Raw genomic sequence first — 144,179 nt, 5'->3', positions numbered from 1 at the left:
AGGGGTCTTCGAATATGGGCTGCTGCGGGTGGAACTGTTCTGCTGTAAGCCGTGTGAACATGATGCCGATGCCTTCAATCAAGGCGAGGAGGATGCCGCCTACTAATGCACTGCCCGCCATAGCTGGCACTCCTGAAAGGGTAAAATTTGGTGTCATTTATTGGTTAATTGGATAATTGGCATAAGATTGGATTCAAAATGAGTCTGCAAGGGATTTTCTAGTGTTGATTTTTCCAGGCACTAATAGAAAAAGAATAGAACCACTCCATCTCTTACTTTATGGATGTCGTAGAAGGCGACTAAGGGATAGGCTTATAAACTTTTCTTTATTTTTTTGTTTTTTTTTTTACTTTAGAGCATTTCACTGTTATTTAAACAATATATTTCCCAGAGTTTACTCATACAAAACATCTGATGACTAACTTAACCAATAAATGTTTCTTGTATAATTACACTATCACCCAGGCAAATTAAAAAATATTATTACCATTCCTAGCTGCTAATATCCCTCCAGTAAGTGCTCCACTCATTATCGAGTTCCAAGGATCTTCCTTTTGCCTCAGGTACACTAATGAGCAATCAATCGTTGAAAACATACCGCCCCACACGGCGAAATTACCCGCAACTATAGGTGAACGCTCTTTTATCGCTGCTAAACTTCCAAGCTGGAAAAATAATATAATGTGAATAAAATGGGTAAATCCATTAAGATTCATATATTTTTGACACATTTTTTTATTTTTTAAGTGGAACCTTATGTGAATACATACCATTTTCCTATTGAATCCTATTGGCGCATTCCTAAAACCTTTTATTGAGTGGAAAATTCCTCCTCCGATTGCTCCCATAATGAAAGCACCACCAGAATCGTCAAGAATACGCCAAGGACATGGTTCTCTTGTATATTCATCCATGGTTTATTGATTTCGTATCCTGCAAGAGCAATAAATTGTTAGGTAAGAGATAACCTCAAAAATTGTTTTTAAAACGAATAAAAATTCCGTATGTTCACCTTAACAGACTTGAAGGCCGTATAATATTATTAAACTTTTTGTATTAAATTATGTTTTGTGGAATTATTTATAGAATTTACCGAAAACAGTCCACCACACCATGGTTCATTTCACTAACATTTTTGATTGGAACGAAGAAAAAGAAAGAAAAGAATGAACGAACGATTACAATATCGCTATCGCAAAATGCATCGAAATTTCTTCGCATCGTATTTGTATCGATAATTCTTGTCTATGGACATAAACTTTTTGCATTTGATTGAACGACAAAACACTACAGCATTCTATGAGATGAGGTGTCAATGCCAATTTCATCAGATTATTTAGTTGTCAAACCACCAACGCAAGTAGGCAAATCAAATTCAATGAAATATATTCAAACAAATTGGATTGCAAAATAGAGCTTGATAAATTGTATTTGCGCAGAAATAATCTTATTTTTTGCACTAAATATATAAAATAGGCATATATTTTTTACAGAAATTATAAAACACACGTTCGAGCTATTTTATCATTAGCCTGGATTGGGTTACGTTACGCCCTGAAGAGTCATCGGTGTAGGGGTAGACCACTTTAGTGTTTGTAAATACTAAAATGACTATCCACAATATATACATATTTGATCGTTATGGCACGCTCCTTTACTATGGAGAATGGAATAGAACCAAACAATCTGGAATGTCTATGGAGGAGGTACTTAAATCGTTATCACCTGTTGTATTTAATGCTAAACATACATATTAATAATCGCATCATTATTTTTATTTTACGGGGTAGACAGAGCCAAAATTCTTTAAAAGATTGAAAGGCCATGTTAAGCTGTATAATGGACTTTAAATTCAAAAATCTCATATTTAATAAACCTTGGTTAAGTTTTACAATCTGCACATATGTTAATTTTAGCATATGTGAGCATGGAAGCTTTATTGAGTTAAATGCTAAACTTATATGTATCCTATTTCAGTAAGTTGAATTTCTTGAAATCATCTCTTGATAGAAATTGGTAACTACCTTATTACCACTTGTTATTGTTACACTTTATGACAATTCTGTTTATTGTTGCATTAAAAAGAAGACCAAATATGACAAGATGCTATATATTTTCAGGAAGGGAAGCTGATGTATGGCATGCTCTTTTCAATTAAATCCTTTGTTGGAAAAATATCACCGCTGGATCCTAAAGAAGGGTTCTTGAATTACAAAACTTCAAAATACACTTTGCATTGCCTCGAAACTCCGTCTGGATTAAAATTTGTAATGAACACAGATAACCAAGCCCAGGGTGTTAGAGAATTGTTGAAGAAAATTTATGCCGAAATCTATGTGAAATATGCAGTGAGAAATCCTTTATGTGGCATCGGAGAACCCATAACTAGTAAATTGTTTAAAAATAAGTTAGATGCATTTATAAAGCAAACTCCGGTACATGCCGTTAGAGCTTCTTGATAAGTGAAATAACTTGTTCATTGAAGTCAAAAGAAAAGGACTAATGTTTTCTATTCTGACCAACAATCAAGGGATTATAAAAAAATTTTCCCTGTACCGCAGCATGGCATGCAAGATGCCATTTTTATCACACATAAAACTATCACTGGTTTGCTTTTTATCATGATGTGAAACTATATGATTATTAAGCCATAAAAACAGAGTCATGCATGCCATGTTAAGGAGGTTTCATTAAAAGTTTGATAATCTTCAAACTATTTAATTTCTACTTTATAAGAAGTAATACACAACAACAAATAAATATGTAATGTGTGAATCACAGAGATCGAGCTAGCCCAAAGTTCAATATAACCTAAGGATTATAACAATATACTTTATTGTTAAGAAAAATAAAGTTTACCCAATGTATATGTCTAAAGTAAGAAATTAAATCAAAATCAATATATTATTTAGATAATAGGCCTTCGCAGGCACTTTCATATACATTCATAACTCTCTTCAGGCAAGCTCATCCGTTTTTGGTACTCTATACCTGATCTTTATGTTTCAATTAATTAAATTTAAGTTAAATCTAATATATATGAAGTATTTATCAAAATGCATGAGACTAGCATCCGCTTCAAGGAACAGAACGGAACGCTCTTCAAGTAGTAATAATTATGTATAGTATGTGGAAAGTTAAGACGACTACATTAGCTAATTGAGACCTTTTAATAGTCTTTTTCTTAATGAATAAATTATACTTGGGTGACTGTTTGACATAATATACATACATACATACATACATACATAAAATCACGCCTCTTTCCCGGAGGGGTAGGCAGAGACTACCTCTTTCCACTTGCCACGATCTCTGCATACTTCTTTCGCTTCGTAATAATCTTTCGCTACATAATATTCAAGTAAAAATATCAATAAAGCCACCCTAAATGTTTATTTGTAAAACCTTGTTTACTAAAAGTGCATAGAATTCCTTTTGATTTGCCTAATTTTAAGTCTTAAATAAATACTGAATGCCTACATCAAATGTATGAATTTTTATTATGCTGCTTAACTTTATACCTATTTAAATAAAATATCTCTCTCCCTCATTCCAAGGAAAAGAAGTATATCTCTCTCCCTCATTCCAAGGAAAAGAAGTAGATACCTAAGTTTATTTCATGTGTTTAAAGTTGTATCTTAGTTTTGGGATACGTTTTATATTTTTTGTTGAATTGTCTGTTCCCTTAGGCTCTTTGCGCACCGACCGGCCGACGCGGGGCGCGCGGGCGCCGGTCGAGCATTTCGGCCGGTCGGGCGTGCAGAAAAACGCTACCGGCAAGGGCGGCAAGACGCGGCACAATGAAAGCCACTAAGAAGCTTCATACAAATTGCCCTTCTTCATACAAATAGTCTTTCCTTAGATTCACTACGTGCTCCAGATCTAAAAGGTAAGCTAAAGCTAGTATTTTTCTGCGCTATCAGGTTAGCAGGATATATAAAATCAGAATTAAATTATTTTTTGCCATTATATATCCTTGGGTGAATAGGAAGTAATCTTCGATGAAAAAAACGGAATTTGACATTGACAGTTACCGTTCGTAACCGAACCGAAAAATAAATTCAACAAACAAACAACACTAAACAAAACAAACTTTTCATTGTTTTTAATATAATAAAAAATTGATTTTATTCTATTTAATAAATATTCTTCGTATTACAATATGATAATGGCATTTTACATCGATCGTTCAACAAGAAGTTACTGTGATGAGTGAAACGGACGATACAGATGTGCTGTTGCTGATACCACCTAACTTTTTCCTAGTTCAAAGCTCTGATTCCGAAGACTCGCTCTTGGATTCCTCTAGAACCGTCGTGCATAAACCGGTCTCTTGTACTGCTCAAGTAATTGGAAAATTGGTGAACCAGGTCCAATCGTTGGAATCTAGGTTAGGAAATTTGGAATTTAGTGACACTGTTTCAAGTGTAGGGTCGCTTTCAAGACGCAAACTTTGGAATACAACGTCAGAGAGCGTAAGCAATTTAAGCTTTGACCGTAAGTTTTCAACTTTTCCTCGAAGACGCCGTCGAAAAACTACAAAGAAAGAAAAAAGGCGGGAGCATTCTTTAACCAGTCTTGATTCTTGTAGCACATTCAAACAAGTGCCTCATTTGCTTTTAGAAGGTAATTATTCAAAAAAGAATAACATTAATGACACACTTAGTATGGACGGAGATATAAGCAGTATTGTGTCCACTCCAAGTAAGAAGAATGACAAATTGCTGCTTCATGAAATTGACGAGTTTTTGACAAAAGTGGAAACATATGAAAGTCCTGACACCAAATATAAGGAACAGGAAACTACGCTTAGTCCAGAAAATGTGATCAAAGCTACGAGAGATTACATATCGCACAATTTGGATCCAAAAAATCCAGAGGAAGTTAAATTACCTAGTGGCAGGGTTGTGTCGAGCGACATTTTAGATAAATACATATATTTAGTTAAAAGCAATCCAGGTTCCACTTCTTCTCACTCAGAGAAGGCGTTGACTAATACTCAAAAATATCAACATAATGAAGAATCTGACCGCACTACCGTTTCTAAGGAGCCATGTAAAGTGGAAACCAAATCACCCAGTATACGTAGATTAAATTTTTCTGAAACAAAAGAAGTACAACCTACCTCTACTCCTAAGAGGGCAACCCAGAGTACTAGTTATTTAGACACATTCAGACCATCTTCAAATAAAATATACGATCGTGCATCCAAGGTCTTGGAACAATATAAATCTCAAAACTGTAGCCGAGTTACGGACAGCTACTTACAATCTCCTAAGAGAGAGGAGTTCAAGATGCCACAAATGAGGCCTTATGTCTCTGAACATAAGGATGGTCTGAAATTAGCAGCATTACAGAATAAGTTGATAGAGACTATTGATACGGACCTGTTGAGTTTGAGTGAGCTGTGGGGGGAGAAAGGGGATAGGACAGAAAGAGGGGAGAATTTAAAATTGGAAGAGGAGAGATTGAAAAGGGAGGTAAGTACATATATGTAGAGATAGACTTTGAACCCAGTAACTTTATTCAAGGAAAGCACTCCATAGGGTAAATAAAAAATTACTACGATGTACTGCAATTATCTTGCTTCATTGTTAAAACCAAAAATACATGCTTCTTATGTAATCAGCTGCAGGCAGGCAGGTGCATACTACGGCCTGGCTGGGAAGTTAGTTAACTGCTGCACTCCTATCATAACAAGATTCATAAATTGCAATTTCCCTTCATACTTTCGGGCTTAAGACGTCAAAATACAGAAGTTGTTATCAGGAACAACTAAACTTTAAGTAATAATAAATTATTTAAAGTTCATGTCATCATGTCATTCATCATTAATGACGTCAACCAATGTTTTGGAACCAAAACATATGACAATTATTAAGCGATATGATGTATCCTATAATAATGAATAAACATGAATTTTTTTCTTTAGTTCTAAACAAGCATTATATTTCCAGCACTGCGAATCAATGATCCAACAGCTCCAGAAGAAAATCCTCGAACAACAAGAGAAGTTGGCGGTTGCCCTCAAAGTGGACCGAGCCAAAGACGCGGCTATCACGAAGCTGAGAGAAGCCTGGCTAAAGATAACTGGCAGTTTGGACAAAGCGGAGGAGAGACATAGGACAGCGTTAGATAAGATGGTGCGGGAGGTGGATAACTTTAGAATGGTAGCTGGAGAAGCACAAAAGGTATAATTCCATTCCTCATTAATTCAGGTCAATTTTGTACATTTTTATTACATATATATGGTCACGTCTATATCCCTTGTGGGGTAGACAGAGCCAACAGTCTTGAAAAGACTGAATGGCCACGCTATGGCCAGCTATTTGGCTTAATGATAGAATTGAGATTCAAATAGTGACAGGTTACCAACCAATCGCCCGAAAAAGAACCCCAAGTTTGTAAGCCTATCCCTTAGTCGCCTTTTACGACATCCATGGGCGTCGGCGCTGTATCACTTGAGGGGTAGACAGAACCAACAGTCTTGAAAAGACTGATAGGCCACATTCAGCTGTTTGGCTTTATAATAGAATTTATGCAATTTGTAACACAAATAAATAGGCCTATATCTCGGCCTTTGTCAGTTTGATCGGCCGCTTGATCTTAAGTATGTATTAATTAATGATTCTGTAACAATATTTCAGAAAACAAATCACTTCGAAGCTGAACTATACAAAGCTCTAGACTTAGCACATGACTATCAGGAGAAATGCAAGCAACTCAACTCTGAAATCAAAGATCTTCACAGCAAGATGGAGCGGGACATAGCTAAGCAGCAAGAACTGCTTGCCAGCAAGGAAAAGGAGATTAATGTTCTTAAAGATAATTATGAAACTGTCATGAGGCTCAATAAGCAGTCCACCGATTGTGTCAGGAACTTGGAGGAAGCTTTGGAGAAGGTAAGAGATGTTATTCCAAACCTAATTAATATTATAAATGCGTGTGAGTTTTATTAAAAAAAAAAATTTTAACCTCTTCCGTGTCGTGTGCTTCCAGGCATCAATAGGAAAAAGAATAGGACCACTCCATCTCATTCTTATGTATGTCGTAAAATACTACTAAGGGATAAGATTATTATAACTTGGGATTCTTCTTTTAGGTGACATGCTAGCAACCTGTTACTATTTGAATCTCGATTCTCATGATATTCTTACCCGAGCATAAAATTTAGAAATTAAAAATAGTTTTACTTCCAATAACCAATTTAATTAAATTCTTTTAACTTATTAGGAAAAAGCGGAACATGAAACCACCAAAAGCCGAGTAATGGAACTGAGCCGTAGAATGCAAACATTCAATGAAGAGTCTACTCTCACCGCACAGGAAAGGGACTTGCTGAAAGAGAAGGTGAACGAGGAGCGAGCGAGATGCAGTATACTTGAGAGGCAGTTGAATGATAAACACAGTAATAGTGAAGATTTATTGAAGAAATGCGTAAGTTTGGTTTGTTCATTCGTCTTTTTATTCTCGTCTGGTGACAATATTATTATAAAATATAGTATCGTTGAGTTAGTATCTCATAACACGAGTCTAGAACTTACTTCGAGACTAACTCAATCAGTATAATTTGTGCCGTACTTTAAAAAAAAAACGGACAAAAAATTTGAAGTAAGCTGTGACACAAGAGACATACCGAGCATGTCATGACAGATATCAACCAGCACACTTACTAAATTTTCCATAATAGTGACAGTTTGTGGTAAATGAAAAAAAAAAAAACACAAATAAAAAGCCACATTCATAACAATTTAATTGTACAATCTCTCTTTATTAATCCAGGAAACGCTAGAAAACGAAGTGAGATCCCTGAACAAGCTGCTGGAATTGCAGAAGAACGAGCTGAAACTCCACTATCAGAAGCAGCTGGAAGACGCCGTGCTTGCCAAGCTGCAGGAGTTCCAGCATCAGCTGGACCGAGCCGAGAAGGAAATGGAGAGTGACAGCAGGAGTAAACAGAATCAGATTGTGGACACGTGTAATAAGCAGATAACCAGGATTCAGGAGCAGTAAGTTAACTTTCTGAATATAATCTTGTGCCGTGTGGTTCCCGGCACTAAAGTATAGGACTACTCCATCTCTTTCACATGGATGGCGTAAAAGGCGAATGAGAGATAGGCTAATAAATTTACCTACTACATCTTTCCATTTGCCACTATCTCTGCACACTTCCTTCGCTTCATCCACATTCATAACTCTCTTCATGCAAGCTCGGCGGTTTCGGGCACTCTCGACCTGACCCTTTACCAGGACTTCCTTAATTTGATCTAGATACGTTCGTCTAGGCCTTCCCACCCCGACATTTCCCTCCACACTCTCCTGGAAAAAAGAAATCAAGTGGATAGATGTAGGTAGTCTCTGCCTACCTCTCCGGGAAAGAGGCGTGATTTTATGTATGTATGTGCATAGAATTATGATTAATAATTAATTATAATGTTTATTTTTTTAATTGGTTTTATATTTACCTAAAGATGAATGCAATTAAATACAAAATGTCTCTTTATAATAATATACCTAAGTATGGAAATTAATTGATTTTTTGGAATCTTTCCGGGTTTGTAAAACTCCAAAAGAGTATAAATAAGGTTACATATGTTCTGCTTATTATTTTCAGACACAAATTAGAAGTGAACGTTTTAGAGGAGAAGCAGAGAGAAGAAATTAAACTGTACAGACTTCAATTGGCACAGGCTAGTGAGAAGATTGGTCTGCTTGAGGTATCTTAATAAAATATTTTGTTTGTATTCTTTTGCCTCCTGGCTTAAGTTCCTGTGGCATCCTCACCTCACTGGACAAAAGCCCAGTGTCTTGACCATGGACCCTAGATTGGATGAGTCAGGTTTTTACACGAAGCGACTTCCATCTATCTGATCTCCGCAACTTTTGCAGGCATACCTAACCCGTATTGGTTTATCAAATAGCAGAGACCCATCAACGCTACACTTATCACACAATAATCCAGTAAATCCATTCACTAAATAATTTATTGCCAACTAAACAATTTAGCGTATAAAAAAAACCCGTATTGTTTATTGTTGTACCTGTATCAAATAGCAGGTACCCATCGCCGCGACTTTTTCTACACTAAAATCTAGAAAACCTAATCTTGAAAAATATTGGCAACTTAATACTTTGGTATATAAAAAAAACCCGTATTGGATCCATGGTTACACATCTAGTTGCCTGAATGTGCAGGTTTCCTCACGATGTTTTCTCTTACCGTAAGTGCATCAGTAAGTATTCAATCAAACTAATGTTAATAACTTATAAAATAGTCATAAGTACATGGCCGAGTTGGGATTCGAACCTGTGTCTTTTTGAGCATCACACATTTTTACCGATTCGACCATGGACGCTCTATAACAGAACTGTCTATTTTTTTGAAGGTCTATAATTGACTGTATCAGTCTAAAGGCTTTAAAGGAAGACTTAAAAATTATATCTACACCAAAATTTTGTAAATTACTTAACTTTTCGAAAATTACACTGTTTATTTGCGTCAATATATTTTACAAATTATTTATAAATTAGTTTTAGACTCATTATAAGTGAATTATTGTATTCTTTATGAGTCAATAAATATCTATAAACCGAAAGGCGTAGGCCCGGGGCGCGCTTGTAGGGCTCCCGGGGGAGCGCAGGGGGGCCGCAGCGGCATGACGTCACATCCTGCATTTTCTTGGCCCACATTAAATTCACATCCACATGCAAGCTTGTCTGTTTAGAGCACTCTTGACCTTTTCTCGTACTTAGATTACCATAGACATATTTTTTTTTTAATCAATCTATACTTATATTATAAAGCTGAAGAGTTTGTTTGTTTGAACGCGCTAATCTCAAGAACTACTGGTTCGAATTGAAAAATTATTTTTGTGTTGAATAGACCATTTATTAGGCTTTAGGTTATATAACATCACGCTGCAACTATAAGGAGCAAAGAAATAATGGAAAATGTGAAAAAAAAAACGTGAAGAAATTATTCATCCTTGAGGGCTTCAATGATGCCCAAGATAATCACGCGGACGAAGTCTCAGGCACAGCTTGTTAAAATATATATATATATTGATCAAATAAAACCGCCGAGCTTGCATGAAGAGAGTTATGAATGTGGATGAAACGAAGGAAGTAGGTTTTTGTACGTTTATATATATATATATATAGACTAGACTTCGTCCGCGTGATTATCTTGGGCATCATTGAAGCCCTCAAGGATGAATAATTTCTTCACTTTTTTTTTCATATATATATATATAAAGAAATATATATATATATTTCTTTTGACATTACCAGAACAAGTTGGATTCGTACCGCCGCCGCCGCGGCCAGATCGCGTCTCAGCTGCACGGCGTCATGGAGGCGCAGTGGCGGCAGGCGCTGCTCATCCTCACCGGCGGGAGCCCCAGTGCTCCTGGGGGGGACCTCAGCGCGGCTGATGGTGAGCGACATCACCGAGGGATTATAGCTTTACACATACAGTACTTATGGTCACGTCTATATCCCTTGCGGGGTAGACAGAGCCAACAGTCTTGAGAAGACTGAATGGCCACGTTCAGCTGTTCGGCTTAACGATGGGATTGAGATTCAAATAGTGACAGGTTGCTAGCCCATCGCCTAAAAAAGAATCCCAAGTTTGTAAGCCTATCCCTTAGTCGCCTTTTACGACTTCCATGTAATATAATGTTGTGTACCAGGTATAAATACATACTATATGTAATATAAATAAATATAAACGTGCTTTCAACAATCACATCTTAAATCTTACGATGTTGACAGAGCAGCCAGTCGTGATAAATATACATACATACATAAAATCACGCCTCTTTCCCGGAGGGGTAGGCAGAGACTACCTCTTTCCACTTGCCACGATATCTACACACTTCCTTCACTTCATCCACATTCATAACTCTCTTCATGCAAGCTCGGCGCGCGGCGGTTTCGGGTACTCTCGACCTGACCCTTTACCAGGACGTCCTTAATTTGATCAAGATACGTTCGTCTAGGCCTTCCCACTCCGACCTTTCCCTCCACACTCTCCTTGTATATCTGCTTAGAATAAATATAATTAAATTATGCTGCTTATAAACATACACACACACACACATAATCACGTCTATATCCCTTGCGGGGTAGACAGAGCCAACAGTCTTGTAAAGACTGATAGGCCACGTTCAGCTATTTGGCTTTAAGATAGAATTGAGATTCAAATAGTGACAGGTTGCTAGCCCATCGCCTAAAAACAGAATCCCAAGTATGTAAGCCTATCCCTTAGTCGACTTTTACGACATCCATGGGAAAGAGATGGAGTGGTTCTATTCTTTTTTGTTTTGGTGCCGGGAAGCACACGGCAATATATAAACATACAACGTGTATTAATTGTTTTTCAGCAGCATCCACCCCGCTGCCGACGGATTACGCGCCGCCGCGGCTGCCCGCCGCGAGGGACAGGTTCAATTTCGAGGGGCTCAGCGACAACGAGCTACAGCAGTATGTTAAAATGGTAAATATAATCGCCGTGTGGTTTCCGGCACTTATGTATACATATAAAGAGAATTACATGAATTTTAAATTAATTTTATAAATATATAATAATAATATAATATAATAATAAATTTAAATAAAAGAATAGGACCAGTATCTCTCTCCCATGGATGTCGTAAGAGGCGACTAAGGGATAGGCTTACAAACTTGGGATTCTTTTTAGGGCGATGGGCTAGCAACCTGTCGCTATTTGAATCTCAATTCTATCATTAAGCCGAATAGCTGAACGTGGCCATTCAGTCTTTTCGAGACTGTTGGCTCTGTCTACCCCGCAAGGGATATAGACTGACCATATGTATGTATGTAGTATATAAAGAGATTAGGACCACTCGTATCTCTTTCCCAGGGATGTCGTAAAAGGCAAGGTGTAGTGTTGGTGTATAAACTTGGCATTCTTTAGATTACTGAGATGGAATTGAGATTCAAATATTGGCAAATATATATTTATATATAATATATATATTTGCCAATATATGAAAATATATACATATATGTAAATAAATAAATAGATACACGTTTGTTGCAGCTATTAACTAAACCGCCAAATCTGGACGGCACCGCGGACGCGCTCCGTTCTTCACTGGAGGAGCCGACCAGCGACCGGCCCGATAAGAAGGACAAAGAGAAGGCGAGGAGGAGTCTCAACAACAGCAAGCCGCCGTGGAAAGCGTAGAAAGAAGAGAGTTATGAATGTGGATGAAGCGAAGGAAGTGTGCAGAGATCGTGGCAAGTGGAAAGTGGTAGTCTCTGCCTACCCATCCGGGAAAGAGGCGTGATTTTTTGTATGTATGTATGTATGAGAAGGCAAGGAGGAGTCTCAACAACAGCAAGCCGCCGTGGAAAGCGTAGAATAAAGAGAGTTATGAATGTGGATGAAGCGAAGAAAGTGTGCAGAGATCGTGGCAAGTGGAAAGAGGTAGTCTCTGCCTACCACTCCGGGAAAGAGGCGTGATTTTTTGTATGTATGTATGTATGAGAAGGCAAGGAGGAGTCTCAACAACAGCAAGCCGCCGTGGAAAGCGTAGAAAGAAGAGAGTTATGAATGTGGATGAAGCGAAGGAAGTGTGCAGAGATCGTGGCAAGTGGAAAGTGGTAGTCTCTGCCTACCCCTCCGGGAAAGAGGCGTGATTTTATGTATGTATTTATGTATGAGAAGGCGAGGAGAAGTCTCAACAACAGCAAGCCGCCGTGGAAAGCGTAGAAAGAAGAGAGTTATGAATGTGGATGAAGCGAAGGAAGTGTGCAGAGATCGTGGCAAGTGGTAGTCTCTGCCTACCCATCCGGGAAAGAGGCGTGATTTTATGTATGTATGAGAAGGCAAGGAGGAGTCTCAACAACAGCAAGCCGCCGTGGAAAGCGTAGATTGAAGAGAGTTATGAATGTGGATGAAGCGAAGGAAGTATGCAGAGATCGTGGCAAGTGGAAAGTGGTAGTCTCTGCCTACCCATCCGGGAAAGAGGCGTGATTTTATGTATGTATTTATGTATGAGAAGGCAAGGAGGAGTCTCAACAACAGCAAGCCGCCGTGGAAAGCGTAATCGTTAGCCGACTGCACAGAATATGATAGTACATGCATACATACATATGGTCACGTCTAAATCCCATGCGGGGTAGACATTGCCGACAGTCTTGAAAAGATTTAATGGGCACGTTCAGCTGTTTAGCTTAATGATAGAATAGATAATAGGTATTCTTCAAGTAATTATAATTTTCGAAAAGACTTTAATATAAGACTTGTACAGTTTGTCAAGACAGTTGTGTAAATAAGATTTATTTTTAAGTTTTTATACAGTTTTTATACATGGCAACACTAAGGATTAAAATATGTAATAAGAGATTCATCAACATTCTTGACAAACCGAATGAAATAAGATGTTTTTTTTATTATTAAATATAACGATTTATTGATGGTACGTACATAAATGCGAATTAAAAATATACATAATCTTTTATTTGATAAAAAATGATGGCATCACGATTTTATACACACTAAATAATCAATGTACACCTAACACGATATGATCACATGGTTTTAATATAAGGCAAGAACTTAATTTTTAATATTAATTTTAAAGAAAAAAAAGAGAAAAGTAATAGGGGACGGGTTAAATACTGTTATATTGAAAAGAATAGAAAAAATATCGTTTGGTCTTAGTTACTCTAATTACACTATCCTACGTATAAATCAGAAGAAATTTAGAAATTAATAGAAAAAAGATTGAATACATAATGTTGATATACCTATATATCAACTATGATAAAAGATAAATTTACATTTAATCAATTTTATTGAACCAATGAGAGGTATTATGTTTTCATACTCAATTCTCAAAAGTTAGAATCACATGCACTAGTAATGGATACAATGTACCCGGAATCGTGAGATATTGTTTTCAGACCATGGTCAAATCAAACGCTTCTCAAAAATATCAGTATTTCAAAATACTAGTATTGCAAGCCATGCTTATTTTTTGTATCCATAGTATCAGATTTATACCAAGTAAATATTGCACTTGCGAGAGCGGTGGTAGGTATTTGGAGCCATTAAAGTCTAATATAATATCAGAGATGCGTCCATCTACGTGCTATAGTCAACTGCATATAAAGTACCCTGCGTGGAACTCAATGACGCGGTAATACATTCGAATTTATAGTGAACTAGAGGCCGCCCGCGACTTCGTCCGCATGGAAACCCTATCAATCCCGCGGGAACTCTGGGATAAAAAGTAGCCTATGTGTTATTCTGGGTCTTCAGCTACCTACATACCAAATTTCATGGTAATCGGTTCAGTAGTTTTTGCGTGAAAGAGTAACAAACATCCATATACCATACAAACTTTCGCCTTTATAATAGTAGTAGGATTGGGTAGGTTGATATGCTGTTGACTGTACTAGTACTGTAACTCAAAAACCTGCTATTTAAAACAGGTATATTGATGCTGGTACTAGATATCATAACAGCAGTTTAAACAGTCTCCGAAAATACTAGCTTTTACAAATATACGGTATAACATTACTATGTACGCAAATACTCTGATATCAGTATCATACGGCGCTACCGGTACCAAAATACTGCTTTTTCGTAATCTGCTCCGGTACATTGATACCGGCACAAGATATTACAACTGTAATAGTCCCCGAAAAAACTAGGTTTTCAAATTAATTCTGTGGTAAAACGTTACTAAGCGAGGGCGGAGGCCGGCAGGGAACTATGTTTGGGCTTGGCTTTGTGCACGAAAACCTTGATGCAACCGTTGAAGTCTGCACTGACTAAGACGTGGCCAGTCTGCGAGGAAGACACCATGCCGCCTTCTGCGTTCTTCTGCAAATTAAATGTTAAAACTTAATGGACTTGAAACGGTAAATTTGTATTATATCGTACACTAGATTTATTTGGTTAAATTAAAATCCCTTTTTGATACCTACTTATAATCCAGACGCTTGTTCTCAAATAAAGTATAAAATTTTTAATCTACCTGAACTATAGTCAGATTTTTTTACATTTGAATCCAATAGACGGCATTATTATTTATTTATATTAAATTAGTTAATCTCAAATGATATCAATAAGAAAGTGAGTTTGCACTTGCGTTGAGTTTGTTGTTATCTTTAAACATACACACAAAGTTAAGACAAAAAAGTGGTGTGGTGCGTTTTTTTTTCCAGAAAAAAAAATAATGTTTTAGTTTTAATTGCACACAATTAATTTGTTAAAATTCTTTTAACAAAGCGTTTTTCTTACGGTGAGCGAAAACATCGTGAGGAAACCTGCACATTCAGGGAACTTGATGTGTATAACATGGAACCAATACGGGTTAGGTTTACCTGCCAAGGCTACGAAGGTCAAGACGGGAGTCGCTTCGTGTAAAAACCTGACTTCAATATCCCGCCACTACCCGTCTATATCCCTTGCGGGGTAGACAGAGCCAACAGTCTTGAAAAGACTGAATGGCCACGTTCAGCTATTTGGCTTAATGATAGAATTGAGATTCAAATAGTGACAGGTTGCTAGCCCATCGCCTGAAAAAGAATCCCAAGTTTGCAAGCCTATCCCTTAGTCGCCTTTTACGACATCCATGGGAAAGAGATGGAGTGGTCCTATTCTTTTTTGTATTGGTGCCGGGAACCACACGGCATCTATGTATGTATGTATGTTTATAATATCCAATTGTAATCAAACTCACCACTTCATCAACCTCCTTATCACCGTTACTGGCCAATCTCGCCTCCTCTTCCCTCTCAGCTATCATCCTTATCATGTGATCGGGGTTTGGCGCGAAAACGGCACACGTCACGACCGCATTGTGCGCTTTTATACCCTCCCAGAAATCATTCCTGTCTCTTCTGACCGATGTGAATTTAGAATAGTCATGATATGTCTTCCATATATAAATGCATTGGTTTTCTGAACCGCTGACTATATATTTTCCGTCGTGCGAGAATGACGCTTTGATCTGGCTGGAGACGTTGACGTAGCCCTTGTATTTACACGATAAGTTCAGGTCTCGTAGGTCGTATAGTCTGATTCGACTGTCGTTTGAGGTTATTAGTATTTTGTCGTCGTTCGGCATAGGCTCGATACCGCTTATTTTACGCCCTGTCAATTTGATGAATTAGTTTTTCAGTAAATAATAAGTTCGTTATAGTATTTTACCAACGGGAGATGGAAAGGAGTCTTAGTTTTCATATTAGATAGACATATCTTGCGCATAAATTAAGTAAATGGTAAAAATAGATGTGTAATATTTTACACAAAGAAAAAGTGATATCATTTATTTATTTAAACTTCATTGCACAAAATACAAATATAGCACAATTGGCGGACCTAATGCTAAATGCATTATCTACCAGTCAACCATCTTTATATGACATACATACATATAATCACGTCTTTATTAAGGGGTAAACAGAACCCAGTCTTGAGAAGATTGAAAGTTAACAGCTAACTGTATGGCTTAATGATCGAATTGATATTCAAATAGTGATAGTTTGCTAGTTCATCGCCCTAAAGTAGAATCCTAAGTATATTAGCCTTATTCCCTTAGTTGCCTTCTACGACATCCACGGGAAAGATATGAAGTGATCCTATTCTAAACTGCCGCGAACCACACGGCACAACCACTTGTCATAAGGCACATTAACTTATTTGAATGGTCTAAAGCCCTTAAAACCTTTTTTTGGATGTTTATTAACAGAGAATTCTTCACAATTACGCATCATTTAACGACTAAAGAAAAACAGGAATAAGGGAAGGAATTCGGTGGGTATATATATGTATGTAAAGAAAATCACCTACAACAAGCACTTTTCCTATTTTAAATTCTCCCGCGAATGAACATAGATACGTCAATGTCATTTGTTTTGTCTATGTGAAGAAAATACATTCATAACCTTAAAATCGACTCGATATTTTACACTACAAAAACTGACACCGCATTATAAACATTAAATGTCGTTATGTAAGTAATAATTTAAATATGATATTCAATGTGAATACGTATTATTTAGTGTACAATTTAAAATAAACAACTTCTTTAATTTCAGAGAAACTCAATTGTGTTTCATTGACGGTGTTATTAAATAAACCTTATACCTATGTATAAATGATAAACAAATTAAGTTTTACCTGTAGAATTCTTCCCTCTAGTCGACCTCACATCGATCTGCGTGTGGTACTTCAGCTGGTCTGTCGTGTAGAAGATGCAGCGGCCGTCGTAAGTGCCGACTACGGCGAACTTGCCGTTCTGGCAGAAGTTGGCCGCGGTTATCAGTTTCGTTTTGCCGTCAACTTCGTTCCATACGGCCACCTGGTATGAAGGCAAATGTCACATACATACATACATATGGTCACGTCTATATCCCTTGCGGGGTAGACAGAGCGAACAGTCTCGAATAGACTGAATGGCCATGTTCAGCTATTTAGCTTAATGATAGAATTGAGATTCAAATAGTGACAGGAATAGGCCCATCGCCTAAAAAATAATCCCAAATTTGTAAGCCTATCCTTTAGTCGCCTTTTACGACATCCATGGGAAAGAGATGGAGTGGTCCTATTCTTTTTTGTATTGGTGCCGGGCACCACACGGCAAATGTCACATGTTTTTGAGAAGTTAAATTTTTCTTGCGTCATTTTTTCGCAGTCGTTTCGACTCTGCGTACCAGGAGCTGATACTGCCTCATCAGGATCTTATTGACCTTGGGGTGGAGAAGGCGGTCAGCAACTGACTGGTCGCCCAGACAGTAACAGCGGTCAAGTCGCGCTGTGGGGCTAGAGGGTATTGTGGTGAAATGCCTGTGATCCCATGATGCCCTCAAAAGTGGCAAGAAGGGGGCACGAAGACGTTTTAGTGGGTAGGCTGTCTAACTTAATGCCAGGAGTCCCACATTTTCCCGGGTCAAGACCCAAAGGATCGTCAATAAAAAGTATTTTCTTTAATAAGAAAAAAAGGGACAGCGACTTAATTTAAAAAAAGTTGTGGCGACATCTCTACATTGGATTGGAGCTATATATACAACCTCCGACACAACATCGTCTGTCGCGCGGTTCCCCAGACATCACACCTAGTCTTGGCGGAAGATCTTCCCTTTGGTGGCGGTCGAGTTGAAATATCGTTCCCATTACAACTTTTTAATTGTTCCAAAATCTTAACCTATACTCTTCCTACTATTTACATACATACATAAAACCACGCCTTTTTCGCTGAGGGGTAGGCAAAGACTACATCTTTCCACTTGCCACGATCTCTGCACACTTCCTTCGCTTCATCCACATTCATAACTCTCTTCATGCAAACTCGTCGGTTTCAGGTACTCCCGACCTGACCCTTTACCAGGACGTCCTTAATTTGATCAAGATACGTTACGGCCGCTAGTATTTCGTATAAATAACTTATTACCGTCATTATTTCGGACAACTTTACAAATTTTCTTTGTGTGCAGTAATTGTAAAAATTTATCTCCTAAATTTACTCTCGACTTGACCCTTTACCAGGACGTCCTTAATTTGATCACGATACTTCGTCTAGGCCTTCCCACTCCGACCTTTCCCTCCACACTCTCCTTCTATTTACATACATACATACATACATATAATCACGTCTATATCCCTTGCGGGGTAGACAGAGCCAACAGTCCTGAGCGGACTGATAGGCCACGTTCAGCTATTTGGCTTTAAGATAGAATTGAGATTCGAATAGTGACAAGTTGCTAGCCTATCGCCTAAAAAAAGAATCTCAAGTTTGTAAGCCTATCCTTCTATTTACAATGCCAATAAAACCCTACCTTCTTATCAGGAATGTCCCAGAGCCTCAGCTTGCCGTCCAGGCTTCCGGACAGGAAGTACCTGTCGTCCCTCGGGTGGAACACGATCGCAGTCACGAAGTCTATGTGCTGGAAGCAGCACAGACACTCGCCACGGCAAATGTGCCACAGCCTGCAAGAGAAAAGGAGTAATCCCAACTAATGTTATAAATTAAATAAAAAAAAAAAAAAATTTTGGGAATAAGGCGTGATTTTAAGTATGTATGTATGTAATATTTATAAATGCGAAAGTAAGTTTGTTTGTTTGTTTGTTACCTCTTCACGGGTTATGTACTGAATTAAATTTCTTGTGAGAAAATAGTGTTCAAAGTTGACGTTCTGTGGGTAACTGTTGCCGGTTTTATTTTACAACTTTTACAAGGTTTTATTTTACAACTTGAAATATCACGTATATAGAGTCTGGAGAAGGACATGGGTACATTTCATCCCGGTAAAAACTATAGTTCCCGTGGGATTTGCGAAAATCTTGTATTCTTTTGTAGGTGGAGCTGAATTCGTAGCTTTTTGGTTTTTTTTTTCAAGTTGGTTTTGAATAGTTCATATTTGTTATTTCGGCCAAAAAAAAATATAATTTCATTTTGTAAAAACCTTTAAAGTCTCAATAATTAATATTTAAAATCGTTTTTTTTTAAAACGAGCGATAATGCCGGCCGCCATCTTGGTCTATTTATTATCTGTGCTCTGATTTCATAATATTTTAATACAAATATTTGACTTGACATGTTATTTTGGGACTTGTTTACATACATTTCTTTAGTTTACATTTAGAATGATGTCATACCATTAATGACGGCGTTTTTGACGTTTCAAATTAAAAATTCAAAACGAATTTTCAAAATGGGGTTCCTTGATAATTCTAGCGCTTATAATTATTAAAATTGATATTTATTTATATTCGATTACCTTCGCTTAATTAGAAATATCCGTTAACATTTGAAATTGATTATGATTCAAGTAGTCTATTATACATACATACATAAAATCGCGCCTTTTTCCCGGAGGGGTAGACAGAAATTACATCTTTCCACTTGCCACGATCTCTGCATACTTCCTTCACTTCATCCACATTCATAACTCTCATCATGCAAGCTCGGCGGTTTCGGGTACTCTTGACCTGACCTTTCCCTCCACACTCTATATTGTAGTCTATTATATTTATATAGATATACAGCTTACCTGACAGTTTTATCCATTGAGGAGGACAATATAAAGTAATTCTTGGACCAGGAGACGTCCAGCAGGTCGGAGGTGTGCCCCGCGTACACGCAGAAGGGGCGCGGGCTGAAGGGCGCGGCGGCGGGTGTGGGGGGCTCCCCCGCGCCCCCCGCGCCCCCCACGCCCCCCACGCCGCCCCCCGCCGCGCCCAGCGACGACAGCGACTCCTGCGACGGAGTGGGGGACGACTTCTGTTCGGCGTTGTATTTTGTTCTCATGTCCTGTGGGTATTATTGGGTATTATGTTCCTATTACGAATGTGTGAAAATTCTGTTATAATATCACTACATAGTATAAAACAAAGTCGCTGTTTTAGTCTGTTTGTCTGTATGCTTAAATATTTAAAATTACGCAACGGATTTTGATGCGGTTTTTGTAACAGGTAGAGTGATTCAAGAGGAAGGTTTTTATGTATAATTTTTTCCGAATTTCGCCGGGTCGCTAGTTATCTATAATATAATAAATTGAATTATAATAAGTGAAAACAGAGAGCCGTGTGGTTAACCTGGAACCAATATAAAAGAGAATAGGATCGCTCGCATCTCTTTCCCGTGGATGTCGTCAAACGCGACTAAGGGACAGGCTTTTAAACTTGGAATTTTCCTTTTAGACGATGAGCTATCAAATTGTCATTATTTGAATCTCAATTCTATTATAAAGCCATACAGCTGTGTGTGACCTTTTAGTCTTTTTGAGACTGTTTACCCCGCAACAAATACAGACGTGATAATACATTTGTACATATGTGCACCTGGAACATATGATGTGCATCCCTGGTGACCCACACTCTAAGCAGTTTATCTTGTCCAGCGGTCGCCAGCAATCGGCCGCACACACTGAACTTGCAACACCACACGGCGCCCGCGTGACCATCGCCCATTTCCTGAAACGTAACACACATATTTTAAAATTTTTAAAAGACTAACTTTTGCGCGGGCGACTTATATTTCACTCCTGTGCAAATTTTCAGAAAAAAGTAGCCTATCTTATTTCTAAAGAGCTTTCTATCTGAAATATATCTGTTTTTGAGTAAATTCATTAGAAAATAAAATTATTTTCCCTTAATTATTGGTGTGAATAATATCCAATGAAAAATTCTACTCATAAATCAACTTGATAATGTGTCTACTCCTGACTTAAGTCCGACACATCCCCATCATAATTATACTTCAATAACAAAAAATAAAGAGCCATTGAAGTTAGCAAACACCAAAAAAAATGTCGATGACGTATAATTTTGCACAACGCCACCTATCGCCAACTTTTCGCAACTAAATCATAACTAGTTCCACACAGCACCCACAGATATCGCTAGTACCCTCTTTTACCTGAACATGTCCAACACATCCATCGAAGTCATAAGGTCTCTTGTGTGAATTTGAAGCTTTCAACTTGATATTGTGTTCGCCTCTGACATCGTCCGCTATATCCGACACATCTTTGTGCCTAGCTGATTATTCTTCAACCACAAAAACAGAGAATCATCAAAGTATTTCTTCTGCAATACTCACCCTATAACGCAACTTTAAATACGTACCATAATCTATGACATCCTTACACCTATAAAATTTTACAAAACGCCATCTATCGCCGAACTGTTGCAACTAAAGCGTAATTTCTATGACACACCAATAGATGGCGTTACTAGCTTCACCAAATTACCCTCATTTACCTGAACATGTCTTACGCATCCGTCGAAGTCATAAGGTCTCTTGTGTGAATTTGACGCTTTCAACTTGATATTGTGTTCGCCTCTGACATCGTCCGCTATATCCGACACATCTTTGTGCCTAGCTGATGATTCTTCAACCACAAAAATAGAGAATCATCAAAGTATTATTTCTTCAATACTCACCTTATAACGCAACTATAAATACGTACCATAATCTATGACATCCTTACACCTATAAAATTTTACACAACGCCATCTATCGCCGAACTGTTGCAACTAAATCGTAATTTCTATGACACACCAATAGATGGCGTTACTAGCTTCACCCAATTACCCTCATTTACCTGAACATGTCTAACGCATCCGTCGAAGTCGTAAGGTCCTTTATGTGAATTTGACGCTTTCAACTTTATATTGTGTTCGCCTCTGACATCGTCCGCTATATCCGACACATCTTCTTTGTGCCTGGCTGATGATACTTCGGCCGCTAAGGATTTTGCCGCGTCTACGGTCCGTTTAACCGTGCTACCGAAGAAACGTTTCAACCTGTTCAACGAACGAATGAAAAAGAGTTTGTGTTAGCGGATTCTAATTACAAATTATTATTTTTTTTTATTCATTATTATGTGACATTTTAAACATCACTTAATAATTGTCATATCTTTTTCTTTTCACTTAATAGTTGACATCGAATAGATTTAATATATAATTACATAAAACTAAGTTTACTTCTTATTTCAGCATAAGAACCAGTAACAAACTGCACTGCAGCGTTTTCTTCAATAACGCCAACTTAGGGACGTCAGCAATGGAATACATTGTTATGATAAATTGATTTAATAGAAATTTAAATAATATAATTTTATTTTAGATAAATTGAAATGACCTCTTTTATTTGGGTCCGATTTGGGCACCGATGAGACATGCCTTATTAAAGTTCGTGAATAGCTGTTTCACATTGGCTGTTATTTAAAAAAAATGTCTCTCGATTTTTTGTCTGATAGACACGTTCAATGGTTTAAAAGCAAGTCAAAATACTTATGCAAGCAAAAAAACAAAACAATGTAAGTATTATTGTTTGCAAAAGACATTTTTATTAATTGACAATTAGTTTAATAAATTGACGCAATTTTATATGTAAATTACAAAATCAAACTTCATTATTTGCCTTTAAAAGTAATAATGTTAACAAAATAAAAAAAAAAACTAAAACAGATTTCAAAAGCATCGCTTTTTAAGTCAAATTATGCAGCGCTGGAATTAAAAAAAAAAGTTTCGTGTTTTTAACCGACATTTAAGGTAAGCCGAGTCGTTAGTATAGCTTCATGCCCTGGCGTCACCTGGCATTCGTTTCGTGTTTCATCTTCTTGTTAATGTTGTCTTGCGAGTGACTTTTCACTAAGTTGCCCATAAGCATCCTATTCACAAATAATATGTATACTTAATTTGATGTAAAACATAAATCGCCGTGTGGTTGCCGGAACTTATAAATAAAACCGTTGTATAACCGTATCGTTCCCATGGATTTCGTAAAATACGAGTGAGGGATAACTTAAAAAGTTGGGATACCTCTTGTAGGCGGTGACTAGCAACCTATCACTATTTGAATCTTAATTCCATCATAAAATCATGCAGCTTAACATGGCTTTTCAATCCTTTCAAAACTTCTGGCACCGTCTAACCCGCAAGCGATACAGACGTGACTATATCTATGTATGTAACATATAAATAAATATATATAGCAGTAAATATGTATAGCAAGAGTACCCGAAACCGCCGAACTTGCATGAAGAGAGTTATGAATGTGGATGAAGCGAAGGAAGTATGCAGAGATCGTGGCAAGTGGAAAGAGGTAGTCTATGCCTACCCCTCCGGGACAGAGGCGTGATTTTATGTATGTATGTATAGCAAAGGAGAATTTGTTGAAATTCTTACTTGTGAACTAAAGTGTGGTTCCCGGCACCAATACAAAAAAGAATAGGACCACTCCATTTCTTTCCCATGGATGTCGTAAAAGACGACTAAGGGATAGGCTTACATACATGTGATTCTTTTTTTTAGGCGACGGGCTAGCAACCTGTCACTATTAGGATCTCAATTCCATCATTAAGCCGAGCAGCTGAACGTGGCCATTCAGTCTTTTCGGGACTATTGGCTCTGTCTACCCCGTAAGGGATATAGACGTGACAACTCACTTTTCAGTTTTCCTCCGGATCGTGTTCTGTCTATCGGCTGACTCCCGCTTGGTGTCTTTCGTGTCATCTTCGGCGCCGCCCGCGCACACACTCTCACTTTCCTCGTCAGTTTCTCTGAAAAATAAACGCCATGAAACATATGTCCGCCATTGCTAGTGATTTGTTTATTTTATAACATTGTACTATTTTCTTGTTACTGTGTAAATTTGTATGCAATAAAGATATTACAAACAAACAAACAAACATAAACCATAAATCAAATATGGAATATGTTAACTTGCAATAACTTATAGAACAAGTCAACTTTACCTGACTTTCTCAAATAAACGAAGGTAGTTGAAGAAACAAGATCACAACATAGTATATATTTGAAGCGGACTAAGTTGCAGTGTGTATATGTCTGTGACCTCGATAATTTTGTATAAATTGATCTGTCCCATTTACCTTGAAACACCATATCCCACTACTATAATTAGGCTCCCTAATGACCTTTATCCACTCGGAAGTAAGTACATAAAGACTAGAAAGCCTCACTCACTATTACAATTTTTTTGACGTGACAACGTCTTATAATTCGATTGAGCCGGCTGCACGCACGAAAAAACGTGACTCATGCGGCGTTACCTCGCTCTGAGGCGTTCCATGTAAGGCTTGAAGTGCAAGCGAGAGCGCGGAACGAGCGACAAAGAGGCACAATCGGCCATCGCGTTCGGCAGCGTATACCTCCTTCTCTATATATATACAAATCTATATTAAACAAATGAAATTAAAATTTTCTTTTGAAAAATGCTACCATTCCATCAGTATTTTCTTAAGACGTTGTCACGTTCAACTATCGTCAGTAAACCGACTTTACAGACATCCCATTTTTTTATAAAAAATCTCTTGGAATTTTTTCGACATTCCTCCATATCATTGTACAATAACTCTTTATTGCAACACAATAAATTACAGCAAATTCACAATCATGTATTAAAAACAGCAGCAAAAGGCGATTGAAGCTCACCTTTAGAAGGATATATGTTGTAAAAGAAATTTTATTCTCACGAAAGAATCTACAAATTCACTTACAATGAGAAATTACAAATTAAGAACGAACGCGTACCTATACAAAATATGGAGGGAAATTGCCATCTCTTTATAATAGACTTTATTTTAAGGAGAAATAAAGTTTAATTTGTCATTCAAATACTACCGGTGTTTCCCCATTAATAAATTCCATCACCCGCTACTTATTTTGACGAGGACTCGAGTCACAGTTGACAATATGACTGTTCGGTCATCATCGGCAAGTCTCGGCTACGATCGTGCGTCGGCGAGTGAGATAGAACAGCCACCACTTCACTCGCTAATTGCTCACCAACTCAACAGTGAGCTTTATGTTGTGAGCGTTACGGTAAACTATTCACTGTACACTTACTTTTTTAATTGCAATAATCTGTACAAACAAATAACTTTTTTTTATTTTTGTACAGCCAAACAAATAACTTTTTTTTATTTTTGTACAGCCTAACATATAACTTTTATTCTTGTATGTCAAATTTAATACATAAATATAAATATTAAACATCAACTTACAACACTAAGCTACGAAACATCAAAAGCACAACACAAAGCACACACAAAACAACACTAAACAAGACTTTTGTGAAGTAAAAAAGGAAATATATATATTTATATATAAATATATTAAAAATTGTTTCAGAAACCTAGTTGTTATACTGTAGTCGGAGTCAGTTCGCCGTATGGTCGTTCTGGTTAGGTTGAATGTGGACGCGTACAAACTGACAGACAAATGTTTGCGCCATAGACTCGTATATGTGCGCGTGGTTTTCACTGCGCCACTGAAAATTAGCATTTGGACTTGCAATTTTGTTTTGTTTATTTTGAGCTTTGGTTGCGGTAGTGACATTTATAAATTATTTTAATTAAGTAATATATTTTTAAAACTATTTGATTTAATTTGAAAGTCAAAATTGGGGATAAAATTGGATTATTTATCGTCAAACATGTTCCTTGGCTGAATAAATAATCATCCTCAATATATTAGATTTTGCTAAAACTTGGCATCTAAATTTACAAATAATATAATGAGCATAAATACAGTTGAAAAACTAATATACTCGTAGTCATTACTAAGTCTATATAATTTTCTAAACACATTTCTAATCTAATAATTGCAAAATATCATGCAATCAACAATACATGACTAAACATTAATCTAATATAAACATAGTTGCAAGATTCAATGTTCAAAAACAAAAAAAAAATCACAATAAAATGCCTTAACTACTAAAACATCCTTTAAATTATAATCGACCAATCACTTGCCATCATGCTACTTTTACCTAAGGTCAAAAAAAGAAAAAAATATTTGAATGAAGAACACACGACGCAACGTCATTCACCAAACGGGCAAATAAAAATAATAATAATTGAAACTTGCAACCACACATTTCCTACGAAACAAACACTATCTATGCTTCAAATTAACAAAAAAAAAAAAACTAAATTCAAATTTCGAATATTCTTACCTCGCATTGTCGTCATCGTTCGGCCTCCCGATATATTCCGATGTTAACCTCATGATGTGAAGACTTAGCGGATTTATGCATTGCGGGAGTTTGTGTTCCGCCACGCTTAGTGGGACCCGCTCTCCTGAGAGAATATATATATATATATAGATGAGAATAATCCTAATAATATTATAAATGCAAAAGTTTGTGACTATGTCAGGATGTCAGTATGGATGTTTGTTACTCTTTCACGCAAAACTACCGAACCGATTACGATGACATTTGGTATGTAGGTAGCTGAAGACCCATAATAACATATAGGCATTTTTATCCCGGAGTTCCCGCGGGAATAATAGAGTTTCCATGCGGACGAAGTCACGGGCCCTCTAGTTATTTATAAATGACTTTCTTTTCCCCTCCCCCCTCCGATTCCGGCACACTTCTATCGCTTCATCCACAATTATAACAGTCTTCATGCGAGCTCGTCGATTTCGGGTAATCTTGGCCTGACCGAGCTTGGAAGACAATCTCACCTGTATCCAGGGTGAGCACAGTGACTTGCTCCAGGATCTCTATATCAGTGAGCTGGTGTCCTACTCCTCAGTCCGAGCACCAGTTGTTCAACATCTGCTCAAATATCTTCTTCTTCCCTCTGACATCACCCAGGTTATATCTTCACCTATCTGGAGAACCCAGGGTGCGCCCTTAAACCATGATAAGGTAAGTCCAGTTTTTACACGAAGCGATTCCCATTGGAACGATTTTATTTTAGACTTCTTGGGAGATCCAGTTGTATCCAGATTGAGAACGTTGACTTGCTCCCAGACCTCTATATCATTGAGCTGATGCCCCGACGTCGTTCTGGTCTTCAGGCCAAGTTACACTTGTTGTTCATCTAATCAAACGTCTTTGCCCAACGATTCCTTTTTATAGATTTAAGAGATCTATATTAAATTCTAAAGTAATATATCTAAAGTAAATTGTTGTCCAGTGAAAATGCTGCAGCGTAATTTGTTCCGTTGCTTCTTCTACACATGCGCTTCGGAAGCGGTAGTAGTTACAATTAGATTTAATTGAAGCGACGTCTATAAGTGATACCTTGTATTCAATCTATACTAATATTATAAAGCTGAATCTATACTAATATTATAAAGCTGAAGAGTTTGTTTGTTTGAACGCGCTAATCTCAGGAACTATTGGTTCGAATTGAAAAATTATTTTTGTGTTGAATATACCATTTATCGAGGAAGGCTTTAGGCTATATAACATCACTTTGCAACTATTAAGAGCGAAGAAATAATGGAAAATGAGGGAATCAATGATACCCAAAATATCCACGCGGATGAAGTCGCGGGCACAGCTAGTTATGAAAATAAATCTCTTCTATTCTACTCTATTTTTGAGACTCCCCGGGAGACCCACCTGTGTCCAGGTTGAGCACGGTGACCTGCTCCAGGATCTCGATGTCGGTGAGCTGGTGCCCCGACGTGGTCCTGGTCCGCAGCCCGAGCGCCAGCTGCTGCTCGTCCCCGGCAGACCTTCGGCGGGAGCCGCTCGCGTTGTGCTCGCAAGTGGCTCGTCTGCTGGAGAAATATTCATAATACATTCAGTCAGAAAAGTATCGGGAATGGATTATTTATTTATGGTTCCAAATTCAAATTTTTGTTTTTTTTGTTGTTGTTAGATTGGCACAACTGTTTTCCATTTTGGCGCGGAGTTTGAGTTGCATCTGTTGTTTACATTAAATACAGTGCTATTTTTAGTTACCTATATCATATCTAGTGTGTATTGCTAATTTCATAATGGATAAAAACATCGAACAAAGAGTTTGTCTTAAATTTTGCATTGCCAATGGAATATCGTGTTCGGAGTCACTGAAAATGTTACAGAAGGCTTACGGTGAATCGACTTTATCAAAAACTCGTGCTTATGAGTGGTACAAAGCGTTCAAAAGCGGTCGAGATGTGATGGAAGATTTGCCTCGCTCTGGTAGGCCATCAACGTCTGCAACTGAAGTTAACATCGCAAAAGTGAAGGAAATAGTGACTGAAAATCCTCATTCAACTTTGAGAGAGATAGCCACCGAACTTTCTGTATCTCACGAGTCGATCCGTACCATTTTAACTAATAATTTGGGTATGAAACATGTTGCCGCTCGGCTAGTCCCAAAAGACCTGAATTTTTTTCAAAAACTCAATCGCATGAGAGTCGCTGAGGACATGCTAGAACGAGTCAATTCCGACCCAACATTCATGAAACGCATTGTTACTGGTGACGAGACGTGGGTTTACGAGTTTGACATGCAAACTAGTCAACAAGCTTCGGAGTGGCGCCTTCCAACTGAACCGAAACCGAAAAAACCACGCCAAAGTCGTTCAAAAGTCAAAGTCATGTTGACTGTTTTCTTTGACTATCGCGGTGTTGTGCACTCGGAATTCTTGCCGGAAGGTCAAACGGTAAATAAGGAATATTATTTGAGTGTTATGCGGCGTTTAAGAGAGCAAATCCGACGAAAAAGGCCAGATTTGTGGAAAGAAAATTCTTGGATTTTGCACCATGATAATGCACCTTCGCACAAGGCCATCATTGTGAACGAATTTTTAACCAAACACTCAACAAATACCATCGAGCAACCACCATATTCACCAGATATGGCTCCAGCCGACTTTTTTCTTTTTCCTAAACTCAAATTACCACTTCGTGGCACCCGTTTTCAATCGGTAGAAGACATAAAAGAGAATTCGCGGCGAGAACTGACCTCAATTCCGGAAACAGCGTTTAAAAAATGTTTTGATGATTGGATTATTCGTTGGCGTAAGTGTATCGTTTCTAAAGAAGCATATTTTGAAGGTGATAAAATAAATTTGGATGAATAACAAACAGTTTGTGTATTATTGATCTTTTCCTGCTACTTTCTTGACAGAGTAGTATATAGTTGCTGTCCCGGCAAACGTTGTTTTGCCATATAAATAATTTTATAAGTAAAATATAAATGCCGTGTGGTTCCCGGCACCAATACAAAAAAGAATAGGACCACTCCATCTCTTTCCCATGGATATCGTAAAAGGCGACTAAGGGGTAGGCTTACAAACTTGGGATTTTTCTTTTAGGCGATGGGCTAGCAACCTGTCACTGTTTGAATCTCAATTCTATCATTAAACAAAACAGCTGAACGTGGCCATTTAGTCTTCAAAACTGTTGGCTCTGTCTACCCCGCATGGGATATAGACGTGACCATATGTATGTATGTATGTAAAATATAAATATAAACGGGACAAATTACTGGCCGGGATTCGAACCCGGGACCTCCGGTGTCACAGAAAAGCATACTACCGCTGCTCCACAGAGGCCGTCATATTTAGCTATAGTATCGTTAAGAAACTAACTGTAATGTTGTGGAGAAAAATAAAGTTATTAGTATTAGTAGTAACGTATCTTGATCAAATTAAGGACGTCCTGGCAAAGGGTCAGGTCAAAAGTGCCCGAAACCGCCGAGCTTGCATGAAGAGAGTTATGAATGTGGATGAAACGAAGGAAATATGCAGAGATCGTGGCAAGTGGAAAGAGGTAGTCTCTGCCTACCCCTCCGGGAAAGAGGCGTGATTTTATGTATGTATGTATGTATTAGTAGTTTATTTCATTACATTAACTTCACTACGTAAAGGTCAACTTATACGCCGGCCTCTTCATCTCACCTGTGAGCGTTACCCAGCGAGGAATGCGAAGCCCTGCCCTCGCTGTGGGTGCGAACTGCCCCGCGACGCTCCTCAGCTGACGGAGCGGACCCCAGCCACATTTCACTGGCTGAAACAATTAATGAGTCAGTTAATTAATCAATCATTTATTTGTGCATTTCGATGGTTTAAAGTTAAAAATACCTATTTACCCCGCAAGGGATATAGACGTGAACATGTGTATGTAACATATGGTCACGTCTATATCCCTTGCGGGGTAGACAGAGCCAACAGTCTTGAAAAGACTGAATGGCCACGTTCAGCTATTTGGCTTAATGGTAGAATTGAGATTGAAATAGCGACAGGTTGCAAGCCCATCGCCTAAAAAAGAATCCCAAGTTTGTAAGCCTATCCCTTAGTCGCCTTTTACGACATCCATGGGAAAGAGATGGAGTGGTCCTGTTCTTTTTTGTATTGATGCCGGGAACCACACGGTTTATAAGCAGTGAATTCAACTGATATACTATATACATATATCTTCTTCCTCCTGGCTTTAGTCCCAGTTGCATCCTCACCACTCTGGAGAGGAGCCCGGGGTGTGCCTTTGACCATGGACCCTGGATTGGGTGAGTCAGGTTTTTACACGAAGCGATTCCCATCTGACCTCCGCAACCTTTGCAAGGCAACCAGACCCGTATTGGATCGATCATTCTTACACATCCCGTTGCCTGAATGTGCAGGTTTTCTTACGATGTTTTCCTCCACCGTAAGAACATCGGTTAGTATTCAAACTAATACCTTAAAAATACTTTTCGTTAGTCTATCCACATCCATTCTTACAATATACAACCATAATTTTGGTGAAATTAGGTTTACATGGTAATTAATCACGAAAATAAAATAACTGAGTTTGAGAGTTGCTTCAAAACCTGACTATTCCTACTTCTATAACGTATTAAAAACTGGCTCTGTCTACTCCGCAGGGGATATAGACGTGATTATATGTTAACCACCACTATGACATTGAAAAAAAAATGTATAATCAACTTACCCCTAACAGCATCACTGACATCCTGCAAATGATGCGCCAAATGCAAAGCCGTGCTCGTGGCGTGATGCGCGGGCGCAGCGCCGCGCTGCTCGCCCGACAAGTTGCCCGACAAGTTGGCGAGCTCGCCCAGCAAATTGGCGTGCTCGCTCAACATGTTGCGCGGTAGGGAACTCTCGCGCGGAGTGGCGAATGATCGGTCGCTGCCTATGAAGTAGAACATTATTTTAGAAAAAAAATTGTAATTTAATACACTTACCTAAAAGTTGTTATAATGGTCGACGTTTTTGAAAATTGTTATTAATATAATAAACAAGCTTTAACCCGCAGTTGTGCCCGCGCGAATTTAGCGCCACCTTTTAAAGAATACGCAAATTTTTCGCAATTTTCACGGGAACTTTTATTTTTACAGGGATGAAAAATACCCTTTGTACTTCTCCAGACTCTTAAGTATACGAAAAATGTCAAGAAGGTTCAATAGATATCGCTTGTAGGGACAATAAACAAACAAATAAACTTACTTCCTCATTTATAATAAAAGTTGGGATATAAATATATATGTATGAGACAAATTACACAGAATGAGGTAACCTCGAAGAAAGTTCGAGGCTTGTGTTACGAGATAGATACTTACTCAACGATACTATATTTTACAAAAAATACTTATAAAGATAAACATCCAAGATGCAGATTAATCAGAAAAAGTTCATTTCTCATCACGCCTTGGCCGGGATTCGAACCCGAGACGAACTACCGCCGCGCCACAGAGACCGCCTTATCACTTAAACTTTGAGGTTAATTTTTTCTCAGTGAGGCTGCTTCTTCTAAAGTTGTAACATTTTCTTACCGTATTTAGAGTGTGACAGTTCCAATGAGTCCTGGAACTCTCTGGTCAGTGACTCTATGGTACTAGCCGGACTGGGAAGCGCCATTGTCTGATGCGGAGTCGACGTGTTCTAAAAACAATTCATAAATAATCATACAGCTGAACGTGGAATCAAAACTAAGGCTGATTAACTTGGGATTCTTCTTCTAAGCGTTTGGCTAGCAACTTGCCGGGCTTGCATGAAGAGAATTATGAATGTGAATGAACCGAAGGAAGTATGCAGAGAGCGTGGCAAGTGGAAAGAGGTAGTCTCTGTTATAATAAATACTTATATAAACATCCAAGTCCCAGGACGATCAGAGAAAATTCGTTTCTCATCATGCCCTGGCCGGGATTCGAACCCGGGACCTCCGGTGTCACATACAAGCACACTACCGCTGCGCCACATAGGCCGTATGTATTTCAATACTCATTTCTCAGGGTTTCTCATCTCACCTCCAGAACTAGTGAGTTCAGTTTCTCACTCTTGCGCGCCATATATTGTAACTCGTCGGTGTCTGTCGTACATATGCTGAGGTTGTCATCAGCGCCGTCCGCCACAGATAAAGATTGAGAACCGTGGAGTTTGTCTGTAAATAAAAACGAATCTTTAATATATCTATATTTAATTCACTTAAGTGTTTGATCTGAATAAAATTCAAAGTTTAAAAATAAACTCGAAATATCTGCTATAAAACAACTTGATCACAGAAAATTCTACATCCATACGTACTTACATACATATAGTCGCGTCTATATTCCTTGCGGAGTAGACAGAGCCAGCAGTCTTGAAAACACTCAAAGGCGATTCTGACTGACAGAACATAAAAATCCTAACCGATATACAAATATGCAAAAATAAAACACACAAGTCAGACAGTCAGTTAAAACAATTTAATGTCACATTTACTGCTTAAAGACATGACATTAGAACAGTATGGTTTAATGATAGAATTGCGATTCAAACAGTGACAGGTTGCTAGCCCATCGCCTAAAAAGAATCAAAGTTTGTAAGCCTATCCCTTAGTCGCCTTTTACGACATCCATGGGAAAGAGATGGAGTGGTCCAATTTTTTTTTGTATTGGTGCCGGGAACCACACGGCATCAAAATACAGCTAAGTATGTACATATATACATACATACATAAAATCAAGCTTTTTTCCCGGAGGGGTAAGCAGAGACTACATCATAACTAAGTATTTATTCGACAAAATTCTCACTTAGCTCAATCAGTACACAATTTTTCTGCAATTTAGATTTTTCTGCAATTTAGATTTTTCTCATGGACGAAAATAAACTTCACATTTTTCACATTGTAGGTAACTAATTATATCAATATTAACAAAGTTACACAGTGGTAAGTATAGGCGGTCACAAATCTATTATTAAATTGATATTAGTCACCATGCGTTTTCCTGTCTACATGCGTTAGAAGAGCCACTAGCGATGCGAATAGAATTGATATTCCTTATACATATAGTGCGCACGCGTCGGTAGGCGATAGGCTAGCAACCTGTCAGTATTTGAATCTTAATTCCATCAAAAAGCCGAACGTGACCTTTCAGTGTTTCCCAGACAATTGGCCCTGTCTTCCCCGCAAGGGATATAGACGTGAATATATATTTAATTACTAGCTGTGCCTGCGACTTTGTCCGCGTGTAATAGTTATTTTGGGCATCATTGAAGTCCTCAAGGATGAATAATTTTCCCCGTTTTTTTTTTCACATATTTCATTATTTCTTTGCTCCTTATAGTTGCAGTGTGATGTTAAATAGCCTTCCTCGATAAATGGTCTATTCAACGCAAAAAATTTTTTTCAATTCGCAGACGCAGACGCAGAATAGTAGTTCCTGAAATTAGCGCGTTCAAACAAACAAACTTTAGCTTTATAATATTAATATAGATTTTTTTTTTTTTTTTTTTTTAGATTTATACCCATAGTTTTAGTATGCGCACTCTATGATAAATAAATTATGCTTACTCTATGATCAAGGACAAAATGTCAGTGGGACAAACGCATTATATTCAAGTCACGTATCGGATATGGTAAGTTTGACGCAAATTTTAATGTGTATTTTACATTGAGTATCCTAAATCGACAAACTTGCATGAAAAGATTGATTAATACTGATAAAATAGTAAATAATAAATAAATAAAGGGTCAGGTCAAAAGTACCCGAAACCGCCGAGCTTGCATGAAGAGAGTTATGAATGTGGATGAAGCGAAGGAAGTATGCAGAGATCGTGGCAAGTGGAAAGAGGTAGTCTCTGCCTACCCCTCCGGGAAAGAGGCGTGATTTTATGTATGTATGTATGTAATAAATAAATATATACGGGACTGGTTCCCGGGACCTATAAAAAAAAACAATAGGACCATTCCTTTCTTCTTTCTCATGGATGCGGTAAAAGGCGACTAAGGAACAGCCGCTGATAAACTTCGGATTTTTCTTTGAGGCGATGGGCTAGCAACCTGTTACTATTTGAATCACAATTCTATCATATTAGCTTAACGTGGCCAGCCTAGTCTTTCAAGACTGCTGTCTGCCCCGCAAGGGATATAGACGTGATTATACGAATGAATTATATAATGATGCTACTGTAAGACACTGCTGCAGTGTAGTTCCGCCGCTTCCTCCACACATACGCTTCGGAAGCGGCAGTAGTTACAATTAGATTAAAGTGATGTGACGTCAATAAGTGATACCTTGTATCCAATTATGAAAATAAATCTCTTTTATTCTATTGATTTTGAGCATGATGAGAAAAGAACTTTCTCTGATTGGCCCGGGTCTTGTATGTTTATCTAAGTATTTATTAAAAAATATAGTATCGTTGAGTTAGTATCTCGTAACACAAGTCTCGAACTTACTTCGAGGCTAACTCAATCTGTATAATCTGTCCCGTATATATTTGTAGAATAGAATAGATTTATTTTCAAAATTGGATCATTTATTGAGGTCACATAACTTAAATCTAACTACTACCGCTTCCAAAGCGCATGTGTAGAAGAAGCGGCGGAACAAACTACACTGCAGCATTTTCATTGGACGTCAAATCATTATTGTATTTAATTTTGAAAGTGAATCTATTCGATTCTATATATATGTATATACACTAGCTGTCCTGGCAAACGTTGTTTTGCCATATAAATAATTTTAAGTAAGGTCTAGTTAAAAAACATGTTAAGGGTGCACAACCCTTAACACTTAGGGGTATGAAAAATAGATGTTAGCCGATTCTCAGACCTACTGAATATGCATGCAAAATTTGAAAAGACAAACATTGTGACACGAGAATTTTATATATATAAAGAAGATATAGGTATGACTCACTCCTCTTCTTCCTCCGGGGCGGCGCCACGGGCGGGCGCGGCCCGCTCACGGCCACCACGGCGCTGGCCCGCGCCTGCTTCAGGCTGTTGGCCTTGGTGCTCGCTATCACGTCGGGCTCCGCCATGGCTAGCACTGCGAATGGGAACGCACCTTTACAATTATAGAGACCTTATCCAAAAAAAAGTCGTCATTAACCGCTGTCTTCGCCGTATTCTCGGTGTTTACTGGCCTGAGAAAACTTCCAACGTAGGACGCTGCGGTGAGACTCCGATCGACCAGCAGATCAAACGCCGCAAATGGAACTGGATCGGCCACACGCTCCGAAGGTACCCCGAACACATACCGAGGCAAGCCCTAGACTGGAATCCCCAAGGAAAGCGTAAACGTGGCCGCCCTAAACAGACCTGGCGGCGGACAATCATTGCAGAGGTGAAGAATCTAGGGAAGACTTGGAGCGAAATAAAACGCGAAGCTCAAGACCGAGCGGGATGGCGACGCACTGTGGATGCCCTCTGCCCCAGCTAGGGGACATAGGACCTTAAGTCAAGTAAGTCATCCAAAAAAAAGTAGTTTTAGGAAAACAGCGAAAACCGAAACAGATCTCAAACCGAACGCACATTGGGTGATGGGAGGGCATGAAAGAGATCGAAATATACGCGTAGCTCCTCTCACGCGAAAATAGGCCTTTGTTTTAATAAAAGTTGGTAGGTATGGTCGTTTTAAGTCATTCTATGACTGAAAGTCAAAATTTTGGATTAGGTCTCTATAATTCTAAAGGTGCGACATATCAATCAGGTACTGTAGGAAGTATAATTATAAAAGTTATTTAATCCCTACAGAAGAAAGAAGGAGAAAAGAGGAGAGAAATAATCAGTTTTAAAATAATTATATTATGAACATAAAAATTGAGAAGCTTTTACAATAAAAAATATTTTTGACATATCTCACTAACAAAAAACCATGGCAACCGTTGCTATGACGTCTAGCAAGAAGGTTGCCTACAGGCACGGTACATAGAAAACATTAAAATCTATTCTATTCTATTAAAATCACATCTTTATCCCGAATCCACATGCTAATCTTTTCTCTTGGTGAAGTTTTATACACAGTTTCTCTTAAGTCTAGTGGTTTCCTTGGTACATACATACATATGTATAATCACATCTATATCCGTTGCGGGGTAGACAGAGCCAGCGGTCTTGAAAATAATGATAGGCCACATTCAGCTGTATGGCTTTATGATGGATTCGAGATTCAAATAGTGACAAGACCCATCGCTTAAAAGAAGAATCCCAAGATTATAAGCCTATCCCTTAGTCGCCTTTTATGACATCCACGGGAAGGGGATGGAGTGGTCCTATTCTTTGTGTTTAATGATGCCGGAAACCACACGGCACTTTTCTTCTAGTAGTAAATTTCTTCCAATACACCCACACTTTCATAATTAGCTTTTTCGGTGATTGACTTTTACAAGTTTGTTACCGTTTCTTCTGCACTGACGCTTTGGAAGCGGCAATAGTTAAAACTCGTTTTAAGTAATTTATGTGACTTCAACCAATGTTGTGAAACCAAAAGATTAATTTTTAAACAATTAAAAAGTGATATTGAAATGTCTCATAATATTGACTAAATAAATAAAAAAATTGAATTTGAAGAATCTGCTCGAGAAGAGTGTTACGAACTCCTTAGAGTGTTCCGAACTCCTTTGTAAAGGACAAACATTTTGTAATTTAAAATAAGAAAAATAAATGACAGTCTGTTTTGAGCGTGCATCATCTTTTCTTTACCAGCGCAAATATTTTATTATTTTCAGCTTATTTCCTATATTTTGGTCCTTCGAGCCGGATATATAGGAAATATGCTGAAAATAATAAAATATTTCCTATAAAGAGAAACAAACTACTTCTTTTTATAAATAAGACTAGGTAAGAGTAAGTTATATTATACCATTTTGACTTCTGTCTGTGGTTACAGGGTCGTCTGATGTGGTGGACGGCTCTCTGGAGACAGGGGGGGCGGCGGCGGCGTCTCGTAGGTTTGCTAGAATAAAAGTTAATTTACAATATTTGAAAGTAAGAATTTATAATAATTCTCAATTTAATATAGGATTAAATAAATAAATATATTCTAATATTAATACATATACATACATACATATAGTCACATGGTGCTAGCCCATCGCCTAAAAGAAGAATCGCAAGTTTCCCATCCTTTAGTCGCCTTTTACTACATCCATGGCAAAGTTATAGTTCGACGTTTCTGATTGGTCTGGGTCTCAGATGTTTATCTATATTTGTATTTATTTTAAAATTAAGTATTGTTGAGTTAGTATCTCGTAACGCAAGTCTCGAACTTACTACGAGGCTAACTCAATCTGTGTACAAAAAAAAGAGTGGACATATTCTTTTTTTTTTAATAGGTGCTGAACTTGATAAATTGTTGACGACGAAATTGGGAATCACACGGCACACACACACACATATATATATATATATATATATATATATATATATATATATATATATTAGCTGTCCCGGCAAACGTTGTTTTGCCATATAAATAATTGTTAAGTAATTTGTAGTTAAAAAACAACCCTTAACACTTAGGGGTATGAAAAATAGATGTTAGCCGATTCTCAGACCTACTGAATATGCATGCAAAATTTGATTAAAATCGGTAAAGCCGTTTCGGAGGAGTACGAAGACAAACATTGTGACACGAGAATTTTATATATAAGATTATATATATATATGTATATATATATATATATTTTTAAACTTATCAACAACACTCACGATGAGATTCGGCCGCCCCGCTCAGTATCCGGCCGATGCGGCCGAGCGACGTCATACTCTGAAGGCTCATGGTGTCATGAGCTATTATCCTGTAACAATATGTTGTTATCATTCACATCATTAAAAATCATGTAGGTATTGTATTTGGTGTGAATGACGCGCGATGTGTAGGTATAGCTATGGCATGTTATGAGCTTCGAGACCTTCAATCAACATACATACATATTAACACGTCTATATGTATACGGAAAGTTTGTCGCGCGATAAAAACGGCGTCGCGCGTGACATGATACGGAGGCTCATGACCTTATACTTCAAATTGCATTAGTGGTCATGTAACTTCTCATTCGATTTTGACAAGGTATATCTATTTATTTATTCATTTGGTCTATCTTTGTATTCAACATTGACACATGATAAACAATCTAATACATTTGACGGCCTCTGTGGCGTAGTGGTAGTACGCTTGTCTGTGACACCGACGGTCCCGGGTTCGAATCCCGGCCACGGCATGATGACAAAAGAACTTTTTCTGACTGGCCTGGGTTTTGGATGTTTATCTATATTAGTATTTATTATACAATATAGTACCGTTGAGTTAGTATCTCGTAACACAAGTCATGAACTTACATCGAGGCTTACTCAATCTGTGTAATTTGTCCCGTATATAATTTATATTTATTAATATTTAAACATAAAATCACGCCTTTTTCCCGGAGGGGTAGGCAGAGACTACATCTTTCCACTTGCCACGATCTCTGCATACTTCCTTCGCTTCATCCACATTCATAACTCTCTTCATGCAAGCTCGGCGGATTCGGGTAGGTACTCTCGACTTGACCCTTTGTCAAGACGTAGGTATTTAATTTGATCAAGAAACGTTCTTCTAGGCCTTCCCATTCCGACCTTACCCTCCGCACTTAATTTAATTGCTAAATTCGCAAACCAATCAATGGTTTGCGCATGATGAACACCACTTATTCAAATTAAAAAAATAGAGCACCTTTTTTGAGATGTGTGTAGTGTTTGAGTTTAAAACTTTCAACTCACTTGTGTGTACAGTGCCGTGTGGTTCCCGGCACCAAGAGAAATAGAATCTCCACTCCATATCTTTTCAACGGATGTGGTAAAAGGCGACTAAGGGATAGGCTTGTAAACTTGGGATTCTTCTTTTTAGCGATGGGTGTAACGGTCCAAGATATTTGCACACGTTATTTCATTCTCAAATATTTTATCACAAATTTATTTTAATATTTAAATCAATTTTATAATATTCTAATAATATATTTAATTCAAATAGCTGAACGAGGCCGTTCGGTCCTTTCAGGACTGTTGGCTCTGTCAGGCCGCAAGGGATGCGGACGTGACCATATGTATGTATATTTAATTCCGCCGTGCAAGGACAAAGGGCTTGCTTGACAAAAACGTGTGAGACGCTAATTGGTTAATAAGTTGGTGGCGTCTTAGTTAGGGTCACGCCCATATTTTAACAAAAGCAAATTGGAAGTTGGCGAAAGGATCATTCGGTTTGGATCAGTCGGAGGACAGTCTCGGTCCGGGAGCTAGGGAATCAGACGAGGACCAGTTGATTCGGGGTTTAGGATCAGTCGAGATCATTCGGAGTCGGGATGAGGCAGGGTCAGGCAGTCGATTTCAATCGGGAAGAGTCGATGGAGCCTATGAGTATCGGTTAGGGGTCGGGGATGCTGAATCCGTGGGGTTCAGTCGCGAACGGTAGAAACAGACGGAATCTGGCCAGATAACGGGGTAGACAAGCCTTAAACGCGATCGGCTTGCGCATGCGCATGCATAGTAATTACGCGCGGGAATCGGTTTCGATATTAATTTGAAATAATATAATTTTATTCGATAAGTGATGAGTGAAGTGGTTCCTGGAAGGCGGTTACAGGAAACGGGTGAAAGAATTCCATTATTTTTATTTTATTATTTATTTGAATTCGAATAATGAAATTGATATAAAAATGTGTTGAATTCCTTGCTTGGGTTGAAAGTTGATCCAAAGTCAATAATATATTATCTTCTATGAAATGTGAATATTTCTGGCTTGCTTGGTCTTGAGTGAAATGAATCATTGAAAAATTAATATTAATTAATTATTATTCAAAAGGATGATTTCCGGATTTTGAGAGCTATGATCTGATCTGATCAGTGAAACTGGTCGTCCGTAATTCTTCGAGGCAAAGCAGTGGAGTTGGACATAGATTTAGATTATACGCAATCAAGTCTAGAAAGTCTTTTATCTGAATTATTCTCATATGAGATCATCTCAGGGGAAACACCCTTACAACTTTTAGTGAATGAAATATTTTCACTTATTTTATACAACCTATGGTTTTATATGAGAAACAATCAGACACTTACCTACTTTTGTGATCATTTTGCCAAGATTAACCAAGTGAGGAAATACATTTATAACGTATGTATTATTTAAAGCCATGAATGCTTTGGATATAACTATCAACTACTTATATTTACCACATAATCTTTAAATCTTTAATTCATTAATATGCAGGGTCTATTGAAGGCCGATTCTATAAATTACCTTCGTTTATTCGAATCCAAAATAAGTAATGAAAACTTATTGCAATAAGGTTATTATCATCTAATATTCGCATGTCTAGGAATTACACCTATTCTTACTATTTATTACTATACCTAAAATGAATGACTACTCCTGTTGATGACTGACTGGACTGTATTGTGTATTCTCCTTCGGAGATAAGATATTACCTTTCCTGATGACATATCAAATATTAAATTAGTTAAAAATATTAATTCAGCTCATTGCAATGTCAAGCTAATGCTGCATTGTAGAATAAGGTAATATCGCTTGGAGACATTTGGTCTCTCCTCTCGTCCCTTGACAGGACTTTGACTTACTTCGACAGTATTGACATACAGACTTACAAGGTCTCTTTGAATTTGATTGACTTGAGAAAATATGAATGAGCTAGGGGGGAGGATTACCCCGTCTGGTGACGCGATCCACCGGTAGCGACGGGGAGGGGTCGCTGCCTATACCCGAAAGCTCAAATGCTGCAAACATGTATTTCTGTATATTCATATTGAATATAAATGGTTATCTATACTTGAAAGTTCAAATGCTGGGAACATGTCAATCTGTATTTCATATTAATTTATATAAACGTATGCCTATACCTGAAAGCTCAAATGCTGATGTGACGTCATATCAGTACCTCAATATTTACCTAATATGCCTATACCCGAAAGTTCAAATGCTCATTTAAATATCATACCATTGTGTAATTCCATACTTAATAAAATACGTATATTACCTATAACTAGAAGCTCGAGTGTTGAAGTGAAATATATACTATATGCTTTTCCAATCTGGATAAAAATAATGGAAAACTTGAATATTTAATTTACTCTCTATTTACCTACATTACCTATAAGTTCCTATTTATAATTTAAGTAATCAGACAGAGTTAGGTCATATAGGTTCACTAGGGTTGTTCTAGGATATGTAGACTTCGTAGAGTCTGAGGTTATATCGGCTATGCAACCAGGGAAATACCACTATGATCACGTGCTATTGGCCATATTAAGAAATCACATTAGGATATAAGAAATACGGAAAGTTAAATTATAAAGGGTCCTTAGGTTATGCGTTATATTATTTATTACATTGGTGTCGTAAAAGAGCGTATTGCATTATAATAGTATTTTAATTAATTATTTGTTAGGGCGTCGCAATTTGGTGTCGTTAGTAAATAGTTAGAAAATAAATAGTAATTAATAAATAGTAAAGTAAATCATTATAATAATTTTAAAAATAAATAATTGTAATAATATTAGGGGGGGGGGTCGTTACATGGGCTAGCAAACTAGTCCCTATTCGAGTCTCAATTCCATCATTTAGCTAAACAGCTGAACGTGTCCAATCAGTTTTTAAAGACTGTTGGCTCTGTCTACCCCGCAAGGGATATAGATAGACGTGATTATATGTATGTATCTGACGTCATATTTATTTGACGTCAACCAATGTTGTTAAACCATACGTTTTGACAATTATTAAGCGATATGAAGTCTCCTATATATAATGAATAAAAATTTTGAATTTGAATTTATCAACTCACTTGAAAGGGTGTTCCGAAGCAAACGTCTGGTGGTCCACGGATCCCGCGGCGTCCGGCCCCCCCTCCGCCTCGTCCTCCTCCTCCGTCTGCATGCACCGCCGCAGCTCCTGAAATCTCCGGCGGCCTTGCACTACCTGCAATTTATAGCCAGATACTAATGTCTTTTTTATGTAATTTAAAAAAAGTTATGCTTGGAGTTGTTTCATGCAAGATTGGACGATAAAGTTTATTGTATAATATGTAAGGCTTTAACATATTTATTTGTTTACTAGGAATTGACATAATCACATTTATATCACATCTTTTCCTTATGGGGTAGGCAGAGCCGACAGTCCCCAAAAGACAAAAGAATTAGTGATGGAATAGAGTTTTAGATACTGAGAGAATTACTCACATTTTTGACAGTGGTCCTATCATCTTCAACAGTCTCACTTTTCGCAGGTCCTACTGTTGTGGTCGGAACGGTGTTTCCTCCAGGCGGGTCACTGACCTTCCCTAAGGGGGATTTTGTCTTTTCGGTTGTATGTATGTCTTTATTACTATCTTTGATGCTGTAAAATTTAAGATTAGCAATTATAAATTGTAAACAAATATTCACTGTTTTTATAGCTTTAAGAAAAAAAAAATATTTTTGACAATAATCATATGATCACTTCTTACTTTTGGATAGATGCATAAGGGTTATGGGTAAGATAGATATGCTAATTGCTAGAAATAATTCTAATTAGATAAAAAAATGGCTTAATTTAAAATAATTTGAGCTTCACTGACTGATCAACATACAAATAGGTTTTAAATAATTAAGATCACGGAACCTACCTTTCAATTGATCGCCAAGGACACTAATTGATCTACTAATAATTACTTACAGACTAGAAAGGTTTTACCATACTGTGACACGAATCTAAAATAATATGCATTAGAAACGTATAAAACCTGTTTCTGTGTGATTTTTATGACGCGATTATCACCCACAACATTCTAAACAGGCTGAAATACCTAATAAATAAAAGGATTTGTAAACAATCTACTTACTCTGAACTTTCAATGGGTGTGAACTCTGCATCATAGAACTCCTCGGAATCACTACTGTCGCCCATTATAAAACAATAAAGGGGTAGCGACTAACACCAAATATTTTGTTGTGTAAATTTATTACATTATCGTCAGACGAATAATTACATATTCTCTACAAGAAGAAAGTTGAATTCCACTCATCAAATCAACATCAACCGACTTGACTTTTGACAACAGTATTAACAGCTGTGACAGTAGTGACAGTGATAGCTATATTTGACTGTTACATTTTTTTCTTTAAAAAATAAAATGGGGCTCAGACGTAGACACGCTCACACACGGTCACGGTCACGTAAAACAAGGCTACACCAATTAACCACGACTCTATCAATCAAATATTTTTTTCTCATTTCTGGGCTTCTGAGGTTAGAAAACGTTGCTCTTTATATAAACTAGTTTTATAAACTCCTAAAATCATAGTAACTGACGTCTTTATATCTTACGAGGTAAACAGAGCCAGCAGTCTTTTTAAGTTCAGCAGTATGTTGGGGCAATCTGTGACATACATACATAAAATCACGCCTCTTTCCCGGAGGGGTAGGCAGAGACTACCTCTTTCTTGCCACGATCTCTGCATACTTCTAATAATTATAAGAATACCTCTTAGTCGCCTTTTACGACTTACCCTTTTATTTCTACTAACCTGTGACTGTTTGACGTAATGATGGTCAATAACAAACCAAAACTACTACACCGATTTTGATGATATTTAGCAAGGAGACTACTTTCAAAAACTTTCAGGAATGGGATGGCAGCGAAGCCCCACATAAAGGCTATTTTTACTTTTAAAATTCTCTACTGGCTCATGATAGGCAATAATTATCCGGCACACATACCTAAAATCACGCCTTTCTCCCGAGGGGTAGGCAGAGACTACATCTTTCCACTTGCATCTTCTTTCGCTTCATCCACATGATCATAACTCTTTTCATGCAAGCTCGTCGGTTTCGGGTACTCGAAACTTGTCAGGCAAGCAGTAGATATTTCAAAAAAACTTCGCCGAAATGCAATATTCTGAGAGAAACCGAAGAAAAATGCTGTGTCATACCAACCAGTCACCAAATGATGATAATTATATCACCGTCAGAGTCATGGGTCAAAGATTTCATTCCAAAAAACTCTCATTAACTAATATTATGCAATTGCAATGTTGTTTTTACGTATATCTAAAACTAACAGTTGGCTATATGCACATTCGAGAAAAATCATAAAGCTTGTAAAAATAAACCAAACCTACTTCTTACAAGCACAATCAACTACAGAGAAACATGACCCCTTTTCATACAAACCAAAACCAATCATCAAGTTTATCTGCGGGTACGATTATATGGCAGCATATAGTACTCGTATAAAAGCAAAATGCTACTCATCGCCAAAAACAGGATTTGTATCAGGAAGCGCTGAAAGAATTCACGAAATTCCCGCGCGAATCATAAAACACTAGAACATTTTACGCTGGAAGAGTCGCGACCAAAAGTTAGCGTAGTAAGTGTTCTACAAATGGATTGCATACGCCCCGTTCACTGTACAGTTAACGGCATATCAACATACCCAACACCACATTCGCTTCTATTGCTGCGTCAGAGTGCTAAGCAGGAACTTATGCTGTTGACTGTACATTTTCTATCACAGATTGACTCGATTCTCTATAGAAGAGGCGCGTAAGAAACAAATGCCTCTTCCGTCCTTGTCTTACACGTGTGGTTAACGTTCAATTTTTTTTTTCTATTGCAACTATGTAAGTACTTAACAGTTTTTTTTTAAATCTATTGTGACAGAACAGCGTAACTCGGTTCCCTTGCCCTGTGTTTTGTTGTCGTCACGGACGCTGATTGCGGTCTTCCTTCGGGCTGAGGTCGGGTGTCACCTGAGATCCAGAAGGCATTGGCCCCGGGAAGGTCGACATGTGTCTGCTGCCCAGTCCAGTTTGAAGACTATTGTTTACAAGTTAGAAAAAACATTGACATAAATATTTTACAAATAATGAGTACACCACTAAAAGTAGGTATTTTTACACTGATTTTTTTCTATATCTTTGAATTTTCGGTTGAAGTAACGGAATAACCGTTTAAATTACAACATTCTTTATCCAAATGACTGCAGTGGTTATTTTTAGTTTACTTCCCTTTAAACAGATGAATCAATACAGATCAAACTGATAAGTAGATAGAAGATAACTTTACCGACCAACCTGGAAGTCGCGAAAATATCAGCTACTTTTTACAAAAAGTGCACGCACGAACAGGATGCATAAATATATTCATGAAACAGCTGACTATATTTTCCCATTTTCTTAGTTCGTTGGTCTCATAAAAAAGTTGTTCATTTTGATGTACTAATTCACTTGTTATAAAGGATTTTACATAACTGAAAATAACCCTGTATAGATACCTAGGTAGGGCATACAAGCAGAAGTTATGTAGACCTGCTTTCGTCCAAGGTCTGCCAATGACTATGTCAGATTTTTACACGAAGTTTCCCGCGTTGCGGAGGTTCTCTACAATGTTTACAGAGATCATGGTTGGTGGCTGAATGTGCAGATTTCCTCACGATGATTTCTCCCTTCATAAAAGTATGGTTTAGCAATAGCAATCAAACTAATGTACCTTGGAACCTAAGTATAACGCAGACATACCTAATTGGTACATGTAAGATTTCAATTTATCAGGTACTAGATAGGATAGAAGAAGGAATTGATCCAAAATAAATATGCCTGACTACTTACTTAGATGTACGAAAAATCATCCAAGTACTATTTTTATTATTTTTTACCAATAAACACAGGTATATTAGGTATATATTATAAATATATATGTATAAATATGTATACGGGACAAATTACACAGATTGAGTTAGTCTCGAAGTAATATTAGGTAGATCTTGTCATAAAGACCTTATCATTTAGGGATATATAAGTAACAGGATACCTTTATCAAAAAAGTATGTATTTTTGTTTTTGTTTATCACCGTTTTGTTTTAAAAATATATTATATTAAATATAATTCGGCGGGAAAACTCAATGGTTCTACGAGGTTTTGTCTGCATCTTGATACGTAAACTATAAAAGGTGCGAGTTCCTCCTCTTGCGGTTATTCCCTTATCTCACTCCGTGACGATACACGTGGTGTGCCACAGTCTTTATTAACTGAAAACTAGTTGAAAATTAGAAACGTAAGTTTAAAATACATAGGTATTTAAATGCCGTTTTAAAATAATGTAAATTCTTAAACGGTTCTTTTTTTAAATGTGTTAACTAGATTTCGAACTTTGGGATGACAGTTTTGCTATGATATTTTTTTTTAATTGAGCAACTGTAATGGTTACGTTTATTTCACTTCTTATATTTTTGAAAAATTAAATATAAAATAAATTTTGATATAATTTAAGAACGTAAGAAAACTTTTGTGAGTTTATCACATTATAAATTTTTATTATTAAGTTCTCGGCAATCAAATCTAACAATTTAATCTTTATCTCTCTCATCTTTGCATTTTCTATTTTAAATAAATTAGGTCAATCAAGCGATTTTCTACTCTCAATACTAAATTTGTTTTTTTTTTATTTTGTTTAACTTAAGTAAGGAAAATTTATTTATTTCATTATTGTTTTTTTTATTAGGTATCTTTCTAGATTCATCACATTGTTATTAGTCTTTTTTCACAGAACAATGCCAGACCTATACCAAATGCCCGGGTCAGCGCCCTGCCGCGCGGTCCTGCTGACAGCGAGAGCTCTCAACATCAACCTGAACCTCAAGCTGGTGGACCTTCAGCGGGGAGATCATCTTAAACCGGAATTTTTGAAGGTTTGTACATACATACATACATACATAAGGTCACGTCTATATCCCTTGCGATCAATACTTTTTAAGTTATCAATGCATAGTTAAGGGTCGTGTCGTGATGGATGACTATGGGTATGAATGATTCATACACGATACCTACCTGCAGCCGTTACGAAATTATTATTTTTAGGCGATCGGCTAGCAACCTGTCACTATTTGAATCTCAATTCTATCATTAAGCCAAACAGCTGAACCAGGCCTTTCACTCTTTACAAGACTGTTGGCTCTGTCTACCCCGCATGACGTGACCATATGTACGTATGTACATATATTTTATAAATAAAATTTCTTCTCACCAGCTCAACCCCCAACACATGGTGCCTACATTGGTGGACGACGGCTTCGTCTTGTGGGAATCCCGCGCCATCATCGCTTACCTGGTGAACAAGTACGGCAAAGGCAGTCCCCTGTACCCTGAGGAGCCGAAAGCGAGGGCCTTGGTTGATCAACGGCTGCACTTCGATATCGGCACGCTGTATCAGAGATTTGCTGATTACTTTGTGAGTATACTGAACTATGTAGCTGTGCCCGCGACTTCGTCCGCGTGGAAAAGTTTTCTTGGGCATCATTGAAGCTCTCTAGGATGAATAATTATCCCGGATTTTTTTTTACATTTTCCATTTTTTTTTGCTTCTTATTCCATTTTAGTTGCAGCGTGATCTAATATAGCCTAAAGCCTTCCTCGATAAATCGTCTATTCAACCAAGATTTTCTCATTTCAAACCAGTAGTTCCTGAGATTAGCGCGTTCAAACAAACAAACAAATAAACAAACTCTTCAGCTTTATAGGTAATATTAGTATAGATTCGTGTCAAATCAATTTGAAAAAATCCTAACTTACTTGTTACTAGATAGTATACAAATTAGTTGATTAGTTTTTACTCTGTTGCGTGTTTAACAGAACCAGCCTTTTTATTTTCGTTCTTTACTTTTTATACTTCCATATTGTCCAGTACCCCCAAGTGTTCGGTGGAGCGCCAGCCGACAAAGAAAAAGCCGCCAAAGTTGAAGAGTCCTTAAAATTGTTGGACCACTTCTTGGATGGACAGAAGTTCTCAGCCGGCCCCAACCTGACCATCGCTGATTTAAGTCTCGTCGCCACCGTGTCTAGTTTTGAGGCATCAGACATCGACTTCAAGAAATACAATAATATCAAGAGGTGATACTACTTTTGATTTTCTACGGATAACAAACAGCGTGATAAGGGAATGTTGTGATGTGAAAGAAGATGTAGTAAAATGAATAGGAAAGGGTATGTTGAGATGGTTTGGTCATGTGGAGAGGATGAATGAAAGCAGGTTGACTACGCAGATAAACAAGGAATGTGTGGAGGGAAAGGTCGGAGTGGGAAGACCTAGACGAACGTATCTTGATCAAATTAAGGACGTCCTGGTAAAGGGTCAGGTCAAAAGTACCCGAAACCGCCGAGCTTGCATGAAGAGAGTTATGAATGTGGATGAAGCGGAGAAGTGTGCAGAGATCGTGGCAAGTGGAAAGATGTAGTATCTGCCTACCCCTCAGGGAAAGAGGCTTGATTTTATGTATTTTTTATTGGAGTATGGATCTCACCATTTTAGTACACAATGATTTAACGTCATTATACGTAACTACCTGAAAGTCATGTTAATATAACTTAGTAATTTGGTACCTATGTACCTGTATGCAATGCGAAATCTCTTTTACGATTTTATATTTTAATGTGCTTCGTCGTATGATTAATCTAAGTTGCATATTTATAGATAATGCATATAGGTACCTACATATCTGAAATATTGGTAAAGATAGATATGCAAAGACAGATAATCCATTCTGTAAAGTATCAAATTAAACGTCAAGATGATTCACAGCAAGATGTCTACGTAAACATTGATATTCAATTTCCATGGAAAAATTCTATGTTTATGTTTTTTTTATTACTGCCGGGAGCCACAAGGCTCGTAAAAGGCGACTAAGGGATAAGCTTATAAACTTGGTATTCTTCTTTAAGCCGATGGGCTAGCAACATGTCACTATTTGAATCTCAATTCTATCGTTAAGCCCAACAGCTGAACGTGGCATATCAGTCTTTTCAACACTATATGCTCTGTCTACCCCTCAAAGGATATAGACGTGATTATATGTATAATTATGTATGGAACAATTCAAAACACAATTCCTGCTATTCCAGATGGTACGAAACAGTGAGAGCTACCGCACCAGGTTACCAAGAAGCCAACGAGAAGGGTGTGGACGCTTTCAAGACTCTGGTCAACAGCATGAAGAAGTAACACCACCTATGTCCAGCTTTCTCGAATCACCGCTTACTAACACCGTTTGTGTCATCATCAAAAATTGTTGATGTATTACATACATAAAATCACGCCTCTTTCCCGGAGGGGTTCGCAGAGACTACCTCTTTCCGCGATCTCTGCATACTTCCCTCGCGTTATCCACATTCATTACTCTCTTCATGCGAGCTCGGCGGTTTCGGGTACTTTTGACCTGACCCTTTACCAGGACGTCCTTAATTTGATGATGTAATGTTTTCCGAAATTTGAAGATCTGCTTCGAAGACCTTTGTAACTTAGCGTTTACAGTAAGATATCTGTTTAAGGCACAAATAAATATGTTAAATAAAATTTTGGTCTTCGTTGTTTCCTTTTTAAACACCGATGGAAAAAGATGGGTGTTTTCAGTTGGACGTGTCTGTCTGTCTGTGGCATCATAGCTCACAAATCGGTAAAGCATTTTGATTTAATTAATTTTTTCATTAAAAGTGATTTATGTGCGCGTTTTCTTAGATATGTTTGATCAGAATTGGTCGAGCCGTTAAAAAGTTGTAGGAGTCGAAAATGGTGAAGGAAGACCGAATTTCGGCGAATGTACTAGAGTGAAAGCGCATTGATAGAGCATATTGATGAATCGAGAATGTGATGTGTTTTAATTCAAATTTGTGTCCGGAGATAACTAAAATTTTAACATACATACATATGTGGTCACGTCTATATCCCTTGCGGGGTAAACAGAGCCAACAGTCTTGAAAAGACTGAATGGCCACGTTCAGCTATTTGGCTTAATGATAGAATTGAGATTCAAATAGTGACTGTTTGCTAGCCCATCGCATAAAACAAGAATCCCAAGTTTGTAAGCCTATCCCTTAGTCGCCTTTTACGACAGCCATGGGAAAGAGATGGATAAAATTTTAAATTTGATACTTTTAAACACACACATACCTACAGTTTATAAGGATTCTTATCTCCTACGGGGTAAATAAAGACACCAGTCACAAAACTCGAAGGCCACTGAAATTCAGAGTTAGTGCTGCTAGCCCAATAACAAAAAGACTTGTCTTGGTTGACTTTTCCACCCGACCAAGTTAATAGCTTGATGGATGTGGGTATTCTCTTAATTGCCTTGCGCCATTCACGGGCAAGCGATGTTAAGTCATTCTATACTACTGGGAACCATGACAAACAAAACCTTTGGATATGGACAATATTAGTCACCCAGTCTCCGGCACTCCGGCTAGAGAAGTTTAAGCGATGAAATTGGTGAGCAGGCAATATTCATGAGAACATACCTAATCATGAGTATATATGAAATAGTATAGATATATTTTCAAAATCGGATTATAGTAGATTGTAAGATTTAAAACTTATCGCTAATGCAAACTCTTCCAGTCAACCTTTGAAGATATTGTGTAAAATGTCGTAAGGTACCTACCTTACGACATTTTATACAATATTGGACTTAGTCAACCTTTCCTTTAGAGTTCTGAATCTCGAGGTAGGTAGGTAGACTACAAAAGATAAAATGGCTACGCCATGGTATGCATTTGACTCTGTATACCCCGCTTTTCCATTCGAGTGCTATGATTGCCGCAACCGGCATAGAATTACAAAGGAAATAATATAAATGCAAAGGAAGGAAACACTAAATAAGAATAAGAGTAAACGCCTTCTAAAAATGAATATTTCGAAAGAAGCTTTTGCTATTAAAATTAGAAAAGGACCTCATTTACTTAGGTCTTTATCTATATTAAAAATAAATCATAGACCTATATTTTATGTTTCCACGCGCCATCATTAATTTATAGCAAAATTACTCATAGTGCTATCCCCGGGGCATAAAGTGTAGGTATAATAAAGTTTTAGGTATATTTTTTTAAACATACTAGTGGTCTTATCATTATTATATGACGCTACATTTACAGTTTTATCAAATATTTTGTTTGGTCATGTTGAGTGTAAAAAATATGACTGAACAGGAAAATTCAAGAGCTACTACTTACTGAGGTTTTGTTGACTACATCTTGATACGATGTATGTATAAAAAGGACCGCGTCCCTCCTCCATCAGTTATTGCTTCACCTCACTCCGTGACGAAAGTCGTGCCGGATCAACGCTGTTTTAATTTACCGAAAACAAGTTCAAATTTAGAACCGTAAGTATTTTTTTTTAATAATTCGGTTTTTTTTAAAGTGTCAACCTTTTCAGCCAGTTTAAAAAATATCATACTTATGGAATTTAGGAAATGATGTGGCCGGCAACCGGCTATGATAGTTGGGTTTTTCCCACTATAAATGTTAAAAAAACATGGTCTTGATTCAAAAGTGTGTTACGCTAAATAAATCTTGATTACATTTACTTATAAAATTATGAATTCAATATTTTGTGTATGTAAGTTAAACAATCACATTTTTTTTAATTCTTCTTATATCCTGGTACCCAATATATAGTCATCTTTACACACTAAAGAGGTCCGTATCATGTAAAATGTCGTTAGTCACTTATTTCTTAAAGAAGATAAAGTTTTCAGACTTCAATCTTCTAACTTAAAAATACACAGTACCTATAAACACGGACTGTTAATTATGTTAACAGACAAACTCTAGATATAACGTCTTACAAAACAAAGCGTGGGTGTTTTTTTACTGCTAATTATTTCAAAACTTGAAGTGAAAGGTAACAAGTGAACCAGTTAAATGTAACTATGTAGTGTGTTAAACTCGCAAGCCTACGAAAATTTGGTACAGACATAGAAATTGGAATAATAGAGGACTTTATGTATGTAAACACAAATATTACTTTTTCATTTTAAAATAATTTTTTAATTTCAGTACTGTAAAGTGAACAAAACTAGGTCATGCAGAAAGATTGAATAATTGTTAATTGAAAAAAAGAGTGCGTTATTTTCCCGACAACTTAAAAGTATCTAAATATAGTTAAGTACAATTTGTTTTGTATTATGTAGGAAGGTTTTAATGTCCAAATAATTTCTTTCTATAAATAAAAATATATTCAATTATTTTCCACTACGAAAGTATTAATAAATTTATACAAGAGTAAGCCTTAGCTTGCGTGATAACATGATACACAATATTTCGAGTTAACGCTGATTTTCAGATTCTGATACAAAAACTAGTTAATAAGGTGTTCTACCATAAACCCTAAGTAAACACTACAAATATACACTTCTAGAAAAAAAACCAGCTGTGTATGAATCACATGCCAATTCACGATGATTATCAAGACTTCAAGCCAAGGTTGAAGCAGTAATTTATTAAGTATACAACAGCATAGCACAAACCAATCGAATCAAGAAATCCTATGTTTTTTTTTCTTGCATGACTTTTTTTTATTCATTAACAAGATTTTAAATTTATGAAGAATAGATTCTCATAACTTGTCTACCTAAAGAGTATATAACCGTGCCTACTTACGTAAAACTTAAATTATAAAATTTAAAAAAGGATCTTAAATTAAAATAAATTGTGTACCAGTCCTTCCCTGTTAAAATAATGTCGAAAATAATTAGATATCTAATAATTAAATAAAAAAAAAAAACGCTAAGGGCCGATTTATGTTTGACATAAATAAGGGAATTTTCAACTTATTTTCCCAGAGAGTAGGGACTAACGTCAAAGTGATTATGATGAAACGGACAATATTTTTAATTGATTTTACGATAGTTCCGGTATGAATAAGGGTCGTTAGTAATTGTACCTAAGTATAGGGAATTCTGTGGTTTTGGAATGATGACAAAATTTTCGGACATGTCTATATTTTTTTTTTGTTAAATTCATCATAATGTCGACATAAACCTGCCCGCCGTTCCATATTATTTCAAAATTACGATGCTCAACAGGGTTTATATTGTACCTATTTATTATTATAAGCAGTAACTGAAATTCAACTGATGTACTTTATAATATGCAATAAAGATTTTGAATTTGAATACTTGGCTGTAAATATTCACATCAAATTTGTTTTTGTCCTAGCTTTTTTGCGAGTCACGACCTTCCGTCGGCCTTGGACGCCTTTGAGTGCCAGCGGTTTTGGTGCCGGTATTAACTAGGAAGTGTTTTTTTTTTTCACTTTTATTTATAAAAAAAAAGTAACGTAGGCATGTAACATAAATTGACTGCTTAAATAAAATTGAAAGTAAGTAGGTATTGTATGTATGAGTACTTATTGAAAAATATCATCATCTTTCTGGCGTTAGCATATTTCTAAGGGTTATGAGGGAAGAAAATGTTAAGATCAAATAAAATATCAATTAAAATTCTAAAATTTCATTTATTATTATGGGACATTTCAACATCATTCAATTATTGTCATATCTTTTCTTTCACAGCACTGGTAAACGTCAATTAAATTACTTAAAACTAAATTTACTGCCGCTTCCAAAGCGTCAGTGCAGAAGAAGCGGTAACAAACTGCACTGTAGCATTGGACGAGAGAATACATTGTTTTAATTCAGACAATAAATACTTATAGGTATCTGCATTTATCGATCACTTATCAGTGCAATAGTTTGGCAACAAATATTTTATCATTAAAAATTTTAACATTTTCTAAAAGAAATGTTATGGATTAATAATTTTCTTGATCTCGCAAAAAATTTCCTAACAAAACCACATCTTGTAAAAATAAGGCGGGAGGTCTAACGGCGAATTTCTCTCTACGCAACAAAATTCCCGCGGGAACGAGTAAGTACTTTAAAGGGCTAACCGTTGTGTCAGACAGAAAATTTATTGGTTTGGGATTTATTTTCAATAGGAATTTAAGTATTTAGGTCAAGCTCAAATAAGTTGTAGAATGATTGCATGCTAAGCGGTTATTGAACGCTGTTAAGTACCTGAACTACTCGTATAATACCTTCATGATTATAAATAAACATCGTGAGAAACCCGCACATTTTCAGGCAACTTGCTTACAGTAAAACTATATGGCTTGCTCATACATACAATCACGTCCATATTCCTTGCGGAGTAGACAGAGCCAACAGTCTTGAAAAGACTGATAGGCCACGCTCAGTTGTTTGACTTAGTGATAGAATTGAGATTCAAATAGTGACACGTTGCTGGCCCATCGCCTAAAAGAGGAATCCCAAGTTTGTAAGCCTATCCCTTAGTCGCCTTTTACTACATTCATGGGAAAGAGATGGAGTGGGCCTATTCTTTTTTCTATTGGCGCCGGGAACCACGCGGCCTTTATGGCTTGCAATCTATGGAATTTGTCCCGTATTATATTTAGGTAAATAGCATTACCAAGCAAGGTAAGAAAGTGTTATGGTGGTCAGACGGAAGTCTTTTCGTGTGCTTGTCTGTTCATCTCGCTCCCGGAAAAGTCACAGGTGGACCCCGGGGTCCTTCTAAAGAATGACAAACACCAGGACTGATAATGACAACCTATTATAATTTTAATTTGAATACGCAAGGGCATTCGATGACCTACATTCACTAACCAGGAATTTGATTAATAACTTTTGAATTTAGAATCACAATAAGAGTTGAAATGTCAAAGCACAGAGCAAAGAACCCCGCAATGAACTTTTGCTCTGCACAAAACAATTCTATAACTACTGGTCCTGCCCTGACACGTCGTTAAACACAATAGTCGAAGCCATTATGTTTGAAGGCTAATTCTACCGTCTACCCCTCACTAATCAATCAATTCGATATGAAATGACTAATGGATTTCCTGGTGCGAGTAATTACCGTTGCTACCGTTTCTTAAATGGACGAAGTGACCATATCCAACGATCCAATAGAAATTTCTCGTTGATTTTCACGCATTTTTTCTAAATACAACCAATTTTATTCTTTAAGTACTTGTGCATGTTCACAATTATAAAAAAAAAATTAAAGATCTTCTGATTTTGGGTTACCCTCATTCGTTTATATAATCAAGTCTTTATGCGGTATCCGGTGCCCTTACGCGGTAGATAGAGTCAACAGTCTTGAAAAGAGTGATAGGCCACGTTCAGCTTTATGGCTTGATGATAGAATTGAGATTCATTTAGTAACAGGCCGTAAGCCCGTCGCCTAAAAGAAGAATCGCAATTGTATAAGCCTATCCCTAAGTCGCATTTTACGTTATCCATGGGAAGTATGTCCTATTCTTTTTTATCTATTAATGCCGGGGCCACACTGCAATACAACACACAAAAAAAAAATTTCGATTTCTGTGGAATACCCGCTCCTCACCTCATGCCTACCGTTCTCAAAACTCTCTCAACAGACTTCTTGAAGTTGCTAATTGCAGTAAACGAACAAATCAATCAGGCCAGTGAACGAATTCTTCAATTCTTCCTCCAGAACCATGCCAGATCTGTACTACGTTCCCGGTTCAGCCCCCTGCCGCGCCGTGCTGCTGGCGGCGAAGGCCCTCAACGTCAACCTGAACCTCAAGCTGGTGGACCTTCATCATGGAGAACATCTTAAACCGGAATATTTGAAGGTTGGTCGCTGATACTTAACGTTTAAAACGATGTTTGACTTGACTTTAATTGGTGACTGAGTAATGAAGAAGGAACTTTTATATGATGTAATAAAAGCATCAAAAATTTTGTGGTACATACCACAAAATTCTGGAATTTATAATTTTTTCACAAACATTTGTGAAATTCATCACTAAGAAGTAAATTTAAAACTTAAACGTGTAATTAATAGATGATGATTAAAAGAAAAATAAATTGAAAATAACTTAAACATTTAAAAAGTTCTGTTTATGATTGGAAAAATTATAAATTCCAAAATATATTCTAAATATAGAGCTTGTAAGGCGGAATAAAAATATAAGGTAGGTACCTACGAACTTAAGTAAAAAAAATAACCAATATAGGTACATAATTAAATAACTATTAAAATTAGAATTCGAACAGGAAAATATAATTAGAGGCTAGAAGAACACGTCCTTTACAGAATCCGTTTTCCGTTTGTTTTTGTTGTAGCTGAATCTATCCAATTAATGTGTGTTTATTTGAAAACATACCTACACAGGATAAATATGTGTAGAAAATATACTCAATTTTAATTACTGTATGTACCTACATGGAACTTCTAAGCTATGATAGTATACAAAAAAAAGACATGTTGATACTTGCCCACAGAAATCTAATAAATATTATTATGATTTCTGCACTGTTTTCATGTAGACCCGGTGTCCGTTCCACAGGAAAAAAGTAGTAGATAAGTTAGTCGATTAAGATTTAAACATATTAACGGTTCAGAATACGTTTGATAGTAAAGTTAGCTGGACCTACCACACCACAGATTTAGAATTTCTGATATTACTATCACATACATACATACAATCATCACCATCGCCCAAAAGAAGACTTATTTTCACATAAGGTAGCCTATCATGTTGTCTATAAACATATTATTTCAAAAGAATGTATACCTAAGTCTAACTCTTAGACTGTTTCTCTCTTAAATTCTAATAGTTTTTCCTAGACTAAACGAAGTAGGTACTTCACCTAAGAATCTATGGCACTCGGCCAGCAGTTCCCGTCATTAATATTATACCAGAAAGTAGTATTTACAACGAGGGGACGCATAAATTTCAACTTTACAACCATAGTTTTAAGCCACTTAAAGCCTTAGCAGTTGTCAAGGCTGAATCAGATTGGGATGATGTAATTCTGCAGTTAGTAAGGTCGTTGAACTTTCAAGGGAATTTGTTTGTACCCATGCCGCCATAACCGTTGTCTAACAAAGTACGAGATTTATCTATTTGAATATATCTATTCGGACGAACTATTCGAATCGAATAATGTGAAAATAAAAAGATATATACTTACTTACTAAAAATAGAATAAAATACAAAATTCAATTTCAAAGTTGGTCACTTTGACCCAAAGGAATGTCATAAAGTAATCTGGAAATCTTAATTGCCAGATACTTCTCAGCTACCTACTATTCATTTAATTGAAAAGTAGCTATTTTATATAAAATTTAATTTTCACTAAGATTTAGGAAGTTAAATGCAATTTTATTTGTTAGTGATTTTGTTCTTTAGGCAGTAAGACACAGAAATCCAAAAGTAATAGGTATGAAGTGGAAAAAAATATAATTTTTAGAACTACATTTATATTCTACCTGTATATAAAATAAAAAAAAATACCTATAAATAAAGTAAAAGGAGTTAATTCAAAAGAAGTAGGTATTAAGTGAGGGATCATTGCTAGTGTAAATATGAAGTCCCTGACTAGCCCTCCGGGAAAGACACGCGGTGTACCTAATCTGTTTCATGCTATTAGCAATTTGAGACGATGAGGCTCTTGTCCTAAAGTATTATTCAACTTTACGACTTCAACAATTAATTATTTTCCTATCGTATGTTAATGACGTAGATTTTCTAATTTAGGAGTTCTTCCAATATAGGAGTCATATTGATTTTACTGTACCTACCTACCTTAATTAAACTTCGCTTAGTGATTACTCTTATCTATAACCTACTTTACTGTCTCTTACATTATCATATCATTTTGTTTTATAAAAATATCCAATTATTTTCTTGATATGTTATCAATATCATGTGGATATTTTTATTTCTCATTTATCAATAATCCCCCAACGAATTAATAAATTTAAGCCACATACAGTTTAAGAGATGTCAATAATAATACAATACAACCGTAGAATACTTACAACCCTATTGTTGTGTGAATGATTACATTTTCTTACACACGATTGAATATTTGTATCAAGATTGAATATTTATAGTTATATAAATTCCTTCATTAATATTTATAGAGGAATCTTTACGAGATAAGTCTTTTTTATTCATAAAGTTACAAGTATAAGTAGGTATAAATTTTTTTAATGACGATGACAAACAGCAGTGACAGAAATAAGAATCCAACGACGAAATATTCAACGCTGGAAATTGTAGCACGCACAATCCCAAAAGACCGGTTCGTTACGAAATTACGAAAGTAATTGTTGCCGGCTTAACTCCGGGGCGACGAACTTAGCGAAAACACTTCAATCTTATCATTACGTGTCTCATTGTACGCTTGTTATGTAAATATTGAGTGTAGAACTATGTAGAATGCATTAAGGCATTACTTTTAAGTAGGTAAGTGAGATAGCTATGTGAAAATTGACGAATATATGTTATTTCCGAGTGACTTTAATGGCACACCCTTAGAATTAGGTATTTCATGAAAGTCAAATTATTGTGATTTCTATGGGCACTCTCTTTGTATTTGTAACAATATTAGAAAATATGTGTGTATTGACCACAGAAATCTAAATTGGTCGGATTCATATCACATTGAAATTTTGAGGAAAACCTATGCTGATTATTGTGAAAATTTTCCATATCAGCAACTATGTCTACTCTAATTACTACACAATCAAAGCTGAGTCATCAAAGCTGCGTGCGACTGTTTCTATTTGGGAATAATCAATCAAATATTATCAGAGCGGGCCATCCGGACTCGATCGATATTCGATATGTCGCCGATATTACGGAGGAATATGTAAACGTTACTATCTGTACAGGAAAACATACAATAAACAATATAAATGAGCTTTCTCTTCAGCCAAATGCCTCTAGTAGACGCAGAAAATTTTAAATGCAATATTTATTAGATGCATCTGACAGATCAAATCAAAGCGTATGAGTCCTTTTACGTTCTCAACTCAACTTTGGCTTCAAACAAGATTGAGGTTTGCTAAAGACAGAATGCTAAATATTTTTTTATCACTAGATAGTATAAAACAAAGTCGCTATTTTAGTCTGTTTGTCTGCATGCTTAAATCTTTAAAATTACGCAACGGATTTTGATGCGGTTCTTTGTAACAGGTAGAGTGATTCAAGAGGAAGGTTTTAATGTGTATAATAACATTTATAATTTTGCACCCGTGCGAAGCCGGGGCGGGTCGCTAGTTTATTTATAACTAGAGGCCGCCCGCGACTTCGTCCGCATGGAAACCCTATCAATCCCGTGGGAACTCTGAGATAAAAAGTAGCCTATGTGTTATTCTGGGTCTTCAGCTACCTACATACCAAATTTCATGGTAATCGGTTCAGTAGTTTTTGCGTGAAAGAGTAACAAACATCCATACATCCATACAAACTTTCGCCTTTATAATAGTAGTAGGATCACCTGCTGAAGGCGTAAAGTTTATGAATAACTGCACGCCTAATTTCATTGTATTCTGAGCTTTACAATTGATGTAGTCATATCTATACTAGTATGATACCGTCTTCATCATATACATACAGACTAGATAGAGCCAGCACAATCTTTTACATTTTTTTCACTTTTCAGAAACAATCTTTAACAATGACTTTTCTCTCCAGCTTAACCCCCAACACACAGTGCCCACATTGGTAGACGATGGCTTCTCCATCTGGGAGTCCCGGGCCATCATCGCCTACCTGGCGAACAAGTACGGCAAGGGCAGCCCTCTGTACCCTGCCGACCCCAAGGCCAGGGCTCTGGTCGACCAGCGGCTGTACTTCGATATCGGTACACTGTATCAGAGATTCGCTGATTACTTTGTAAGTATCCTATAGATTTTTTACCTGTTATTGGTATACTTATATATTTTTTTCTCTGTAATTGGGGCAGTTAAAGTCTAGTTGATGATTTGTGACACTGATCCACTGATGATGAATTTAGTGAGAAGTCTTCCGGTCCTACTGAACTTGAAGAAATTTCATATGATCGTAAAAATGAAAACTCATATCACTATATCAGTGTTCCGAAATTACAGAATTTTTTCTTCTGCGAAATATTTTTTCACATAAAAAACTTGCTAAATCAAATCTTAAAAATCTTTAGGGATCCCAAAATACGCAAGTCGTTAAAATTTTACCACAGAAATTATTCTAAGAAAAGCGTTCATGGCTTGGACTTTACTGCAATAAATGAGTCAGTATGTCTCCTTTATCATTATAATTAATAATTTTTATTCATTTCTAGTACCCACAAGTGTTCGCCAACGCACCAGCCGACAAAGAAAAGGCCGGTAAAGTCGAAGAGGCTCTGAAACTGTTCGACCAATTCCTTGAAGGACAGAAGTTCTCTGCTGGCCCCAACCTAACCATCGCTGACTTGAGTCTCATCGCCTCCGTCTCCAGCTTCGAAGCGTCTGATATCGACTTCAAGAAATACAGCAATGTCAAGAGGTATTTAATAAACATAAACCTATTTACTGTTAGATATTAACTGCTCGATTGTGCAGTGCCGTGTGGTTCCCGGCACCAGTACAAAAAATAATAGGACCACTCCATCTCTTTACCAAGTATGTCGTAAAAGGCGACTAAGGGATAGGCTTACAAACTTGGGATTCGTTTTTTAGGCGCTGAGCGTGGCCTATCAGTCTTTTCAAGACTGTTGGCTCTGTCTACCCCACAAGGGATATAAACGTGACCATATGTATGTATGTAACTGCTCGATTGTGTCGTGACTGGTGAGAAGATGGAAGAGATACTATTTTTATCGCTTAGGGTCAAAGAGAGAGTTTTGTATGGGTGATTTAGGTATACATGTAAAGCGTTAAGTTCCTAAAATATACACCTGTTTATATGGGTAACCTTACCCAGCTTGTTTATCCGGAAGCAAAGCAGATCCGTCCTTTATTCTACATCGGCGTAAAAATCAGAATAATATAGGACTTATTTCGAATTCTGTGGACATCTGTACCGTCGAACAAATCTTTTAATGACATGAGTGAATTATCGTGTCACAGAAATATAAATATTTTTTGATATTTATGAATTAAATCTCTGAGAATCTAAAACTCAATATTAGAGAAATTTAATGCCATAATTTCTTTTATTTCAGATGGTACGAAACAGTGAAGTCGACCGCCCCAGGCTACCAAGAAGCTAATGAGAAGGGCTTGGAAGCCTTCAAAGCACTGGTCAACAGTATGAAGAAGTAAAAGCATCCAATCATCATCTCTCTTTCTAAAATCTTAATCTTAATACTTTCTCTTTCTAAGTGGTCATTTTCTCAACACAGTTTAAGTTCTACCATCAAAAGATTTTGATCTAATTTGTCAGAAATTTTATGATCTACTTGTTGGATGTTGATTAAATCTTATAATTAAGTAACATAAGATAATTGTTAAGTCAAAATAAATATATTTAACTTACAACTGACTTTTATTGCTTTTAAACTTTAGGTACTATTTATTTTTATAGAGACGCATGACGCTGGCAATTAGCTCTGTAAATGAGTAAGAAAAAGTTGACAGACTTGTTACCTACGGATAGCAATGGTTTTAATCAAAATAAAAATGATCCATTTTCTTTTTTTTTTTGGAAAGAATTATATGCTTCAAAATTTAAAAATATAAAGCTAGCTAGCTATATAAAGATAAATCAATTTAAAATTATAAAAGATATCACAGTTCAGTCTTGGCTTTAAGCTGATCAACGAGATTCTTGAATATTTTCACACCTTTCCCGTTCGCCTTCTCGTAGTTCTTAGCGGTCGACTTGACCAAATCGTACCACCTGAGAAAATTATTAATTTTAGATAATCTTACACACAGATAATCTTATATATTAGATTTTAGATAATCTTACGTCTTACAGCTTGTATAAAGAGAGTTATGAATGTGGATGAAGCGAAGGAAGTATGCAGAGATCGTGGCAAGTAGAAAGAGGTAGTCTCTGCCTACCCCTCCGGGAAAGAGGCGTGATTTTATGTATGTATGTATGTAATCTTACACATATAGTTGATGTGTTAGAGCGTCGGCAATAAGTATCACTGTGATAGACCCGACAATGGCAGATGACACTGCTGTCTTTCCAATTCTACTTCACTAACCTTTTTAGAATAAACTCCCAAGCAATTGTTAGATTTTTAGCTTCAAACACAGAACTCATAATAAAAACAAATATTATTAAATAGATTTCTGTGGATAAATATATCTTGGTATAATTTCGATGAACCGTTCAGTTAACATACATATAATCACGTCTATATCCTTTCAGGGGTAGATATAGCCAGCAGTCTCGAAAATACCAATAGGCCCCGTTCAGCTGTTTGGCTTAATGACAGATTTTATTTTGAGAATAAAGATTCAAATAGTAACAGATTGTTAGCCCATCGCCTAAAGAAATAATCGCACGTTTATCAACCTACTAAAATATACCTTATTTCGTAATACATGAAAACATTAGATACATATCTCTCGAGCTAAAGGAACGACCATTTTCTCAGGCATTGCCTCACTGTACTGCCAAGAAATTTGTTAAATTAACTGAAACAAAAAGTAAACTCACTTCACAACATTAGGGTATTGCTCCAATGAAATACCAGCAACATCTATCGTTGACACCGTGGCGACCAAACTCAGGTCTGCTAGCGTCAGCTGTGGCCCAGCGGCGTAGGTCTGGTCTGCCAGGAACGTGTTGAGGAAGACCAGGGCTTCTTCCAGCTTCTTATGCTGTGCTTCGTCGGCTTTTGTACCCCCGAATAAGGTTGGATACTGGAATAATCGTACGATATATTACAATTATCAAAACACAGTAGAAGCGTGCTGGGCCCATAACCATTTAAAAGGCTACACGCCTTTAAAAGGCGCCTTTTAAGTGGTTATGGGCACAGCAACGTTCGCAACAGACGGATTTTATTCTATTTTCAAATGTAGGAAGTTCAAATTTTGACACTACGTTTCGATACACACTCTAACAGTAACATCATCAATAGAATCGATCTCTAGATTTATTTGGTGGAAAAATTCCGTAAATAATTAGTTCTGGAGGTCACAAGATGCTTATTTTCAATTATCTGGCAAACAAACGTGTTGAAAGATTTTTTGTTAAAATAGATTTTATGAAGGTTATGATTATGATAAGGTTCTTCATGGGGTTTAAAGTTTTGATTCAGTCAGATAAACTAATAATTTAATTATCGAAAAAATGTAATCAATCAACTGTATTCGTAAATAATTTCAAATGCGTGTGATTTCGAGGATTTCTACTTACAAAATAATTTGCGAACCTAGGGTACAAAACCCCAAGGTCGAAATCCAGCCTCTGGTCTACTAGGGCTCGAGCCTTCGGGTCTTCAGGGTATAGTGAGCTTCCCTTGCCATACTGGTTCACCAGGTATCTGCTGATGGCTCGTGATTCCCACAGAGAGAACTCACCGTCAACTATGGTCGGCACCGTGTGTTGGGGATTTAACTAGAAAGGTAAATTATTGACAAGATGAACAAGAGATCATCCATAGAATTCGGGATACATTATTTAATAAATAAAAAAAAATCATATATACATTATAATCACGTCTATAATAATCACGTCCCTTGCGGGGTAGACAGAGCCAAGGGTCTCGAAAAAACTGATAGACCACGTTCAGGCTATTTAGCGTTAAGATAGAATTATGATTCAAATAGTGACATGTTGCTAGCCCGTCGTCTAAAAGAAGAATCTCAAAATTTATAAGCCCATCCCTTAGTCGCCTTTAACGACATCCATGGGAAAGAGAAGGAAAAATCCTATTCTTTTTTTTTTTTTTTTTTTTTTTTTAATTGGTGCCGGGAACCACACAGCAAAATATACTTATTAAAAAAAGTCCATTGAGACCTTTAAGAATTCAGGTGTGAACTGTTCTCCGGCCCTCAAGTCCACGGGCATCAGGTTGAGATGGACGTCCAAAGCTGCAGCCACCAGCAGAACCAGGCGGCACGGCGCTGACCCATCCGTGTAATACAGGTCTATTGGCATCTCGCTGTCAGCTGTCAAAGATACTGGTTTAAAGCTGTGTCATATGATTAATTATCTATGAGTGTCAATGTCATTGTCAAGAGAGAGAATAAAACAGTTTGTAGCGGGAATATAGTAAAACAATTTGGGATGGCGTCATCATGCAACCGAAGATCGAATGTGTTTTATTTCATAAATTCCTATATGAAACAAAAGCCCCTTTGTCAAAAACCTCAGCAATGTAAGAAGATCCTCTAAGAGCGTTAGAAATGGAGAGCGTCAGTAGTCGAAAGGTGCTCAATGCTAGGATTTAACAATGCGTGTGGGTTTAAAATCCTAGCACGAACCAATTACTATTTCCTGTATTATGTACATTAGTTTGAGTGCTAACCGATGCTCTTACAATAAGAGAAAACATATATACATATAATCATGTCTATATCCCTTGCGGGAAAGACAAAGCTAACAGTCTTGAAAATACCGACAGGCTACGCTCAGTACTTCGGGTAAATGATAGAATTGAGACTCAAATAGTGATAGGTTGCAAGCCCATCGTCTAAAAGAAGAATCCCAAGTAAGCCGATCCCTTAGTCGCCTTTTACAAAAAAACAGGCTACATGGAAATCTATAGATACATTTAAGGCTACTGAAGTGTTACTATGATCCAATATGAGTTAGGTTCACCAAAAAATGTGGGGAGGTCATATGGGAGTCTCTTCGTGCAAAAACCTGGATCAATCCAAGATCATGGTCGTAAAAGCTTAAAAATTTTAGGCGAAAGACTAGCAACCTGTCACTATTTGAATCTCAATTCTATCATTAAGCCAAACAGCTGAACGTGGCCTATTAGTCTTTTTAAGACTGTTGGCTCTGTCTACCCCGCAAGGGATGTGGACGTGATTGTGTGTGTGTGTGTGGTAACTCCTGTAGAGTAGGTAGCTACGTATAGGAATGTACAAAATAAACCTAATTTGAAATGCAAAAAGGTATTTATTTTACTTGGCCAACCGATTTTATCATAATTTGAACATTAACATTTTAGGAATCTACTTAGGTAGGCTTAGACTTTGATAAAAATGTAAGCTATCAAGAAAATTTATATTATATGAAGGTCATATAGTACAACTAGCTGTGCTCGCGACTTCGTCATAGTTATTTTTGGCATCATTACCTAAAGCCCTCAAGGATGAATAATTTACCCCGTTATTTTTATACATTTTCCATTATTTCTTTGCTCCTTATAGTTGCAGCGTGTTATATAGCCTAAAGCCTTCCTCGATAAGTGGTCTATTCAACACAAAAATAATTTTTTAATTCGAACTAGATTAGCGCGTTAAAACAAACAAACGCTTCAGCTTTATAATATTAGTATAGATAAGACGATCCTAACAAAAAATAAATGACAATCATCGCTTAAATGACATACCTAATAATTGTAAATATTATCGAATAAGTACCTATAGTAGTACCTATCTATAATGTGCAGCTTTGTATATCATCATTGGGGAAAAAACTTAATAAAATACACCTATAATGCTTATTATCTAGGCAGGTATAATAGCCAATAGTTTAATTAGAGACTCCAATGCTTGATTGTTTTTATAAAAGAGTCTTTTACCTACACACTAAATATTATAAAATCAACCACGTTTTAAACAAAAAAGTGACCATTTAACCATTTTTATATGTCAAAACAAAAAACTACATGAAATCGGAAATAAATTATCAAAACAATGATAATATAAATAAAAGAAAATAAAATTAACTCACGTCAGTCTCTGGGCCTTTCGAAATGACACTAACGTTGTGTTGTGTCGACGTGGCTACAGTTGATAAGTTATCCGGCTTGCCTTGAAACTTGTGTTGGTTTTTTTTTGGCAAAGTCTACTCGATAATGAGAAATGCTTTGCTTAAAAATTCAAGACATCAAAAAGAGGGGAGTGTGATATCTTCTTTATACCTACTTATGTTATAATTTTGTGTTGGTGTTGTTCATCCCGTTAAAATCTATAGTTCCCGTGGTATTTGCGAAAAACCTTTATTCGTTACAAGTGGCGCTAAATTCATGCATTTTGTAGATGGCCCTAAATTCACGCGGTCGAAGACGCGGGTAAAAGTATTCTAAAATTGAGGGTGTACTAAATAAAAAGATGTGTGTTTATTGTCTTGTTACATTTATTATAAAATATAAAAAAAAAATGAAATATACGAACATGAATGCTATGATACTTTTAATTAGGGAAGCACATATTAGGTATTCTGTGCCGGAAAAATAAAAGGATCTTTAATACCTCACAATTCACAGGTACGATTTTTGGGCTAAAATTAAAACTTAACATGAACGATTAACATTAATAATATTACTATTCAGTGTTTTATCTTAGCTTTAAGGTTGTCGAAAATTTCCTTGAAAATCTTCACACCGTTGCCGTTAATTTCTTCGTAGTCTTTAGCTGTAGATTTCACCAACTTATACCATCTGTAAAGAATAATAAAAAACATTTAAACAATTATTATTATGCGAGAGAAAAAGCAGCACAAATTCATGCAGTTAAACAATGAGTTTTTCATTTGAGACAACGGATAAATACCGCGAATACACTGTCACTGAATCTCAAACGTGGCCTTCGAATCTTGTGACTGCCGGCTCTGTCTAACCCATAATGGATAAAGATGTAAAAAATTTGCGTTTTTGTACCTATATCGTGCCTATGACATATCGTCCTAAATTAGGTCAGCTCACAAAATGGTGCCGCGCAGTGGTACCTACATATATTTATTACGATTATACTTGTAAACGAAATGGGAATTATCTATCTTTTTGGAAACTCTATCGATTAAAGGAGAACGTCGTTGGTCAAATCGGCAAGGAGCTCGGTTAAAATGCGTAATGCGCATAAAGACACAAGTTCAAATCCCACCTCGACCATGTACCAAGGACTATTTTCGAAGTTATGTAAACGTATATTAGTTTGAATTCCTTTGAATACTAACCGATGTTCTAACGGTGAGAGAAATCGTCGTGAGGAAACCTGCACTTCAGGCATCTGGGTGTGGAACCATGATCGATCCGATAAGGGTTAGGTGTCAGATAGGAGTCGCTTCGTGTAAAAACCTGACTCACCTAATATAGGTCCCATGGTCAAAGGCATACCCCGGGCTCCTCTCTAAAAGAGTAAGGATGCAACCGTTAAAAGTCAGGAGGAGAAAGAAGATTCTAAACTCTATCTGCAGAATTATTAATTTTCCACTAACCTTTGGATATTTGCCGTGTGGTTCCCGGCACCAATACAAAAAAGAATAGGACCACTCCATCTCTTTCCCATGGATATCGTAAAAGGCGACTAAGGAATAGGCTTACTCGTATAAACTTGGGTTTCTTCTTTTAGGCGATGGGCCAGCAACCTGTCACTATTTGAATCTCAATTATATCATTAAGCCAAATAGCTGAACGTGGCCATTTAGTCTTCAAGACTGTTGGCTCTGTCTACCCCGCATGGGATATGGACGTGACCATATGTATGTATGTACCTTTGGATATTAGGATATGGGTTCAAATCTATGTCGGATATTTCAATAGTCGACACTGTGGCAACCAACGCTAGGTCAGCTAAGGTCAGATCGGAGGCAGCAGCAAACTTGCGTCCCTCCAGTAATACGTTGAAGAGCTGGAGTGCTTCTTGCAACTTCTTCAGTAAAGCTGGATCAGTTTTTGCTCCATACAGTATAGGGGGGTACTGAAAATATAACATGAGTTGGTATATTTTTATAATAAATGAATGGATGTACATAGTCTCTGGCTACCACTCGGATAAAAAGTAGAAAATTTCACGGATATACAATATATGGTTTAGATCAAAGATGACCCGTCTGATGGTTTGAAATAAGGAGTTTGGTTTTTTTCGGAAGACTTACAGCGATCAAAGAACGTATAACAAAAAAACTAAAGATAGAACAAAACTAAAAAACAACTAAAAACAAAAGACAATTAAGTAAAAGATAATATAATGTTTTAACCAACAGAAATCTTAATAGTTAATTTGACATTTCCTTGTATAGGGCCTCCATAATAAAATTATTATACTAAAATCGTTTATATAAAAATAAAAAAACAAAAAATGTGAAAACTTACAAAATAATCTGCGAACCTAAGGTACAAAACTCCAACATCGAAGTCCAACAGCTGATCCACGCGTGCCCTGGTCTTCGGATCCTCAGGGTATAGCGAGCTCCCCTTGCCGTACCGGTTCACCAGGTACCGGCTGATGGCCCGGGACTCCCACATGACCAAGTCTCCGTCCACTATAGTTGGCACAACGTGTTGCGGGTTTAACTGCAATTATAAGATACTAAATCAATCTAAAATACTCTTTTAAAGTATTTATTTTTCCAATCAGTTCAAAACTAAAACTGTAGGTACCTAAGAAAAAATATGACGGTCTCTGTGGCGCAGCAGTAGTGCACTTGTCTGTGACACCGAGGGTCCCGGGTTCGAATCCCGGCCAGGGCATGATGAGAAACGAACTTTATTTCATAAGTATTTATTATAAAATATACTTAGTATCGTTGAGTTGGTATCTCGTAATACAAGTCTCGAACTTACTTCGAGGCTAACTCAGTCAGTGTAATTTGTCCCGTATATATTTGTATTTTATATTATATAGGAGATATAAAGAACAAAAGTATCGAAATTTGATAAATGTGATTTCTGTGGAAAATATTTATGTATACTTATCTAATCTTACTTTTATATTTTATTTAAACTCTATTTTATGTCTTTGCTTGCTCCCATTACCGATATAATTGAGATCGAAATAGTGACAGGTTGACAGCCAATCGCCTAAAAAAAGAATCTGAAGTTTGTAAGCCTATCCCTTAGTCGCCTTTCACGACATCCATGGGAAAGAGATGGAGTTGTCCTATTCTTTTTTTGTATTGGTGCCGGGAACCACACGGCACAACTCGATTACCTTCAAAAATTCTGGATTGTACTGTTCTCCAGCGATGACGTCCACCAGCTTCAGATTCAGGGGTACATCTAATGCGGAAGCCACCATGGACACCAGGATGCATGGCGGCGACCCAGTAGTGTAGTACATGTCAATGGTCATCTTGGTTTTTGGAGTATCTAGGTTCCTCTGTAATGGACGGTTATCTATTGAACAAAGTCTATGTGGTTTTGAATGATAACGTTATTAGCTAAGTGTGTTTTAATGGAGCAAAATGAGAGTCTTTATAAAGGGTACAATGAAGTTAACTGGGATTTACTTCATATTTAATTTTGATGGCTTCTATATAGCACTATAGAAGCAATCAAAATTAAAAATAACTTTTCTTTAGTCGCAGTCGGGTTAAAAAAAAGCAACAAAATGCAACTGAAACACGCAACGATACAGAACATTACGTGAATAATGTTTCTGTCAAATACTAAGAAATCAATAAACAGAATAATTAAATTTCTATGACGTATTTATTACTCAGTAGCTGTGCCCGCGACTTCGTCCGCGTGGAATAGTTGTTTTGGGCATCATTGAAGCCCTCAAGGATGAATTATTTTAAATCCTCAAATAATTTTCCCCGCTTTTTTTTCACATTTTCCATTATTTCTTCACTCCTAATAGTCGCAGCGTGTTATATAGCCTAAAGCCTTCCTCGATAAATGGTATAATCAACGCAAAAAGAATTTTTCAATTCGGACCAGTAGTTCCTGAGATTAGCGCGTTCATACAAACAAACTCTTTAGCTTTATAATATTAATTATAGATAATAACTATAATAATAAACAAGTTATTCACCTTACCGTCGTGCTGTTCTTTAACGTTTGCCAGATAAACTGGCGTCCCTCGCGTTCTTATATCATAAAAACTCACTTATCTAAATTTTTCTCGATAACTTCATCCAACAAAAACACCAGCCTTGGTATACAATTGCACAGTATTGTGACATTATAGTTAATTTATACAGGGTGACATTTAAAACATACATACATACATACATAAAATCACGCCTCTTTCCCGGAGGGGTAGGCAGAGACTACCTCTTTCCACTTGCCACGATCTCTGCATATTTCCTTTGCTTCATCCACATTCACAACTCTCTTCATGCAAGCTCGGCGGTTTCGGGTACTTTTGACCTGACCCTTTACCAGGACGTCCTTAATTATTCATTTAAAACAACTGCATCCATTTAAACATAGACTATACCCATGCTTCTGTGCCGTTTGAGCCTATTTTTATTTTAATTAAACGTCATCATTTTCACATTTAAAAACCCTCAAAAACTAAGTCACACGCTTTAATATAAACCAATACTACAAAAAGAAATTAAAACTAAACATGTAAATAAATGTCTGAAAAATAAATTATTTTTCTAGTATCAAGATCAAGTAAAGTACAGAGTTGTCGAGATCGCTCAGCTGAATGAATTGTGTCGTTGGCCTCTGAATCTTACGCGTCGCTTTTCCGCCGGCCGCGGTGATATGACGTATTTAGGATTGTGGATTTTGATACTTTTATTTTTTTCGTACTTTCTGAAATATGAACCGATAATTTTCTTTTAACGTTTTTGAATATCCTTTAGATGAGTACACTTAACAGTTACATTTATGCAGTTGAATTAAAAGTCACCCTGTATACAGGAAGATGTTTTTTGTGAGGTGTCACTAGGTAAATACAAGGTACAGTCAACTGCATATCAAGTTAACCTTCTTATTATGGAACTCAATGCGCGGTTATACAGGCGAGTTTACAATGAACTTGGGTAGGTTGAGATGCTGTTGATTGTACGTACATTTTCACTACTTGGAGGCTTTCCATATTGGAAACATTGGAAATGTGCCTAAACGAACGTAACTTATTCTTGGTACGTTCGGTTATAACGTAAGTTCTTACAATAAAATTACAGGCAAGTCCAATTCGATAGTATTATTCCATTGCAACTTATATAACAAATGCGAAAGTAAGTCTCTTCACTCGTTATTTACGAACAAATCGTCTTTAAATTTTGCATATATATAATTAAGAGGGAAAGAGGCGTGGTTTTTATGTATGTATTGTATGTATGTTTATAATTAAGAGTCTGGAGAAGGACATTTTCATCTCGGAAAAAAATATTGTGGAGCTTTGCGAAAAACTGTGTTCTTTTTGTAGGTGTAAACTTTAGCAGCTATAAACTTGTATATGTCATGTCTGATAGCCTAAGTGTCAACAAACATTAAATAGTTGTCCATTTAAATAATATTATTAAGACAATATCGCATAGCAGTGTACGTTAGGTATTTAGATGTATACTCGTAAATAGAACTAATCTTTATAATAAGTCTTTTGATGAAGATAATGGGTAATCGAAATGATTCATAATAGTACTATGACTGTATTGTCGATTGTGTTATGTATTTGGATCATAGGTTATCGCTCCAAGAGCGAGAAGATTACGCTGATATCTTTGATATGATTATAGAATAGAATAGATTTACTTTCAAAATTGGATACAAGGTATCACATACTGATGTGACATAATTTAAATCAAATTATATTTACTACTGCTTCCAAAGCGCATGTATAGAAGAAGCGGCGGAACAAACTACACTGTAGCATTTTCACCGGACATCAATTTACAAATATAGATCTCTTAAATCTAAATCCATGGGAAAGAGATGGAGTGGTCCTATTTTTTTTGTATTGGCCGGGAACCACACGGCATTAATCCATCTCTTTCCCATGGATGTCGTACAAGGCGACTAAGGGATAGGCTTACAAACTTGGGATTCTTTTTTTAGGCGATGGGCTAGCAACCTGTCACTATTTGAATCTCAATTCTATCATTAAGCCAAATAACTGAACGTGGCCTATTCAAGACTGATGGCTCTGTCTACCCCACAAGGGATATTGACGTGACCATATGTATGTGTATGTAATTCTAAATCGTGGACGAATATTAAGCACATTGTCTACTTTAAAAATTTTTGTATACCTACCAGTTTTTAAGTTGAACCAAACCTAACACACCTAAGAAAACCGCATTCAAATCAGAGCAATCCTTTCGGTTTGCTAGATCAAACATAACAGACAGACAGAAATTTTCAAAATCACATTTCTGGCTTCATCTGGTCTCGTCATCATCACATCTTGAGTTTTTGCTAATAAGCGCAGACATCAGTCAATTACTATTAATTATATGGATACCTGAAGTTAGTATCTACGGGTACCTACTTTAGTTTTGGGAAAGGTATCTTCGAGCGGAACTGCACCTTATTTAATTTTAATTACATACATATAAGTAAAAAAAATATTGTAAGAACCCCTGATGTTTGGGTCCAACTGGATTTTTTCCCCAACTATCCAGACAACTTCTCCGAGAGCGTCGCTGGTTCTAAGTTATCTGTTGCGCAATATTTTGAAAAAGGGTAAAATTAACACGGTCGATTTTTTATAAGATCCGTTGTTAGTAGCGTACATTCAGATCAGTGTAGAATTACCACTTAAGTTCATGATAAGTACGCCAAGCAAAAGGACACAGCCCCACGACGGAATATTTCCAAGAAAATATGGCAAAATTCTAATAAAAAAATGTAAACAACAACATTAATCTATTATGTCTAAGAAGTTAAACAATTGTAATTATTTTGTTGTGATGAGGAATTTTAACAACAGCCAATGAACAGGGGCGGATTAACACATTTGCCGCCAGTAGGCTGTTCAAAGGGGGTCAAGAGTACCCGAAACCGCCGAGCTTGCATGAAGAGAGTTAGTAATGTGGATGAAGCGAAGGAAGTGTGCAGAGATCGTGGCAAGTGGAAAGAGGTAGTCCCTGCCTACCCCTCCGGGAAAGAGGCGTGATTTTATGTATGTAGGCTGTTCAAATGTTGCCGCCCCTTGTGATCTCTGCTTTCCGATACCCCACACAGATAAAATAAGGTGGAGGTCAAATGTCAATTTTAAAATTAAAAAACTAAAAAAAATATATTTAAATAGGTATTATTATATTATCGTAATAGTATATTATTACTTTTATTTCCGTAAGAAAAAAAAGGATTTTGGGGCTGAATTTGCCGCCACCACAAATCCGTCGCCCTATGCTATGCTTCAGCTTATTCAGCCTGCTGGTAAATCTACCACTGCAATAGATATAATGCCTCTTTATGTGATTGGTTAGGACTGTGGTGGTAATAGGTTCCAGCTTAAAAGATCTGATAGATAAAAGGTTGTATAGTATATGTTTAAAAAGTTACAGCGTACTAACAGAGGTACGGTGGGGCCACAACCGAATAAAATAATATTTTATTAAGAATAAAGGCCTTCGGGAGGTACTTTTATACATAATTTTATTTAACTTTCAATAAATATAAGTTTTATCTAATAAATTATTATTTGTCAAAAAGATACAAGGTACAAACTAATTAATCATTTAACGCTCTTCAAAACGGACTCCCGAGGAGGGTGCTGATAAATTGCCCTAACAAATCCACCACTAGTAAGATGCACCAGCTGAAGAAACTTCCAGGATTGGTCAATTCACAACAACACATATCATAATAAAAACACAATTCAATTTACATTATATTTATTATCTTTGTCTTTAATAAAGTAATTACAGGTAGGCACTAAAAAAATAACCATGCATATGTAAGACCATAATACAATTATATATTCCTTAGAACAACAAACACCGTATCTCCAGTATCAAACAGAAACCGTAGGCCTTAGTACCGATACTTACAGCTGATAACAATGGCACGTAGCGGGCCTTACGCTGAAACAACCTAAATACCAATTCATAAGGCTCAATTTAGATTGCCGTAGAGTAAGGCTTCAGGCCCGGACTTGGGATGGGACCATAGAGTTCGGAATAATATAAGATTATAGATATGGTATACCTTGGGACCCCATTAAAGTGGCGGCGTATAGATATCAGTTGGGGTAGGCCATTGTAAATAGGTACATGAAAAAAAAGACATTTTATAATGTGTTCATAAATAATAAATTTGTGTCTGTGTTTTAAATTTTCATATATTTGACAGCTTTACAACTGCGTGTGATGCAAGACGGGGAGACAATATACCTATAGTTTCCAAATGCCGTTTCTATTGTTTTATATTATTCCGATTCCTATGGATGGGGCGTTTTATCGATACAAAACTGTAAGCTGAGAACGCCCGTCCCTAGGGTCGATGATGCATCGTTATAATCTCTTTTTTTGTCATTTTATAAGCATAAAGCGAAAAAATAGATTAGAAAACAAATTATAACGGTAGGCCTAGTCATTTGAAAAATCTTTCCTTGACTGGGTGTACACATATAATTAATATTTTAAATCGAACCTTACAGATTTAGTCATTGTAAAGCACCATTGCATTTGAGTATTGCCGCAGTGACTAGACATACATCATAGAATACTATAAATGCACCACCGGCCTTTGGGTTCACCCCAGAAACAATTATTACAAAATCAAATTACGAACAAAATTTAATTAACAGTTTTAAAAAAACATATTTTTTGTTTAAACAATCTATGGATTATTCTATTTTCTTTATCAAAATTAAAACGTTTTCAATAGATCATCTATTATTTTGAGATTTAAATAAATTAGATACGTTCTAGAGTAAACCATTCGCCTTATCGGGCCTGAGGGCCGGATTCGGGACTAACGCCATATTTTATTGCAACGTCACGGGGCTTAGAACCAATGAGAACACGGTCCTAATAAACTCTAATACCCAACGCGAAATTAAAAGCTTTAAGCCTTTGTCAGGCGGCTACTTAAGGCTTGAGGACACCAAACGTAGCTATAAAAACGAAGCAGCGCAGTTTGAAAGCTAGCCCGCACCTAACTTCAATACAAGAAATGTTAGAGCCGTTTGAGCGCAGTCTCTTGTATGACATACTGCGCTGTTTCAAACCTGCGTTTGGTGTTCACGAGCCTTTCACAAATTGATGTTAACAACTGCAATTTTAAGATTAAACAAAAATAAACTGGTATATAGCATAGCTATCCTCAATTAAAACACTGTTCAAATCATTTTCAATCTTACATCTCAAGTGTCAAAGCAACCGCCTTAATGATAATCAATAAATATTCCACAATGACCACAGAAGGCACGTAATATCAAGTAAACAAAATGTATTTAAAAAAGCTATTTCGTTACTTAGTTAAGAACTACGCTAGTGTAATACAAAAAAACAATTAGACACTTTAATATTATGAAGCTATGATTTGTGTGATATCAACATTTCGTTTGCCAGACGAATTTTATTGCTCGGAATTCTTTGTTTTCGATATTCACCTCAGTGTAAGAGTGCAAAGCACATGATATACCACGGCCTTTTACTAACTAGCCACTGATAAATTCACTAAATAAATACATATTACATGGGATTAGCTAAGTCAAAATAAAAGTTTTAACTTCTTCAAATAAAAAAAATTACATCTTTAACAAATTAGCATGAATTAGTGACCGAAAAATGAGTGCTTTGAAACAGAAGCATGGGTCTAAATTGTGTTTTATATAGTATTGTTTCACGTTTTATAATATTTATTCGTTCAGATGCTAAATATCAATACTTACACAAGCTATCTACATGAGCCACCCTTTATCGCTGAGTGTTGCCAACATAAAATTCCTCTAACCATAGACAGTGCAGAGTGAACAAAAAACTGTCTTGTTTATTGAAGTTAGTCTAGATATTTTTGGTGCTGGCAACATTGATTTTATTATGATGGTAAGACCACTGTCTAGGAATGATTCGTAATGTTTGCATTTAGAACTCTTCTTGCTTCTTCTTTCGGCTCCAACATTTAATGGACTTTTCTGTTCTGTAATAGAAAACAAAAATTCATTGAACAATTGGAACTTTACTGACATTTGCTGCATACTCCTGCTTCCAAATCATCTTTCCCAGTTTGGATAAAACAATTTTCATAAATACAAATCATACAAATTTCAGCCAAAAGAGATGATATTAAAAGGTGCGTTAATCTGTTTGTCCCGAACGCCGTCTTACAATCGTGATGCAAGTTACGTCAAAAGGGAAGCGCTTTGGATTCATGAAAACTGTATGCATTGATCAGACATCTTCTCAAGACAAAAAAGGGATTTAAAAAATAAACCAATCTCATTTGTATAAACTTGATATCGGGAAAAGATTAAGTGATATAAATAAATCAAAGTTACAATAATATCCCCCTATCAACGATAAGGATGATTCACCATCGATAGCAGAACACGTGTTTATGACACACACTTAATGTAACTTAATGTGTGGTTGTTAAAGTATGTGATTGTCTTACATTCCGTTCTTATCAATGCAGTAATCTCAGGAGATAAATTTTTACAATTATCTACTGCACAAAAAGAAAATTTGTAAAGTTGTCCGAAATTAGGACGGGAAGTAATAAGTTATTTTTACGAAATACTAGCGGCCCACCAGGGTTTCGACCGTGGTAACTATTTCACTGTGAAAGAATTTCAGAAAAAAATAAAATTGATTGGGTCAGTATTTCCGAAGATTAGGATCTACTTACAATCACAATTTATACATACATAAAATCACGCCTCTTTCCCGGAGGGGCAGGCAAAGACTACCTGTTTCCTATCACAATTTATCCCTTTCTAATATTAGTATAGAAATATAGATTTAGGAACTGCGCTTGCACCGCCGGCTACTGGCAGCACTGCCTGCGCACGCTGTCGGCCTGCGAGGAACGCGCGTGGGCCGGCTCGGCGTCGGGATATTCAGTAGGTCCGAGAATCGGCCAACATCTACTTTTCATACCCCTAAGTGTTAAGGGTTGTCCACACTTATGGCAAAACAACGTTTGCCGGGACAGCCAGTACAAATATAGATTTAGGAACTGCGCTTGCGCACTCACCGGCTACTGGCAGCACTGCCTGCGCACGCTGTCGGCCTGCGAGGAACGCGCGTGGGCCGGCTCGGCGTCGGGATATTCAGTAGGTCCGAGAATCGGCCAACATCTACTTTTCATACCCCTAAGTGTTAAGGGTTGTCCACACTTATGGCAAAACAACGTTTGCCGGGACAGCCAGTACAAATATAGATTTAGGAACTGCGCTTGCGCACTCACCGCCGGCTACTGGCAGCACTGCCTGCGCACGCTGTCGGCCTGCGAGGGGCGCGCGTCGGCGGGCTCGGCGTCGGGCCGGATGGTCTGGTCGCCGTCCGGGGGGTCGCGCATTTGCTTCTGCGACACAATCCTGTAGATTTCTGTAATAGAGAGATCACACGTTATACCATTAAATGTTGTCAATAAAAAACACACGCCTCCTTCCCGGAGAGGTAGGAAGAGTATGCGAATACCATAGATTTTCCATGTGTAAAAATTATTATTATCCATCGGCTGGATGGGTAATATGGCGCCCGAGTAAAAAGAATAAACATACATACATACATACCTACATAAAATCACGCCTCTTTCCCGGAGGGGGAGGCAGAGACTACCTATTTCCACTTGCCACGATCTCTGCATACTTCCTTCGCTTCATCCACATTCATAACTCTCTTCATGCAAACTCGGCGGTTTCGGGTACTTTTGACCTGACCCTTTACCAGGACGTCCTTAATTTGACCAAGATACGTTCGTCTAGGTCTTCCCACTTCGACCTTTCCCTCCACTCTCTCCTTGTATATCTGCTTAGTCAACCTGCTTTCATTCATCCTCTCCACATGACCGAACCATCTTAATATACCCTTTTCTATTCCTTTAACTAAATCATTAAAAAAACATGATTTTTTTTTTATATTTTCGGGCGTCGTAATTGTGAATAAGTAAAGTTTTTATATTAAATCTTTATTAACCGACTACAAAAAGGAGGAGGTACTCAATTCGACAGTTATTTCTATTATTGCTTTTGGTTCAAAAAGAAATTATGTTCAATTACTATTAACCAAACAAAATAAAATTGTTTCTTCATAGAGCAAAATATTTCATAAAAAAAAAAGAGATGGAAAATAAAAAGGCGTAAAAGGGAGAGTGAATGACGACAAATAATTATTTTACGATAACCAATTGATTACGCTTTTTTATATCTTAAAAGTTTATATTATATATTAAAAACTTATAACTAGAGTACAAATAAATTAATCCGCGTGTAATGAACCACATCATTCGATTAAGAGCTTCGTTATTCCACAGCGCTGGAAATACTAATTAATACAAATTAAGTTGTGTTGATAAATTAGTACAGTACACGTTTACAAGCGACAAAAGAGGTGAAATAAAAAGTATGATATGATATATGGCTATAGACGTCGCCATTTTGGGTCAATTTATTTATTAGTAAAAATAAAAAAAATATGGTCATATACATATATCTATTAAAAGAAAGCTGATTGGCTAACATAAAAACGCATAGGTGGAATCGCTGGGTCTTAATGGTAATTCCCGTTATCTTAATTTTACATGAGCGAAGCCGAGCAAATTCGTTTATTCATATAATCACGCCTATATCAATTGCGGGGTAGACAGCGAGAACTTTTCTTTCTAGTCCTCCAAACGTTTTTGTTTCAATTGTAAGTTTAGCATACATACATATGGTCACGTCTATATACCTTGCGGGGTAGACAGAGCCAACAGTCTTGAAAAGACTGAATGGCCACTTTCAGCTATTTGGCTAAACGATAAAATTGAGATTTTACCAGTGACAGGTTGCTAGCCCATCGCCTAAAAAAGAATCCCAAGTTTGTAATCCTATCCCTTAGTCGCCTTTTACGACATCCATGGGAAAGAGATGGAGTGGTCCTATTCTTTTTTGTATTGGTGCCGGAAACCACACGGTATAAGTTTAAAACCACTATTATTCATGCAGTGGTTCAACAAACTAAAACAACATACAAATATCGCTCAGACGAGATCATTGCCCTTTGAAAGGTCAAAAGTGACGATGATACGGTACCTACCGGAGTGGGTGAAATTTTTTTACGAGTAGGTACTTATGTCTCGTCTGTTGCATCGTAATCCAGCGTTTGTGCTTCTGGGTGTAGAGCCCTAGGTGATAAAACGAAGCGTCTCCCGTCTTTACCCACTCCTGAATCGTGGTCCTATGTGGCATTGGCGGATTTACCAGCAGACTGAGTAGGCTGAAGCCTAGGGGATTTGAGGGGTCCGCAAATTCAGACCTGAATTTTTTTTCTTCTTACACGCACTCAACTTTCTGATAAAGAAATATATTTAAAAAATAGTAAAGATTTATTTTTTTACTCGGGCGCCATTTTATATTTATTTTTACACATGGAAATTCAATGGTATTCGCAATGAACCGAAATCGATGGTAGCAACTAATCGATACATCGCCATAACAAGTGGGCGGATGGTATTATCGTTATCAGAGGTAATCGGCCTCGCTCGCGGTCAAGTTCCTAAAACTATATTTTCGGAACTGACTATGAATGATTAATGTTGAGTGTCGTCATTAACAACAGTTATCATCGAGCATCGTTATGGCTCCAAATATTTTGTGTACATTTTACCTATTTCATTCATACCATCACGTAATCCTTTGCGGGGTAGACAGAGCCAGCAGTCTTCAAAAACTAATAGGCCATATCGTTCAGCTGTTTGCCTTTAAAATAGAATTGCATATCTGCAATAAAACGATACAAACACATTCAGAGAAAGCACATACCAGTGAGAATATTCTGAAACGCCGGCTCCACGTTGGTGGAGTCAAGTGCCGACGTCTCGATAAAACTAAGACCGTTCCTTTCCGCGAACGCCTTCGCCTCTTCTGTCGGGATGGATCTGTGAACGAAATTATTATAATAAGTAATAAATATTGACAGGATAAAGTAGGTACATACATAGATTGAGATAGCCTCGAAGTTAGTTCGAGACTTGTGTAACGTGATGCTAAATCAACGATACTATATATTTTATCACTACATATTATTAGGGAAAGAGGCGTGATTTTATGTATGTATGTACATATTATTACAAATTGATCCTTTTTATGTATGCATGTATGCGCTAATGTGGGTATGTTGTGGACAGATTTTGTTCCTGTTTGAAATTATGGAAAGAGGGTTTTCTGAGGAAAGTTTATATTTATAATGCTACCCGTGCGAATCCGGGTGGATCGCTAATAGTAATACATACTTATAAAGAAAGACATCAAAGAACCAGATTAATTAGAAAAAGTTTGTTTCTCATTATGTCTCTAGCCGGGATTCGAACCCGAGACCTACTTTGTCACAGACAAGCGCACTACAATTTGGATGGATCTGGCACAGAACAATGTGCCAGATATTTGTCTGGTCCAAGTTTGATAAGACAAACACAAATTATTATTTTATTTGTACAGATGTGGATAATGCTATGTAAGGAACCTAGTTATATATCAACTAAATCTACATAACATACATACATATAGTCACGTCTATATCCCTTACGGGGTAGACAGAGCCAATAGTCCCGAAAAGACTGAATGGCCACGTTCAGCTGCTCGGCTTAATGAGGGTATTGAGATCCAAATAGTGATAGATTGCTAGCCCATCGCCTAAAAAAAGGATCGCAATTTTATAAGCCTATCCCTTATTCGCCTTTTACGACATCCATGGGAAAGAGATGGAGTGGTCCTATTCTTATTTGTATTGGTGCCGGGAACCACACGGCACTAAATCAACTAAATCTTACATAATAAAATGCGCATAGTATGAAGTTACTTAGCAGGATCAAGTGCTATTGGTCGTTCCGTTCAACAACTCACCTAAGATGCCTCAGATCGCTCTTGTTGCCCACCAGCATGATCAGTATATTCTGATCCGCATGATCCAATGCTCAGAAATCCATCTTTAAAGCATCTCGTAAGACAGAGACTAAATCTTACATAATAAAATGCGCATAGTATGAAGTTACTTAGCAGGATCAAGTGCTATTGGTCGTTCCGTTCAACAACTCACCTAAGATGCCTCAGATCGCTCTTGTTGCCCACCAGCATGATCAGTATATTCTGATCCGCATGATTCAAAGCTCAGGAATCCATCTTTCCAGCATCTCGTAAGACAGAGACTAAATCTTACATCTTACATTCTTACATCTTACATAATATCTTACATCTTACATCCTACTACTATTATAAAGGCGAAAGTTTGTATGGATGTTTGTTACTCTTTCACGCAAAAACTACTGAACCGATTACCATGAAATTTGGTATGTAGGTAGCTGAAGACCCAGAATAACACATAGGCTACTTTTTATCCCAGAGTTCCCGCGGGATTGATAGGGTTTCCATGCGGACGAAGTCGCGGGCGGCCTCTAGTCTTACATAATAAAATGCTCATCGTATGAAGTTACACAGCAGGATCAAGTGCTATTGGTCGTTCCGTTCAACAACTCACCTAAGATGCCTCAGATCGCTCTTGTTGCCCACCAGCATGATCAGTATATTCTGATCCGCATGATCCAAAGCTCAGGAAGCCATCTCTCCACGTTCTCGTAAGACAGAGACTAAATCTTACATAATAAAATGCTCATAGTGTGTAGTTACATAGCAGGATCAAGTGCTATTGGTCGTTCCGTTCAACAACTCACCTAAGATGCCTCAGATCGCTCTTGTTGCCCACCAGCATGATCAGTATATTCTGATCCGCATGATCGCGGAGCTCACGAAGCCATCTCTCCACGTTCTCGTAAGACAAATGCTTGGCTATGTCGTACACGAGAAGCGCCCCCACCGCCCCGCGGTAGTACGCCGAAGTGATAGCACGGTAACGCTCTTGGCCGGCCGTGTCCCATATCTGAGCTTTTATGGTTTTGCCGTCCACCTGTGAAGTTATTTAGTTTTAGTTATTCATATCAAGTAAAAATACATACATATAGTCACGTCTATATCCCTTGCGGGGTAGACAGAGCCAACAGACTTGAAAAGACCGAATGGCCACGTTCAGCTATTTGGCTTAATGATAGAATTGAGATTCAAATAGTGACAGGTTGCTAGCCCATCGCCTAAATAAGAATCCCAAGTTTGCCTATCCCTTAGTCGCCTTTTACGACATCCATGAGAAAAAGATGGGAGTGGTCCTATTTTTTTTGTATTGGTGCCGGGAACCAGACGGCACTCAAGTAAAAATTATTCGCAAAATGTATTTCATTATATTCCCATCCTTGTCTTCTCCATATGGTTTGTATAATATCTCTATTAAATTTGTGGTTAGTATGAGACACGAAATGAGACAGCATTAAATGACAACTCTGACAGATTACTTTCACTAGAAAATGAAGAAAAGTTTTAAAAAAACGTTAACGAGGATTTCATACATACATATAATCACGTCTATATCCCTTGCGGGGTAGGCAGAACCAATAATCTAGCATTAACTGATGGGCCACGTTCAGCCGTTTGGCTTAATGCTAAGAGTTGAGATCGAAATAGTGACAGGTTGCAAGCCCTAGCCTAAAAGAAGAATCTCAAGTTTATAAGCCTATCTCTTAGTCGCCTTTTACGACGTCAATGGAAAAGAGATGTAGTGGTACTATTATTTTGTCTATTGGTGCCGGGAACTTTTCGGCAAATTATTGAAACTTTCTGAAGTTTTAAAACAACAGGCGAAGAATTATCCATCAGTCATTCATCATACAATTGTGATGTAATGAAGGCATGCTAAAGAGCAAAATCTTTTTTATATTTTTACACGCAGTTTGAAGAGGGAAACCTGAAAATTTTCTTTTTCTTGGTGCAAAAATATATGATGCAACCGCTTCTTAAAAACTGTTATCACGACATGTTTCAAATTACATACGTAGGAAGTCGGTAGGCATCATACTCAGTTAAGTACCTAGCTGGCAAAATGGAACACCATTGACATTATAACAGTAGATTGGCCACGTTAGGTTAAGGACCGTACAATCGGCTGATGATTATGCAAATATAGATGTATGTAGTTAAGCTATGAACTATTTAAGACGGGAAGTGAAAGTAATTACATATGCGAAAGGTCAAAATAATAGGGAGGAGTAATATTAAGTGATACATACATATAATCACGTCTATATCCCTTGCGGGGTAAACAGAGCCAACAATCTTGAAAGACTGATAAGCCACATTCAGCTGTTTGGCTTGATGATAGAATTGAAATTCAAATTGCTAACCCATCGCCTAAAAGAAGAATCCAAAGTATTGTGTATTATGTGATGTGCGGAATGAAACTAGATTTTGGTATCGGTTTTGTTCCCAGGGGAATTTTGGGAAAATTTATTGGTCGTGAATAATTTCTCTTTACATTTCATCATTTGATGGTTCGATTATTTTCACAAATGTAGGTATGTGCAAAGACTTATTATTTATTATAATCGGATTTTATTTTCATAGTGCTTCCCTAAAATATCTTAATATTTATACCCACACACATGCATAATTTCAGAAAAAAACATAGATTCAACTTGCTACGCTAGATATTTCGGTTGTATGATATCCTCTTTAAGGCAAGTAATTTTTCCTCACAAATTTTTAGTCAAATATGTATACATAGGTGGCCCTCAGTGTAAATTACCAGGCAAAGTCGGAGAGGGTTGTTATTGAACTATAAATGGTTAACAATGCCGAAAATAACTATAATAGCTCATTCATTGGCATTTGATAAAACCAATTGACCCTAATTTGTATGGCGTATGAGCATGCCATGATATGGTGGAATCTTTGACCTTACCTCAAATTTATGACTTCTTTAACTAGCAATTGTGAGGAACCCAATCTATACTCCATTCTCATATTATAGAATATATAGATACATATATAAAATCACGCCTCTTTCCCGGAGGGGTAGGCAGAGGATACATCTACTAACATGTTTTTTTTACTTTAGTATGTAACAGATACAGACAAAACCATAAGGAGCAACAAAGGCTTGGAAATTCCCACAGGAATGAAGCAAAAATCAATTATCAAATAAATTGAACAAATCCAATCTATATAGGTAATTGACAACTCTCAAGTTGTAATTCTACAACTTCTTTACAAGTTTTTTTTTTGTGTGTGAACTTTAAGCTATTATATAACAATCTACCAATCAATCAATCATATATTATATATTTCTCTAGGAAGCTAGTACAGACATTTTTATATTTAGAGTTACATTACTTAGATTATATATTCGATAATTAGATTAAAAAAAGGCGAAAGACAAAGTCAAGAGTTCCCTGAAACTGCTGAACTTGCATAGAGTTTGAAAGATGAAACAAAAGAACTATGCAAGGATTGTTGCAAGTTGCAAAGTAATAATTAGATGTTATGCTTAAGCTAATTATGATATCAAACAGATGATTAAATGTTTAAAGAAATAAGGAGGCTTTATTTACCTTAGAATTGATTCACAGTGGTAAACAAAAACAACTTGGTTTACTATTTTATTGAACAAGTTAAACATATCTAAAATAACTTCATCAAATTGTTCAGGCTTAACTAAACAATTGTTTTAGTGAGCGTGACTATCAACTAATAAAAAAATATTTAACAATTAAAGAATAATCATAACAAAATATTGAATTAATTTTATATATTGAAATGTAAAAGGCCTATTTTATAAATTAAATATAAATTTTGATGAAAGCAGAAAGTTCAAATATTAATAACCTTTCTCAAAGAAATACATAACTAGGTAGGTACAAAACAAAAATAATGGACAAACAAAACATTTTTTAATGGGTTTCTAGGTCACTGTAATTTTGTTTAACTAGTTTTGATTTGAAAAAAGCATAACATTGAACTTTTTGCCAATAGAAAAGTGTAACAGAAAGTTAACTTTCAGAAGACATGTGTGAACTTTCGAAACAATGGAAAAAGTACATAAAACAAATAGCTATAAAAATCAATCATACCTCTATACTTCTTGTCGCGAATTCCACTCCTATTGTGGATTTTGACTCTAAGTTGAATTCATTTCTAGTGAAACGTGAAAGGAGACTGCTTTTACCGACCCCAGAGTCGCCGATCAAAACAACTGGAACAAAGAAAAGACTAATAAAAAACAATCTACATGTTGAAAACTATTTTATATACAAGTTTGGCATCCGTATGATACATTTTAATGATTAGATCATGCAGGTCCGCCACGGTGACTCACAAATTACGAAAAATTTACGCCAAATCAATAGTTCAAACCAATCAGCTGATGTTACAACAAACTTGAATAATTACCAAAAATGACAGAAAATATACGACATATCCATTTAAATCTACGCATCTACTTATAAGAAAGCCAATTGAACAACAAAGAGCTAATGAATATAGCAAAAATGATTAAATTTTGCGTCATTGTTATTGGAAGACGTAACAAAAATAAAAGGGCTAATTCAAAATCAAATAAGATAACGGGTTATAATAGTTTCCGCTATTAATAATAAAAGTTGACCTTTACCTTTGAACAAATAATCGTATTCGTCGTCTCTTGTGCCCATTTTGTTATTTCTAGAGCTGTTTTATTTGACGTCAAAATCGGTTCACTAAAATCGTCAATATCACCGTAAACAAATACTAAGAGACACAAATATCACAGGACTTAAACACACTTCACTGGTTTTAAAATATCACTTTTGTTTAAGGATTCATTAGATTTATACAAGTTTAAAACTTTAAAAAATCTAATTTCCGTAAATTGTCATAAAGACAAGATGGCGGATTGTTTTACGCCCTCTTTGTTGTTCGGATACACGTAGGTAGGTACGTGTGTACGGTACGGTGTTACTGTTTTAAAAATATTAAAAATACTACAGACGTTCGCAGACAATCGGTTGATATTAGTCTCCAAGTAATTGTTTTTAACTCTGTGATATTAGTTTAGTTACTCAGAGGGTTGAATATTTCTTATTGCGCTTAATCTTAAGAGCTATGAATATTGCTTTTTTGTACCAGTTAAAAACATTTTCAATTTATGTAGGAAAGTTGACATGTCTATATTTAGACTCCTTGCTCAATTGATGGATAGGCACGAAATATAAAAATTAATAACTCCTAACTAGGCCTTAAAAATATTAATAAAGTGAAATTCTCGTATAATTTCGTAATGTTTCATTAAAACTTTAAGCTTCATTTCAAATAAAACTACTTTTGTCAGAGTTGTCATTTAATGCTGTCTCATTTCGTGTTTCATACTACTAACCACAAACTAAAGAGAGATATGATACTAACCTTAAGGCGAAGACAAGGATGGGAATATAAAGAAATATATTTTGCGAATCATTTTTACTTGATATGAATATTATTTACAAAAACTACAAGATATAATTAACTAATTTAAGCACGAGCTGCTATTGGTTCAGCTTCATCGTCGCTATCTTCTTGAACCTCCTTGGACAACGTACGGTCGACGTAGACGAAGGGATCGATTTTGAATCGTTCCTTCGATGGCGGGCTTACTATGATACACCTGTAATTATAGAATGAAATAAATGCTAATGGTGGGAGAAAACTCATGAAGAAATTTTTACAGGCAATTGTAAATAATAAAGAAATATATACGGAACATATTACACAGATCGAGTTAGCCTCGAAGTAAGTTTGAGACTTGTGTTACGAGAAACTAACTCAACGATACTATATTTTATAATAAATACTTATATAGATGAACATCCAAGACCCAAGCCAATCAGAAAAAGTTATTTTCTCATCATGCCCTGGCCGGGATTCGAACCCGGGACCTTCGGTGTCACAGACAAGAGTTCTACCGCTGCGCCACAGAGGCCGTCAAATAATATTCAAGCAGAATTAGATTCCTTTGATAACAAGGGTGATTACAAGTACGTGTGGTTCCTGGCACTTTTATAGGACCACTTCATCTCTTTCCCACGGATATCTTATCAGAACGTGACTTTGTCTTTGATATCCTGAAAATTATTTCAAAAGAAAAGATGAGACATATACCTTGTCAATGTCAGTGAAAAGTCCCGCTGAGTTCTAATTCATACATATAATCATGTCTATCCCTTACGAGGTAAACAAAACCAACAGTCTTTGGATAGACTGAAAGGCCTCACCACACTGAAGAGGAGCCCAAAGCCTTGACCTTGTATCCTGGATTGGGTAAGTCAGGTTTTCACATGAAGCGACTCCCATCTGACATCATCATCTTTGCAGGTGAACCTAACCAGTATTGAATCATATGGTTACCATCCTAAATGTGCAGGTCTTCTCTCACCGTAAGAGCATCAGTTAGTTATCAAACTGATGTGCATGTATTATACCTAGTGATGAAAAGACCATCTCGTTTCGGTCTAGCTTGCTGAAGATCCTTCAATAGTGCTCCAATATTCTCTGCTACTTGTGCTGCATCCATGTTAAGCTGAAAATAAGAAGAAAAAATACCTCAATATGTTTTAACGGCCTTCGAAAAAGTGTTCTCCGTTTGACCTGTATTATTTCGCGTTTTGCAAACCGTATTTGATCTGGTTTGTAGGAAAGTGTTTTTTACCGAATATATAACCGAAATATGTTGTATAACCGACTTCAAAAAAGGAGGGCATCGATAGGTGGCGGTGTTATTTACAAATTATATTGTAACAAACATTCATAATTATGTTGTAACAAACATTCATAATTATATCGTCTGGTATTTTTCAAAGGAGTAAGGAGCTCTCATGTACTTGGAATACTTTATTAGGCAATGGGCTAGCAACCTGTCACTATCTGAATCTCAATTCCATCGCTAGGACATGCAGCTAAACGCGGCCTTTGAATCTTTTGATCCTACGACGTTTTTTACAATATTCACATGAAAAAAAAATGAGTGGCCTTATCACTTATACCTCTTATTTTATATTATCACATATACCATATAATTTGGAATTCCCTCCCCACTTCTCTGTTAACTGTTACCTACTACCCAATTCCTACTTCTTCAGTGCACCACCCAACGCTTACCAGGCAAATAGATGTCACACATATTCAAATTCATGATTAAAAAAAAAATGTCCAGATTACATTTTTACATACCCTTCCTACAGGCACTTCCGCTGATCCAAAGTCCTGTTGGTTATCATCCTTCACCACTCTATACTGGACCCCGGCTGCAAACTTTTTCACCAACTGTGGCAGATTAGGATCCAATGTTCCAGCTTTGAGGTTAGGGAACCTTCGCTTCATGAGACCTCGGATCGGCACCAACTCGGTGAGGATGTTGGGATGGGCGATAACGAAATCATAATCACTCAATTTGATCGTGCCTTCCTGAAATAGGTTAATGAAAATTTTTTTTTTAATAATTTTTGCAAAACTTTTAGATGTTGATTTTTTTATTAGACTGTTGTTTGTTTAAAATATACAGAAAAATTACCTCATCTTCATTACAATGAAATGTAATTAAAGTTTGTGAAAAACAAAAGTATATAACCTAAGACCTGAGTATTGTAAACTACTGACAAAATTCATTATATCCTATTAAAATTATAAATGCGAAAGTTTGTATGTCAGTATGGAAGTTTGTTACTCTTTCACGCAAAAACTACTAAACTGATTACAATGAAATTTGGTATGTAGGTAGCTGAAGACCCAGAATAACACATAGGCTACTTTTTATCCCAGAGTTCCCGCGGGATTGATAGGGTTTCCATGCGGACAAAGTCGCGGCCTCTAGTAACGGATAAAATAATACAAGCAATTGTCAATTGAGTTGCCAGAAGTGGCACTAACTCAGCATTATGCTGGCTTTATTGATACAGTCCCCGCTGGTCTTCCGTTGGTGATTTTGTTTTAACTTTTACTTAAGACCGCTGGCAGCAAACAAACTATACCTGAATCTTCTTAACAAACTATACCTGAATCTTCTTAACAAACTATACTTGAATCTTCTTAACAAACTATACCTGAATCTTCCTAACAAACTATACCTGAATCTTCTTAACAAACTATACCTGAATCTTCTTAACAAACTATACTTGAATCTTCTTAACAAACTATACCTGAATCTTCTTAACAAACTATACCTGAATCTTCTTAACAAACTATACCTGAATCTTCTTAACAAACTATACCTGAATCTTCTTAACAAACTATACCTGAATCTTCTTAACAAACTATACCTGAATCTTCTTAACAAACTATACCTGAATCTTCTTGACAAGTTCAGGTCCACCGGCCGTAGTTGCTCCAGCATTAATTGCCTCCTTCGTTATTTCCGGACCCTTGCAGAACGCTAGGATTGTGCGTTCCTCATCTCGCGGGAATGCGTGAGGCAGTAAAGTAAGTCGGTTGAAACTGTCCAAATATCTGTTCTGAAAATAGTTAAAAAATAAATTTTTTTTTGCTTCTCCAGTCTAACCTCCACCAGCTTTATCAGTTTATTTATAATCTAGTTTTCTGAATGGGCAGGCCTCACGATATCTTCCCTTTATAAGGGCAATGGTTAGATAAAGTATTATTGGTACATGGCCATAGCCAAGATAGGTGGTGTGCCTCCATGCGTATCACATATTCAGATCAAGCACCTTGCCATTTTGCTTAAAAATTGCAAAGATGGTTAAATTTTCCTAGCAATAAATTATAAAGCCATCAGGACCAGTGAAGCTAAAAAACTAAATTAAGTACTAAATAAATAATTTAAAAAAATGGTAGCATTCATATTTTGTTACCAAGCCAATTTATAGTGACTTCTTTCATAAATGGAATCGTATCAAAAATTTAATTACGTTTTTGGCAGCCTTCATATTCATCTCCACTTGTGCGAACACTAATGCATCGGGCACATTAAACATCGTCGGGTGGTGAGTCTCCTGGTGAGCCTTGACCGCGTCCTCGGCTGTGTACACCACCCAGCGGAAGAACTTCAATGGATACACATCATCTTTGGGTATGCTCTTATAGGAATCATCTAAATGCTTGTCTTGGTGAACTTTTTGCACTCTGAAATTAATTTGGTTTGAAAATTAGTATTACATAACTAGTAAATAATAAAATTTTTACATATATTATTTCAAATTTTGTGAAGTCATCAATATGGACATAGAATGTAAGGGATTCCTGGATTGTTGTAATTAGGATTAAATGTAAAATTTAATACAAATTTTAAAAGTAATTTTTCCATACAAATCAGGTGTTTATGTCTTGCAGCATAGACAGAGCAAAAAACTAAAAGGCTACAGTCAGCATTCCTTAGTGATGGAATTATGTTAAAGTTAGTGATAACCAATTGTCTGCTCTCTTTCATGAGAAGAAAATCTATAATGTATCATATTATACAAGAAATGTACTAACTTGTCCTTTCCTCTTTGGTTATGCGGGATAAAGCCTACTTTAGTGACCTCCACCTTGACTTTCTTAGCACGGGCCTTCGCCCTGGTCCCTTTCCGAGCGGCATAGTATACTGTAGCTGTATGGAAACTTTTCTGAAAAATAAAAATAAATTTAGGAAGTTATATTGTCATATGTTTCAGTGTAGTCTTAAGTAAAGTTCTGGTTCTGAGTATAATGTTACTACTAACTTACCAAATTTACAGGATTATTTTTGTAAAACGTGATACTATTAGTGAGAATAGAGCCTGAAAAAAATAATTATTTCCGTCAATACATTGTGAATCTATTAGAAATTTGATGAATAATTTTTACAACTTTTAGCAAATAGCTTACGAAATAATGTCCCTGCCATTTATTTTAGTAATAATATAGCTTTATTTGAAAGCAAATTTGTACAATTCACAACAATTTATAATTGAATTCTCTATTTTTATTTTCCTACAATTAAATTTGAGGTTATCCATAGACAAAACGCTCTGACATTTATTTTTCTATTTTATAATTTTGACAGTTTTTCGGTTAAATTATATCGATTACGTGCGTCTCTATGACTTCAAATGTTATCATTCAATGGTCATTCATTCATTTTCAAACCGAAATCAAAATTTCATTCATTCATCAATCAAATCTTACCAAAACAAACGCTTCAAGAGTGATTTTTGTTTTTATAAAATATTAATAAGTTTGGAAAGAAAATGAATTAATATTTACTGGATAAGTGTTGTTTTACAGTTGCGGCTGAGCAATCAAGATGGATAGAATAAATTGTGCCTTACTTTTCGTATCACTCTGCGCTTTATTATGGGGTGTGGCCGGCCAATATGAATGGCAGATACGAGATGCATTTGATGAAATTAGAGGCAAAATGAATAAAATTAGTGCCGATAACTGTTACATAAGTCATTTGGATGATCTGTATTTGCCAGACGACACAGTATCTCACCATCCTGATGTCAAAGAGATCAATATCAACCCTGTTTTTCCTAACCGAACGGCGATGCTTCACTTGCACAATATGGCTATGAATCGGGCATTTTTCTGGAGCTACATCCTCCAATCCCGGTTTATTCGGCCAGCCATAAACGACACATATGACCCTGGTATGATGTATTATTTCCTTTCGTCAGTGGCAGACATTGCAGCTAATCCCTATATCAACGCCAGTGCTATATATTTCTCCCCAAACATGTCCTATACATCCTCATACAGAGGCTTCTTCAACAAGACAATGCTGAGATTCGCCCCTAGGGCTTACCGAGCAGATGATTTCAATGATCCCGTTCATCTTCAGAAGATATCCACACTAAATACTTTTCACATTGACGATTTAGGTGCATTTGACCCTGACAGCCTTTCCAAAGATTATACGTCAGATTTTTATAGAATAAACGAGTGGTATCATAAATGGCTGCCAGACAAAGTGGACAAAAGACATGATACCAAGACAACATACCAAGTAGAGATCAGATATGCTAATAATACAAATGAAACCTTTACTTTCCACGGACCACCAGGCAATGATGAGGTAATCAGGAAAATGTAATAAAACTACTCTTTGTTTCTCATTCAGTTAAAGAAGCTTCATAAACATACTTGTTGGTTTGTTTTTAATACATATATTTATTGTACATACAAAAGTACACAAAATAACCGTAAATCAGTATAGCAAAATATACAAAGGCATTATTATAATTACTTTATAGAAATCAGAATCTTAGACAGTTGATTTAAGTCATAATTGTGTTATTTATACTAAACATAGCTTAATATGGTAGAAGCAACATTTTATGATGAATTAATAAGCACTGAATGATCTAAAAATATTTGTTGCATATTTTTTAATAAGAAAGGTATTTAATACGCACATGCACCTAAATCTTGGATGTTTCAAATCATGTTAAAATGAATGTTGGGCGCTGGGCGATAATCTAAAATAAAAATCTGATGTTTTTTTTGTCTCTAAAACACAAGGTCAGGTTGATTTAGTTGATTTAAAATTTTTATTCCATATCAGGATAAGAATGTTCTGAAAGTGTGTGCAGTGAAGATGACCTGGTCAGTCAGACTTCAGTTTTTTAATAACAATTTCTAGGTTCCCGGTCCCGTGAACTGGACACGGCCTTACTTTGACTGCGGGAGACTGAACAAGTGGCTTGTTGGGGCTGTGAGTCCGGTTGTAGACATCTTCCCTCGCCACACACAATTCAGACACATTGAGTACCCTACGTAAGTATATTACAATAGATTTCAATCAGGGAAAATACTGAGTGAAACAGTTAGTAGCTTTTCAGAATGATATCAATAAGTGATACCTTCTATTCAATAACAATTTCGAAAATAAATCTTTATGTTCTATTCTTATGGTTGCTGAGTGGTTAAGGTCGACTTGTAAGTGAGAGACAACATGTTTGAATCTCAACTAACCCACGAATCTATTTCTAAGTAATGTAGTGACATTATGAGCTTAATTAAAGCACCCAACAAAACCAGATTTATACATTCCAGGATCATGGACAAAGAGCTCTTCCAGAAAGTTTAAGATGTAACCAGATTAAGTTACTCTTGTCTGCATTCTCACCCCTGTGGAGTGGAGTCTGGGGTATCCCTTTATTCATGGAACCTGGTGTTTTTTACATGAAGCGACTCCCATCAGACCTCCGCAATTTTTGCAGGATACCCAACCCTTGAGAAGATTTAAATATTTTTCACGTTCTCTTTTAGGTACACAGCTACTGTAGTAATGGAGATGGATTTTGATCGAATAGATATAAACCAATGTCCGCCTAGTAAGGGGAATGATTGGCCCAATAGATTTGCATCTACTGCTCGATGTAAAGTTGAAACTACCGAGGTAAGGAGCAGATTGAAAAATTATTTTTGTGTTCAATAGACCATTTATCGAGGAAGGCTTTAGGCTATATAACATCACGCTGCAACTATGACGAGCGAAGAAATAATGGAAAATGTAAAAAAAAAAAAGACAGGGGACATTATTCATCCTTGAGGGCTTCAATGATGCCCGAAATAACCATTCCACGCGGACGAAGTCGCGGGCACAGCTAGTATACGTAATAAATGGCTTTTTATTTCAGTGCGAACCAATCCACGGTTGGGGCTTCCGCCGCGGCGGCTACCAGTGTCGCTGCGCCCCCGGGTACAGGCTGCCGAGTATTGTACGGAGGCCATATTTAGGAGAGATCATAGAGAGAGCCACTTCCGATCAGTATTATAACAACTTTGACTGCAAAGAGATTGGTTGTGAGTACATTTTTCTGAATTTGTTCCTGCCCTATTATTTTATTATCCATACTGATTTTATGAGGAAAGACGATTTGTGTTCGTTTTAAACAAATAATGAATAAACTCAAAAACTGTTCGATCAGGTTCTACTAAAGGGTATAGCCGGATAAGTATGACGATCTGGCCTCCAAATGAGAACCTTTATCGAAACTTATGTTCTAATATCGCCTTGATGTACAAACACAATTTATGTACTTTTCGCGGCCAGCTTTCGCTTTGACCTTGAGATATGGGAAAAAATAATCGCACGCATGACTTTTATTCAAAGTCATATATTTCAAAAATTAATTACGCTAGAGAGATGAGACCAACGCGAGTTTTTAGATTACATTGCAGAGTATATCATATATTATTTTCAAATTTTTAGAGTATATTTATATATAAAAAAAATTAAAAAATAAGTAAATCATAATTTTTTTTTCATGTTCTCTGAGACTTACAATCACGAAAATAATATATGTTATGCTCCTTTACGTGCTCTATTACTCATAAAAATTTGGTAAAAAAAAAGTTGGTGCAACACTTTGTAAAAAAAAAAAATTTGATTAGCGCCTTCTACTATACCCTTGTTCTATAAGGCCTACATTACATTTTATTCATTTTTTCGAAGTGTTGCACCAACTTGAATTTATTCACAGGCTCGTATCAATTTTCACAGGCTTTATCTTACTTGGCCGAAATAATGGACGATCAAAATAATCTTTTAGTACAATATGTGAAATCAGCATCTAATATCATTAAAGCAGAAGTAAAATCAAGGCATATAAATAGTAAAGTCTATCGTATTTACATTCACTATATTTCCGATGGTAATGATTACAATACTATTTATATGCCTTGATTTTACTTCTGCTTTAATGATATTAGATGCTGATTTCACATATTGTACTAAAAGATTATTTTGATCGTCCATTATTTCGGCCAAGTAAGATAAAGCCTGTGAAAATTGATACGAGCCTGTGAATAAAATCAAGTTGGTGCAACACTTCGAAAAAATGAATAAAATGTAATGTAGGCCTTATAGAACAAGGGTATAGTAGAAGGCGCTAATCAAATTTTTTTTTTTTACAAAGTGTTGCACCAACTTTTTTTTTACCAAATTTTTATGAGTAATAGAGCACGTAAAGGAGCATAACATATATTATTTTCGTGATTGTAAGTCTCAGAGAACATGAAAAAAAAATTATGATTTACTTATTTTTTAATTTTTTTTTATATATAAATATACTCTAAAAATTTGAAAATAATATATGATATACTCTGCAATGTAATCTAAAAACTCGCGTTGGTCTCATCTCTCTAGCGTAATTAATTTTTGAGATATATGACTTTGAATAAAAGTCATGCGTGCGATTATTTTTTCCCATATCTCAAGGTCAAAGCGAAAGCTGGCCGCGAAAAGTACATAAATTGTGTTTGTACATCAAGGCGATATTAGAACATAAGTTTCGATAAAGGTTCTCATTTGGAGGCCAGATCGTCATACTTATCCGGCTATACCCTTTGATACGAACATAGAATTAACCTCCCGAAGGTTTCCAACATTGGGCACATTTTCGAAAATTGCCAACAGTAGGTTAAGTAGTGCAATAGCTAGTTTTGAAATAAATATTTTAATGCTTTCTAAGAATTTCTGAGATTGTGGAGTTGACAACTCAGGTCTTGCAGGGTAGGGAAATAGAATAGTATAGTTATTTTAAAAATTGTATACAACACAAAGTATCACTTTTTGACGTCACATCCTTAAATCTAATAATAACTACTACCGCTTCCAAAGCGCATGTGTAGAAGCAGCGGCGGAACAAACTACACTAGTACGCAGCTACATACACAGAAATTCAGACGGAAACCTTTTTTGAAAAGTTACCTTAGTCGCCTTTTACAACATCCATGAGAAAGAAATGGAGTTGTCCTATTCTCTTTTTATATATACCTATTATATACATATTTTTTGTCCCCAGGGATCCAACTCTTGCCCGTGAAATGGGAGAAGGCCCACCCGTTCATCCGCGCCCTGTACCTCGACCAGTACTCGGAGTACGTGAACGCCACCTCGGGCCCCGCCGCTCTCCACACGGAGAAAGTTAACGTCTACGAGATGCTGAACTTTATCAGGGGCGTCCAGCCGCACAATTGTTCTAAGTAAGTGTATTTTTTTTTTATTTGAACTTTATCAGGAGCTTCCAGCCGCACAATTGTTCTAAGTGAGTGATTTTTTTATTTTATTGACATTGACAGTGACATTGACACACTAGCAGGTAAGAGTGTAGGGTGGTTCCCGGCACTAACTGAAATAAGAATGGGACCACTCCTTCTCGCCACCTCGGGCCCCGCCGCGCCCACACGGAGAAACTTAACGTCTACGAGATGTTGAACTTTATCAGGGGCGTCCAGCCGCACAACTGTTCTAAGTGAGTGATTTTTTTTTATTGACTTTGACATTGACATTGACACACTGGCAAGAGAGAGTGTAGGGTGGTTCCAGGCACTAACTGAAATAAGAATAGGACCACTCCTTCTCGCCATCTCGGGCCCCGCCGCGCCCACACGGAGAAAGTTAACGTCTACGAGATGTTGAACTTTATCAGGGGCGTCCAGCCGCACAACTGTTCTAAGTGAGTGACTTTTTTTTTTTATTGACTTTGACATTAACATTGACACACTGGCAAGAGAGAGTGTAGGGTGGTTCCAGGCACTAATTGAAATAAGAATAGGACCACTCCTCGCCACCTCGGGGCCCGGCCGCGCTCCATACGGAGAAAGTTAACGTCTACGAGATGTTGAACTTTATCAGGGGCGTCCAGCCGCACAACTGTTCTAAGTGAGTGACTTTTTTTATTGACTTTGACATTGACATTGACACACTGGCAAGAGAGATTGTAGGGTGGTTCCAGACACTAACTGAAATAAGAATAGGACCACTCCTTCTCGCCACCTCGGGTCCGGCCGCGCTCCACACGGAGAAAGTTAACGTCTACGAGATGTTGAACTTTATCAGGGGCGTCAAGCCGCACAATTGTTCTAAGTGAGTGATTTTTTTTTATTGACTTTGACATTGACATTGACACACTGGCAGGTAAGAGTGTAGTAGGGTGGTTCCAGGCACTAATTGAAATAAGAATAGGACCACTCCTTCTCTTTTCCATGGATGTCCTAAAATGTGATTAAGGGATAGGCTTATAAAATTGGGATTCTTCTTTTAGGCGATGGGCTAGCAACCTGCCACTATTTGAATCTCAATTCAATCATCAAGCCAAAAAGCTGAATGTGGCCTATCAGTCCAAGACTGTTAGCTCTGTCTACCCCGCAAGTTTTTAAGATGTGATTATATGTATGTATGTATTTTTAACTAAAATGAGTACAGTAATAGACTATAGGCGGTCTACCACCTGGGACAAATATATGATGCACTTATATATGTGTGTATATAATCTTTTCTATTGACATAATTAGTTCTACATTCATTCATGATTTTTAATGTAGACAATGTGCATTCGTCCACGATTTAGATTTAAGAGATCTATATTTGTAAATTGACGTCCGATGAAAATGCTGCAACGTAGTTTGTTCCGCCGCTTCCAAAGCGCAAATGTAGAACATGCGTTTTGGAAGCGGTAGTGGTTATAATTAGATTTAAGTTATGTGACGTCAATAAGTGACACCTTGTATCCAATTTTGAAAATAAATCTATTCTATTCTACTGAAACTCTTTATTCTCAGATACAACAAGACAGATTTGTTCCTGAACGGTGATATAGCGTACGGTCACGAGGAACAGTTCGAGAATCAAGCCAAGATGGCGCTGCGGTTGGCGAATTTCATCAGCGCTTTCTTGCAGGTATTTTATAGTTGTTATTACTAAAATTATTATGAAATGTACATACATGTGGTCACGTCTATATTCCCTTGCGGGGTAGACAGAGCCAACAGTCTTGAAAAGACTGAATGTGGCCACGTTCAGCTATTTGGCTTAATGATAGAATTGAGATTCAAATAGTGACAGGTTGCTAGCCCATCGCCTAAAAAAGAATCCCAAGTTTGTAAGCCTATCTTTAAGTCGCCTTTTACGACATCCATGGGAAAGAGATGGAGATTCTTTCTATCTTCTTTCTTTCTTCTTTCTTCTTTCTTCTTTCTTCTTTCTTCTTTCTTCTTTCTTCTTTCTTCTTTCTTCTTTCTTTCTTCTTTCTTTCTTCTTTCTTTCTTCCTTCTTTCTTCTTTCTTTCTTTCTCCTTTCTTTCTTCTTTCTATAAAGTAAATTTATAATCTCATTCCTATATTCACAGGTGTCAGATCCCACGGAAGTGTTTAGTGGCAAAAGGATTGCAGACAAACCTCTCACTGAGGATCAGATGATTGGTGAAACGTTGGCACTCGTGTTAGGCGACTCCAAGATATGGTCAGCAGGTAACATAATAAACATTTACTATGAAATAATTGATTACATACATGAAAATCACGCCTCTTTCCCGGAGGGCAGAGACTACCTCTTTTCACTTGCCACGATCTCTGCATACTTCCTTCGCTTCATCCACATTCATAACTCTGTTCATGCAAGCTCGGCGGTTTCGGGTACTTTTGACCTGACCCTTTACCAGGACGTCCTTAATTTGATCACATAAATAATTGATAACATTTGCCTTATATCCTCTTTACTAGCTAGCACCCGTGCGCTTCGTCCGCGTGGAATAGTTATTTTGGTCATCATTAAAGCATTCTTAACGTAATTAGATTAACGACGAGATATATGATAAATTGAGTAGAATATAACTTTTGGTCGAAATTTTCTTCTAATTCCCGTGGGAATGGGGTGTAACGAGGTTTTTCGCGTAAAAAGTTCCAGATTAAACTACATAATTACAATTTACAGGAACATATTGGGACCGCAACCAGTTCACAAACAGGACATTCTTCGCGCCGATGGCTTACAAGACATCTTTGAACACCAGGAAATACAAGCTGGAGGATTTGGCACGATTGAATAAGACAGGTAACAATAATGTGAAGTTTGGATATGATCGCCGGCAGATTTGAATGCTTATACGTGAACCATTCGTGTGCCGTTGCTGGGGGAGTGATACAGGGGGCCACTATGCTTAAAGTTAAATTATATATATTTTTTTTTGTTCTTACATAGTAATAAGCACTACCAACATATTATTAGTCTTTTGTTACTAACTTAAATAAATAAATTCATTCAATAATTTTGTGAACATTTTTCTAAAGCACATACATACATATTGTCACGTCTATGTCTCTTGCGGGGTAGCCAGAGACAACAGTCTTGAAAAGACTGAATGGCCACGTTCAGCTATTTGGCTTAATGATAGAATTGAGATTCAAATAGTGACAGGTTGCTAGCCCATCGCCTAAAAGAGAAATCCCAAGTTTAAAAGTCTATTCCTTAGTCGCCTTTTACGACATCCATGGGAAAGAGATGTAGTGGTCCTATTCGTTTTTGTAATGGTGCCGGGAACCATACGGCAAATTTAAATAAATAAATAAATATATACGGGACAAATTACACAGATTGAGTTATCCTCGAAGTAAGTTCGAGACTTGTGTTACGAGATACTAACTCAACGATACTATATTTTATAATAAATACTTTTGTAAAGATAAACATCCAAGACCCAGGCCAACCAGAAAAAGTTCGTTTCTCATCATGCCGTGGCCGGGATTCGAACCCGGGACCTCCGGTGACAACTATGTACAATTTTCTTGTTACTGTGTAAATTTATATGCAATGAAGATATTAAAAACAAACAAACAAACTGCTTTTGTATGCTTAGCTGCTAGTAACAGTTAATGTAATATAATTATCTTTTTTTTTTTGCAGAGGAACTATACACAAACAAACAATGGTTCCAACACTTAAAACAACGGTGGTCAACTAACTTCGACAGCTTAGAGAAATTCTATCTCAAAATGAAAATACGCGAAGACGAATTGGGCAAATATTTGATGAGATACGAGAGATACCCGACTTCGTATAGGGCGGCTAATTTGAAACACGGGTATTGGACACAGCCGTATTATGATTGCGAGGGACATTTGAAACAGTGGGTTATAACGTACGCAGCGCCATTCTTCGGATGGGACAGTGTTAAAGTCAAATTGGAATTCAAGTGAGTATTGACATGTGTGTTTATAATCTCGTCTTATGTCCCTTACGGTGTAGACAGAGCCGACGGTCTTGAAAAGGCTGAAAGGCTACGTTCAGCTGTATAAGTGTGTATTTTGAACTATAATTTTGCTCAGTGATTGGATGGAGGGGGATTTTTGAAATAATTTATTTTCTTAAGAGACAGTTAAATAACTCCTTTACGCGTCAGTTTTGTTTAGACATACTTGAGCGAGGATTTTAGACAAGTTCTAATTTTTTACTCTTAACATGTTACTACAATATCGGTCCTTCGAGCCGGATCTGTCAAACGACTACATTGAAACCATTCGTATCGAATTATTGTTAAATTTTTACTATAATGAGTAGTTAATGTCTTAACATTCTTAAACCTTATAAAACTTGTCAGTTGCACTTAAATATTGGTCCTTCGAGCCGGATTCCCAAACGAATATATCACGTTTCAGGGGCGTGGTAGCAGTGACAATGGCTTTGATGTCCCTAGATGTGAACCAGTGTCCAGACAAGTACTATGTGCCAAACGCCTTCAAGGGGACGGACAAATGTGACAAGCAGTCTTCCTATGTGAGTATTTATTTTTACTACTTTTTTTTTCAGTAATAACTTTGTTCAACTAAAACGTGTTTCATACGTTTTAGTTGAACAAAACAAGATATATTAAAATATAAATTAAAAATTAATACAATTAAAGCAATTTATATCAAAAGTCAGTTCAATTTGTTTTTAACCGCCTTTGAAGAAAAGGTGGTTCTTAGTTTGGTTTTATGTATGTATGTGTATCCGCCTATCGCTGAACCGATTTTAGTGGGGTTTTCAGGAAAGTGTTTGTGTTTGGGGGAAGGTTTTCGATATTTAACCGACTTCAAAAAAGGAGTATATTGATTGGAGGCGGTTCTCTTTATACAAAAGTTTTTAAATATAAAAAACAACATCTTAGTGATGTGATGAAACAATGATGTTAAGACTTTCGTGACATCTGTTACATATGATATAGTCACGTCTATATCCATTCTGGAGTAGACAGAGCTAACAGTCTTGAAAAGATATGGAGTGGTTTTATTCTAAAGTGTTGGAAACCACACGGCCAAATTGTCGGCACAATAATATTTTAGAACGGTAAACTAATTTTTTAAAAGAGACGTTCGCCGTTCGCTTTCTACCAATATTATTTTGTGCATATCTAATTATTTGTGTTCATTTCCAGTGCGTTCCAATACTCGGTCGCGGGTTCGAAGCCGGCGGTTACAAATGCGAATGCCTCCAAGGTTTCGAATATCCGTTCGAAGATCCGACCACTTATTACGACGGTCAAATAGTGGAAGCGGAGTTTCAGAACATAATCAACAATAAGGAAACACGTATAGACATGTTCAAATGTAGATTGGCTGGTGCCGCAGCAATACAGGGGAGTTTCGCCATTATGTTGGCCATTTTGTTCGTTCTACTAAAAATAAGGTAATTTGATACTGGTTATTAATAAAAATAAATTGCATTTCCCCGAAAAGATGATGTAACTAAGATAAATAAATAAATAATAAATGTATACGGGACAAATTAAACTGATTGTGTTAGTCTCGCAGTAAGTTCGAGACTTGTGTTACGAGATACTTACTCAACGATACTATATTCTATAATAAATAACTTATATAGATAAACATCCAAGACCCAGGCCAATCAGACAAAGTTTATTTCTCATCATGCCCTGGCCGGGATTCGAACCCGGGACCTCCGGTGTCACAGACAAGCGCACTACCGCTGCGCCACAGACGCCGTCACGCCGTTACGCCGTAAGAAAATATCAAAATATTGCACACATGGTGTTAATACATACATATAGTCACGTCTATATCCCTTACGGGGTAGACAGAGCCAATAGTCCCGAAAAGACTCATTGGCTACGTTCAGCAGCTTAATGATGGAATTGAGATCCAAATAGTGACAGGTTGCTAGCCCATCGCCTAAAAAAAGAATCACAAGTATGTAAGCCTATGGTGTTAATTTATATGCAAATAACTTCTACCCGCAATTTGAGATAAGAAAATAATATGTGAAAAGTAATTAAAATAAGATTAATGTGGCCTTTTTTCTTTACCATTACGACTATCTTCGAGTCCCGGCCAGGGCGTGAACAGAAACGAACTTTCTCCGATTGTTCTAGGTCTTGGATGTTTATCTATATGAGTATTTATCATAAAATATAGTATCGTTGAGTTAGTATCTCTTAACACAATTCTCGAACTTACTACGAGGCTAACTCAATCTGTGTGTGTCTCTCCCGTATATATTTATTTATTTTAATTTAGATTTTTTATAGTGACAACTGAAACAAAAAATCTAAAAGGCACGCATTTACAAAGTAAACTTGTAAATGATATTCAAACAGACGACATATGAGTTATTTAGGTAGGTACAAATATAATTGTATACAAAAATTAATAGAGACAGCATTAATAGGATATTCTTTTCAGTTTTTATAATGAAATGTGAGAAAAAAAAAGAGAAGATTTTTTTAAAAGCAATTTTTTTTAAGTTAGTATGTACCTAGTTGTACTTTCGTTGTATCACGGCCATCCGTCCTATATACAGACTGATATTATCAAGAAATTATAAGCAATAGATTAACTTCCCATAGGTATAAGTAACAATTTCCAATATTAAATCTCATTGTTTTACTAATAAGAGTGAGTTACCTACGGCGTTATCGTCATTGGTGAATAAGGGTCGGGTCACATCGACGAGACGCGACGCGACATTTTAACGAAAATTTGACTTTTACTACACGAAACGACCGAACTTTATCTTCAAAGTTAAAAAGAAAACAAATAGATAAATTGAAATTTTAGTTGTGCTATAAATATTTCGCGTCTTGTTTTGGTGTAAACATACCCTAAAGTTAATGTTATGTGAAAATGTGACAGTTCATATAGTAGTAGTAGATCTGATTAATCCATTTAGAATGATAATGATGAAATTTCATTGCTGTACAATGTCTAAGGTGGAATTTCCAACAGGATATAACGTAACGGAATTCTCACATATTTTCTATTTTCATAATTTTGTGTTTACCTTCCGTTAGGTTTAGTTAATAACTCTAGTATATAATTTTCCATTCCTTTATGTACGGTAATTTAAAATTGTATGTTCAAACTTTATGATTCGTACATGTATCATGATTTTAGCAGTAAAGATCCGTTCTAATCTGGCCTCTTTAGCTTTTAAAATTTAAGCTTTATGTATCTTTATGGACGGGTAGCATTTTACGATATAAACCTTCCTCAACCTCTGTAGCATGGAACGCGCGACGCCGTTTTTATAGCGCGAAAACCTGTCACCGTTTTGTTTTTTTTTGACGTCAAACGGGACATCGGTAGTTCTTCGCGCGATAAAAACGCTCTTCAACATTTCAAACGGGAACAAATCCGTCCAAAACGAGATAAGCACTTACTTTCAGATATAGAAAATAGAGGAACCTTATAAAATGTAGTGATAGATTGCCGGATAAAGGTCCTAAAGATAGTACCTACGTGATAATATCACTGATCTTTTACCTTTACGTGTTATTGACCTTTTTTTCTTTAGATGCCATTCATTTGGTTAACCTAAATGTCTTAAATGAAAAAAAAAACTGATGAATAACAAACAGGCGATCGCGACCTATATTTCTATGCTACAAAATTATGTGTTTACCGTTTTATATTTAGGAACAATTTTATACAACTGAAAGATAATACAGGTTTACCTTTTCTTTTTAATTCTGACATGTACTTTTTTCTATGTAAGAATCTCTTATTTTTTTAAGTTAATTTAAGCATATTTACTATAAGCAATATTCTTCTAATTGGTGTGTTATTTTTCGTCTAATTTTATACTATAATCTTTTTTTATGTAAGATCGTATATATTTTGTGGCTGAAACAAGGAGAAAAAGACAGAAAATGTATTTATTTATAATGTCTTCAGTTTACACATATTTTCTACAGTTTATTTTGTATCAATTTTTTTTTTATAAATTTTGATGCATTTTTTATTGTTAGGGTATTTTATAGAACATAGATTAAAATTTTAGTTTTTTCTTAGAGAATCTCTTAGTCATTATTTGCTTATGGCATTTTTTAGTAATTTTATTTTATTCCAATCTATGTTACTATTTACATTTATAAATAAAAAATTGTGCAATTATTTATAAAAGTTTAAATATCATACATAGTGTGTCTTGAATTTTGTATAATGTTGCCAGAACTTACATTCCATTTCATGAATTGGTTTTATTTCTTGAGAACAGGGGAGCAAAACTGTAAAAAATAAATGTGCCAATATTGTGTCCGTAGAGTCGCAGTGAAGAAGTTTTTGTAGTTTGGTACCACAGTAAAAAAAAGAGTATAGAAAGAGACAATCGTCAGCGACACACTTTTGGTACATTTGTTTTTTACAGATTTGATCCCCAATATTTTCAGTAGTTCACATCATGAAATAACAAAATTGGTGGAGAATTTCATGATATATTTTCATTTCGTCATCATTGCACAAAATATGAACAAATATAATGTTATTATGCCAGTGTGACTTATTCAGATACCGTCCATTTTAGTGCCTTTTTCATATGAGAGTTTAATAAAGTGAATATGTATTGAACGGCTTGTTTTACTTGTTTTCACTGCATCATACTTAAAATTCTTCTATACTGAAATAGAAGATTTGTGATAATAATTTGGCTACTGCAAATAACACGTTACCTGAGGAGGGCCATGATTGTCGATAATAGTATGACTTAAGACAAAGAGCTTTAAAAAATAAATATAGCTTCCTGTACCTATATATTTATAATATTTTGAACTACTCAATCGAGACGTCGTAATTTTGCTGTAAATCAACATTATATAATTTAGATCAGCATACTTGTAATCCCGTATGTACATGCTTCGGACATAAACTAGCGCTCCCACTAGACCGAAGTATACAGTTATATATATTAATATGTAAGACACGATTAGGATGCGCAATGCACCCATAATCCTCTGTTTTCGGAGCTATGAGACATATTTTCTTATTTTTTTTGGTCTTGTTGACAACATTTTGTTTTGAAAATTTTATCAGTATTGTGAATGTGAAGTTTAAATGAATGTTACATTTGAATTTGACGCTTTACATGAATGCCCCAATAAAAAAGTCAGTAGTAGATATTAAATTTTTTGTTATAAATAAGAAAATTAGGCTTCTTGATAATTTGTGATAACTTTTAAAGTGTGAAATAGAGTTTTCCTTGATTTTTGTGAAACTGATACTACTGAACAGTTTTATTGTAATTTTTAGTATATAAGCGTCTCGAAAATTAAGATAATCATGAATGCATCTAATTGCATGACGTCAATATTTCGACGTGCAGGTGTCTGACAGTGACAGCATGACAGTAACTTATGAATTATTTGGACGGAAATAGTTTTTTCCTTTTAAGAGTGCGTGTTTGTTGAATAAAATATTTTTTGACAAAAATTATAAAAGAAAGAATATACAAAATCGTAAGTAAATTATTGCTATCATAATATTACATTAAATCAAAGTCTTATTTTCCTTAGTTACGTGATTATAACCTTGAAAAGTGTTTCAAACTGGTATGTAATTATTCAAATTTATATTATCATGAATTCGCTAAAATTTATTAATATTATTTCCTTATATTTCACAAAACAGCCTTCTGTTCTTGCAGTAAGTAATTTTCCTGCGTTCCTGGGCAGTAATTTAGTGTAAAGTTTAATATATTACAGAAAAATGGGATCGATAGTAAAGAAATTGGTGACCTCCATCAAGAGCAAAGAATTCAGAGAATATTTAATGAGGTGAGCTTTTTGTTACCACCTATTTTGTCATTTCTTATAGACCATTCAGTTCTAGGGTTGTTACGTATTAAAATAATATTTTTTTTAACCATTGCACACTGTCTTGTGTGTTAATTTTGAATGATATACGATCTAAATTATATCCACAATTTTTTTTCTAAAGTGGTTGCCAGCACTTTGGAAAAGAACCACTCCATCACATGAGGGAATGGCTAATAAATTTGGAATTCCTCTTGGAAGTGATGAGTTAGCTACCTGTCGCTATTTTAATCTCAATTCCATCATAAAGCTATATGGGTTAACATGGCGTTTTAGTCTTTTCAAGACTGTGGCCCTGTCTACCCAGCAAGATAGATGTGACATTATGTATGTATGTATAATTTTTCTCCCTTAAGGATAAATTTTTATTAATGACATTTCCAGCACACATTTTTGGGGACCAGTTGCCAACTGGGGGATACCACTCGCGGCGATCGCAGATACTCGTAAAGATCCTAGCTTCATCAGTGGCAAAATGACATTTGGTAAGAAATACATATGCTATTTTCAACACCCACACATATTGACTACATGCCATATAACAGGATTTCAAATATGTCATCAAGAGCCTACTAATTCTTCTTCCCCCTGGCGTAAATTCTGGTATCATCCTCATCTCTGGAGAGGAGCCCAGGGTGTGCCTTGTAATCATGATCCTGAAGAGCCTGTAAATTTCTGAGCTTCATTAGGCAAAGGTTGTAGATGAAAATATTTTCAATCGTATTATCTACAGTGGAATGCAGATATGATTTATCATATTTCTGGTCTACAAAATATAAAGCCCAAAATATTTTCTTAGTACCTATTAACCAAACATGATTCTTAATTGATGTTCCCATACACCAGAAAAGGACAAGGAATACAATATTGGTACATAAGCAGATATTATACAACACTTATTTCATGAGATAAATCTTACACAACCTTATCTTGAAGACAGTTCTTATCAATATTTGAAATATACCAGTCTTTAAGTGTTATAACTCACAATTACTTTTATCTCCTTTATCACCGAAAAGCTGATAAAAAATTGGCATGCTGAATGAGAAATGAGGCAGTTTCGCTATAAAAATCTAAGCATTATCATTAAGTAGTCTGTAATAAAATTACATCAGTAATAAATTGTATTTGTAATGTATTTAATTGAGTTTATATTATACTCTGCTGATAAGAAAATATGTATAAATTAACTGGAGTACACCCTGGCTCCATATGCGTAAAACTAAAAGCCTTATCAATTCCCATTCCCACGGGAACTTCGGGAAAACCTCTCTTAAAGCAGACCTAGACCACTTGAGGAAACCACATTGATATCTCTAGATCCTGAGTCAAAATCTCACGGTTGCATCTTCCTGGGGTGGAATCAAAGTCAAACATCTTTGTCTGTAACTACAATTTTGAGCTATTTCACTTATTTCAACAGCGTAGTGCTGACCTCATTTGGAATAAATCATTTTATCTAAAACAAGGAAGAAAATTATAAATGTTCTACATTGAATTTCAAGATAATATAACAAGTTTTTTATTGGGCTAGGTTAATTAAAGTAGTATAATGAATTGATTTTTTCTTTGTCCATAAGCAATTATGGCTAAAAGTGGTCACTTTTACTGTAATATTATCTTATAATTTAGACTATTTATAATTTACGTTTTTGTTTTCGATAAAATGATTTATCTCAAACTAGCTGTGCCCGCAACTTCGTCCGCGTGGAATAGTTATTTTGGGCATTATTAGAGCCCTCAAGGATGAATAATTTTCCTCGTTTTTTTTCACATTTTCCATTATTTCTTTGCTCCTTATAGTTCCAGCGTGATGTTATATAGCCTTAAACATTCCTCGATAAATAGTCTATTCAACGCATAAAGAATTTTTCAATTAGAACCAGTAGTTCCTGAGATAAGCGCGTTCAAACAAACTCTTCAGCTTTATAATATTAGTACCTATAGACGAGAGCAGCACTGCGCCGTTGAAAAATGTGAAATGGCTCTTAATTAGAATTTGTGTTAAACATTCAGATATCAGTCTTCCTACATCTCATTCAGTTGCCTCACGATCTTTTCCCTATTCATAAAAGTTATTATTTACGTAGCTATAGTCCGACTAACTAATGTATGTACACTGTTGCGTCAATCGCATTCAGTCTCGTGTAACTCGTATGCCCTTGTATTGTTGTTGTCCACGTTTATCAATTTAAATACTGATCCATGTGTCACACTAGTTAATATACAATGGGTTCGTTTTTGAGTCAATTTATACTGGTGGCTCTGTCTACCCCGCTAGGGATATAGACGTGATCATATGTATGAATGTATGTATTATTTATTTTCCAGCTCTCTCCCTATACTCCCTGATGTTCATGCGTTTCGCGTGGCGGGTACAACCTCGGAATATGCTTCTCTTCGCTTGCCACTTCACCAACGAATGTGCTCAACTCACACAGGGAGCGAGGTTCGTCAACTATCATTACTTAGGAGGAAAAGAGAAGCAAGATACTGAGCAGAAAGTTTGAGGATAACCTACTTGTAAGTAAACAAATGTTTTCAGGATATATCTGTTTGTAGCAAAAATATGGGTCAATATTATATGTGTGTGGTGTACTCATGACGCCTGAATGTCCTGTTTTGAAGTGATATGTAGATAGATACATAGCAAGAAATATTATGTAGACGTGTTATCAGAAATTTATAAAATTTAGTAATTGTTATAATTTTAGTATTGTAACTGTATAAATTTCCTAAGAAATACTTCATACATTTCGCGTAACAGATATTAGAAGTGTGAATAATGATGTTGTTTGACTCAAAATAACTGAGTGATGTGATTTCCCAGTGAAAAAGCCTTTTGGCTTTGTTCGAAACATTACTACGACAAAAAGCGTCAACGGCGCTGGGATTTATGGTGCGTGCGTTCGCGCATTATTCAAATGTATAATTATATATATAAAATGTATTACTATATAAATTTATTTCGGTTTTACATTTAAAAAAATATTTTTAATATAAATTTTTTAAATGTATAACAGAAATAATTTTACCTGATAAAGGACATTTCAATCGATCGAATATATGAAAAACAAAAACACTTGGATAATTAATCGTTACAAGTGAGCAACTTCGCATTCTATCGCTTATAATCGTGTCGCGTTGAGTCGTATAGTTCAATGTGTTTAAAAACCATACAGTTTGATGTATCGTTAATTGTTGCTTTAGTAGTTAAGCGTTATCAATGTTATCAGGGTCCCGTATCGTCACGCTGCCAACGTCGCGAGATCTCGTGGTATACGCATGTTTATGTGTTCATTATACACTAACATACTATGTAGTATAATTATAAGTAGATAAAATTATCAAATACAAGTCTATCTAGACTTAAAGATTTTCAAATACCTTGATTTGGTAACGGAAAATCTTTAACTGTATTAGGATATGATGAAATGTATCACAAAAACGTAACTTAAATAATATCTGTTCTACGTATGTAGTTTTTAAAGTTTATTCCCAAGTACATTTGAACCTATATTTGCTATTTTTGAATTTTTATGTACCTAAACAATAATAAGTGTTATTTAAATGTTAAAGCCAAAAAGTAACTAAACATAAGAAAACTTACAAGATCTATTCTATCCTGAAAACATTTGACGCTGTATAATCTTAAAGGCATATATTGCTGACCAGATGCTAAGCTATTAGTGAGGTACCTATCTCACGACGATTTTTATACATAGAAGGTTATAATAGCAAAAAGGCTGTTTATAAAGTCGTTAGTTGCATAACTTACCATCATTAAAAAAAAATGTCATTAATCTAGAAAATATGTATTATGAATTATGCCAAGCTATAGCAAAATTATATCTTTATTCCTACTACTTCTGTAGTAATTATATTGATAATTATTTACAGAGAGAAATATAAATGATGTTAAATAAATCGGTTGTATACGTTAGCAAAATTTATCGATTTGAATTGGCACAAAACCTATAAAAAATCGATATAGAAGTGGAACTGTTATAAAATTAACCAATCAGTGTCGTTCTCTTTCAAAATCTTTCAGGCGATATTTTCTTTGTTGTATATAAACTTTATAAAAAAATAATAGAATGAAACATTTAGAAAAGGTAAAATTAGGCATTATAAAAGATTTTAGCCAATTGTCTAATATGTGAACGTAGACTGTTCTATTAAAAACAGTGAAAGACTTTTAAAACTTTGACTAGTAAGTAAAATACATATATTTAAATATTAAATTAAGAATATTAAAATATTTGAGATATCCATAGAGGTCGATTAATATATTGATTTATTCGACCCATTTACTATACGATAGATGTATAGGTATTAAAGTGTAAATCTTTTGTTTACATATTTTGTATTTTCTGTACAATAGTTGTTTGCATTCGAAACCATATTATGATTGAAGCTCTGACATAAAATTCTAACACGTGATAGGTTGCACAATTTTAGTTTTAAAGAAAATAATAATTAAAAAAATGTCAATGCCATTTAAACTATGCTAATATTATTAAAAAAAAGACATGTTGTTAAAGTTTCATCATACATTGGGCAACATAAAAAAGAGTACCACGTACGTAACCTAGTTTTGTATGAAGGTAGTATATTTTCTATGCGCCTCACTATACGTACGTTGGGGCAACCTTTTTTTTTGATGTTTGCTTGTGAATTGTTAATGTACAAAAGATTTTAAATCTCCATCTTACAATTTTAAGGAAATTAAACTTTAAATTGCATCACCGTTTGTATTGTAAATTATTGTAACCATTTGATGATTTGACAAAGCATGGCGCTTATTTCTACTTATAATTTATTTTTAATAAATTTTTTTTTGAATGATTTCTAGCAGTGCTGGAAGATTGTTGGTTTCGATAAGTATTTAGGCATAGTAGTTGTTTTTTGCTTCTAATTCATCAATTTTCCAATATAATAAATAAGACAATTGTAAGCAGTCGACTATCAACCGTTGGTCAGGGTCGCCATCTTGATTTTCATTCGTTATCAAAATTAATTAATTTTATTTTAAATTAATTCTTGATTTTTAACTGAAATGGAAAAAAAAGAAATCAGTTTAAAATCGTAGGTGTGACTGTGTTGTAAAGGCACTATGCCTGAATAACTTATTTTAACATTACAAAAAAAAAAACATTGTACCTATGTAAATGTTACCGTGTATCTTTGTGATTTATGTAACTAGTTAGTGAATCTTAATTGAGTTGTACAAGGGTATATTTTTTTGAATATTTATTATAATTATACGGTGTTGATCTTTATTGGTTTGTTTTATTTGTGACAAGAAGACGTTCGTGGTACCAAACAGGTTCTAAGAATGAAGATGGAGATTTTAAGAGGTAACTATGTGTACTACAAAAGTAACGTTATCGCACCAAGTTAAGGGAAGCATTAGGAGAGTTATTACATATGTAACTCATTTTTGCAATTTTTGCATAAGTGACAGTGTCGCACCGGACGTGCGATATGACAATATATTTATTTCTGGTATGCATGAATAGTGATAGTTCGCTAGCCCATGACCAATAAGAATCCCAATTTTATTTGCTTTTTCCAATCTACAAAACAAACAAACATATAATCACGACTATATCCCTTGTGGGGTAGACAGAGCCAGCAGTCATGAAAAACTGATAGGCCACGTTTAGCTGTTTGGCTTAATGATAGAATTGAGATTCAAATAGTAACAGGTTGCTAGCCCATCGCCTAAAAGAAGAATCCTAAGTTTATAAGCCTATCCTTTAGTCGCCTTTTACGACATACATAAAAATGAGACGGAGTGGTCCTAGTCTTTTTTTCTATTGGTGCCAGGAACCTCACGGCACTTCCAATCTACATTATGTTTTTTTTTTCGTTACCACACTAGCATGGAATCTTATACTCTACATATACCTACAGCAGTTTATTAAGTCGTTTAAGAAAACAATATCATTTCATCAGTTAAAGTGGGACGGAGCGGAGGCGCGGAATCCCGGTCGCGTATTCACAAACACTCGCACACAATGAGACGTGGTCTTTGTTCGCGGTTCTAAACGGCGACTATTGTTTGCATAAACGCTTCCGAGTTCGCGGGGAACTGGCGCTTGTGAGAGTTTACTGGGGGTATGAAAAGGTTTATTTTCCAACGGTTTGATAGTGAATAGTGGGTTAGAGACGAGAAGGCGAGAGTTTATGGCTGTGTAGCGGGAGCGATGATTCGGCTCGACCGCCACCAAAGGGAAGATCTTCCGCCAGGCTAGGTGTTATGCCTGGGGAACCGCGGCTCCGACGATGTTGTGTCGGAGGTTGTAAATATATCTCCAATCCGTGAAATCATTGAAATCGCGTCTTAGATTCTTCGCTGCTATTGGTTGAGCGCGTCAATTTCTTCGCGATGATTGACAGTTTGTTTGATTTGATGTTGTGACGAGTGGCGTAGAGATGTCGCCACAGCTGAAAGTGCAACTGCAGTCGCCTGCTATGACATAAGTATTACATTATCACTAGAGACCGCCCGCGACTTCGTCCGCATGGAAACCCTATCAATCCCGCGGGAACTCCGGGATAAAAGTAGCCTTTATGTTATTCTGGGTCTTCAACTACTACATACCGAATTTCATCGTAATCGGTTCAGTAGTTTTTGCGTGAAAGAGTAACAAACATCCATACTCACAAACTTTCGCATTTTTAATATTAGTAGGATAATTATGGTGGCCAAATTATTATAATGTTACCTACGTATGTAGGTACATAATACAAAAGCTATCATAGAGTCACTCCATCTCTTTCCCATGTGTGTCGTAAAATTTTCATCTTTAACATTCATCTTTGAGGCGATGGTCTAACAACCTGTCACTATTTGAAACTCAATTCTATCATAAAGCCAAACAGCTGAACGTGGCCAATCATTATTTTCAAAACTGTTGATTCTGTCTAACCCTCAAAGTATACAGACATGATTATCTATATGTATGTTACCTACTTACATCTTTTTCCTCCTGCTACAATCCCGGTTATATCCTCATCCTCACCTCTTTAGAAAGGAGCCCGGGGTAGTCTTTCAACAATGTTCCTGGATTGGGTAAGTCAGGTTTTTAAACGAAGTCACTATCGTCTGATCTCCGCAAACTTTGCGGGAGAACCTAATCTATATTGGGTTATAGTAAAAGCTGCCCTTAGTCGCCTTTTACGTCATCCTTAGGGAATAGGATTGGTCCCATTCTTAAGTATTGGGAATCTCACTAAATAATGCCCTGTCTTAAATAACAGTCGTTTTACAGTACGTACGCTCTTTACTAGTAATTTCACAGTATAAAAAAAAATAAAATAAAAATAAAATACCGACCGTATTCACAAACAATGTTATCGAAAATCTGCCCATTTCAGATGCCCTCATTTCCTTATCAGCTCAACTTTTCGCCAGGAAAAGTTAAGGTGTGGTCAGTTAGGGATCAGTGAAATTTATATATACATATAATATTATTTTCAAGTCAAACAAACTCAAATTTTCGATATTTTCATTATAAGCCCATGTCCACCTAGGAAACGGTGATACGGTAGGGAAGACACACATTTTTTTCAGTCACGCAATAGTGTTTTTGATTTGATTTTATCAACTTCAATAAATCATTATTCCTCTGTCGTAGGATTTCATGGATACAACACAGTGTAATCCAATTGTTTTTACGTCTCTTAAGTCGGATGAAGAAATGATTTTTTAACTATGGTATTCATACGGATTTTGTTATCTTACTGTAACTATTATAATTCTTTAAGTTAAAAAAACATGTAATATATAAGTAGTGCCCTTGAACTGAATTTCTCTTTACAAACTTATATAAGTATGGTCACGTCTATATCCCTTGCGGGGTAGTCAGAGCAAACAGTCTTGAAAAGACTGAATGGCCACGTTCAGCTATTTGGCTTAATGATATTATGAAATGATTAAAATTATTTTTATGAACTTCTCTTTATTTTAAGTTTTATTCTTATTTTCCTTGTACATCAAGGTACATAAATACCCTATATATATATTTTATAATATTTTTGTATTTCTCGTGCGTTCGTGTGGCTACACCTTTAGCTACCATAGCAGTAGTTTATTTTAACAACTCGGGTTGTAAAATGCAACGTGTAAGTTATTATTGCATCGCTGTAGTTCTCTAAGTTGTAAACACACTATTAAACTGTGAATTTTGGTTTAATTAGGTCTGTTTTTGTTTATCTAACTACTGCCAATGAAAACGTGAAAAAGTTGTTTGCACATACATTTGTCATGAGTCTTTTTTACTTTAAAAGAAATAAATTCATTCACTTATTGCATAAATACGAGTACCCTGCAGCCTTATCCTATAAAAGATTTACTTATACAATTACTAGCTGTCCGGCAAACGATGTTTTGCCATATAAATAATGTTTAAGTAATTTCTAGGTAAATGTTAAGGGTGGACAACCCTTATCAGGTATGAAAGCTTGATGTTGGCCAATTCTCAGACCTACTCAATATGCTCCATTACTGTCTTGAGAATCGGTTAAGCCGTTTCGGAAGAGTACGGGAACCAAAATTGTGACACGAGAATTTAATAACTATATAAATGTAAGTACTTACTCAATCCAGAGTAGTGGTTATAGGCGGCCATTTTTTTTTGTTTTCGAAGGGAAATTAATCGGACGACCTTCTGGACCCGGGAGAGTGAGACTCCTGGCATCTAGTGTGCCAGCCTACCAATTAAAACCCCTCCAGTCATCCATCATGGGATCACACGGTATTCCACCACGATGTCCTCTGGTTTCACGGCGCACTTGGCCAGGACTCTTACTATTTGGGCGACCAGTAAGTTGCTGGCAGCCCTTGTGTGTTGTTGATAAACATCCAAGACCCAGGCCAATCAGAGAAAGTTCGTTTCTCATCATGCCCTGGCCGAGATTCGAACCCGGGACCTTTGGTGTCACAGACAAGCGCACTACCGCTGCGCCACAGAGTGACGGCCTCTGATCATGATGATAGTAACCTGAAATTTTTTATTTCGATGACCTTTCTTTCATCTTGAATTTCATTAAGCTGCCGGCCTTATAACACCAATTCATTATAGCCTTAAAATATTAAATATCAGCATGACATAGTTACCACAATAAAAAAAAACTTTGCTAGTTAAAAATTACACGTTTTAACTATCATGTTTCCGCTCTAACTCCGCGCCGTGTGGTCACACGTACGTATAATATGAGACTGAAAACATGGATATAGTTACGTGTTTGTTTTAATTAAAATTGCTCTTGTACAATTAAAACACGTTTTATGTGCACTAAACATGGTACATAACTGCAGAAACGTACAAAACGCAGTTACTGCTTAGTAGAATTCGGTCCATTTCAACTTGTTACGGGTGAATTATGCGCTTTTGTTAAGTTAGTGGAAAATTGCTAAGCTTCTTGCTGCATCTTTAGTCCCAGTTGCATCCTCACCACTCTGGTGAGGAGCCCGGGGTATGCCTTCGACAATGGATCCAGGATTGGGTGAATGAATTTTTTACACGAAGTGATGTTATTACTGGAATGTCCAGTAGGTTTCCAAAGTCCATTTCCTTGAACGTCCATTCTCGATCAAGATGCAATGAGAATATTTTCTTATGTCACGACCATTAGTTGCGACGTCACATTGAGTCTAGTACTTATTTACCTTCTTTTTCCTCCTGGGTTTGAATCCTGGATTAGGTGAGTCAGGTTTTTACTCGAAACTACTAGCCTCCGCTACCTTTGCAGGGGAACCTAACTCGTATTGGATCGATCATGGTTTCACATCCAGTTGTCTGAATCTGAAGGTTTCCTAGCGTTGTTCTAATGAAGGTTTTAATTCTTTACGCTAAATATGAGGCCTGTTTTCTAGTTACAGCCTCTATTAATAGCTTTAAGCCTCGGGCGTTTGTTCTGTGCTCGACAGATCAGAGGAAAGGTCAATAAACCTGGGTTTGTTCTTTTTGGCGATGAGCTAGCAATATATTTGAAAATCAATGCAATGAACTGAATTTGGCTTTTCAGTCTTCGAGACACTTGGCTCTGTCCACCCTGTAAGGGATGATAGAGACGTGATTATATACTTAGATGTATGTTCGACCTTATCTGGATTTGATAGATTCACAATGATCCGAGGGAGGTTGTAAAAATTTACTTTTAAGAATAATGTGAAAAGAAGGACTAAAATTTACAAAAAAAAAACTATTCTAACTTAAATAAGTATTAACACTAAGTTTGACAAATCAGAGCCATATTTTTTTCTGAAGAGCGCCGAAAAACAGCAATAAATGTCTATCGTTCAGGAGTTCCGATGTCCCTCATATATATGCAGTAAACAAACATATTAGAGAAGCTATTACGAATACTTGCATAATAAGAGTTTTCCCGCCTATCAAAAGTTGTCGCTTATATTTGTGTATTTTTACGGATGAGTTATAACACGGAAAAACAGCATTTTCTATGTGAAAAGACACTAAAATAGGTAACCTTTTTTTCCAACAAATATTTATATATCTATCAAATAATTACCTACTTATCATACAAAATGGCAGAATATTTAAAAACACAGTATCTACTCAATTAGTTTTTAAGGTTTTTTTCAGCGAGTTTTATTAACTAGGTTTTTAGATGAAACTAGGTATTTATTTGATATTAATAACAAGAAAATTATTCAGATTTTAACGGTAGAATTTTGTTTGATTTGTCCGTATTAAAACAAAATTACATAATGCTCAAGTAGGTATGTTCTCGAGAAGTAGCAGTCATTCTTTTACGAGTATTAAATACACATTGAGCGCGCCAAAACTTGAAACTTCTATATAATACGAAACCAAAGTTCACAAGACCAGTTTTATCATTGTTCAAACTTGCACAACTCATCCCAACCAAAGGCGTTCACACTCGATTGAATTTCAAGTGAGAGTTGAACGCACTGATCCGCCATTTCCGAACGAGGCGCCGCCATGACGCCGTCCGGTCCAACATGGCAACCGAAAACGCGGGAAAGAAAAGATGGCGATTTACACAAAACACAGCCATTACCGGCTACTCATGTATGTTAGTTATTGCCTGGCATTTGTATTCTCGCGTGGCTTGCCGAGTGTTCTGATTTGGCGCGGTTCACAGACGTTATTACAGTCGGGAGCCCATTTAAAATTGTAACGGTCTTTAGCAATGTATTTTGTATAAAATGTGGTACAGAGATGACAATCTTGTGTGTTGGTTTCAGGGATATCTATAAATGGAATCTAGAATGGGCGGAAAGTACCTAGTATGTTGTCATTTAGATAGTAATGCTCTTATTTGATTCTTGCGTTAGTGCTGCAAAGTGCCTGTATGTAGGTAGGTACTAGATTTTTTTCTAAACCACCAGAATGCCGAATGGCAAATGAAAAAAATATACACCGACAGTAGACAATTTCACAGTAGCATTTTCCAGCCATGCACCCGCGATGCAAAATAATAAAAAAAAATCCGGCTAAGCGCGAATCGCCTTTGGACACACCGAGTTCTAACAATTCGTCTTCCATTTTTACTTAGCAACACAACAACAGTTTAGTGTTGCTTTTTAAAGGCTTCTATTAAAGTAATTAGTATTAATTATCTAGTTCCTTTATTGTTTGCCGGTTGACTGGAAGAGATCCCTTCATGGGATAAGTCCGCCATTGCAAGTGCTTTGTTTCTTTTATAACTATGTACTTACTATTTTCTTGTTACTGTGTAAATTTCTATGCAATAAAGATATTACAAACAATCAAAGTGATGTTTTTAAATAAGCATTCCCGTTCCTTGCCACGATTCCTTCATACTTCTTTTTATTATTATTATCCGTGGATACTTTCCGTCTTCATGGCGTAATCTCTCACTTTAAGAGCATTGGTTAGCAATAAAAGTAAAGGCCGCGGTAGAAATTAAAACTACGTACGTACGTCTCTGCATATTACGCACCTGATCCCGTTTAATCAAAAACGCTCGTAGTATTGGTCTGGTCATGCCGCCTCCGCTGGGTCTTGGTGGCAGGGGGAGACTGAAAAAATCCTGAACTGAAGTCGCGAATGACGATATGCATGCCAATGGTCTTACAAAAGACGACGCGGTAGACCGCAAGAAGTGGAAAGAGAGAAGTAGAAAAGCGGAACCCAGACCGCGAAGTCTATAGCAAAGGGTGATAGTTTGTAGCGGGAGCGACGATTCGGCCCGACCGCCACCAAAGGGAAGATCTTGCGCCAGACTAGGCGTTATGCCTGGGGAACCGCGCGACAGACGATGGTGAGTCGTAGGTTGTATTTTATGCTCCAATCCGTCAAATCGATTTAGATTCTTCGCTACTATTGGCTGAGCGTGTCAATTTCTTTGCGATGATTGACAGTTTTTGTTTGACAGTAGTGATGTCGCCACAGATAGATATATAAAACGTTTATACGACAGTGCTCACTCTCCTAGCGTCAGTTTTTACGTTCTGGTTTAAATAAGTTCTAACCAGAACATAACAACTGACACTGAGAACTGACCACCCACTCTTCACTTCACTTCTCCTCTCCAGAGAATCACTTCCCTGATTCCCAGAAAAGGTGGGTGGTTTATTATTTTAGTCATCTTTGTAGTTTTACCAGAGAACCCTAAAATTGTTGTTTTGTCTCAGTTCCCGTCAGCCAACTCGGCCGGGCTGATACCTAACAACTTTGCGTTCGACAGGTGCGCCAAAACATTCCCGTATTTATTTTTTCAGCTTCGTTTTTGCCAAATGACGTAACGCCGTAGTCGAAATATTGGAGAGAATGCTTGACAAGCGGGACAATAAATTAAAAAGATAAAATTAATAATTGGGGATTTGTCTATTTATTTTTAGAAGCAATTATTAATTTAAGAAGTTATTCAATTCGCTATTTAGAGGATGATTGTAAAACTATATTCGTATACATATATAGTTTAGAAAAGAAAACCTATGTTAAGTATTCTCTTTTCATAAACTTTATTTTTGGTATACAAGTACTATTTATAAGTCTTTTGTGAAAAAGATTACTATCTTGATGATTTTATACATACTTATGGTCACGTCTATATCCCTTGCGGGGTTGACAGAGCCAATAGTCTTGAAAAGACTGAATGGCCACGTTCAGCTATTTGGCTAAATGATAGAATTGAGATTCAAATAGTGACAGGTTGCTAGCCCATCGCCTTAAAAAGAATCCCAAGTTTGTAAGCATATCCCTTAGTCGCCTCTTACGACATCCACGGGAAAGAGATGGAGTGGTCCTATTCTTTTTTGTATTGGTGCCGGGAACCACACGGCAGATTATATCAGTTCAATCTATTGAAAGTCCGAACGTAAGACGTTTTGCTGCGTTCATCCAAACTGTTGAATTATTAAATCCGACTCGTATCCAGTCATAGACCACCCATTTATTAGACCTCAAATGTTTATTAAGAGTGCTTCTTTTTGAGTTGGTAAATAGCTAATTTATTATCTTATTATCGATCATGTTGATTTCAGTTTAAGAAAAAAAGGGATAATCATATTTTTATGGGTGTTACGTACATATTGCTTACCGTAAGAAATAGTCTACTTCTAATAAAAACCATGCACTGATTTGTGCATGGCTGACGTCTAGCCAGAATTGTATTAGTTTTTTTGTAAATATGTTTATTGCACAGAAATTTAAACAGTTACAATAAATAGTACCTACATAGTCAAAAGAAATAAATCACTTGCAATGCAATCGAATTAGTTTAACTTATTAATTCAGACTTGGTAGATATATGTTCGCTAGAGTCTATGTTCTGTGGTCTATCGCGTTATAAGTCAGTGAGTCCACTAATCTGCCTTTTGTCAACGAGATTGTAGCGAGATCGCTCGGAAATTGCGCCGCTGGGGCGTCTACCGATGTTAGTGCCTTTTTTGTATCGCGATCGAGTTATGAATCGTAAAATCGTAGGTAATAGGAGGAAATCCACGGTTTTTGTGGGGATAACGTGATTGGAGTGTTATTTCCAAATATAATGACAATTTCTCGATGGAACTAGGTATGTATGTGATGTTTCAATAGTTGACTCGGTATAATTTGTTTAAGTTGCCGTGTTTAATAATAGAAGGACCATTTTTGCTTATTTATTTATTTCACAAGTCATTTGTGTATACATAGAACATACTTTTAGGAATGAAACTTATAAGAATAAAAGAAATCGCAATACCTAATGTTTTATGTCAATTATGTTATTTCCATAGAAATTTATTTAGGCAGTCTTCACAAATTCATCGTTACATCGTTACAATGATTTAACAAAAATTGTTCAATGCTTTACCGGGCCTAAATACTACCAAAATTTTGTTATCTGGGTTACAAAATATTATTTTTTCGATAATTTACGCATTAGAATATACGAAAAATCATTCATCATTATAAATCACCTTATCTGCTATCCACTTAAAACAAATCATATCGGTAATCATCAACATGGCCTGATTGACAAATTGGTGGTGTTTCGGGCGAAGTGATGCAAATCAGCACCTCATCATCGAGACTGGTTGCACATTACTCATTCTGTCTTGATCCTATTTACCTAATCTATCTTAAGCGGACTTGGCACGGAATATGTAATTTACAATCGGTTTGTAGTGATTAATTCATGGTGGTAACGATTTAGTGTTAGTATATAAACTGCCTTGAGGTTGGCTGGAAGAGATCCCATTTAGAGATAAGCCCGTCTTTGTATTGTACTACTGTTTTATATCTGTATTTAGTGAACAATAAAGCATTTTCTTACTTACCTTGATTAACAGTGTAGCGGGAGCGATGATTCGGCTCGACCGCCACCTAAGGGAAGATCTTCCGTCAAGCTGGGTGTTATGCCTGGGGAACCGCGTGACAGACGATATTGTGTCGGAGGTTGTATATATGCACCAATCCGTGAAATCTTTGCTTGCGCGATTTAGAGTTTTCGCTGTTTTTGACTGATAGCGTCGCGTGGTTTTATTTTTGTGACTTGTGGCGTATAGTTATCGCCACAATAGGTTCGAATATCAGCGTATGTGTTGTTTTCACTGATATTAATATAAAGAAAAACTTAAACACTAACACGAGTGCCAGTTTCTTTTTTATTATTCCATTTGGCAGATGTCTCCATTTGTGGTCTTGTCTTGAAAATGTGATATACGAGGAGTGAATTATGTTTATTTAATATTATATTAAGATCATTTTAAAACCTAAAATAAGGGATTTTAATGTGGATTCTAATTTTTCACAGATGAGTGTATAGTTTGTTCATTCTATTCAAGTATAGTTTTTATGATTGTTCAACATTAGAAGAACGTCCTAATTAAAGTTCTTGTTTTCAAAGAAACGCAAGTAAGTCTTTATTTGATTGAGTGTTTACTTTATAGCGTATAAAAATATAGCGTTAGCGCGTTAAGCGTTATAAAATTGCGATCCTTTTTTTAGGCGATGGGCTAGCAATCTGTCACTATTTGGATCTCAATTCCATCATTAAGCCAAGCAGCAGAACGACATCTCTACGCCACTTGTCACAACATCCAATCTCACAACAACTGTCAATCATCGCGAAGAAATTGACGCGCTCAACCAATAGCAGCGAAGAATCTAAGACGCGATTTCAGAGATTTCACGGATTGGAGCTATATATACAACCTCCGACACAACATCGTCGGAGCCGCGGTTCCTCAGGCATAACACCTAGCCTGGCGGAAGATCTTCCCTTTGGTGGCGGTCGAGCCGAATCATCGCTCCCGCTACAAGTATTTACAAATACTGGGCAAAGGTACACTTCAGAGAGGCGAAGATGTGGCAGATACTACAATCAGGAAGATCATGGGCTTGCATGGTGGTAAAGATCGTGGAGTGGAGAGATGTGGAGAGTGATGAGATGCCTCTTATTAGCCCTTCGGTAAAGATGAGTGATTAAATAAATAAATAAATATATACGGGACATATTACACAGATTGAGTTAGCCTCGATGTAAACTAAGTTCGAAACTTGTGTTACGAGATACTAACTCAACGATTCTATATTTTATAATGAATACTTACATATGTAGATAAACATCCAAGACCCAGGCCAATCAGAAAAAGTTCTTATTTCATCATGCCCTGACCGGGATTCGAACCCGGGACCTCCGGTGTCACAGACAAGCGTACTACCGCTGCGCCACAGAGATCGTCAAAAAGTAGTACGTAGCTATTTCGTAGCACAGACTACGAGGTACGTACGAGTGTATTTCGTAGCACAATTGTGGAGTCGGCTACGAGCTACGAGTGTTATGCGTAGCACAGTTGTAAAGCTACGAAAATTTTTATCATTTTCATTAAATTTCTTTAAAGACATCCAGCTGAGTGTGTATTTACAGTATTTTACCCCGGTGTGCCGTGTGGTTCCCGGCACCAATACAGAAAAGAATAGGACCACTCCCTCTCTTTCCCATGGATGTCGTAAAAGGCGACTAAGGGATAGGCTTACAAACTTGGGATTCTTTTTTAGGCGATGGGCTAGCAACTTGTCACTTTTTGAATCTCAATTCTATCATTAAGCAAAATAGCTGAACGTGGCCATTCGTTTTACCATTCGATCGACCATTCGATCGAGACTGTTGGCGCTGTCTACCCAGCAAGGGATATAGACGTAACTATATGTATGTATGTACCCCGGTGTGAATAAACATGTATATGTATTTTTTCCATAGAAAACCTGCACATTCAGGCAACTGGATATAAAAAAACCATAACTTGAGGTTTGATAGGAGTCGCTTCGTGTAAAAACCTGACCCCATATCAGGATCCATGGTCAAAAGCGTACCCCGGACTCCTCTCCAGAGTGATGAGGATTTCACCGGGACTATAGCCAGGAGGAAGAACATATATATAAGACATCCTTTAGTAATGAATAAATACCTAACCGTAGCCTATTGACAATATAAATCAAGATTTTATAGAATTAACAATTCATCAAAAATTGAACAACGCTAAATAATCCATTAGTAAATGTTAAACCTAAAAGCAGAAACTCCGCGCCAGGGGACGCCACAATTACTGGCAGGGAACTCAATTTCCCTGGAGAATATAATTTTCGAATAAAATCGTCGATACATCAGACTCCATCGGCTCCCTAATTGGTTTGAATCTATCGATTTTGCCGAACGATAACATCACTAGAGATTGTCGCATGGGAGATTATTCTGTATGATACGACCTGAGAAATATTTGAATGTTGGTTCATTGTTGGATATTTAGATGATACAAGGTATCACTTTTTGACGTCACATCATTTAAATCTAATTATACTCGTAACTACTTACTACCGCTTCCAAAGCGCATGTGTAGAAGAAGCGGCGGAACAAACTACACTGTAGCATTTTAATCGGACGTGATGATATTGGTATCAAGGTACGTTCATCTAGGCCTTCCCATTCCCACCTTTCCATTCACACTTCTCTTCTATGTTTTCTGAGTCAACCTGCATTATTTGTAGTACCTATAGTCGATACATCTTTTCCACACGACGAAATCCGCGTGAAACGAATAATCCAGCTATATTCCTTCCTGCGGAAATTTCGGTTTATATTAACGTAATCTACACGACATCAACAATGTGCCGTGTGGTTCCCGGCACCAATACAAAAAAGAATAGGACCACTTCATCTCTTTCCCATGGATGTTGTAAAAGGCGACTAAGGGATAGGCTTATAAAGTTGAGATTCTTCTTTTAGGCAATGGGCTAGCAACCCGTCACTATTTGAATCTCAATTCTATCATTAAGTCAAATAGCTGAATGTGGCCTTTCAGTCTTTTCAAGTTTGTCTATCCCGCAAGCGATATAGACGTGACCTTATCTTATATATAAAATTCTCGTATCACAATGTTCGTTCCCGTACTGCTCCAAAACGGCTTGACCGATTCTCATAAAATTTTGTGAGTATATTGAGTAGGTTCTGAGAATCGGCAAACATCTACTTTTCATACACCTTAGCGATAAAGGTTGTCTACTCTTAACATTTTTTTATTTAACTAGAAATAACTGGAAAAATATTTATATGGCAAAACAACGTTTGCTGGGACAGCTAGTATATGTAGGTATATAATATAGATAGACAGTTACACGAGTAGATTTGAAACCGTTTATCGTTCAAATACGTTGCAGTTTCGTCTGGACGCTATCTGTCTCCATTGACGCGCAACTGCCCGGTCTGTAATCTACACGACATCGCAAGCCAGGGTACTGACTAATTGCTGAGAGGTATTACGATGTAGAGCTCGGAATAATATGACACTGCTAGGACAATTCTGCAAATTTTCATTCCCGTGGAAATTTTGGTTGATACTTTTGTAATCGACACGACATCGCTAGCCAGGGTACTGACTAATTGCTAAGAGCTATAGCGTAGAGCTCGGAATATTATGAGACTTAGTGTACGCCCTTATGCCCGAAAAATCATGCAAATTTATCTCCCCACGGGAATTCCCAGAAAGACCTCTCTTAATGCACTCCTAGATAGTCTAGATACAATATTTCAAGATTCTTTACACCCAGTAGTAATTATATTCTTTTTTTATATTAAAAAAATAAGAGATAAAAATGGAAAGTACTGGAAAATTTGACTCGAGCGTCGGTGGTCGAAAAATCACAGTTTCGATTCCCACCTCGGACATGTACCAATGATTATTAAATTTATGTAAATATTAGTTCAAATACTAACCGATACTCTTGCGGTGAGGGAAAACATCGCGAGGAAACCTGTATATTCAGCAATTGGATGTGTAACAATGATCGATCTAATACGGGAGTCGCTTCGAGTAAAAACCTGACTCACCTTATCCAGGATCCATGGACAAAAGCTTATATAACCAGGAGGAAAAAGAAGATAAGTACTAGACTAAATGTGACGTCGCAACTAATGGTCGTGACATCAGAAAATATTCTCATTGCATCTCGATTGAAAATGGACTTTCAAGGAATTAATCAAATGAATTTTGTAATTCGTTATATTTTTTTTATGTACAAACAAACAAACAAACTGTATACCTACGTCGCAAGATAACGTCACATCATACCTTTAGTTTCAAATTTAAAATGACATTTCTATGATCTCATTATTCCGATTTCTATGTCGCTCCCGCACCGCGCGACCGTGTCTGCGAGAGTCCGGAGCCAAGTTTTTGTCAATCCCCTGGCGATTTTGTAGGATTTAAACGACCCGGTTGACGAGAAATTATTTCGTGGAACCGTCGAGTTTGTGAATTTCTAAGTACTCATTATTGTAATGAAGTATTCCGATACAATCAGGTTTCTTTATAGCTTTTATGTATACGTAGGATGAAAGGTATATCTGTCCTTTTCAATACTCTTATTTGTGTAGGTACATTTCATGACAATTAGTCATGTAGATAAAGCATGAAGGGACTATTTTAAACACACTTTAATTTTTAAATATTAGTAGTGTAAATTGGTATGGAAGTTTGGCATGGCGGAGTTTAAATAGTTAAGTTCTGCACTTATCTGAATTATCCTTTTTCAGGAACTAGGCTCTTCGCAGGACTTCAATGTCATTTACAGATTAAACACATTATTGTTAACTAGTTAGTAAGAACATTTTTGTGAAGAGCAAATAAACGTTTATTTATTATTTATTTATATATCATTTAAAGTGATGACGAACGGTATATACGCAAAGATGTACCTTCCGAAACGAATAAGTATTTTTGTTCAGTTCAAAATATCAAACCACAATGCATACCGACACCGACAAAAGTCTAATTTCAAAGTACAAACCTGGATATAAAATGTCAAGTTCATTTCATGAATCTAGGTTTCCATTTATATTATTCCCAAGGTTTAACTACCATTTACTCGCAGATTCATCCGCGCGAATTCACTTACGAAGTTGATTTAATTAGCGCCATCTACACCATTTATTTATAATTAAGTAGATACGCGAAGATCTACACGCGCGAATTTAGCGCCACGAACAAAATAAAACAGGTTTTTCGCAAATATTACGGGATGTTTAATTTTTACCGGGATGAAAAGTATCCTATCTCCTTTTTCAGACTTAATTTAATATCTGAAAAATTTCGAAACGATTAGTTCAGCAGATAACGCGTGAAGTGGTAACAAACAAACAAATTAGTTGAGATTAAAATTTGATAATGAACATTAGGGTACCTTTAAAATCTACATACATACATATCACGTCACGTCACGTCTATATCCCTAGCGGGGTAGCAGAGCCAACAGTCACAAAATCTACCTTCCCATTAAATTAAAATCTTCTTTATAGCATCGAAGTGACAATACTACAAGCATAGTAATTTTACCGGTCAATGAATCGGAAAACCTCTTAAACCCATATTTCTTTTGCTATCAACTACATTTTAAGCGGTCATTAGCATTTCATCCACTTATCTTTCAGCCATTAATGAATTCTCTCCGGAAAAGGCGAATTTGATTTAATTCTGTTTTAATACGACCAAATCGTAGTTCCCAGTAACAAAGTTAAGCTGCTTGCAGACGTAGGATCAGGGCCGCTGACGTTAATAATGCGAGTACGCTGGACTAGACATCTATACTAATATTATAAAGCTAAAGAGTTTGTTTGTTTGTTTGAACGCGCTAATCTCAGAAACAACTGGTTCGAATTGAAAAATTCTTTTTGCGTTGAATGACGATTTATCGAGGAAGGCTTTAGGCTATATAACATCACGCTGCAACTATAAGGAGCAAAGAAATAATAGAAAATGTAAAAAAAAAACGGGGAAAATTATTCATCCTTTAGGGTTTCAATGATGCTCAAAATAACTATTCCACGCGGACGAAGTTGCGGGCACAGCTATATAATATAATTAAAAAAAGATATATAATTCACAGCCGAGTGTAGTGGGTACTGTAATTGTCATTTGACGCAAAAGAGTCATCAAAAAATGTGTTAATTGTAAAAAAATATATATATTTTACCAAGTCAATATCTTTTGCGGGGTAAACAGAGCCAACTGTCTTAAAAAGACCGATAGGCCACATTTAGCTGTGCGGCTTAATGATGGAATTACCCTTTCCATGCGGAAGCATTATTTCAATTTCGCCGTCTCTGTACGGGCGGTTTTGTATTAAGGCCCTTCTATAAAACGATGGGCGAGATATTACGTCCTAACAAAAATGGTTCTACTGTACGGAAGGCGTATTATTGCGTCCTGTAATTTTTTTCGCTAGACGCGGTTGGCGTATTATTTCGTTTTCAAAATTATATAGACAATTTTGGTGTTGCCATACCTTGGAACAATAACGTCTTTATAAGCAGAAATGAGCAAAATTGAATTATGATTAAGAATAATGAACATTTGCTGCAAAAATACAAAAAGAATATCAAATATTTATATAAAATCACTTGCATATATATTTTTTATAAAAAATTGAATTATGTAGTACATTGAAATCAAATTTTTATTAATCATAATAATTTTTTGGGCAACTGAGTATGAGCGAGCAAGCATATAAGCAAATTACCACTCAGTTTTTTCCATACTCATTTTACATTTTTTTATATTAATTTTTATGTTTTTAAAAAAAATCTAGGGTTATAATAAAATGTAACGAAGGTAGCTTAAAATTTAATTTATGAGGGTACAATAAGTAACTGGCTAGTTGACATATCTTGTACATTGTATCGTGTTTGTATTGGACATGGTGTTATCGGATTTGGAGTGTCATCATAACATTTCACTTTATTTTGTATAATTCGTTGCGGTATCTTAATTACTTGAGATTCTTTGACCTTGTCAATAGTTTCGGGAGAAATTTCATTGTTTCTTCCTCGTTTTCTAGATAAAATACTTTGCGACATCTCATTATCGTCGATAAAATTTGGTTGCGAATATGGTTCATGCTCGTCAATTTGAGTCTCATCTGAAGATTTATCTTTAAAAATATTATCGAAATCAAAAGGATTCGAGGTAAAACACATTATTAAGAATTATAAGTAATAAACTTACCATTCATATTATTCTCCTTTTATTAGACTTTTGATGTAAAAAGCTTACAACACTATCGGCGTAAACCATGCACTCGTATCTACATAATAATAAGTAAGTATTTTTCCACCGTTTCACGTAAGGTTGTTGGGTTTATAACTACAGTACAGGGGAACCAACTATCACATTGGTCTAATCGTTTAACACAAGGATTTCTCTTGGACGCAATAATACGCCCACCGTGTGGCCAACGGTTTTTAGTTATACGTGATATTACGCCAGCCGCATGGAAAGGGTTAAGATTCAAATAGTGACAGGTTGCTAGCCCATTCCATGTTAGTTTATTCCTTAGTCGCCTTTTAACGAAAAAGATGGGAAAACATGAAGTGGACAAAAGTGCTGGGAACCACACGGCATCGTGTATCAGTGCAAAGGGCGACATAATGGCGAAAATCATCATTTATACATAGACAATTGGTGTGTGTGGTTCCCGGCACCAATAGAAAAAAGAATAGGACTACCCCATCTTTTTCCTTCAGATGTCGTAAAAGGCGACTAAGGGATTGGTTTATTAACTTGGGATTCTTCTTTTAGGCGATGGGCTGGCAACCTGTCACTATTTGAATCTCAATTCTATCAATAAGCCAAACAGCTCAACGTGGCCATTCAGTCTTTTCAAGACTGTTGGCTCTGTCAACCCCGCAAGGGTTATAGACGTGATGATATGTATGTATGTATAATATAATCCAGAGAACATTATAGAGGTCAGTGATCACGGCGGATTTCAGAGCTGCAGTCTGCAATGCTTATTGCAAGCATTTGCGGGCATTTTTAGTGTTGCCGGTTTATACCCGGCTATTAACGATTATCGTGTGAAGTGATGATTATAATGTCAGCGAAGGAAATATAAACGCTGTATTTTATGTAGTAAGTGCCGTGTGGTTCCCGGCACCAATACTATAACTACCAATAGGACTACTCCATCTCTTACCCATGGATGTCGTAAAAGGCGACTAAGGGATTGGATTAGGCGATGGGTTAACAAACTTCAATTCTATCATTAAGTCAAACAGCTGAACGTGGCCGTTCAGTCTTTTCAAGACTGTTAGCTCTGTCTAGCCCGCAAGGGATATGACGATATATGTATGTTTTGTACTCTAATTCAAACTATAACAATATAACATAAAATAACCTCACATATAATCACGTCTATATCCATTGCGGGGGAGACAGAGCCAATAGTCATCAAAAGTCTGAAAGACCACGTTGTTCAGCTCTCTGGCTTAATGATAGAATTTATATACACAATACACATACTATTACAATATCAAAATAACAATTATGAACTCAAATGCAAATCTGTGCCAAATTAGGTTTTGTCAATACGGCTAATTTCATAAAATCCAGTGAAACAGATAATATAGTCCCCCAGCGGTGACCCGGGGCTAATCTGGAGCATTATCGATATCGACTCGAACATAACTCGATATTGTATCGATACTGCTGTTTGTTAGACAATTAACGCTTCCATTTGTTTGCTAATGATAGTGACATAAATAGATGTTGTAAAGTGAAACAGGTTTTGTTTTTGGGTATCGATTCAACTAGTAAATGTATGTAAGCTTACAATGTCATAATACATGTATGTAAGTTTACAATGTTATAATAAATGTATGTAAGCTAACAATGTTATAATTAATGCATGTAAGCTTACATACATTTATTGCGTTTTTATCCACTATACAGTTTATGGCGGAATTGTGATTCATAATGTGTCATGGTGTTATACATACATAATATTGTCTTCAGTTCTATTATTAAGCCAAACAGCTGAACGAGGCCTATCAGTTTTTTTAAGACTGTTGGCTCTGTCTACCCCGCAAGGGATATAGACGTGATTATATGTATATGTATTGTATTGCCGTGTGCTTCTCTTTAGAAAAGGACCACTCCTTATCCATATGTGGCGTTTTAGTCTTTTTATAACCGCTGGCTCTGTCAACCCCGCAAGGCATATGACGTGATTATATGTACGTATGTGTGTATGTATATATCTATTATGTCAAGTATTTAGCCATACATATATTCCATTTATAGAACAACAACATAATACATATAAACCAAATATAACATACCCCTACCTATTGTTCGAGTAAATTAGTTTCCATCAGCAGCTTAACTCAAAATTAGGTTTGGCATTGTCCCTTAGCAGTCCTGTATAATTCCGGGATTAACGGAATTTGAAGGGAACCTGTATGCTAATTCGGGATAGCCTACTTGAAGATTATGATGGGACCAGGAACTCTTAAAGATCTTTGACCTAATTGAAGTTATAACCGGTTTGTTCTAAATTACTTTCATATGACCGACAATTTTATAATGAAGCTATACAGCTGAACGCGGCCTTTTCGAGACTGTTGGCTTGGCCTACCCCGTAAGGGATATAGACGTGACTATATGTATGTATAAATAAATTTATTAGTACTTGGTAGACAGAGTCAAGAGTCAAAAGAATGAAAGGTCACTTATAAAAGATCACTTATTATATAAAAGGTCACTTATAAAAGGGTCACAATAAAGCATAATGATTGAGTTGAGATTCAAATAGTGACAGGTTGTTAGCCCATCACATAAAAGAAGAATCCCAAGTTTATAAGCCAAGTATATAAAACATTTGATATATTCTGAAAGTTATGTCATGTGTTATTTTAATTGCTCTAAGCAGCTGTTTTTCGTGGACTATTTATCTTTCATTAACCTTTATGTTTTATAACAGTCGTTAGCAAGAAAACTTTCCTATAACCTCATTTCGATTACAAAGTCGTCGACCTCGTTAGCGTAAGCCAATGAAAACTTTTTACTTAGTCTTTAGGAGAAATTAATTAAAAAAAAAACAACGAGACAGGAAGTGAATTTAAATAATTTAAAAGTTACTCGCCGATTTGGAGCCAAATAAGCGACTCCCTTTGTTTCCCTTCCGTTTTTTTTCCTTTAATTGCGCCTACGGAGCGGAACGGGGGGGAAATTATTGAAAAAGTTAGCATTATTCGACACTGCTGGCTGGTTACAGACGGGATTCATTTACGAATAGATTTAGTAAAAAGTAAAAAAGTATTTAAACATTGAACACCATACAAAATTATATTAACATACATACATATTATTATTATATTACTTATATATTTTTTTATTCTCACGTTCTCTCCATCTCTTTCCCATGGATGTCGTAAAAGGCGACTAAGGGATAGGCTTAAAAACTTGGGATTCTTCTTTTAGGCGATGGGCTAGCAACCTGTCTCTATTTGAATCTCAATACTATCATCAAGCCAAACAGCTGAACGTGGCCTATCAGTCTTTTCAAGACTGTTGGCTCTGTATACCCCGCAAGGAATATAGACGTGATTACATGTATGTATGTATCGATTTAAAACTGAGGATTTCGAAGAGAGTGGAAGGGATAATTGGGAGACCCTCTTAAAAGAGAAAAAGACTTCCTATTCCTCTTCAAAGAGAACCATCTCTCAGAAATACCTCCGAGCTATAAATCTAGTATTTACTAAAATCTAGTAAATACCAGATTTATAGCCGCTAACAGCACCTGTATTGAACTGGGTGTGATATGTAATATCAGTTCCGTGCTAATGGCCGAAGTTCTCGGTTCCGGCTCGTAGATAACACACAGAGCAATACCAGTAACTTGATTACATACAAAATATAAACTGAAACCAAGTCTCGCAGCCCAGTATTTCTACCATAAAAAGTTGTGAGATCCATGTAATACTAACTCGATTAATCTATGTATTTTGTCTCTACTTAAAGGAACTTCTGTCTTAAGTTATTACATAAGTTATTATCGTATCGAAATCGAAGTATAAATATATATATATATATTGTATATAATTGTATATATATATATATATATATATATATATATATATATATATATATATATATATATATATATATATATATATGTATATATATATATAGTGCCGTGTGGTTCCCGGCACCAATACAAAAAAGAATAGGACCACTCCATTTCTTTCCCATGGATGTCGTAAAAGGCGACTAAGCGATAGGCTTACAAACTTGGGCTACTTACACTATTTGAATCTCAATTCTATCATTAAGCCAAATAGCTGAACGTGGCCATTCAGTCTTTTCAAGAATATTGGCTCTGTCTACCCCGCAAGGGATATAGACGTGACCATATGTATGTATGTATTTAAAGTAATTTAGTCGCATAAAAACGCAAGTGTGCACACGCACTTACGTTAACAGAATCACGGCGGGTCGCCCTGCGTCTTTCTACGTTATAGCCGCGAGAATCGGAAGGTATACAACTTTCGCCATTACGCGCCGCTTTGCCGCCGATAGCTACAAGGTATAAGCGATAGCGGTATTAAATCTTCACATACATACATATGATCACGTCTGTATCCCTTGCGGGGTAGACAGAGCCAACAGTCTGATATGCCGCGTTCAGCTGTTTGGTGTAACGGTAGAAATGAGATCCAAATAGTGAGGTTGCTAGCTCATCGCCTGAAAGAAGAATCCCAAGTTTATAAGCGTATCACTCAGTTGCCTTTTACGATATCCATGGGAACGAGGTGGAGTGGTCCTATTCTTTTCTTTATTGGTGCCGGGAGCTACGCGGCACCAATAAGAGAAAATAATTATTTTGTCCAAGTAAATATATTAAATATTATTAAAACATTTACTTGCCCAGAGTTCAGAATTATCGATGTGGATGAAGCGAAAGAAGTATGTACCTAAGTGGAAAATGTTGTATCTGCCTTTCACTACGGGACAGAGGTTTTGAGAATAAATGAACTTGCCCAGATAGATTCTAATAGTGGCAGGTTGTTAGCCCATCGCCTAAAAAAAGAATACATACATAAAATCACGCCTCTTTCCCGGAGGGGTAGGCAGAGACTACCTCTTTCCACTAAAAAAAGAATCTCAAGTAATATCCCTTAGTCACCTTTTACGACATCCATGGGAAAGAGATGGAGTGATCCTATTATTTTTTTAATATTGGTGCCGGGAACCATGCACAATATTTTATTTTAGAAAAAAAAACTATGTTTCACTTTTTTTTGTTTATAAATAAAACTCCATCGCTTATCCCTTGCGCTCAAACATTGCTATTTCCACTAACTTCCAATTTTTAAGCGTAAAACCGTGAATGTATTATTTAAGGAATTGGTCACTTATTCTAGTGATTTACTCCAATCGCTTTCATTTCCGCACCGGTGGTGTAGTTTTGAAATTTTAAAAAGTTTTGTCATAAAAAGTAATGTCAACAAGTTTTACGATATTTACGAATTGTGTGGTTACCGGCACTAAAAGTAAAAAAGAATAGGTAGGTACATTCCATCTCTTTCCAATGGATTTCGTAAAAGGCGATTGAGAGATAGGCATTTAAAGTGTAATTCTTCTTTTAGGCGATGAGCTGATCCTATCCCTATCCCTATCGCTATCCCTTTCGGGGTAGACAGAGCCAACAGCCTTGAAAAGCCTGATAGGCCACGCTCTGTTGCTCGGCTTAATGACAGAATTAAGATCCAATTGTTGTAGGTTGCATGACAGAGACAGATTGGGAGCCCATCGCCTGAAAAAATTTCTTAAGTTTATAAACCTATCCCTTAGTCGCCTTTTACGACATCCATATGGGATGGAGATGGAGTGGTCTTTTTTTTGATAGATAGATAATTCATTTCTTTGATTTGCTACACACAATTTACAATTTTCATATGGAATACAAATTGATTAGGGTGTGAGTTGCAGCTATACAAAAAGGTCACAACTCAACGAATTTATTGCTATAGAGCAATACGCTGATTTTCAGTTATGACCTATGCAGGTGCTTGTGCTTTTTCCATTGGTGCCGGGAACCACACGGTTTATTTTTTTTTTTAAAGTCAGAATAGGTTTTCCTTACTTCTATCACATTACGAAGCTTGTAAAACGGCCGAGTGGTCGACTTAGAAAATGGCGATCGGAATTAATTTAAATTAAGAACACACAGGAACACCGAAATAGTCAAGTTTTTAATTAATCAGAGTCGCACGAAATTTATTTTAAATACTCGTTAGTTTTTGCCTTGACACTCGTTAGTTAATACTTTTGGAGTTGTAATTTATCTTTTGCTAAGTGTAAAATTATTTTTAATTTTTTTTTAAACATCTTCATTAGCAGCGTCCGTGTAAAAGCCAAGGTGCTAAGTAGTTTGTAAAGTTAAAGTAATAATTCTTAATGCAGTTTATATTTCATCTCTTTACTTTTTTCTACGGTGCCGCTTGCTTGTAACATAATACATATGACATGAGAGACATGCAGTCACGTCGATATCCCTTGCCGAGTAGACAGAGCCAGTCTACGTTCAGCTGTATGGCTTTAAATTAAAACCACTTCAAATCTTTCAAATAGATGTCTTAAAAAGTGACTAGGCAAATAAATATATCAACATACAGCACAAATGTATGTATATCTTTTTATTAAGATATTTTGCACTCCAGCGGCTAGACTTTATTAGATGCCTATGTGCAAAACCTCAAAATTCAAGCAAGCGGTTGGGCCCTTAGGTTATATGGCCTGTGCGTTGTTAATACGTCAGTCAGTGTCTTCTTTTACATATATATATATATATATATATATATATTGACGGCCTCAGTGGCACTGCGGCGGTACGCTTGTCTGTGACACCGGAGGTCCTGGGTTCGAATCCCGGTCAGGGCATGATGAAAAAAGACATTTTTCTGATTGGCCTGGGTCTTGGATGTTTATCTACATAAGTATTCATTATAAAATATAGTATCGTTGAGTTAGTATCACGTAACACAAGTCTCGAACTTACTTCGAGCCTAACTCAATATGTGTAATTTGTCCCGTATATATTTATATATATTTACATATTTATTTCATACTTAGTCGCTGAAGCATTAAACTTTGATTCGTTTCTCAAAATTTCTGTACCTACAAAATTCATTACACACGAACAAATGAAAAGCCATCCTTAACAAGTTCACTGGCAGATAAAAGGAACTGGAAGCAAAGGAACAAAGTTCTACACGGCCTTTGCCACGCGCAAAAGACCAGTGAGAACTTACCTTTATGTAGGGTTGCCAGATATATATGTAAAAAAAAAAATTGTTTGATGTTAATGTCACACATGAATCCGAAATACGTACTAATTGTAATTTGTGAAGGATCAGTTATAAATGTGAATTTTAGGGTTCATTGTATATGAAGTTGACGTTGTTGAAGAAAATGCTGCAGTGCATTTTGTTACCGCTTTTTCTGCACTGGCGCCTTGGAAGCGGCAGTAAACTTAGTTTTAACTAATTTATTTGACATCAACCAATGTTGTGAAAACAAAAGATTTGACAATTATTAAGCGATATGAAGATAATGAATAAAAATATAATCATATTTAGATTTTGATAACATAAAAAATGTTTTTAAATAGATATCAACAAAAATGTGTGGCTATTGACCATCTAACAAACACACACAAAGACAATTTTTCAAAGCTTGCTCCATTTCCATCTTCATAGCTGCCAAGCTTTTTTTTATATTCCTCTAAATATCGTTATAGTTTAAATTAACCTGTCACTATTTGAATCTCAATTCCATCATTGAGCCATACAGCTAAACGTGGCCTCTCAGTCTGTTTAAGACTGTTGGCTTTGTCTACCCCGCATTGGTTACACGTTATTATATACATATATATGTAGGTAAATATGTTTTAATTAAATAATATTTAATTTTGTACAGTACCTATTAATAAGTGAAAATTTACATATTTTTTAACGGCTGATACAAACCTTGTCACTATTCGAATCTCAATTCCATAATAGCCATACAACTAAACGTGCCCCCTTTGCCTTTTCTAGGCTGTTGACTTTGCCTGACCCGTAACCGACAAATACGTGTCTAGGTGACATACATTATTAGTATCTTCTTATAAAATAATTCTGCCATTCGCCAACCCTAAATAATGAGTTACCATTGGACTACAACGGTAATAAAACTCCGTCGACCGGGCCGAGGAAAGTGAGTCCTAAAGGCCACAAATATGATTAAAACATTATTAAAGTTCTAAAGTATCAAAATTGAGGGTCGCGAAACATTTTTATTATTCAGCAACGCCTGAGATTTCGGCAAAAGTGTGCTCGTGAAAGTGTTAATTTTTCAGCGGGAGGACAAAATCTGCGGTGGTCAGAGTTCGCGGCGGGACGTACGGGTGAATATTGCGGACGGTAACGCTTTTGTAAATACATACCTAAATGAAAAGCATAAGTGTCTTTTCTAAAGATATTGACTGAGTACAATGTTCCACATGCCATGGTCACTGTATACTTCTTTTGCTTCATCGAATCTTAAAAGGAAACATTGTATTTCGATTGTATTTTTCTGAATTAGTAAAATCACACATTAATGTACAAATAGTAACGCAATGCATTTTTATTGGTTTGTTATATAAAAAAAGTAGAAAGATAAAAACCCTATGTACAAGACGAAAACATTTGATATATTTAATTTGTTTCAAAGGTCAAAGTTAAATGAACTGAAATCATAGAGTCCTTTTAATATATTACTTACAAACATTTACAAGACATACATATGTCTTATCGCTCTCTGTCTCACTCCAAAGTTAATATTAATGAAACAGAGATTTAATATCTTGTGCCGTGTGGTCCCGGCACCATTAAAAAAAAGAGAATAGGACCACTCCTCTTTCCCATGGAGGTTTATAAACTTGGGATTCTTCTTTTAGGCAATGGGCTAGCAACCTGTCACTATATGAATTACAATTCTATCATCAAGCCAAAAAGCTGAACGCAGCCTATCAGTCTTTTCAAGACTGTTGGCTCTGTCTACCCCGCAGGCGATATAGATGTAACTATATGTATGTATGTTATATATATTTAAGACAATACATAGTTACAATTGTTATGTAGATTATGGACAAAACATAGTTACAGCTGTAATTTAATGCCGTGTGTACACAATCAGGTTAATTTTTAATGCAAATATCATTACGGTGTTGCTTTAACGAGATTCCCTCCCTGTTGGTTTGTCTTCGTTTCTCGTATTTTGCGAACTTCCTTTGGAACCGGGAATTTTAAGGAAACGTGCTTCCCCCATAATGGCGTTTTGGATATTTATATTTGGATCGGCAACCTTACTTCTTATCTGAATTATTTATTTATCGGAAGCGACTTCTTTTTAGTACGCTTTTCTAAGAAATACACTTTTTACTTTTATTAAATTTTTGTTGCCATTTGTTGAAATAAATTTGAAATATAACTATGTATATATGTTTTTGGGACTTGGTTTTAGATACACACAAACACAAATATATACAAACAACTCACGCAGAAACGGACAAAACAAAGAAATTTTATATCCCAACATATGTCGAACCTACATTTTACATACTTACATATACTCACGACTATTGCGGGGTAGACAGAGCCAACAGTCTTGAAAATACTGATGGGCCACGATCACCTGTTTGGCTTACTGATTGACAATATACAAGTGACAGATTGCAAACCCGTCGCCCAAAAAAATTATCCCAAGTTTATAAGTCTATCCCTTAGTCGCCTTTTTCGACATCCAAGCGATGGAGTGGTCCTATTCTTTTTCTGTTGGTGCCGGGAACCACACGGCACTGCCTACGTTTGATTGGAATCAACAATTGCAATAGCTAACCCATCTATTTACTTGGATGTCATCTCACACCTACATTTAAGTGATAATGAATCTTTTTAGAATAGAATAGAATAGATTTATTTTCAAAATTGGAAACAAGGTATCACTTATTGACGTCACATCACTTAAATCCAATTATAACTACTACCGCTTCCAAAGCGCATGTGTAGAAGAAGCGGCGGAACAAACTACACTGCAGCATTTTCATCGGAAGAATCCTCGATTCTTGTTTACTTCATTTCCTTTATCGACTTTTATCTGAGGTAACTCCTGAAGAACCCTTGCACCAGAACGTTTACTATTAAAGGTACGTTCGTCTATGCGTCTATCTTTGCAACGTTTATACTCCACTTAATTGTCCGAAAAACTGTCGAGGTTACTCGTGATGAGAGGGCTGGTCTTTATGTCGCTCAAAAGATAAGCATTGCTTAAACGGCTGCCAGCCTTCTGGGCACTTTACCTCAAGACTCCAATCTGCTGGGACTTGCATTTTTGTAAATAAGTGTAAGTATTAGTATTAGTTTATATTTAGGCTTATTTGTAGTTTTATCTTTTAGTTTTCATTTAATTAGTTTTATTTAGATTTATTTTGGTTTTATTAAGGTAACACACAATAGCCTGGAAATAAATGAAAATTTCTCTCCTTGTTCATTTGCAATCTGCTTTCATTCATTTTCTCGACATGACCAATCCCTCAAAGCATTCCCTATTACATTCCACTCACATTATTTACCAAAACGTTCCCTTCATTCAATCGAATTGGCAAAATGTATTATTAAATTTGCCAAAAATATCAAACGCGAAGACACGAATTAAGTGTCAACAAAAACTCGATTTTTCACCGCATACAAATCCAATCAGCCGCCACAAATATTTGTCATCTGTATAAATATAAATATAAATTGGACACAAATCCGTGGATCCATCACGTTTCAAAGTTATACATGTCTGTGGCAAGTTAATTGAATTTTTCTGCTGACTGTTAGTACCCATTCAAAATTGCTTGGTTTACTGTCAATGTTAGATACGGCGTCACAATAAAGTTCAATAAACTAGACGCGTATTGGCTCCTTTATCACAATCGTGGTCTGTTTTTCATCTGCATGCATAAAATCACGTCTTTATACCTTGCGGGGTAGATAAAGCCGACAGTCTTGTAAAGACTGATAGGCCACGTTCAGCTGTTTGGCTTAAGGATAGATTTGAGATTAAAATAGTGACAGGTTGCTAGCCCATCGCCTAAAAGAAGAATCCTAAGTTAGCCTATGCCCTAGTCGCCTTTAACAACATCCATAGGTGGATAGGATGGAGTGGTTTTTTTTTATTGGTGCCGGGAACCACGCGGCACAATTTCTCATCCGCTTTGTCAGTTATTTTCTTCTTAGCTCGTGAAGATACTCTTGACCTTTCAATACAAGCTTTAATGGTCACAATATTAAAATGTTTTCTTTCAGACATGCATATGGACTGGTTATTTTTTAATTTTTTATAATAATTTATCACAATATTGTATTGTACTTGAGATACAAATAATAGTAGGCTAGACCATCGCTTAAAAGAAGAACCCCAAGTTTATCAGCTTAATTGTCTCTTATGACATAAAAGCGCCGGGAACCACACAGCAAGTAGAATTATTCGAGTATTTTTCCCTTACATAGGTACAGTTACTTGCACCGAGAAATTTAAGGCCAGCAGCCGTCCCTCCATCACTAAACAGTAACTATAAAGTTGTAAGCATTACCGAGCTATATAAAGTTTACGGCTCACTGGCACTGAATTACTATAGGTATTGTGGGTGAGTTCACATTGGGCGAGTCGCATTTATTAATAGCCAAATATATAGCTTGTAATATTGTCTAGTAATTTAATGAAGACTTTTATAAATTTCGTGTTTGTTTTAGATAAAATGGCTTATTAAAAATGAAGGCATACTTCGCTGTTGAAAAATATGAAATAGTTCTTAATTAGCTGTAACCGCTGTAAAACATAGTTTTTGTCGGACCTTAGGTTATGGCCCGATACTTATTATATTTCGGGTTATGTTATTTTCATAAAAAAACTACCGTCAATGTAGCGGCCCTCTGGCCTTTTAGCTTTATAATCTGAATTAAATTATTAAGAGCTTATACAAACATAAATATAGTCATGTCTATATCCTTTGCCGGGTTGACAGAGCCAACAGCCGGAAAGGTCACTTTAAATAATGGAATTGAGATTCAAATAGCGAGGTGCTAGCCCATCGCCTACAAGAATCCCAAGTTTATTAGCCTTCCTCTTAGTCGCCTTTTACGACATCCAAGTGAAAGATATATGGAGCGGTCCTATTCTAAACTAAATAGGAACCAAACGGCATTTATCTTGAGTTATAACATAATTTGAAATCAATGAAAAACAAATTGTTGCAAAAGATTTACTTGAGATTCAAGGCTCTGAAAGTTCCGAAGCAAGTCGATGTTGCAACTCACAATGATAAGAGAAAAGCTCTCAATTTCGATCGACCAATGTGAACATTTCGGCCCACCGGTACTGAATTACTAAAGGTATTATATGAAACGACTTTGTAGTACTATGGGGCAGCGAGGCATTAATGGGACTATGAATAGTGAGTCCGGATTCGAGGTTTATGGGATATTATGGTCCAAGTTTCGGGAACAGTTGCTCAGTTAATTGATGAAGAAATTGACATGTCGGTTAATTTCATTTTCTTCTTATATATAAAACTAGCTGTGCCCGCGACTTCGTCCGCGTGGAATAGTTATTTTGGGCATCATTGAAGCCCTCAAGGATGAATAATTTTCCCCGTTTTTTTCACATATTCCATTATTCCTTTGCTCCTTATAGTTGCAGCGTGATGTTATATAGCCGAAAGCCTTCCTCGATAAATGGTCTATTTAACGCAAATTTTTCAATTCGAACCAGTAGTTCATGAGATTAACGCATTCAAACAAACGAACTCTTCAGCTTTATAATATTAGTGCCACAATGTTCGTTCCCGTTCTCTTCCGAAACGGCTTGACAGATTCTCATGTAGTGTGAGAAATATTGAGTAAGTTTGAGAATCGGCCAAAATCTATTTTTCATACCCCTTAGTGATGAGGATTGTCTAGACTTTACATTTTTTTTTAAATTAGAAATTACTTGAAAATATTTATATGGCAGAACAACGTTTGTTACAGCTAGTATGTAAATTAATTTTTATGCATGCAAACAGGATCGAACTGTGATGCTATTCACAGTACCTACATACTTAGCTAAAAAAATTGCGAGCAAATTTCATTGAAAATCAAATCAAAATGTAAAAAGCTTGGATCGTTTTTATTGCTTTGGGTGAAGTTTCAAGATTGTCGGCTTTGTCTTCCCCGCAAGGAATATACGAGTATATATGTATATATATATGTATATATTCAACGCGTGAGAAGTCGGAAACAACAGCTAGTTTTACTGTAAACTCCCGATGGATAGAATAGTGAATTTGATATCCAGCCGGCTGCTCCGTCTTGTTAGACGCGAACTAAATTAACGCAACAGTGTATTTATTACATTTACCTTTGTGTTACCAGGACGGGGTTTGAAACTGAATGGAATAATTAAACGTTTAGGTTATATTAAAATGAATAACCTTAGTGCCGTGTGGTTCCTGGCACCAATAAAAAAAGAATAGGACCACTCCTCTTTCCCATGGATGTCGTTAAAGGTGACTAAGGGATAGGCTTATTAATTTGGGATTCTTATCATAGGCGATGGGCTAGCAACCTGTCACTTTTTGAATCTCAATTCTATCTTAAAGCCAAATAGCTGAACGTGGCCTATCAGTCTTTACAAGACTGTTAGCTCTGTCTACCCCGTAAGGGATATAGACGTGACTATATGTATGTATGTATAACCTTTAATTTATATTACCGAAGAGAGTTCTGAATGTTGATGAATGTCTGAATTTCATCGCACGCAGGTACTGTCAAGCGAACGACATTTTTATCCGAGGTTAATTCGTGAAGAAATTAACTACAAAAATAAACAAACAATTAAGCTTAATTAAGCGTGGAATGCACTGATAACAGAAACACAATCTCGATCTGCGAAGTCGGTTAATATTCACCGCGATACTAACGCGTTCTAGAATACGGCCTCAGTATTTTGACGGTAGTTGGCGTGTTAACAACTTGGTAAGAAGAAGAAGTAGAAGGTAGAAGAACATTCTGCCGTACAGTCGGAGGAGTAGACCGCTGGTTTTCAGTCGCTCGGTGACTACGGACCATTGAAACATAGTAAATAATAAACAAATAAATAAATATATACAGGACAAATTACACAGATTGAGTTAGCCTCGAAGTAAGTTCGAGACTTGTGTTACGAGATACTAACTCAACGATACTTTATTTTATAACATATACTTGTATAGATAAACATCCGAGACCAAGGCCAATCATAGAAAGTTCTTTTCCCATCATGCCCTGACCGGGATTCGAACCCGGGACCTCCGGTGACACAGACAAGCGTACTACCGCTGCGCCACAGAGGCCGTCGATAGTTCGAAAGGTTCGAGAGAGAACGAGCGAGACCTCGAGCAACAGCTAATGATAATTTCATTGTAAAACGATACAGTGCCGTGTGGTTCCCGGCACCAATACAAAAAAGAATAGGATCACTACATCTCTTTCCCATGTCGTAAAAGGCGACTAAGGGATAGGCTTGCATACTTGGGATTCTTTTTTAAGCGATGGGCTAGCAACCTGTTACTATTTGAATCTCAATTCTATCTTAATAGCTGAACGTGGCCTATCAGTCTTTACTAGACTGTTGGCTCTGTCTACCCCGCAAGGGATATAGACGTGATTATATGTATGTATGTTTTAGGTAGGCTTGAAAATACTCGAGCAATATTTAGCTGCAGTGTAGTTTATTCCGCCGCTTCTTCTTCACATGCGCTTTGGAAGCTATAATAAGTAGTTATAATAAGATTTAAGTGATGTGACGTCAATAAGTGATACCTTGTATCCAATTTCGAATATAAATCTATTCTAGGTATTCTATTTCCTAAAAACTACGTAAAACTGTATGTCTCCTAAAGATAAAATAAAATCGTTATACGAAACGTAGCGGGTACCAGCTGCGTCTCATTAGTGTTGGACAAAAGGCGAATCCTGGAACCAGGTGTGAAGCGACTGCAGCAATAAAATTAAATTAGCGCTAATTATTTTGGATTAACAAGATTTTTATAATTACCCGCCGTTGCGTGGATGTTCATCGCTTGAATTTTAAAAATAAACGTCCTTACTTTTTAAGTCTCCATCAGTGCCGCGTGGTTTACGGCACAAATAGAAAAAAGATTAGGTGCACTCCATCTCTTTCCCGTGGATGTCGTAACAGGCGACTAGGCCATAGGCTTATACACCTGGGATTCTTCTTTTAGGCGGTAAGCTAGCACCTGTTACTATTTTAATCTAAATTTTATCATCAAGGCAAAAAGCTGAACGTGGCCTTTAAATATTAGTCTTTTCAAACCTGTCGGCTCTGTCTACTCCGCAAGGGATATAGACGTGATTACATGCATACACATTACCTAAATGTGTGTCAAACTAGGTAATAGTAGACATTATTAGGCTGTAATATGTGTATCGTATGTAATACAAGTATACTTACGAAACCTTACAATAACCACTTTTAAAAAACGATTAATTTATACGTAAAAGTTACACGTTCAAAATAAATTGTCATATATGTATCTGCTACCCGCGGTCTTCCTAGAATTAATAACAGTCGTATATATTCTCGTGTAAGATTATTTTGTGGCGCATTCCGTGAAAAATATGTACAAATCTGTTCAAGCCACTCCATGCAAATGGGACTCGGAATTTGTTAGAGAAAATGTAGTCTTTATTTTGAGAAGTACAATGAATCCTTTATTACTTTTTAAATGTTACCTTAATTTTGCCTTTGATTTGCGCACATGGGAATTAAGTTTATTTTCTGTCGGTACTCCTAATGGTTAAAATCATATATATATATATTTTTAAACTATTCTGTTATTACAAATAAACAAGATCTTTTATCGGAATTCACAAGGTAAAAAGTTAAGCTATGATGTTATTAAAAAAATATGAAGTATTAATTTGAATAAACCTAAAACTTTCAGTTCATAAATGTTTAAAAATATATCGTTGTTATGATCTCAAAAACATCTGTTTCAATATTAAATATTGATTTTAGTAAAATAATAAAACAAAATATGAAAGAAAAAGCTCATCATTTTGAAGTGCCTATTCTAGTTAAGAATTTCTACAATAAAATACCGTACATTTTTTCATCAATATAATTTTTCGATTTCCTTGAATTTCACTTCTATAGTGACACAGAATAATATTGCATCCGAAAATAAAATTCTCCATGTTTTACAACAATAAATTTTCCGGGATGCTTTCCCGTGAAAATCTCTCAATAATAAGTTTCTTCGCGGAAATTAAAATCATTTGGAGCGCACAGAATGTCTAGATTATTCGTATCCACCCGTGCACATACATTCACAAATAACCAACAATGTTAGGGGTTGAGAACAACACGATTTTAGTGCTTTTCAGCTCGTAATGTTGTAGAACGCGCGCAGTAAGAATCCTACTAATATTATAAACTAGCTGTGCCCGCGACTCCGTCCGCGTGGAATAGTTATTTTGGGCATCATTGCAGCCCTCAAGGGTGAATAATTTTCGCCGTGTTTTTTTTTCACATTTTCCATTATTTCTTCGCTCCTTACAGTTGCAGCGTGATGTTAT

General features: G+C 36.3%; 11 protein-coding genes across 21 annotated transcripts in view; 6 read left to right on the top strand and 5 right to left on the bottom strand.

Moving 5' to 3' along the window:
- Nucleotides 1–1,167, bottom strand: part of LOC106139575 (mitochondrial import inner membrane translocase subunit Tim17-B) — a 2,080-nt gene extending 913 nt beyond the window's left edge. Inside the window, exons 1-4 of one of the 2 annotated variants that reach the window (XM_013341047.2) lie at nt 1,094–1,167; nt 771–933; nt 488–665; nt 1–132 (exon numbers count right to left, since the gene is read on the bottom strand). The exon at nt 1–132 is cut by the window's left edge and continues 913 nt beyond it. In XM_013341047.2, coding sequence (XP_013196501.1) covers nt 1–132; nt 488–665; nt 771–914 — 454 coding nt within the window. In that variant the 5' untranslated portion in view covers nt 915–933; nt 1,094–1,167. Of the gene's footprint in view, nt 133–487; nt 666–770; nt 934–1,012 lie in introns of both variants that reach the window. The other variant, XM_060946113.1, reaches the window with a different exon arrangement.
- Nucleotides 1,168–1,305: 138 nt separating this feature from the next.
- Nucleotides 1,306–3,500, top strand: LOC106139579 (trafficking protein particle complex subunit 1). 2 transcript variants are annotated; one of them, XM_060946114.1, is made up of 3 exons: nt 1,306–1,360; nt 1,494–1,706; nt 2,121–3,500. In XM_060946114.1, the coding sequence occupies exons 2-3, from the start codon at nt 1,608–1,610 to the stop codon at nt 2,457–2,459; spliced, it is 438 nt and encodes a 145-aa protein (XP_060802097.1). In that variant the 5' UTR covers nt 1,306–1,360; nt 1,494–1,607; the 3' UTR covers nt 2,460–3,500. The 2 variants fall into 2 exon arrangements, with proteins under 2 accessions (XP_060802097.1, XP_013196504.2); XM_013341050.2 differs by having other exon boundaries at nt 1,330–1,706.
- Nucleotides 3,501–4,052: 552 nt separating this feature from the next.
- On the top strand, nt 4,053–13,665 carry LOC106139585 (uncharacterized). 2 transcript variants are annotated; one of them, XM_060946387.1, is made up of 9 exons: nt 4,053–5,480; nt 5,958–6,191; nt 6,648–6,902; nt 7,234–7,437; nt 7,783–8,009; nt 8,615–8,717; nt 10,291–10,435; nt 11,388–11,497; nt 12,065–13,665. In XM_060946387.1, exons 1-9 carry the CDS (start codon nt 4,209–4,211, stop codon nt 12,209–12,211), a joined length of 2,697 nt encoding a protein of 898 aa, XP_060802370.1. In that variant the 5' UTR covers nt 4,053–4,208; the 3' UTR covers nt 12,212–13,665. The 2 variants fall into 2 exon arrangements, with proteins under 2 accessions (XP_060802370.1, XP_060802369.1); XM_060946386.1 differs by having other exon boundaries at nt 11,385–11,497.
- Nucleotides 13,468–43,556, bottom strand: LOC106139584 (WD repeat-containing protein 44). Of its 3 annotated transcripts, none has more exons than XM_060946384.1 (21): nt 43,328–43,556; nt 42,687–42,843; nt 42,293–42,426; nt 38,172–38,260; nt 37,324–37,416; nt 35,377–35,508; nt 32,500–32,633; nt 32,026–32,134; nt 31,182–31,385; nt 30,152–30,260; nt 27,879–28,036; nt 26,475–26,598; nt 25,650–25,784; nt 23,941–24,054; nt 22,090–22,291; nt 20,825–20,956; nt 20,035–20,294; nt 18,820–18,970; nt 17,165–17,345; nt 15,723–16,135; nt 13,468–14,860 (listed from the first exon to the last, which is right to left on the bottom strand). In XM_060946384.1, the coding sequence occupies exons 1-21, from the start codon at nt 43,390–43,392 to the stop codon at nt 14,720–14,722; spliced, it is 3,237 nt and encodes a 1,078-aa protein (XP_060802367.1). In that variant the 5' UTR covers nt 43,393–43,556; the 3' UTR covers nt 13,468–14,719. The 3 variants fall into 3 exon arrangements, with proteins under 3 accessions (XP_060802367.1, XP_060802366.1, XP_060802368.1); XM_060946383.1 differs by having other exon boundaries at nt 27,879–28,039; nt 43,328–43,555; XM_060946385.1 differs by lacking the exon at nt 25,650–25,784 and having other exon boundaries at nt 27,879–28,039; nt 43,328–43,555.
- Nucleotides 43,557–45,242: 1,686 nt separating this feature from the next.
- LOC106139583 (glutathione S-transferase 1-1) lies at nt 45,243–49,831 on the top strand. 3 transcript variants are annotated; one of them, XM_060946390.1, is made up of 5 exons: nt 45,243–45,316; nt 47,033–47,174; nt 47,513–47,713; nt 48,167–48,372; nt 49,381–49,831. In XM_060946390.1, exons 2-5 carry the CDS (start codon nt 47,037–47,039, stop codon nt 49,478–49,480), a joined length of 645 nt encoding a protein of 214 aa, XP_060802373.1. In that variant the 5' UTR covers nt 45,243–45,316; nt 47,033–47,036; the 3' UTR covers nt 49,481–49,831. The 3 variants fall into 3 exon arrangements, with proteins under 3 accessions (XP_060802373.1, XP_060802372.1, XP_013196509.2); XM_060946389.1 differs by lacking the exon at nt 45,243–45,316 and adding an exon at nt 46,451–46,540; XM_013341055.2 differs by lacking the exon at nt 45,243–45,316 and adding an exon at nt 46,454–46,540 and having other exon boundaries at nt 47,020–47,174.
- A 1,644-nt stretch (nt 49,832–51,475) lies between these two features.
- On the top strand, nt 51,476–61,599 carry LOC106139582 (glutathione S-transferase 1-1). Of its 2 annotated transcripts, XM_060946174.1 has the most exons (6): nt 51,574–51,635; nt 53,473–53,548; nt 55,795–55,936; nt 59,795–59,995; nt 60,420–60,625; nt 61,284–61,599. In XM_060946174.1, the coding sequence occupies exons 3-6, from the start codon at nt 55,799–55,801 to the stop codon at nt 61,381–61,383; spliced, it is 645 nt and encodes a 214-aa protein (XP_060802157.1). In that variant the 5' UTR covers nt 51,574–51,635; nt 53,473–53,548; nt 55,795–55,798; the 3' UTR covers nt 61,384–61,599. The 2 variants fall into 2 exon arrangements, with proteins under 2 accessions (XP_060802156.1, XP_060802157.1); XM_060946173.1 differs by lacking the exon at nt 53,473–53,548 and having other exon boundaries at nt 51,476–51,635.
- LOC106139573 (glutathione S-transferase domain-containing protein DDB_G0274223-like) lies at nt 60,420–70,088 on the bottom strand. The gene is made up of 9 exons (XM_060946280.1): nt 69,958–70,088; nt 69,133–69,300; nt 68,295–68,495; nt 67,694–67,899; nt 66,537–66,641; nt 64,043–64,217; nt 63,440–63,640; nt 62,735–62,940; nt 60,420–61,960 (listed from the first exon to the last, which is right to left on the bottom strand). Exons 2-9 carry the CDS (start codon nt 69,271–69,273, stop codon nt 61,849–61,851), a joined length of 1,347 nt encoding a protein of 448 aa, XP_060802263.1. The 5' UTR covers nt 69,274–69,300; nt 69,958–70,088; the 3' UTR covers nt 60,420–61,848.
- A 3,618-nt stretch (nt 70,089–73,706) lies between these two features.
- On the bottom strand, nt 73,707–85,837 carry LOC106139586 (ras-related protein Rab-11A). Of its 2 annotated transcripts, none has more exons than XM_060946072.1 (6): nt 85,526–85,837; nt 84,987–85,108; nt 81,705–81,937; nt 79,801–79,916; nt 77,247–77,383; nt 73,707–75,974 (listed from the first exon to the last, which is right to left on the bottom strand). In XM_060946072.1, exons 1-5 carry the CDS (start codon nt 85,563–85,565, stop codon nt 77,250–77,252), a joined length of 645 nt encoding a protein of 214 aa, XP_060802055.1. In that variant the 5' UTR covers nt 85,566–85,837; the 3' UTR covers nt 73,707–75,974; nt 77,247–77,249. The 2 variants fall into 2 exon arrangements, with proteins under 2 accessions (XP_060802055.1, XP_013196513.1); XM_013341059.2 differs by having other exon boundaries at nt 77,244–77,383; nt 85,526–85,836.
- Nucleotides 85,838–86,343: 506 nt separating this feature from the next.
- Nucleotides 86,344–90,891, bottom strand: LOC106139577 (large ribosomal subunit protein uL1). The gene is made up of 8 exons (XM_013341049.2): nt 90,724–90,891; nt 90,583–90,635; nt 90,352–90,482; nt 89,787–90,000; nt 89,205–89,372; nt 88,096–88,329; nt 87,348–87,445; nt 86,344–86,533 (listed from the first exon to the last, which is right to left on the bottom strand). Exons 1-8 carry the CDS (start codon nt 90,740–90,742, stop codon nt 86,401–86,403), a joined length of 1,050 nt encoding a protein of 349 aa, XP_013196503.2. The 5' UTR covers nt 90,743–90,891; the 3' UTR covers nt 86,344–86,400.
- Nucleotides 90,892–91,017: 126 nt separating this feature from the next.
- Nucleotides 91,018–104,466, top strand: LOC106139576 (uncharacterized). Its single transcript, XM_060946089.1, has 11 exons — nt 91,018–91,915; nt 92,483–92,616; nt 93,112–93,241; nt 93,483–93,648; nt 95,652–95,832; nt 97,411–97,528; nt 97,977–98,097; nt 98,561–98,680; nt 99,530–99,818; nt 100,282–100,399; nt 101,040–104,466. The coding sequence occupies exons 1-11, from the start codon at nt 91,142–91,144 to the stop codon at nt 101,292–101,294; spliced, it is 2,406 nt and encodes an 801-aa protein (XP_060802072.1). The 5' UTR covers nt 91,018–91,141; the 3' UTR covers nt 101,295–104,466.
- Nucleotides 104,467–105,209: 743 nt separating this feature from the next.
- On the top strand, nt 105,210–110,989 carry LOC106139589 (mitochondrial pyruvate carrier 1). 2 transcript variants are annotated; one of them, XM_060946088.1, is made up of 5 exons: nt 105,210–105,350; nt 105,597–105,668; nt 106,092–106,192; nt 108,039–108,230; nt 108,944–110,989. In XM_060946088.1, the coding sequence occupies exons 2-4, from the start codon at nt 105,601–105,603 to the stop codon at nt 108,215–108,217; spliced, it is 348 nt and encodes a 115-aa protein (XP_060802071.1). In that variant the 5' UTR covers nt 105,210–105,350; nt 105,597–105,600; the 3' UTR covers nt 108,218–108,230; nt 108,944–110,989. The 2 variants fall into 2 exon arrangements, with proteins under 2 accessions (XP_060802071.1, XP_013196515.1); XM_013341061.2 differs by having other exon boundaries at nt 108,039–110,989.
- The last annotated feature ends 33,190 nt before the right edge of the window (nt 110,990–144,179 follow it).

The sequence above is a fragment of the Amyelois transitella genome, chromosome 10 (assembly GCF_032362555.1).
Source record: "Amyelois transitella isolate CPQ chromosome 10, ilAmyTran1.1, whole genome shotgun sequence".
NCBI classification, from domain to species: domain Eukaryota; kingdom Metazoa; phylum Arthropoda; class Insecta; order Lepidoptera; family Pyralidae; genus Amyelois; species Amyelois transitella.
This window is presented reverse-complemented; position numbering and strand designations above follow the sequence as displayed.

What these genes read in the sequence shown, in the direction of transcription:
- LOC106139585 (XM_060946386.1), top strand. Translation starts at nt 4,209, where the DNA reads ATGAGTGAAACGGACGATACAGATGTGCTGTTGCTGATACCACCTAAC. An exon ending in AAGATTTATTGAAGAAATGC is followed by an intron (nt 7,438 to 7,782) that starts GTAAGTTTGGTT and finishes TTATTAATCCAG; the next exon opens with GAAACGCTAGAAAACGAAGT. An exon ending in ATAACCAGGATTCAGGAGCA is followed by an intron (nt 8,010 to 8,614) that starts GTAAGTTAACTT and finishes TATTATTTTCAG; the next exon opens with ACACAAATTAGAAGTGAACG.
- LOC106139582 (XM_060946173.1), top strand. Translation starts at nt 51,517, where the DNA reads ATGTATAAAAAGGACCGCGTCCCTCCTCCATCAGTTATTGCTTCACCT. An exon ending in AGAGATTCGCTGATTACTTT is followed by an intron (nt 59,996 to 60,419) that starts GTAAGTATCCTA and finishes ATTCATTTCTAG; the next exon opens with TACCCACAAGTGTTCGCCAA. An exon ending in AAATACAGCAATGTCAAGAG is followed by an intron (nt 60,626 to 61,283) that starts GTATTTAATAAA and finishes CTTTTATTTCAG; the next exon opens with ATGGTACGAAACAGTGAAGT.
- LOC106139586 (XM_060946072.1), bottom strand. Translation starts at nt 85,565, where the DNA reads ATGGGCACAAGAGACGACGAATACGATTATTTGTTCAAAG. An exon ending in TCGCGACAAGAAGTATAGAG is followed by an intron (nt 81,938 to 84,986) that starts GTATGATTGATT and finishes ATAACTTCACAG; the next exon opens with GTGGACGGCAAAACCATAAA. An exon ending in AGCGATCTGAGGCATCTTAG is followed by an intron (nt 79,917 to 81,704) that starts GTGAGTTGTTGA and finishes TTTCGTTCACAG; the next exon opens with ATCCATCCCGACAGAAGAGG.
- LOC106139589 (XM_060946088.1), top strand. Translation starts at nt 105,601, where the DNA reads ATGGGATCGATAGTAAAGAAATTGGTGACCTCCATCAAGAGCAAAGAA. An exon ending in TTCAGAGAATATTTAATGAG is followed by an intron (nt 105,669 to 106,091) that starts GTGAGCTTTTTG and finishes TGACATTTCCAG; the next exon opens with CACACATTTTTGGGGACCAG. An exon ending in CAGTGGCAAAATGACATTTG is followed by an intron (nt 106,193 to 108,038) that starts GTAAGAAATACA and finishes TTTATTTTCCAG; the next exon opens with CTCTCTCCCTATACTCCCTG.
- LOC106139584 (XM_060946383.1), bottom strand. Translation starts at nt 43,392, where the DNA reads ATGGGCGACAGTAGTGATTCCGAGGAGTTCTATGATGCAGAGTTCACA. An exon ending in AACGATGACGACAATGCGAG is followed by an intron (nt 25,785 to 26,474) that starts GTAAGAATATTC and finishes GCTAATTTTCAG; the next exon opens with TGGCGCAGTGAAAACCACGC. An exon ending in ATCCGGAGGAAAACTGAAAA is followed by an intron (nt 22,292 to 23,940) that starts GTGAGTTGTCAC and finishes TTCGTTGAACAG; the next exon opens with GTTGAAACGTTTCTTCGGTA.
- LOC106139577 (XM_013341049.2), bottom strand. An exon ending in AACCAAAGAGGAAAGGACAA is followed by an intron (nt 90,001 to 90,351) that starts GTTAGTACATTT and finishes AATTAATTTCAG; the next exon opens with AGTGCAAAAAGTTCACCAAG. An exon ending in GATGGTCTTTTCATCACTAG is followed by an intron (nt 86,534 to 87,347) that starts GTATAATACATG and finishes CTATAATTACAG; the next exon opens with GTGTATCATAGTAAGCCCGC.
- LOC106139579 (XM_060946114.1), top strand. Translation starts at nt 1,608, where the DNA reads ATGACTATCCACAATATATACATATTTGATCGTTATGGCACGCTCCTT. An exon ending in CTGGAATGTCTATGGAGGAG is followed by an intron (nt 1,707 to 2,120) that starts GTACTTAAATCG and finishes ATATATTTTCAG; the next exon opens with GAAGGGAAGCTGATGTATGG.
- LOC106139583 (XM_060946390.1), top strand. Translation starts at nt 47,037, where the DNA reads ATGCCAGACCTATACCAAATGCCCGGGTCAGCGCCCTGCCGCGCGGTC. An exon ending in TTAAACCGGAATTTTTGAAG is followed by an intron (nt 47,175 to 47,512) that starts GTTTGTACATAC and finishes TCTTCTCACCAG; the next exon opens with CTCAACCCCCAACACATGGT. An exon ending in AAATACAATAATATCAAGAG is followed by an intron (nt 48,373 to 49,380) that starts GTGATACTACTT and finishes CTGCTATTCCAG; the next exon opens with ATGGTACGAAACAGTGAGAG.
- LOC106139573 (XM_060946280.1), bottom strand. Translation starts at nt 69,273, where the DNA reads ATGACCATTGACATGTACTACACTACTGGGTCGCCGCCATGCATCCTG. An exon ending in TTAGGTTCGCAGATTATTTT is followed by an intron (nt 67,900 to 68,294) that starts GTAAGTTTTCAC and finishes TTATATTTTCAG; the next exon opens with TACCCCCCTATACTGTATGG. An exon ending in CAATACCCTAATGTTGTGAA is followed by an intron (nt 61,961 to 62,734) that starts GTGAGTTTACTT and finishes TAATTTTCTCAG; the next exon opens with GTGGTACGATTTGGTCAAGT.
- LOC106139576 (XM_060946089.1), top strand. Translation starts at nt 91,142, where the DNA reads ATGGATAGAATAAATTGTGCCTTACTTTTCGTATCACTCTGCGCTTTA. An exon ending in TGACTGCAAAGAGATTGGTT is followed by an intron (nt 93,649 to 95,651) that starts GTGAGTACATTT and finishes TTTTGTCCCCAG; the next exon opens with GGATCCAACTCTTGCCCGTG. An exon ending in CTCCAAGATATGGTCAGCAG is followed by an intron (nt 98,098 to 98,560) that starts GTAACATAATAA and finishes TACAATTTACAG; the next exon opens with GAACATATTGGGACCGCAAC.